The sequence below is a fragment of the Ipomoea nil genome, unplaced genomic scaffold (assembly GCF_001879475.1).
Source record: "Ipomoea nil cultivar Tokyo-kokei standard unplaced genomic scaffold, Asagao_1.1 scaffold0319, whole genome shotgun sequence".
Classification (NCBI taxonomy): domain Eukaryota; kingdom Viridiplantae; phylum Streptophyta; class Magnoliopsida; order Solanales; family Convolvulaceae; genus Ipomoea; species Ipomoea nil.
The window spans coordinates 427,971-552,540 of NW_017616747.1; the positions used below are offsets into that span (position 1 = coordinate 427,971).

A 124,570-nucleotide genomic window follows, 5' to 3' on the forward strand; every position below is an offset into this window, starting at 1 on the left:
GGCCAAATTGGTTTCCTATTTTCTTGGATCATCACCGTTGCAATTTGGAGCCGCGATTTCTTCATCATTGACTGAGTGTTCGCCCATGTAAACTAATCAGTATTTTTTATTTTTTTTCGCTTGTTCTTTTGAGTATAATATTGTCTATATTTGGATTGTCGTGTATATGTATAAATGCATGGGTTGTACGATTGTGCATTCGTGTGTGCTGATTGTGCAACCTAGTGTTGTAAGTTGTGCACTATAGGCTAGGGAGTTGTGCATTATAGCACATAGTTCAATGCATCGTAGAACATTGGATGTTCACAGTATGATTTTTTGGCGGGATTTGAATGCACAACAATGAAGTTATTGATGCACAACACTCAGTATAGGAATGCACAACACTCAGTATAGGAATGCACATCTTTTAATAAGACCGATTTACCCTGAATTTATATATTTTAATATTTTAAATGGATTTGTTTTCTTAATCCGTGTGATTTGTTTCTTTTAATCTCAATCATACATCATTCTGATTTAATGGTCTAGATTAGTCCTCACGTCCTCACCTAAGATTAGGTCCTCACCTGATCCGGACCATATATATATATATATATATATATGTATTTTACTTTTACCAGTTATTAATAAATTATATCATCAACAAATTAATGAACACACTAAATTTCAAATCGAAAATATATTTAATTATCAAAAATATTTACAACAAAAATATAGTCATATTCATACTACTTCTAACAACATGTTATTTTCATACACCAAAAACAAGTTAGGAACACGAACAAGCATGTACGAGTTCCTCCCATCAAAATAAATTATGTGCTAGCTTGATGACCTCATAACAAAAGAGTAGCTACCACTATCCAAAAAACTTAAACCTACATTTACTAACTACCGGGTTAGGGACTTAGAGTGTGCTTAACCACTAGAAACTACATAGCAGTAAGAGTATTACCATACACCAACAAAAAGTTATTAAAATATATACCGCTTAATCTTCATCACTACGTGCTTGTTTTTCATCATTTGTTGAAGTAGAGTTGTTTATGTTCAAGGAGGCTAACCATTTAGAATTTGGACTGAACTGTGCAAATATAGCACCCATCTTTTCAACCTACTCTTGGAACATCTTGTTCTCTTCCCAAATTTGTTGAATTTCTACTATCAAAGCTGCATTGGAAGATGACGCTCCTAATTTAGAATTTGATCCCCTTGAAGCCTTCGGGGAAGTAATACTGGGTATCTGAGCCAAACCCATATACATAGCCTCCTCTCTTTACATCGCCGGTGGCCTCTAACCACAACTGTGCATTTGATACATCAAGCTGAGTTTGTCGTAAGTCATTCGTTGTATCCTATAGAATAAGACAGAATGTTCACCTACTAAAATAATTTCATGTGATAATTAGAAGATAAGTAATAAGAAGAATATTTCTTACCACAACTTTCTGCGCTTTTCTACAAACATATGCTCCATTTCCACGCTTCACCATCTAAAGAATGACACATAATACCTGGTTGACGGCGATTTTCATAATGCCACCTCATGTGCTCAGCAGAACTTAATTGGTGATGCATACAATCGCTGCAATCTAGGGATGAGAGGCAAGTAATGCATCTTTTTCTTAGGAACTTCTTTCCCACGAGCTCAAGTAGGCGATGGTGGTTTAAACCGAGACTCGCCACAAAACTTACAATGTCTCTCATTGATATCAGACTTATAGTACAACATACAACTATTAACACAACAATCAATCTTTTCGTAATCAAGACCAAACTTTGAAATCAATTTCTCTGAATCATAGTAACTAAATGGTACTCGATTATTTGGACCCATTATATGCTTATTGTACTCAAATATTTGATCCATTGCTAGCTGTGGAATGTCAAAGGTTGCCTTTATATTCATCATCTTCAATGCGTATGACAACTCTGTTTCATCAACACAACTAAGTGACAAATGTTGTCTAGCAGTGTTTAATAAATCATAAAAGTTTTGTGCACTTGTATGTGGCTCTTCTACTTGGTTATTTTCCACATGAAATGGAATAAATGATGAACCACCTACAGCAAACAGCATTGTTTCATATTGATTATTTTCGTTACGTGTCTCCAAAACTTGCTCGTTTACTGTGGGAATAGGTTCACCATGACACGTCCATACCCAATAATACGGTTCAAATCCTTTCTTATACAAGTGAACACGGACATCCTCAGCAAATAAGTGTACTATATTTTTACATTTACTACATGGACACCTAATTGTATTTGTCAACTCGTATACAGAAAGTGTACATGCATACTTAACAAATTGCTCAACACCAGCTAAAAACTCATCAGTGATTTCCCTCTTTTCAGGTAATAATCGATTATACACCCATTTTCGATGTTCTAGTATACTTTCCATATACACCTAGTATTAAAGTACAAGTATCTCAAAATCACAAATATATCTAATAAAAATGTTTAATCTATATATTAATAACACTGCACCACCATATTAATTTTGAAGCTATAATATATATATATATATATATATATATATATATATATATATATATATTTTTTTTTTTTTGAAGTTTCAAAATGAATATGCTCGTTGATAATTATTATAGTATAACTTCAATTCCCAGTGGATAATGGTGAATTTACAACTATAATGGTGAATAATGGTGAATTTACAACTATAATGGTGATAATAGTTCTATATCCATTTTAAAAAAATACAAACACAAATTAAAAGCTAGTATACACAATTAATACCTGAATTTGGAATACACTTTGTTGAAAATCACTCTTTATGTTGTTAAGTACCCGTGAAGAAGCAAGAGAAGAGAGTAATGAAGAAGAAAGTTGAAAAAAAAAAAAAGTGAGCTGAAATACGCATGGCAGATATGAATACTGTTATTTATGTCCAACGTTGTTGTTGCCGGAAATTAAAATACCTACCACCCTTTAATTTTCACCTACCAGTCTATTCAACTTTACCGACCAACAGTACACGTTGGACGGAAATTTCGTCCAACGTCCAGGTTGGACGGAATTGCCGTCCAACTTTCCGTCCACAAAAATTTACTGGCGTAATGTTGTGATTTTTATTACATTACCGACCAACATTAATATTTGACGGAAAATGCGAGATTTCTAGCCGTGGCAGGAGAATAATAGACAGAGTAATTAAGGTAAGAGAAAAACCAAAATACAGAAGAATCATCAATAATTTTATTAATCATCTTCAGTACAGTATATACAAGATATACTAAGTGTTAGTATAACTATATACAATGGCATGTTTGGTTCATGTAATAGGTCAGGAATGGAATAACATATTTTCAAATAGACCTATTCTATTATTTGGTAGGTCATTTTGTGATGGGAATAACATTCCTAGGAATGAGCTATTACCTTTGCAAGGGGAATAACCATTCCTGATGAGACCTTTGGTATTAGCTATTCTCATGTTCTTAGGAATAACTTTTATATCACAAATACCAAAAATACCCTTTGCACATTATTTAATATTTATATTTAATAAATATAATGTATTATATAAATGTATATATTTATATATAAAATTTAATATATCATAATCATAATTATTATTATTATTATTATTATTATTATTATTATTATTATTATTATTATTATTATTATTATTATTATTATTATTATTATTATTTGACAGGATAATAGGGCTGACACCCGACCCGGATCATGAATGGGCATCTGACTCAGCATTGCTTGGGAACCCAACGGGCAGAACTCCAACGGTTAGGAATCCCAACAGGTGTCACCTTACTGTCATTGAAGCCAGCATTGAAGCCCCCATTAATGAGAGAGAATTAAAGGCTAGGCTCCCCATTTATGTCCCATGTTGTTACCGTTAGGACTCTAAGTATAAATGGGGCTCTCCTCACTAGACAAGGACACTGTACTTTCCATACTGAAACTAAGGCAATACAACTATTGTCACTTTCTTATTCGTTACTTTACAATATATTTCCGGTAACATATTTACCGTCATTGGTGCTTTCATTGAGAGTCTGAGTCCAATACTCAAGCAGGCTACGACACACACAACTCATTCCTCTTTCAACAGCAAGCTTGAAAGAATGGTGTCCCGTAGTTCCCATGGTTCCCGCAACATGAACAATGGCAATGCCTCAGGTGACCTCCGGGACCAACTCACCAACAATCGCGGAGGGGACCTCCGAGAACAGCTCAACAACGGGAGGCCCGGGGACCTTCGAGACCAACTCAACAATGGAGGAAACCTTCGAGACCAACTCAGCAATAGAGGAAACCTCCGAGACCAACTCAACAATGGAGGGGCGAACCAAGTCGTGGACCTCCAGGCGACCATCCAGCAAGCGGTGGCAGCGGCACTAAACCAAGTGGCGGTGGGACTACAAGGCCAAGTGCCCCCGCCGCGGCCTCAGGAAATAGAAATAGAATCTCCACGAAGGGTGGATGCCCAGGACGCAACTCGTGCCGCGAGGGTCGCAGGGCGACGCACTAGGACCGGGGGTCCGGGAAAGGGCACCCAGAGAAGCGGACCGGCTGAACGGCAACCTAGGCCCTCCCGCTCTGCCTTAGAACGGTTGGGACACGGGGCGCCCGCTCGGCAAGGGCTGGAGTCGCGTGCCGAGGGGTCCTCCGCTAGAGGCCCTCGCCGACACGAGGAAAGAGAAGCGGAGAGATTGCCCATAGAAAGGATGGGCGAGTCTCGTGGGCCGACCCCGCGCCGCCACGGTGATGAGTCGGCCCCGCGTCGACACTCGGAAGAGCGACGCTTCGACGAACCGACCCCGCGTCGGCACTCGGCGGAGCGACGCGTCGATGAGCCGGCTCCGCGTCGGCACTCAGCGGGCGAACGACGCGTTGGTGAGCGGTTCCACATAGACACTTGGATGGACAAAACGTCGAGGAACCAGCTCCGCGTCGACACTCAGATGGACGACACGAACTAGCCCCATACAAGGAGGACCGGCAGCCGGCCCCGCGCCGGCACCCTGACGAATCAGCCCTGGTCGAAAGGCTGCAGAGAAGGATCGAGGAGTTAGCAAGAAGGGTGGAGGCACGGGAGCAGTCGCCGGAACCCGAGGTACAAATGGCAGCACCATTCTCCCCAAGCATCATGGACGTACCTCTGCCGAGGGACTTCAGGTTACCCGCCATCAAGGCATACACAGGAGCCACTGACCCACGTGTCCACATGACTAGGTACAAGGCTCCTATGGTGATGATTGGGACAGGGGACGCCATCATGTGCCGAGTGTTCTTGTCCACCCTGGATGGAACGACCCAAGATTGGTTCAACACCATCCCAGACGGGTCGATCCAAAATTTTGGAGAGTTGTCCAAAAGCTTCCTGACATACTTCTCTGGTAGCAAACAGCGTAAGAAACCGTTCTCTCACCTGTGCGTAGTAAAGCAGGATAGAGGCGAAAGCCTCAAAGACTTCCTGATCAAGTGGAAAAAGGAAGTCAATAATGTCTATGACTTCGACTCCAAGGCGGCAATCCCTATATTCATCCATGCCTTGAGATCGGGGTACTTTCACAAGCAACTGAATGCCCACCACCCCCGTTCTTACGAAGATTTGATGAGGACGGCTAGCCGCTATGCCGAAGCAGAGGACGTCGACAGGAAAAAGAAAGATGAGGAGGACGGCAGGAAAAATGGGAAACCTGGGAAAGCTGGTCCGTCCAGCCAGGCACCACGTTCGAACCACCCGGCCGCAGGGAAGGGCCGGGACCATGAACGGTCTCGCCTGGTTCCCCTGCGTAACCTAACTCCTCTTACCCATCCCATCAGCGTCATCCTAAAACAGGCTGAGGAGATGGGAATAGTCGAGTTCCCACCAGAGTGCATGAAGGTCTCCCCAAAAGGAGACCAAGCAAAGTACTGCAGGTTCCATAGGCAACCCGGACACGGCACGGATGAGTGTAACGTACTGAAGAGACAAATAGAAGAACTCATCCAGCAGGGCTACTTCCGGCATTTCGTCAAGCGATCCAAGCAGCAACAGCCGCAGCGCGATCCATCAAAAAATCCACCAAAAAATGTTTGGAGGAAGGAGGATGGCGCCGAGCCGTCCACCTCGAACGCCAAGAAAAGAGAACATGACCAGATATCTGGGCAGGATGATAGCGAGAAAGAAACCGAGGTGGCGCCCAGACGACAAAAGAAACACACCATACACTTTATCTATGGTGGACCTGCGGGGGGCGACACACCCACAGAGAGGAAAAAGTGGAGCAGACAGCTGTACGTGGGAGAAGTGGTAAGCCTTCCCAAAGGAAAGAAGCAGAGGCGGGAGGCCATCACTTTCTCTGACGAGGACCTCCCCGAGGGGCCCTTACCCCATCGCGACGCACTTGTGATCAAGATGGATATCAATGACACGGTCGTACATCGCATCTTGGTCGACACGGGAAGCTCGGTTAATGTGATGTACTACGACGCTTTCACCAAGTTAGGGCTACCTAAGAGGCCAGCTCAAAGAGGTACGAACTCCACTCTCTGGGTTTACTGGGGATTTGGTGGAAACAGAAGGGTCGGTGACCCTGCCCGTGGAAATAGGCACGAGCCCCAACATTCGCAAGCTGGACATGGAGTTCATCGTGGTAAGACTCACCTGTGCGCACAACATCATACTCGGGAGGCCAGCACTGGAGGACCTCAAGGCCATAGTATCAGTGGAACACTTGCGTATGAAGTTCCCCACTCTGAATGGAATAGGAGTCGTCAGATGTGACCGACGGGAAGCCCGCAGTTGTTACGTGAAGGCATGCAAGAAGATTGGCAGTAAGGACCTACAGGTCCACACGATCGCGGAGAAAATTTTCAAAGAAGAAGAGGCCTGGCCCCGCGCCGAGCCCGTGTCAGAGGCAGAAGATATAGTTCTGGATCCCTCTAGACCAGACTGAGTGGTGAAGATCGGCACAAGCTTAAGCCCAGAGCTAAGGGCCCAGATAGTGGATGTAATCCGCCGTTCTCACACGGTGTTGGCATGGGGGCCAGAGGACATGCCGGGCATAGATCGAAGGATCATAACCCACAAGCTCGCAGTCGACCCCAGCGGAAAACCAGTGCATCAGCGAAAAAGGTATATGTCGGCAGAACGAAGAGAGTTCGTGAAAAAGGAGGTGACCGCATTACTCAACGTAGGGCACATCAAGGAGATTTACTACCCACAGTTGGCTGAGCAACGTAGTCTTGGCTCCCAAAGGATCAACGTGGAGGATGTGCGTAGACTACACGGACCACAATAGGGCATGCCCTATGGACCGTTTTCCACTACCCAATATAGATCAATTGGTGGATGAGACGGCAGGGTGTGAACTCATGAGCTTTATGGACGCCTTCCGTGGGTACCATCAGATATCCATGCATGAGGAGGACGCCGAGAAGACCGCCTTCACCACTCCCGAGGGGATATTCTGCTACTTGGTCATGCCGTTCGGATTGAAAAATGCCGGGGCCACATACACTCGTATGGTGGCAAAGCTGTTCAAGACAGTACTAGGACGAAACATGGAAGCATACGTGGACGACATGATCGTCAAAAGTCGCAAGGTCACCTCCCATGTAGAGGATCTCAATGAGGTATTTTCCATTATGAAGAAATTTAATTTGCGCTTGAACCCAAAAAATGCACCTTCGCCGTCGATGGGGGCAAATTTCTGGGCTTCATGGTCACTAGGAACGGCATTGAGCCGAACCCAGAAAAAGTAAGGACTATCCTTGACATGGAGCCTCCGCGGTCCATAAAGGAAGTCCAGAGACTCAACGGGCGCCTGGCGGCCTTAGGCCGTTTTCTATCTAAATCGGCTGAACGTTCCCTCCCCTTTTTCCAAATCTTGAAAAAGAGCAAAGGGTTCGAGTGGACACCAGACTGTCAAAAGGCCTTCGAAGAGTTGAAAAAATACTTGTTGTCCCCGCCCCTGCTTGCAAAACCAGAGGCAGGAGAAACCCTAATCCTGTACTTAGGCGTGTCACAGGGTGCGATCAGCTCCGTGCTGGTCAAAGAAGAAGGAGGGACTCAGCGTCCCATCTACTATGTAAGCAAAGCCCTACATGACGCGGAGCTCCGGTACAGTGTGTTGGAGAAAACAGTATTTGCCATAGTCACTTCATCAAAAAGGTTGGCTCACTACTTCCAAGCTCACCCCATCCACGTACTCTCACATCAGCCGTTGGGGAGCTTCCTACGGAATACTAACAGCTCCGCCAGGATGGCACGATGGGCCATGCACCTCAGCCAGTTTGACATAGATTTCAAACCAAGACCCGCCATCAAAGGCCAAGCTCTTGCAGACTTTATAGTGGAGTGCACAACTCGGGAAGTGACGGACCAGGTAGAAACTGAAGATGGAGGGTGGTGGACCTTGTCCACAGACAGCTCTTCAAACAGCAAAGGTTACGGCAGTGGCGTAGTGCTCGTCACTCCGGAGGGATTCCGCGCCTACTATGCCATCCGATTCCACTTCAAATTATCTAACAATGAGGCAGAGCACGAGGCCCTCTTCAATGGACTGCGATTGGCGGCGGGACTACGAGCTGAAAAGGTCCAAATTCGATGCGATTCCAAGCTGGTGGTCAGCCAGGTGTCTGGGGAGTATGAAGCCAACGAAGGAAGCATGCAGAAATACAGAGACGCGGTGTTGAGAACCCTGCGCGAGTTTGAGGGATATGAGATACACCAGGTACCTAGAGAGCAGAACGCCGACGCCGACATGCTCTCAAAGCTAAGTACCGGAGTCTCTAGCCACATTAGGAAGATCGCTCGACTAGAAGACCTCGAGACTTCAAGTATCGACGTTTCGTGGGTCTTCCCTGTGCAGACTAGGGAGCCATGTTGGATTGATCATATCAAACGATACAAGGCAGACGGCACCTTACCGCAAGACGAGGCAGACGCAAAGGTAACGAAGTTACGGGCACCCAACTACGTTTTCTCGGGCGATAAACTGTACAAACGCTCCTACAACGGCACGTTACTGAGGTGTCTATATCCAGATGAAGCGAAGTTGGTGATAAAAGAAGTCCACGAGGGGGTATGCTCCGCGCACCAAGGGGCGTACACCATCGCACGCCGCATCATGTTACAAGGGTATTTTTGGCCCAAAATGCTCAGGGACTGCGCCGAGTATACAAAGCGATGTCCCAAGTGCCAAGAATTCCAAGCACTGCCGGGTCGACCTGCGACGAACTACACCCCGGTAAGCACCGCGATTCCTTTTTCGAGATGGGGAATTGACCTGGTAGGGGCCCTTCCCATGGGGACTGGAAGCAGGAAGTACATCATTGTGGCCATCAACTATTTCACGAAATGGGTGGAGGCCGAGCCCCTGGCAAGCATCACCGCAGCAAGGTGCAAAAGGTTTGTCGAGAAAAACATCCTGTATCGTTTCGGTATCCCTCTCCAGGTAATCACAGACAATGGCCGACAGTTCGAGGCACGAGAATTTTTAGAATTCTTAGCAGGATGGGGCGTTAAGCATAGCTGGGTGGCAGTATCTTATCCTCAGGCGAATGGGCAAGTGGAGAATGCGAATAGAACCATCCTCGACGGCCTCAAGAAAAAGCTAGAAGTGGCTGGCGGAGCCTGGGTGGAGGAACTCGACGGCATCCTCTGGGCCTATCGCACGACACCAAGAAGGGCCACCGGAGAAACCCCGTTCGCACTCGCCTACGGATTTGAAGCTCGGGCCCCGGTGGAAGTAATCATACCTAGTAGAAGGGTGGAGGAATTCGAGTCAGAACAAAATGAACTCCACCAAAGGGTGGATCTGAACTTCTTGGATGAAAAGAGAGAGGCGGCATTCTGCAAGATGGAGAACTACGGTCATCAACTAAATTCCTACCACGACGCAAAAGTCCGACCCCGGTACTTCCAAGTCAGCGACCTTGTGCTGCGAAGAAGGGAAGCCAGTCAACCCCTTGAAGGGGGAAAATTCATAAAAAAGTGGGAGGGGCCTTACGTCGTGGAGGAAGTCGTTCGCCCAGGGACATACAAGTTAAAAACTACACGGGGAAGAATGATCGATCGGGTATGGAACTCGGAACATTTGATCAAGTATTTTCCTTAAAAATCATGTAGTAGCAATCATTAGAACTAGTGCTTGGCAATCGCGGTCCGTCCGCTCTACACGCTAAAAGTTCTGGGAAATAATATCTTACTTTCATGGTCCGTCCATGTTACTTAATAAAACAAGATCGTTATCATCTTTTACAAAATTTTCTGAAATAATATCTCGTGCTCGTGGTCCGCCCATGTTAAAAAAAGAAAAAAAAAAAAAAAACAAAGCTCCGATGGCCGAGGCGCACGCCTCGACCAACGCCAAGTCTGTCTCGGCAAAAAAAAAAATGTTTATTCCAAGTACTTAGTTTATTCTGAATATTCTAAGATAGTAGCAAGTTATTCAAGAACAGAAAGCAAATTGTTCAAAGACATAGCTAGAAAGCAAGGGAAAATCTCAAGACTACGAACTACTCATGATCCGAGAGCTCCTCAATCATAATCTGATCCAGTGGAACATTGGGGACGTTGCTAGTGTCGATGCCGTGAAACTCGTCCACCAAAGAATCCTCACGAGCGTCCGTAACATCATTAGTGGATTCATTCTCAGCATTAGGATCCGGATTCTTCTCTATCACAGGCAAGCCAAGGGACACGGGGTCAAAATTTGGAACCTTCTCCCTCAGCACTGAAAAGATCTCCTGTTGCTTCGTGTACCGCCTAATGTTAAAAGCCACCTGTGCCTCAGCCTCAACCGCCTCTTGACCAGCCCCAGTCTTGAGGAATTCTCGGATAGCCTCAGGAGTGCACATGTAGTGCATCGCGTCCTTCCCTAAACTCGGCGGAACTCTTGTAGACCTCCACAGCCCGGCCGAGGTCGTCGGCATGGCCAGCACGGGTCCTCTCGTGGTCCTCCCGCTCCTTCACGATGGCAAGTTTAGCCGCTCCGTGCTCTTTCCTCAGGGCCTCAAGTTCGCCCTCCATCTTGCTTATAGCCTCCGCCCGAGCCAACAGCTTTTGGTGTTCTTTCCTTAGCGCCCCGAGCTCGCCTTCCATCTTGCTCAAGGCCCCTTCCCGGATCGATAGCAGGTCCTTGAGTCTCTTGTTGTCCGCGTCCCTAATTTTAACATCCTCAATGAGCGAGTCCGTCACCCGCCGTCGCTGGGCATGAATGATCTGTCCCTCTAGCAGGGCCTGAAAGTAACAAACAAAGTAAGACACACGCCAGGGCAGAGAGGGAACATTAAGTATGAAAACGCTAACCTCAAAAATGTGCCTGAGATAACGCTCTTGCAGCATGTTGACATCCATGGCGACAAGGTGTTCCAAGTCCGCAGGAGGAGCGATACGAGCAGCATACTCAACCGCATCAAGGCTCTTATTTATCAACGACGCTCCGGGTAGCACGTCCATGCCCAGTCGGATCAAGTTGGTCCGAACACGCGAGCCAGACTCATTGGAAGTATCTCCTTGCACCTCGGGGGGTTGAGGGGAAAAGGTAACGGCCGTGGGTGTGCGAGTCGGTGGAGGCTGCGTCACCACCTCGGCAACCTTGGCTAGAGTAGGCGTACGCACCCTCTCGGCGACCTTGGTTGGGGTAGGCGTACGCTCAACGACCTTGGATGGGGTCGGCGTGCGTGCTGGCGGAGGCGGCATCACCTCCGTGGCCTCGGCTTAACTCTTCTTTCCTTTCTCCACCTTGCTATTCTTAGAGGGGGGATCCGGTCGCGACAAGTATCGGCTAGTTCTTGAAGTTGAAGACATGGTACCTGCAATAAAAAGAAGACAAGTTAGAGTTAGTGGTTGACGAATAAATACTGAGTGGAAACTGAAGAGTACCCGTGGGTGAAAGAACAGCCGGATGAGCCCTCACGAAGCCTAAGCCTGCGAGCTTCCACTCGGTAATATAATCAACTATCGATAAAAGACCATCCCCCAGTAAATCATCTATATCTCGGCGGAGGGAGGGACTCATGTCAAGAGTAGGAGGGCAACGTAAATGGGATCCCCACGTAACACGAAAGGGAAACGGACAACCCACAAGGGTGACAAAGACATATTTGGGTTGCCAATCCTTGTTATAAGTAGGACGGTCCTCAAAGAGTTTGAAATGCGGCCTGCTCGAAATCTGGACGAATCCCTTACCCTCCTGAGAAGCCCTACCAACTATGAAAAGAGCCTGGAAAAGATCTAGCGTGGGTTCTATCCCTTTGTCCTTACATATAGCAAGAAAGCCCGCAATTACCTGGTGACCATTGGGAACAAACTGGCCGGGGACTATCTCATAGTGGTTCATAAAATCTACCACAAACCCATGGAGGGGAAACCGCAGCCCAACCTGTAGCGACAGAAGGTGGACCCCAAAATGCTTATCCAGGGGTGGGTCGGTGATATTACCCCGAGGGTCAGGAGGGAGAGTCAGAACGTCAGGACTAAGGAGACCTCTAATATCATCCCAATCTCGTTCCCCTAATTGAGGCTGTATGGACAAGACAAGGGACTTATCAAGAACAGAATAGGAGGCCTTGCGTTTTTTCTTCTTTTTCATTTGGGGCTTAGGTGTAGGCGAGTCAGCAACAAACGGAAGAGGGGGAAAATTTTCAAAAAGAGGGGAATCATCAAGAAGGTATTCCTCATCAAAATCAAGTTCTCCAACATCAATCAAGGGAGTGACATCCATTATGAAGCAAAAGACACTAACCTCACCTCAGTTACAGATAAGCTCGCAAGACTTGGGTACAAAAACTGCCTGTCAGGAAAATAGCGTGTCAAAAAAATAAATAAATAAATAAATAAATTGGCTGAGGCCGCGCCTCGGCCAAGTGGCTGAAGCGCACGCCTTGGCCACAAGCCGGAAAAAAAAAAAAAAAAAAAAAAAAAAAAAAAAAAAAAAAGGGGGGGGATGAGGCCGTGCTTCAGTTAAGGCCGAGGCACACGCCTCGGCCACAAGCCGAAAAAAAAAATAAAGGGGGTGGCTGAGGCCGTGCCTCAGCCAAGGCCGGGGCGACGCCTCGGCCACAGGCCGATTCAAAAAAAAATATAAAAAAATATAAAAAAATTTCATATATATTAAATACAGGCGTATACTCGTATATACATGAATACATTGTAAGATAAATTGCAAAATAATAAGGACAGCGGAGACTTACAGAGCTGTGGCAGAAAGTTGTTGAAGAAGTGCTCTCAAACTGCTCAGAGAGACAGGGGTTTATATTGGAGAGGAGCTTGAGATAAAAAAGTTAAGTGAAGCAGGAAAAGATTGGGAAAGCACAAATCAGGGATTTGGAAGGCAAGTTAGGGATTTGGAAAACAAAACCAAATATCCTAAATCAAGCAGAATTCTACACAGGATCAAATAAAATATCCTAAATCAAGAGGATCTTACACAAGATCAAAATAGATTCAGCTTTACTCCCAAGTCAACTCAAACACATCCGTTGACTCAGGAGTAGGGGGGACTGGTGACAGGATAATAGGGCTGACACCCGACCCGGATCATGAATGGGCATCTGACTCAGCATCGCTTGGGAACCCAACGGGCAGAACTCCAACGGTTAGGAATCCCAACAGGTGTCACCTTACTGTCATTGAAGCCAGCATTGAAGCCCCCATTGATGAGAGAGAATTAAAGGCTAGGCTCCCCATTTATGTCTCATGTTGTTACCGTTAGGACTCTAAGTATAAATGGGGCTCTCCTCACTAGACAAGGACACTGTACTTTCCATATTGAAACTAAGGCAATACAACTATTGTCACTTTCTTATTCGTTACTTTACAATATATTTCCGGTAACATATTTACCGTTATTATTATTATTATTATTATTATTATTATTATTATTATTATTATTATTATTATTATTATTATTATTATTCACCCGCGCAATGCACGGAAAAAAATTATGCTATTATAAATATAAATAAAAAATAGAAAAAATAAAAAGATTTTAAATTATTTAATATAATAATATTTTTGGGCTTCCAAATATTTGGTCAAGTATTTATTATTTTCATTGGACAAAATTAAAATTAAAATTTTGTATGGTTAAAATAATATATAATCATGTACATATTCAAATAAACTTATAGAGAGTATTTACATAATTACATTGATTTATTCCTAATTGTATTTTATCTATATTATAATTTCCACAATATGAGTAATAACTAAGATAATTATATTTAGAAAGAAAATTTCAAATTTTGTATGAGTAAATTTAAATTCTAATTGAACACATTTTTTTTATATGATTATATAATATATTCTTCATGCACATGTCATTCCATAAGCTCAAATGTCATTTTATAAGCCCAAGACCACTTTTTATGGAGATAATTCAAATGGATTTAGAAGTCCTAAGTTTAGAAATCGAGACAAACATTCAAAGGGTCATACGATATATACATTTATATATTTAAATTTCATTTATGGCTCAAATGATTTTTTTTAAAAAAAATTTGAAGTCCAATAATTGATCCATGACCCGCATATAAAACCTAAAATCCTAGATTCAGACAGCATTTGCTTTCTTCCTCCCTTCTCGCTTCTGCCATTTCACTCTAACATCTCTGTATCCCTATTATAAAACCTTCATTACAGACTAGGAATCCAATCTATAATCCGGGCGGCTGAAATTGTTCATTTCACGATTCGTTACATACTTCCGATCTTCGATCTAGACGGTGCACACCTCGTGCCCGGTTGGATGAAAGAAAATTCTAAATCCATGTTAGTCGAACATATGGATCTCACATGGCTGTCAACAACCAGGGGGTGGATAAATTTATAACACCGATCTGGAAAAATAAAAAAAAGAATGCCACACTTCCAACAGGGTCTACGCACCTTGTAAGGTAATAATACAATTTCCTGCAATTGTAAGAGTCTACGCACCTTGTCCAGAATCTTCTCGCCATCTTTTATGGCTTATCTTATGGGTAGCCATAGGTGATCTACTTAAACCTTGGTTTTGTAGTGAAACTATACACGCTAGATTTGGATTGAACCTTCAAATAAACTATTTCCTGTTCATGTTTGTGTTGTTGTTGTTTGTAATCAGGTTTTGTCTATGAAGAAATGAACCAATATTTATTGATGAAGAAGCTAACTAGTATAAATAGTATATACAGGAGAACAAGTAGCTAAGAAGTTGTAACCACTACTCTAATATACCTATTCTAAAGGAATATAATTTGAATAAGTATAAACAGAAAACATCAACCACATATATTCTTAACATGCCCCCGCAAGATTGAGGATCCGTCGGAGACTCCAATCTTGGACCGAAATCGGATAAACAAGCGACGACCAAGGGGCGTGGTTAAAAGATCAGCCAGCTGCGCAGATGAGGGAAAATGATGTACAACCAGCACACCAGCCGGAACCAAACCACGAAACGGGAGTGGAAAACTGGAGGCTTAACGAAACAGATTTGCATCTCGTGGACTTCCAGGAAATGCGATTGTCTCCCAGATACACCAAATATGCGGTGGTAGAACGGCCATCAGTGGTGCAACCATCAGAGTCAGTGAACACTCGTAGAGACAACGGCTGACCCACCCGTAGAAACAGGCCATGGCAAACTGTACCTTTGAGACAGCGAAGAAACCGTTTTGCAGCCTGCCAGTGATGACCCGTAGGCAGCCTGGGATTGGGACGACGCTCTCGGGTAGACCGGCGCAAATTATTTTGTGTTTGGGAACCTTCGGAGGTGGTGACAGCAAGGACCCAGACTGGTTGGTATGACGACTATGTTCTGGAACAGCGGAAGACGAACAACCAGGGGGTGACGAACTAGACGCAGCTGAAGGTAAACCAGTGGGGATGTCCAAACTATTTTCGCCGGATTGTGTTGGAACATGAGTTTGAACATCCACTGGTGTAGGTTGCGGGTAGTCAGCTACGTTAGAGAGAAACCCAGCCGGGGAAGACATGGAAGGCAGAGTAGGAGTCGGAGTGGGTGTAGGAACAACTGCAGGCTGGGTGGACACAGGAGACGACCTGAACAAAATATTGCTCATCTCCGAACCCTGCGAATCAGACAATGGTGTGACAGACACCGGCTGCAAATCCCTATAAGGAAACACATGAGGTACAAAGCGGACATTCGTAGATATAAAAATACGACTAGATGTCAGACACCGGCTGCAAATCCCTATAAGGAAACACATGAGGTACAAAGCGGACATTCGTAGATATAAAAATACGACTAGATGTCGGGTCCCAACTTTTATAACCTGATTGTGTGTTGGAATACCCAAGGAAAACACAAGGCCGAGACTTCGGCTCTAATTTCTTGGTGTTATACGGTCTCAACCACGGAAGATATAAGCAGCCAAACGGTTGTAGTTTAGTGTAAGTAGGGGATTGATTAAACAGAACCTGAAAGGGGGATTGATTACCGTCTCGATGATATGACGGTGTCGCCGTACAGCCACCCCATTGTGCTCGGGAGTGTGAGGTGGGGTGGTGAAGTGCCAAATACCACAGGCATTAGATAAAGCAACTAGGTTGATGAACTCACCCCCATTGTCTGAGTAAACAGAGACAATCGGCAGCCCAAAAACCTTCTCGACTAACCTTTTGAACTGAGGAAAAATGCTAAAAACATCTGACTTGTGTTTTGAGGGATACAACCAGACATATTTAGAAAAGTGATCAACAAAGACAACGTAATAAAGAAAACCATCAACAAACTTGTCTGTCGTACCCCATACATCAGTGTAAAGTAACTGTAAGGGTTTTGTGCTAACGAGAGTGATCTTAGAAAACGGCAATTTGTGACTCTGGTGTACACTGCAAGACCAACAACGAAACTGACGTAGAGAGGCAGCAGAAACTGGAATTGTGCAGTGTTGCAACACGAGTTGTAACACCGTATTTGACGGATGTCCCAACCGGTGGTGCCATTCAGACACAGATGGCAGGTGCGTGGCATTCATTTGAGGCTCATAAGAGAGAGTATTGTAGTACACACTATTAACGTTCGGCCCTCGTAACAATGCCATCCCGATTTGAAGACCCTTCACGACAAAATGAGACGCAAAGAGCTCAACAGACACACGGTTAGCTTTGCAAAGTTGTGAAACAGAAACTAAACTTTTGTGTAGCTGTGGAGCGTGCAGGACATTTTCTAGACTAAGGGCGGAAGAAGGGGTGGGAATTGTGGCATGACCAATGTGAGATATGTGTAAAGAGTTACCGTCACCCAAGCGTATTTGGTCCGGACCATTGTACTCGGAGAATGACCGCAAAGGAGCAGTAGTAGGAGTGATATTGGCAGTAGCCAGCACGGTTTGGCGTGCTCGGTCATCGGCTTGTAACTGACGTTCATGATCAATGAGAACATCGGCTAGTTCCGCTAAGGAAATAGGCTTCTGTCGGACGCAAACAACGGAGAAGATTGAATGATATTCATCCCCGAGCTGCGTTAGAATGTACACGACAAGGTCTTCATCAGAGACTGGGGACTGCGCCAACGCGAGTGCATCAGCGATGGATCGCATGTCATTCAAAAATACAGAAATCGACCGAGTACCTCTCGGATTTTGAGTGAGCTCCATTTTGAGGGAAAGTATACGAGCTCGGCTTTGAGACGCACTAGCGTAAGTAGTGGCTAGGCGTTGCCAAGCATCATAGGCTGTCGAAGCCGAAGACACGAGAGGTCGAATCGAGTTAGAACAACTCTCTAAGAGTGCACTGACGATGACTTGGTCTTGACGGACCCAATGTAAATAATCTGGGTTTGTGGCTGTTTGAGCCGAACCAGAAAACTTAGGCGGTTCTTGGACAGAACCATCAACATAGCCATGGAGGTTGAGGCCAATGAGTGTAGAGTGAACCTGGCGCCTGCAGACTGGGAAATTCGTAGGTGTGAGTTTGATAGGGAAGTGTGTAGTAGCGTGAAGCTGGACGACTTCAGTGGTGGCCGGAGTAGTTTGGGTGGTGGATGCCATTGAATAGGCAGGAAGCAAGGAAAAAAAAAATATTCTTTCGTAAGAGATTTTAGGCTCTGGATACCATATGAAGAAATGAACCAATATTTATTGATGAAGAAGCTAACAGGTATAAATAGTATATACAGGAGAACAAGTAGCTAAGAAGTTGTAACCACTACTCTAATATACCTATTCTAAAGGAATATAATTTGAATAAGTATAAACAGAAAACATCAACCACATATATTCTTAACATTGTCCACATGCAACAACCAAATATTTCAATCCAGCAGACCAATTATTCCTTTTTTTTTCAAGAACACAAAATAGTACATTAATACTTGAGTCAAATAAATTTATTAGTTAGATTTTGTTATAATAATAATATAATTATTAATCAAACCAAGTCAAAATAAAAAATGAAATGTGAGGTGTGTGATACGTGGATACGTGCGCAGCAGTAGGGCGTGGGTATTGCAACTCAGTACGTGGAAATGGATTTGCAATACATGGAATCATGGGAGCTTTACTTCCTAAATTCATGCTTTTGTTAGTTTTTTCATTCCCTATAAATAGTTAGCAAATATATGTTGAAGTCGTCAAGTTAAATTCTTTCACCCTTTTAATACAAAAGCTTTGGTTTCCTTCTCTTGAATTTCCTTTATATTTTCTCCTCTTAAATTATATATTATAGATATATTATTATTTAATATATCTTACATTTGATATCAGAGCCAATCAACCTTTCAACCCTGAGATATTTCCCGTAGTGAAATATGGCATCAAATTTCAATAGTATGATCGGGTCCCAAATTGGATGGGAAACTCGATTACAATTATTAGCAAATTATGATGACCACACATTTGAACGCTCAAAATCTTTGGAGATTTGTTGATCCCGGTTTACCCGAAGAAGCTGATGCAGCCGCTATACGGCGAGATCAATTGGCGTTGGGACAGATTCACCAAGGTGTTCACTATTTCATTTTTGGGCAATTAGCTTGTGCTCAAACAGCAAAGCAAGCTTTGGACATCATAAAGGTGTCACATAAAGAAGTCGATCGGGCGCAGAAATCCAAGTTGCAGTCATTGAGAAGGTTGTATGATAATTGTGAGATGACTTCTACAGAAACAGTATATACGTATTTCACTCGTCTTATTGATATGGTGAATAAGATGAGGTTATATGGAGATACAATTGAAGATGGTGCAGTGGTTGAAAAAGTTCTATGAACTATGTTGATGAAGTATGACCATGTGGTGGCTTCAACAGAGTCACACAATACCGAGCTCTTACCAATTGCAGAGCTGAAAGGTATGGTAAAAATTCATATTCACAAGATTGCGTCAAAATCTGAATCACTAGCAAAAGAAGCTTTGAAGAGCCAAGTCACCCTTAATGTGACTGGCACTAATCAAAGAGGTGGAGGATCTAGTAGAGGTCGTGGAAGAGGAAGATGAGGATCTAGTGGAAGAGGACGTGGTAACTCCAACTAAGGAAGAGGTAGAGGTAATAACAAATAAGTTAAATTTCCATTTCATTGTTACAATTGTAGCAAGTATGGGCACAAGATTGCAGATTGTTGGTATAATGAGGACAACAATCGGGAAAATCAAGCAAACATTGCTGAAAAGTCTGGTGAGAGTTCTAAAATTTTACTTTTGGCCAGTAATATTTTCTCTACAGAAAAGAACATATGGTTCTTGGATACTGGGTGTAGTAACCCTATGTGTGGGAAGGAAGATTTGTTTTCCGAACTAGATGAATCAGTTCGGCCTGAAGTGACATTTGTCAATAAGTCAAAAGTGCCAATTTTGGGAAAAGGTAAAATCTCTATTCAGTTAAAGGATGGTACTCACTATTTTATATCCGATGTGTTCTATGTTCCTGAACTACACCAAAATTTGATGAGTATGGGACAGTTGTCAGAAAAAGGATATAAGATAAATATTACTCAGGGGTGTTCTACCATTGCATATGCTAAGGGAGTTTTTTATTCCAAAGGTAAATATGTCCCAAAATCGACTATTTCCTTTGACAATCAAGCATACACTTCTTGCTTGCTTTAATTTTGAAATTTGTCATGATAATTGGTTATGACGTATGCGATTTGGACATTTCCATTTCTCTGGATTAAACTATCTTGCAAGAAAGGAACTTGTTTCTGATTTACCTGTTGTGAATGTCCCTGATCGTGTCTGTGAGATTTGTGTGAATGGGAAGAAGCATAGAGATCCCTTCCCCGTGGGCAAGTCAAGGAGAGCTACAAAACAGTTGGAGATTGTTCACTCAGACCTGTGTTCATTGGAGGTTCCATCACATGGAGGTTGTAAGTACTTTATTACTTTCATTGATGATTTCAGTAGGAAAACATGTGTTTACTTTTTGAAGCAAAAGTCTGAAGCATGTGATATTTTCAAACAATTTAAGGCTTTTGTTGAAAAGCAAAGTGGTTATGAAATTAAAATCTTGAGAACTGATAGAGGTACAAAATATATTGCTTGTGATGATTTTCTGAAGAAGAAGGGTATCCAGCACCATATGACAGCTAGATACACTCCACAACAAAATGGAGTAGCTGAGAGAAAGAATAGATCAATCATGGATATGGTGAGGTGCATGTTGAAATCTAAGAATCTGCCAAAGCCTTTTTGGGCAGAGGCTGTTGCTTGTGTTGACTATGTATTGAATAGGTGTCTAACTAAAAGTGTCCGTGATAAGACACTTGAGGAAGCTTGGTGTGAGAGAAAACCCTCTTTAAGATATCTCAAGGTTTTTGAGTGTTTGGCATATGCACATGTGCCAAATCAATTGAGAAAGAAGTTGGATGATAAAGGTGAGAAGTGCATATTCATTGGTTATAGTGACGCTTCAACGGCTTATAAACTATACAATCCTGAAACTAAAAAGGTTGTTATAAGTTGTGATGTCACTTTTGATGAATATGGTGCTTGGGATTGGTCAGCTAAAGATGAAAGGTCAATTGTTATTCCTGTTGTTGAGAATATTGTTGATGAGCAACCAATTCCAGATAATGTCCAGTCTCCTTCACAACCAGAGCCATCAGTTCGACGATCTCAACGCGAGCACCACTTACAAACTCGCTTGCAAGGTTATGTTTTGGGTCATGATAATGACCTGACTGATGAAGAGATTGTCCAATTTGCTTCTCTTTTTTTTTTTTTTTTTTTTTTTTTGCAGATTGTGACCCTTTATCCTTTGAGGAGGCTACTACAGAAACTCATTGGCTTAAGGCGATGGATGAGGAGATTCATGCCATTGAAAAGAATGGTACCTGGGAGTTAACAGATTTACCTCTTAGAAAGAAGGCAATTGGGGTAAAGTGAGTTTACAGAACGAAATACAAGTCAAATGGAGAAATTGACCGTTTTAAGGCACGGTTGGTAGCAAAGGGCTACAAGCAAAAACCAGGTATTGATTATTTTGAGGTTTTTGCTCCAGTAAGTAGACTTGATACAGTTCGAATGGTTATTTCTCTTGTTGCTCAAAATGATTGGAAATTGCATCAAATGGATGTCAAGTCTACTTTTTTGAATGGTTTTCTTGAAGAAAAAATATATGTTGAGAAACTTGCAGGCTTTGTGAAGAAATGGGAGGAAAATAAAGTCTACAAGTTGAAAAAAGCCTTATATAGCTTAAAGCATGCGCCTAGGTCACGGTATGGTTGCATTGACTCTTATTTTGCTGAAAATGGTTTTATGAGATGTCCTCATGAATATACTTTGTATGCCATATTCACTGAGTCTGGTGATATTGTTATAATCTGTCTCTATGTTGATGATCTAGTTTTTACTGGAAACAACTTGAAACTAATCTCAGAATTCAGGGAGACACTCATTAAGAGATTTGAAATGACTAATATGGGTCTTATGTCTTACTTTCTTGGCCTTGAGGTTGTACAAATAGATGGTGGAATCTATATTTCACAAAAGAAGTATGTTGCTGATATTTTGAGAAAGTTCAAAAAGGAAAATTCTAAACCAGTTTCAACTCCGTTAGTTGAAAAGTTAAATGTGTCCAAAGATGAATGTGGTAAGAATGTGAATGTTACAGTTTATAAAAGCTTAATTGGGAATTTGAGGTATCTGGTGGCAACAAGGCTGGATATTTCTTTTGGAGTTGGAATACTTAGCAGATTCATGGAGGAACCAAAAGAATCATATTGGGGTTCAGCAAAGCGAATTCTGAAATATGTCAAAGGTACGAGTAATGATGGAATTTTTACTCTACTAATGAAGTTGTGAAACTTGTTGGATATACAGACAGTGATTGGGCTGGAGATATTGAGACTAGAAAAAGCACATCAGGGTATGCCTTCTATCTTGGTTCAGCTATATTTTCTTGGTCTTCAAAGAAGCAGTAGATTGTAGCACTTTCAACCGCAGAAGTAGAATATATTGCAGCAGCAAACGGTGCTACTCAAGCAGTTTGCCTGATAAGAATTTTGGAGTTTTTACAACACAAGCAGGAAGCACCTACAACTATTTTCTGTGACAACAAGTCTGCAATTTCGTTGTCCAAGAATCTCGTCTTTCATGATCGCAGCAAACACATTGATATCAAGTATCACAAAATCAGAGGGTTGGTTGCTGAAAAGCAAATCAACATTGAATATTGTTCGAGTGAATGTCAAGTTGCAGATATCTTTACCAAGCCGTTGAAGACGGAGACATTTCTTAAATTGAAGAAGGAAATTTGGATGACCAATATATCCAACTTGGTTTAAATGAGGCAATGTTTTAATAATATTATTAATAATATTATTATTAATTAAACCAAGTCAAAATCAAAAATGAAATGTGAGGTGTGTGGTACGTGGATACGTGCACAGCAGTAGGGCGTGGGTATTGCAACTCAGTACGTGGAAATGGATTTGCAGTACATGGAATCATTGGAGCTTTACTTCCTAAATTCATGCTTTTGTTAGTTCTTTCATTCCCTTTAAATAGTTAGCAAATATATGTTGAAGTCGTCAAGTTAAATTCTTTCACCCTTTTAATACAAAAGCTTTGATTTCCTTCTCTAGAATTTCCTCTATATTTTCTCTTCTTAAATTATATATTATAGATATATTATTATTTAATATATCTTACAGATTTAAATTATTTAGTTCTTTATTATTGAGCTATATACATTGGAATTATGAATACCATTTCCCGTGTATGTTTCTAATGTGTTATACAGTAAATATTTATATATCTTAATTGTCTAACAACTTGAATATAGACTATTGCCACTAGATAAAGGTACTCTATGAAGAAAAATAAAATTAAAATTTACATTTCAATCCAAGAACGCTATAACAGACACACACACACAATTGTTTGTTCTTGTTGTATTTGGCTAAATTATGCAATAGAATCCATAGGAAACTAAAATCAATACCAGATATATATGATGGCAAATTATGCTGTGCATCTGTATGCACCATGCATGGTGCATACGGATGCAAAAACGACGTCGTTTTAATAAAACGCGCGTCTCTCCTTTAAAAAAAAAAAATCAGGTTCGATTCCCAGCAACAACATATGAACTAAAATTCCATAATCGATGAACTATAATTCCATAATCGATGAGCTATAATTCCATAATCGATGAACTATAATTCCATAATCTAATCTATGAACTAAAAATTCCAGAATGAATGAACTAAAATTCCATAATTTATAAACTAAAATTTCAGAATCGATGAACTACAATTCCATAATCTATGAACTATAATTCCATAATCAATGAACTATAATTCCATAATCTATGAACTAAAATTCCAGAATGAATGAAGAATATAATGTTGTTGCTGGGAATCGAACCTGGATTTTTTTTAAAGGGGAGACGCGCGTTTTTTAATAAAACGACGTCGTTTTGACATCCGTATGCACCATGCATGGTGCATACGGATGCACTGCATAACGATTGATATATGATCTTGCCTTCCTTTTGCCCCTATTGCACTTCACTATGAATATCAAATATATCTTGTAAATTTGAAAATGTGATTTCTGAACTCTATTTTGAAATTTGAAATGTGAATGTCTTCGTAACCACAAAATAATTAAGAAAAAATGGATAAAGATTCAATACATATCAGTTTTCATAAATACCTTGGTCCACAAAGGAATTGGAAGAGAAAGGCACGCCTTAATTCTTTGAAGCATTTGAGAAGATAGAAGCACATTCCACAATCTCTACTTGTAGAAGGTGGTTCCTTAATGTTTGACTCCATTTTGTCTACCACTTTCCATGATTCTTCTCTTTTGTTTATTCATTTTTTGCTTTTTTTTTTTCTTTTTTTTTTTTTTTTTTTTTTACAGGCGTGATTGTTAGGGCCTCCTCTACATTCTACCGTCTTTTGTCTCATCCACTGCCATGGCCATGAAAATACACGAATGGTGGGACAAATTGCTGCAGTTTACGCTCACATGGATTTGATCTGGGGTGTTTTATAGAAGAAAAACTATATGTATAGGTTTGCATTAATTACACTATTTTAGATATCGAATAGGCTTTCATCGGAAATTATTGTAATCCCAAGAGGCATCATAAATAACAAAATCATATCAAATAGACTTTCATTGTAAAGCCATAGATTTAATTAATACTACATCGTTTCCTATTTTCTATTAATCGGGAATCGAAATCCTTAATCATAACATCATAACATAACATTTAATAATTTCATTATTAATTCAATAAATGTAATCCTTTGTTATGGGCGGGAAAAAATAGCTATTTTATTTTCCAAATTTTGTAGTCTTTTTTATAGTAAGGATTATTATTATTATTATTATTATTATTATTATTATTATTATTATTATTATTATTATTATTATTATTATTATTTTCTATAAGGGCATTTATGTTTTTAAAACCTATTCCATTTTTATTCCTTCGACCAACCAAACACTGGAATACAATTTCTAAAGTCTATTCCTTCAGCGAACCAAACAATAGAATACAATTCATGTTCTATTCCTTACCTATTTCAATCCCTGTGCAATAGCATTCCTATTCCATTCCATGAACCAAACATGCTGTAAATTCTTGGCCATTACTCCCCCTTGGCCAATACTAACGAGAGCTGTCGAAACGGGCCAACGCGGCGGGCTAAAAAGCCCTTCAAAATATGGGCCGAAAATAGGTCGGCCCACTCCGCCCCGCGGGCCTTGACAGGGGCCCGCCAAATTTTAAAAAATTTAAATTTAAATAAAAATTAATATGAAAAAATTAATAAGTGTATACTAAAATAATTTGAATAGTTTAAACATATTTTAATTTATTTGTAATATGTTGAACACAATAATAACTAATATAGTAATAAGTTCTAATAAATAATTAAATACATAATATGTGAATCTATAAGGCAATACTAAATAATTTATACGATATACTACATACTAATACATTTATAAATTAATTAATTAATTAACATATACGGAGTATTTATATATATATAATTATATAAAATGATATATATATATATATATATGTATATATATATATTATGGGACGGAGGGATCGGAGTATTAAAATTATACAAGTAGTCAATTAAGTTGATAGACGTAAAGATAAAATATGAATTTGTCAATTTGACCAATCATTATAGTCCACACAGCTGTATGAACCATACTATCAAATAATATACCTTCATACAAAAATAATGTATTTTTAGTATTTTAAAATGTACATTGTATTAAGAAATAATATATTATTTGAATACTAAAAGTACATTATTTTGTATAATGTACATTCAATACACAATTAATAAACTTTTAATATATTAAAAATGTACTTTTTATTATGATTCACATAGTATTGTGTGCACCATAGTCAACGCAGTACATCCGACTTGTACATCTTAACCTAATAACTTACAAGTACCGATACTCCGATTGTCCGATATGATCAAGTGTAATATGTAAACCATAAACTCAAATATCAAAAGAATGATATATACAAAATTGGGAGTGGGTCAAAACTGATACAAAGCCCCCTTTCTTTAATGCCCAGGCCACAACACTACAAATATAAATGTTAGATAGGTAGGAACTAGGAAGAGTAATTTATGAGTACTTTTGGCAGGACAGAATAGTTAAAATAATGGAATAGCTGTTTGTGGTGGTCTCCGCTCTAAAGTGGTGGGAGGCAATCGTTATGTTGTGAGCACGTGCCCACCTTGCATGATACGTACGAATCTATATCGATAATTTTTATACTATAGATTTATAATTTCTATACTATAGATTCATAATTTCTAGATTTTCGGTGAGCTAAAATTTATACTTTAGATTCATAATTTCTAAAACCGTAGAATCCATAATTTAAATACAATAGATTCATAATTTCTATACAGTAGATCCATAATTCTATACTGCACTGATTTGTGAAAACATGGTTCAACAATTAGCTCACCGAGAATCTAGAAATTATGGATCTACAATATAGAAATTATGGATATAGATTCGTGCGCACCATGTACAAGGTGGGCATATGCTCATAGCATAATTTGCCGTTGGGAGGTGGTTGCGCTATTTAATAATATATATATACATGCTAGGCGGATCCGCGGATTTGGCGGTCCCCGTCAGCCTGCCAAGCCTGTCCTACTAAAGCCCGTCATTTTGATAGGGGCGAACTAAAAATCCCATCAAAATATAGACTATAAAATTCAAAGTCCGTCCTATCTTTTTGGCGGGACGGGACAGACTAGTCCGACGGACTAATCCTGTTCTGACGACTCTTAGATCGGCAATTTTTTTGACAATAAATGTATACCACTTTAGAGGGTGGACAACCTCTAGAAAGAAGAATAGAGGTAGATAGAAAAGTTGAGGTGAGAGAGGAAACTGGAATTCAAGGGTGATGCCATTCTCTTTGTTATTACTGATAATTTGACATATACCCAATCTTCAACCATAAATTCTAATTTGACATATACTCAATCTTCAACCATAAATTCTTTGTCTGGTAAGCGCGATACGCATCAAAGAAATAATTGATGGTTTAATTAGTGGAGGATCTAAAAAGATGAATCATATCTAATTAAAGAATAAATAAAAAAATATTAGTATAAGGAAATTATGTATATTAGAATATAACATTACGTTGCATAGTTAGAATAATGGTAGTAACTTAATTATTATAGATCTTAGTAACTTAGTATAAATATGTCAATTGTATTTCAAATTGTATATAAATACGAGGAACCACTCAGAGAAATAGATTGTTATTCTATTATTTTAGTTATTCTCCTTGGAGCTCTCACACGCTCGAAGTGTAGAATTGGAGTTTGCCGTGACTCGCATACGGTTAGGAGCCAGAAGCTTGCTCGAAATGTTTCCTATCCGTTACGGTCCTATCTAGGGTCGTAACAATTGGTGCTTTTATTTATTCCATTAGTGATAGTATCCCCTATCTTTTTAATTTTTTGTTTTTTTTTTTCTTTTTTGTTGCATCCGTTAAAAAAAAAAAAACAAAAACAAAAACAAAACAAAAAAAAAAAAAAACAAAACAAAACAAAACCAACTCACCCTTCCTCAAGTCTGCCGATCAGATCAGTGCACTTCTTTATTAGGCTACGTTGCTCACTGTCCGGCCACCATCATCCAATCAAGCACAATCTTTACCGGCAGCCACAACTTAATTTCTTTTTACTAATTTCATTGTGTACTTGTATTTTTTTAAGTTGTTATTTTGTTAGTGAAAAAAAAATAGTGGAACAGAAAGAAAGAAAAAAAAAATGAGGAAAAAGGTCAAAAATAATTTTTTTTTTTTTAAAGAAGTTCAAAAAAAAAAAAAAACAAGAGAAAATGGAGTGGAAAAATACGGAAAAAAAATTATTTATATTATTATGAAAAATACTACTCGATAATTATTGGTTTCTGTATATCAAGTATAGTATCCAATTGATGATTTTGTATTGTATGAGATCTTTTCTACAAAAAGGTCCGTACAATATATTCATATTTTGAAAGATGAGAGTCACACCTTCCAAGCTTTGCTATGATTTGATTCTATCTTGGATGCATTCATGGCCAAATAAGCTCTTCATGGCAAAAATATTTACGATGGGTACTGACCGGACGCTTTTCGTTAGGGTTCTCATTTTAGATAGCGTCATCAAAAGATTAGATGTGATAGGGTCGTGTTGGGATTTGAGATGTAATGGGAATAAAACGGGGTGAGTGAGAACCACCCCGAGTGTTGTACTCAAGGATGGCAAGTCGGAGTAAATAGAGTGAAAGACAATCACGTGTCACGGTGCATTAACAAGAGATAACAAGGTGCAAGGAGCGTAAGTGGTGTATGGGCAAAAGTGTACGGGGAAGATCATAGCAAAGAAAGTAAATAAGACTAGATTAAAACTAAGCGGGAGTAGGGATTCACTTAGAGAGAGAAATGTGGTAAGGATTGGGTTTCGATTGCATTGTGTGATTGGTCAATCTCGAAATGGGAGATTTGCGGCAATTAGATTGTGCGCTACTAGTCAAGAGAAGTGGATTGCGAATGCGATAGGCGATTCGGTCTAACGCCGCCCGTAGGAACTCTTGCTCTCTATGGGGCATTTAAGCAAACACTTGGCACTCACTTCTTTCCGGGTCTTGCCCTCTCGGATCAAGACGGGGAAATGAAGAGGATCAAGGCTATTCGGATCTAGCAATCTCTTGCCTAGATCTAGGTTTCTAACACCATCCATGGAGTTGTGCCCACTCCAAGAATGTCATAAAGATCATCCTCAACAACAAGACATCCACATAGTCAACATTCAATCAAAAGCCACAATAATCACAAGTTAAATCATCATCACAATAAAAATCTACACCACAATCCTACCCACTAGATTTAGCCAAGCATGATCAAGATCTCAACGATCAAAGGGAAAAAAGAGATATAACAATAAAGCACAAAGTAGATTTTACCCCAATCATTTAGATCCACCGAATACAAATCGTTGAGGAAGATCTACTAGACAAATGCTTTCAATCTTCAAGCTTCTTTGCAAAATCTAGCATACAAGGTGTTTGCTATTGAAGATCTAAATCTCTCTCTCTATAATCCTACTCTAACCCTAGAAAACCTCTCTCTAAATCTAAAAGAACTCTCTAAAAAATGAATTGAACTCCCTTCACAAATCAGATTTTTGCCTTTCAATATCAAGCTTTGATTCGTCCTCCCATTCACGCTGGGTGTCACGCTATGACGCCGGCGTGAATGGGGAATTAATCCCTTCCGTGCTTGAGCTTGTTCGGTGCCTCTAAATCCCATTCACGCGACCCTCACGCCGTGAGGACGGGCGTGAATGAAAAATAATTCTCATTTCGTCCTTCTTCTCGTGCGTAGTCCCGGTGTGTTCGGTCCTTGTTCGCGCGCAATTGTCTCGGCCTTGCCCATTTTGACCTTTTTACCACGTTTTCCATCCAAAAATACCTGAAAACATATAAAATATCATTGGGAAGGTATTTCTTTGCTAAACTGTACTTTTAAGATATTTTACACTAAAGCACAAGACTTTTATATGAAAACGAATGCAAAGCTCCTATAAAAGGCTACTAAAAACTAGCATATTTTGAGGCTTATCAGGTACAGTGTTGTGTTTTAGACATTAAATATCCTGATTTAGAGTTATTGGCTATGTGTGGAGACTTACAGACATACCAAGATGATACTTTGGAATGTCACAATCCTAATTATTCTAATCCAACTTATAAACAAGAACCAAGTAGCCCAGAGTCCAAGAAATCATCAATAGAAACAATTCTTCTCCCAACCACTCACGATGAAAGAAACATTCAGGATTTCAACAACATAGAGTCTCTTGAGGATTATCTTGAGACAAGGACTTGTGACTATTACCTTAGACTTGGAACTCAACATTGGGGAACAAAATATATTTTTAGACGGTGCAAGCCAAAAGGGGAGGCCATTTATGTGTCACGATCAAGCTCGAGAACCATTTCAATCGTTTGGTTTGCCCACTAGCCGCCATCCAAAGTTGCATGGACCGCTTCAACAAAGATTTGTTTATTCTATTCATCTCTCCACCTTGAGGACAAGGTATTTTTTGAAGGGGTAGAGAGTGATACGCATCAAAGGAAAGAAATAATTGGTGGTTTAATTAGTTGAGGGTCTAAAAGGAATGAATCATATGTAATTAGAGGATAATTGAATAAATATTAGTTTAAGGAAATTATGTATATAAGAATATATAATTACCTTGTATAGTTAGAATAATTGTAGTAATTTAATTATTATAGGTCTTAGTAATTTAGTATAAATATGTCAATTGTATATATAAATATGAGTAACCACTCAGAAAAATATATTGTTATTCTAATTTTTTAGTTATTCTTCTTGGAGCCCTCACAAGCTCGAAGTGTGAAATTGGAGTTTGTCGTGACTCGAATGGCAAATGGTCCACACAATGTTATGTGGACCATAACAAAAAGTACATTTTTAATATACTAAATGTACATTATTTTTGTACTAAATGTACATTATACAATATAATGTACACTCAGTACAAAAATAATGTACATCCATTGAATACAATGTACATTATTTTTGTTACTTAACGTTTTTCTTTGTTATAGGAGTAATAAAGAACATAACATACATGGAGTTTATAGGTAAATTCATCTTTAGTAATTTTTATTAAATTTTTAATAAATAGATTACAAAATAAAATATATTTTATGAAAATAAATCATGAAAAATTAAAAACTTGCTATATATATTATATTATAGTGTGAGTATATTAATTATTTTTAAGTTGAAATTTACAAATGGAGGTTTAGATTGTTTGAATGATGTATACATTTATATTTATTAGTGTAAATGTGCAAGTTTATTAAAATTGAAAGTTTATGATGTTAATTTGAAAATGTCAAAAGTTTAAGTGGAACCCACCAATAAGCTTGGCAGCCTGAGATTTTAGAGTCAAGGCAAACAATTCTGAACATGACAAAAAAATTGATTAGCTTGAACCGACAAGTTGGACATCCCGAATCCCAGTAGGGTTAGCCCGAAATCAGTGTTGAAAAAATAGCATAAAATTACATTTTAAGTGGCTATTGTGTGGTACAAATATTAGTGGGGTCCACTTCCAATTTGGGTCGGGTCAAAACGGATAATGGGTGAATGAGAAATTAATTCTCAAAGTAGACCCATTTGAGTTGGAAAAATAAAGGGGAAAGGATTTAAAGTAGCCATTGTCCCACATTGGTTTAGGAAGTGGGTTTGCACCACTTTATATGCAAGAGCCTTTCTAAAGTTTATTAAATTGTATAGTATAAAGGTTTTCTCTTGTGCGCAGGGTGAGTTGCAAATCAAACCCCAAAATGAGCTTGAAACGGATTGCCTTGTGTGCGCTGACACCTATGGGCTTGAGTCGTGTACCATTCAATCCTTCAACTCCTATATAAGTTGGTGTGCGCTGACACCTATGGGCTTGAGCCGTGTACCATTCAATCCTTCAACTCCTATATAAGTTGTAGTTGAGCAGGTGATTTAGAGGCATCAAATAAGGTAAAAACCTACCATATAATCCAGGAAAGTCTTAAAACCTTATTTGTATTATGTTGTCTCTAATTTCCTCGAAGAAATGGAGAGCCCCGTTCTGCCTATCATCAACAACGTTGAAATGAACGTTCGACGTAGTTGTGAACGGAGGGTCTGAGAGAGAACCCGAGCTTGAAGCTAGATGTAGCAAGGGAGCTAGGAGGGAGCTAGGATTGAAAAATCCTTTGGTCCAGATTTTCTGATGTACATGTTAGAATGTGATGCGCATATTCTAACTTGTTTACTAGAAAATGAACCGGATTTTCTCACAAGATTGTTAGAAAACAAACCTCGAATGTATGTAGTAGTCGTGACTTCTACGAAAGGACCAATGTGAAAAGAGGCTACAAAAAGTAAAGTAGATTCTATCTCATAGAATCATACTTGGAACTGCTTGATCTTCCTCCAGGTTGTAAAACCTTTGGATCCTAATGGATCACTAATCGGAAGATGAAACCGGGTGATTTCATTGAAGTACAAGGCCAGGCTTGTAATTGAAGATTACATGCAACACGAGTGTCACGGTTACTCCGATACGTATTCTCTTGTGATGAGAATATAATTTACTTGCCGCAACCGCACTACAAAACTTGGAAGTTCAACAAATGGAAGAGTAAAACCGCTTTCTTAAATGACTTGGAACAACCTTAGGGTTTTATGGTTCCACGCTAGGGAAAGAAAGTGTGTAAATTGGCGAAATCATGGTATGTTTTGAAATAATTGCCTTAGCATTGGCACGTGAAGTTTGTTCATGCAATGATGACCAACGGGTTTAGTATAAACGAAAGTGAAAAATGTGTCTAGGTAAGGCATACGATAGACGGTGATATCACTATTTGTTTATACACGATAAATTCACAGTGGGTAGTCACGATCAAATGATCAAATCTACCAGGAACATGTTAAATTTGAGATTTGACATGAAAGGCATGTGTTTGGCAGATTTAATCTATAAGATTTAAATCGTGAGAAGCTCAGTTGGTCTCGTGTTAAGTCATTCTCATTATGTTGATTAAATCTTTGCAAAAATTTAACAAGGATAATAATCAAGCGGCTTGGACACCGTTAGATACTAACGTACAACTATCTAAAATCACGGAGATTGTGTTTCTCAAGTAGAGTACACTCAGATTATTGGTAATATTAATTGTATCTAAAGAGTTGTACTGGGCCAGATTGCCTTGAGGTTAACAAACTCAGTAGACATACGAGTAACTCCAGTGATATGCACAGGACTGCAATAGTAGGAGTTATGAGATACTTTAGGTATACTCCTGACTTTGGACTGCACTACGCGCGATATCCAGCTATACTTGAAGAATATAGCACGATAACCAGATATAAAACTTTAAGGACGCTAAGTCCATTAGTGGCTACGTGGTCATGTAAGCCAGTGTAGTCGTTTGTGTGGAAATTCTTGAAATAATATTTTGATACCTAGATCCATGATAAAATCTAAGTTTATAGCCTTAGACATGTGTCGCGAAGCGGCTGAATGGCCATGCCATTTTCTTGAAGGATATTCCTAGTTGAGGAAAACTCATACCTCCAATTTTTGTGCATTGCGATAGTCAAGCCAAAATTGGTTTAGTACAGAGTCAGATGTACAATGGTAAGTCTAGACTTATATGTCGTAGACATAATGCCATTTAAAACAATTTCTCACTACTGGTGTTATCTTTATTGACTACGTAAGGTCAAAGGATAACGTATCGGCCGCTAACCTGAAGGTAAGAAAATAGTTGTTAAAGAAATTGAAACGAGGAATGTGACTAAAGCCCTTAGAATAAAAGTTCTATAGTAGATACACATCCTAGCTGGCACCTAGGTTCAACGGGACAACTAAATTATGGAACGAAGTGTGTTACTGTGAGGGGTCTTGGACTCCCTACCACTCCTCGTTAGAATAGTGACTCCCGTATGAGGTTAGCACGTTGATGCTTTAATGATTCGAAATGTTGATTGACATGTGTGAGTATGTGGGATACTCGGTAAAGAATCACATATGTGAGAGGGAAGTGGGGGTCGCTTCAAAGCAAAATAGAATAAGGCTTAATTCTTTAAAAACTCTTACAGAACCAGGAACCGGACCCACAACCAAAACGGGCATAGTCATGAGAATAGAGCATGGTTGGGTGGTTCTTGTGCGGGATATATCATCATCTACATAAATAACAGTCGGTTAAAAGACATCGCATTCTACCATACAGCCAGTAGAGTAAATATATCTTCACAATGGAAAGTTCAAAGGGTAACACCTACCTATCCTATGCAGGGATCGACCATTGAACACAGTTGTTTCCAATTTTAAAACAACCCGAAAATTAATTGTTCATTCATGTGGGAAATTGTTGGAAAAAATAGCATAAAATGGCATTTTAAGTAGCTATTTTGTGGTACAAATATTAGTGGAGTCCACTTTCGATTTGGGTTGGGTCAAAGTGGATTCGGGTTCTTCGTAGTGAGACAAAGAGATTGATATATTGTACGCTCAAAACGGATAATGGGTGAATGAGAAATTGATTCTCAAAGTAAACCCGTTTGAGTTGGAAAAATAAAGGGGAAAGGCTTTAAAGTAACCTTTGTCCCACATTGGTTTAGGAAGTGGGTTTGCACCACTTTATATACAAGAGCCTTTATAAGATTTATTGAATTGTATAATATAGAGGTACTTTTTTGCGCGCAAGGGGGTTGCAAATCAAATCCCAAATTGATCTTGAAAAGGCTTGACTCGTGTACGCAGGCACGAATGTTGTCTGGAAAATTGGCTTCCCTTGCGGACTAAGTTATGACAAATTTTCATATTATTTTTTCCAACACAGAGCCACTCGGCTCAAGATGCTATTGGCTCGACTCGTGGTAGTGGGCTACCATTTGATCAACTCGGGTTTGCCCGAATGGTTGCCCACTCGTACCATTTGGTTGTCTTGGGTTTGGCAGAATGGTTAACCTCTCGGGTACCTCGTCTTGTAACTACGATTCGGGTAGCGACGGGTACCTCGTCTCGTAAGTACGATTCGGGTAGCGATCGTTTCGGGTTTTAATTCATCAGTTTCGGAATTAACTCCAATTTTGAATTATATAGTTAATTCTAAGCTTAATGGTCAGTTGCTACAAAGGTTATATTGACTGGTTTAATATCAGTTATAAATGTCATGATTAAAAGTTGTTTAATCCTTCAACTCCTATATAAGTTGTAGTTGAGCTGGTGATTTTACACACTGAAAAAAAAAAAAAAAAAAAAAAGCTTTCATCTCTCGAAACCCTACTCTTCTGCCATTTGTGTTCTTCCAACGCTCTAGTTCGTCGGGTTCTAAGTTTGAGTGCTCATAACTTAGAAGTGTAGTACGTTTTATCTTGGGAAACCTAGGCTACAACGCTCCTAGCACCTTTGTGAAGCAGCAAATATGGTTTTAAGGAGAGAGTGAAACTCGACTCGTACTAAAAACCTACCATATAATCCCTTTCGTCCCAGTGGTTGTGTTTCCCAGAAATTTCCAGTTTTTCCAGGAAAATAATAATCTTTTTCTGTAGGATTATTATTATGTTTTTTTGACCTTCTGGTCTACAGACAAAACCAAACGGACTAGCCCGATTTACATCCCTACTGATAACAATACATATTTGCATGACGTGGAGTGAATTTATAGGGTGACTTGTATCATTTATATATCATGTACTAAACCCTAACCCGTTGACATCGTGGGTGGATTTTTTCTAAACTTATCCGGTTCCACCGAATGTGGATACTCACTCCCATTTTTCAATTTTCGTTCGGAGGTTTAGCCCGCCCAATAGCATGACAGACTAAGATTTAGGGCTAAGGCCAACCCACCAATTAAATAAAATAAAAAATCGATTAGCCCGACGAGCTAAGCTAGCCCAGAATCGAGCATCCTGGCCCGATTGACATCCCAAAATAGATATAATAGACTTTTATAAATTTGAACAATGTCTTTTTATGACATTAGATATTAATTCAAATTATGTCTAATCTTTTTTAAACAAATTAAAAGTTTGATTAAATTTACATTGACGTTTGAAATTGTAGTAATATATATCACTTATCAACACAAACATTTTAAATTATATTTACCACAAAAATGCAAACATTTAAACATTGAGTTACAATTGTGTGAGACCATTTCATATATTTTAATCCGTGATACGGGTCAAATCTATGATAGTTGTTTGTTACTTATGATAGAAGTCATAATACTTATTATAGAAAATTTAATACCAATGTAAAATAAATAAACTGTTACTTATAATAAATATTGTAATATTTATATGTGAATTGTGATACTATTTGCTTAAATGATTATTACTAATGATAAATATTGTAATACTCATAACTAAAATTGTTATACTTACAAAGTATAATTCTAATGTAAATATTCTAATACTTATATATGAAATGTTACTTATGAAAGAAAAATGTAATACTTACTATAAAAAATAATAATAATAATACCAATTTGAATTAAAAATAAATTGTTATTTATAATAAAAAAAAATTATAATACTTATATGTAAAACTATGATAGATACTATTTTCCCCGCATGGGTAGCTCAACTGGTCAGAGAGGTGAAAATTTGGAAGTGTAATTTTGCAATTCCTCATTTTAAGTAACTTAACTGAATTAGATGACAGATGTAGATTACTGATTGATTCAGATAAGAGACGAGTCAGTAATGATAAATCATGAAGAGAGTATACGAGAAAGATAACCGCACAAAAGCCAAAAACACAGAATGTTTACCCAGTTCGATACGGTGTGTATCTACGTCTGGGGGACGATCACATAGGCGTCCAATCCACTAAATCATAAACCAATGTACAAAGGTAGATATACAATAATCTTACCCAAGTGCCCCACACAAGGTTCAAACCCAGTCTACACAGGTCTAGTGGATTGTTGAAGATGGAGAGCCATGCATACAGAAGTCCAATGAAATCCCTTCACTTGGAGAGCCCACTCTGATGCAGTCCACTTCAATGACGCTCTATAAAGTTGTTCCCACAACAGTGTGATCACAGTGTCCTTTCGTTTAAGCAGCAGTAACTCTTCTCAAGTTCATCATCTTAATCACCTTGAACATATTGTATTGAGAAGATACATGACAATCAAAGATCTAATCTCATGTAGCAGATATGGAGTGCTTCTTCTTACTTTCGGCGCAACCCTAATTATCTTCGAATAAGGGTACTTATAGATCCTTCAATAACCACTCTCCATAGATGTCTTTGATTGTAGAATGTAGGACTATAAAAGAGGAATGTAATCTCAGAAGATTAGGTCCATACCTTTCTTATGAATATTCGCTGATCATCTTTCCATATGAGTCTGATAATACCGCGTAAGCCTTTTAAGAAACCAGCTTCCTAAATCAGATCTTCAGTGTCAGTCCTTCTGTTGTTGCTTCTGATTGATCAGTTATCCATAGAGATAAACGGACAGACTCTAAACCTATCTTAGTATGCCATAATAATATTGCCAATTATAATATGGGTTTTTTGAACATTTAAAAACACTAACAAACTCCCCCTTTGGCTATTATTTGGCAAAACAACTCGATTAGAAACTCAAGGAGCTAAGATAGGTTATTATAAAGAAGCAACCCATATGTCCAAACAGATTACATAGAATGAAAACAGAAACATAGGATCTAAAACAGTTTAGGATCAAAAAACATAAACGCCCAGCCAGGGCCAGAAGGGACTCAAACAAAAACCAAAAAATAAACTCCCCCTGAGTTCATACTACTCCCCCTTTTTGCCAATGGTAGCCAAAGATCAAGCATTGGAGGGAGAGTCACTATTAGACTTCACAGGATCAGCAGCAGCAGCAGCTTCAGTCATGCTCAAACGAAGAAGAACAGTAGCTAGCTCAGTACGGGCACCTGTCAGTTGCTTTGCAATAATGCTGTGCACCGTCTCAAGATCAGCAACTCTTGCCTTCAGCTGTATGGAAAGCTGAACATCCTTAGCATGAGGAGAGTCATCAGGCACAGCATCTGGTTCAGGATTGGATGGGACAGTCACAGGAACAACATCCCGAATGTGATCTCCAGATAGAAGACGTTTATCAACAGTATAAAGCAGCATTGGGCTGATCACTTCACTGGGCATAGGCTCAAGGCCCTGAGTGGTAAGGATGCCAAAAATCAGATTTGGGAAGGGTAGTCTTACCTTCTGTTCGCGTGGGTGAATCAGGGTGAGGATGTGATAGTAAATCCATTTGCCCAGATCAAGTTGCATTTTGTTCCAATTCGAAATAAGAACCCAGCCAGAAGCTTGCCAACTGTGTGAAAATGGGCTGATGGGAGCCAGTTGTGAAGAGCTAGGCGGTGTAAAATCACATATCTGGACGTGAGATAGGAGCTTTGCAGATAGTCCTTGTCACCCGTAGGCCATGATTCTGTATGCCCACCGGTCAGAGTTTTGGCAACTAAGTCCCAGTCAGTAACAGCTTCTTCTTGAACTGCTGGTAAGCCATAGTATTCATTAATCATATCCGGCCCAAAAACATACCACCTTCCTCTGATAAAGATCTGCATCGGTCGTGGCCCTGTGAGAACGTCAATCTCATCATTGAGATTGCAATAGAATTCATATGTGAGCAGCTTAGAGTAAGGGCAGATGTCCGTGACAGTTTTCAACAATCCGACTTCATTCAGCAAGGGCAGAATGTCACAAACGGAGTTCAGCTGGTTCTCGTCCACCGATCTTTGAACAATAAGATCCCTTCTAACCATAGTGGCCCATTTGGTCTGTGCAGCAGGAGATACAAACTGAGGCCGGTAAACAGATGGGTCAGTTTCTTCAACATGTGGGACCTCAGGGGTGATACTTCGACCTCTCGATCGAGTGGATGGCTTCCCTTTTCTGACAGAAGGAGCTGGTACAGAGGTAGCTTGAATAGCAGTAGATCCTTTTTGCTTAACAGACGATCACAGAGTCTTAAACACTTGTTGAACAGGCGGGTTTCCTTCAGGCTTAACATTCTCATTCGACTTTCTCTTCTTCTCAGGCTGATCCACATCAGCATTATCATCACCGGTCTCAACAACAACCTTTACCGGGACATTCTTCCTTTTTGACTGTCTTGTTTCCTTAGTTGGGGACTGAACCGGAGTCACGGAGTGGCTAGAATTAGAAACATTTACAGACGAGCTTCCAATAATATTCGAATTCTCTCGAATTTTGAAATTCGTGGAGTCAGGATGAGCAGTTGCCTCAACAGTTGGAACATCAGATTGAAGTGCTTGAGATCCATACACTTCAGCCAGTATTTTATCATCTTCACTGGAGGATTCGGAAGGATGAATCACTCGATATGGTTGAGGGATGGAATCAGATGGTAGCCCAGCAAAGTGTTGCACATGTTCCAGACTCTCTCCTAAAGATGTTGCAGTGTAAACAGGAATTCCACCTGTTTTCTTAGACTTGTGGGGGCTTGATAAAACAACAGTTTCAACAGTAGCAAGTAAAACAGGAGTATCAACAGCAGAACAAGTTTCTTTAGTTTCATCAATATTCTCAGCAGGAAGTAGAGCAATATTATCAGGAGAGTAAACGACTAAACTCAGTGGATTTAGCTCATCAGTGGACTTTGCTTTCTCATCAGACACATGCAAGACATCAGTTTTCATACCAACAGATTCACTCAAAGGCAGAGATAAAGAATCAACATTCATAAGAGGCTTCTCGGAATCCAAAGCAGTTAAATTTTCAAAAATAACAGGCACACACGATGGGGTAGCAGAAACATCAGGTTTATCCGGTGAAATTTCAATAGGAGTTTCAGAAAGGTTTGACCTGTTTCGGAGGATCTCCTGTCTGTGTGTTGCCTCTTTTTGAGCAGCTGCGAGATACAGAGGTTGCGCCTCCGCTTGTCGTCGAGAGGCCTCAACCAATTCTAGGGCTCGATGTGCAAAGTATTGAAGGAATGCCCCGGCCCGATTTCCATCCAAGGGTTCTGGAATATATACAGGAGAAACTTCATCACTGGCTTCAGAAACCATCATAAGCAGTTCAGTCACATCATCTTCAGACCATTCTACATAAAACTCTGGGTAATAGGTCATCACAGTTACTAAAATCTCGTCGCGAAGCAGAGGATCAAGTTTGAGCTTCTTCTTCATAGCAAACTGCAGTAGCGTCTGAATATGCTTAAGGGCAACCTCTGGAGAGTGTGTCTTGCTTCCAAGTTTGATAATGATGTTTCTTACAGGGTCTGCCATTGAAGGTTATGTGCGAAGAGAAGAGCAGATCACTGAAGGCAGATATGCAAGAGAGATAGAAAGCTGAGAGCTGTGGTGATCGAAGATGTGTTTTTCTTCTTGACCCGGTATCAAATAGGCTTAAGGGTGATCAACCCTAATTAATGCGGCTTGTCAAAAATCATGCATACACGATTGATTGGCACAACGGTACAGCTCCTTTTTATGAAGGAAACGGAACCCAAGGAAATTTGAAATTCGAAAAGAAATTAAGATCTTTTAAGATATCTCTGAGAAGCATAATGTCAAATAATCTTCTTAACATAAATAGAGAGGAGTCTTTAAGGAAAGTCAAATCATAACACTGACCCGTATACACCAACTCCTCTCTGATGGACCAACTGCTTTAATCAGTCAATTCTGCAAATTCCCAGAGCAGATCTGAGAATTTCCAAACGATTAGCATCCAATGGCTTAGTCAGAATGTTCGCCAGTTGTTTGTCAGTCTGAATGTATTCCAATTCAATTTCCTTGGATTCAACCAGGTCTCTGATGTAATGATGCCTGATGTCAATATGCTTCGTTCTGGAATGTTGAACAGGATTCTTGGAGATGTTAATAGCACTGACATTGTCACAGAAGAGTGTCATTGTTCCTTGAGTAAGACCATAATCCAGAAACATCTGTTTCATCCATACCATCTGAGTACAGCAACCACCTGCAGCTATGTATTCTGCCTCTGCAGTGCTTAGAGAGATTGAATTTTGTTTCTTGCTTAGCCATGATACTAAGTTTTTACCAACGAAGAAACATCCTCCAGAAGTACTTTTCCGATCATCAATATTTCCTGCCCAATCAGCATCACAGTATGCAACCAGATTCAGTTCACTGTCCTTGGAATACCAGAGTCCATACTGTATCGTTCCTTTAACGTACTTCAGAATGCGTTTTGCAGCTATCAGATGAGATTCCTTTGGATCAGATTGATACCTTGCACAGATTCCTACACTGAACAATATGTCTGGTCGACTGGCTGTTAGATACAGCAGACTGCCTATCAAGCTACGATAGACTGTGTTATCCACTAATGCACCAGTTTCATCTTTCGATACTTTTGTATAGGTGGAGATAGGTGTTCTGGATGATTTACATGATTCCAGATCAAACTTTTTGACAAGATTCTTAGCATACTTCTCTTGTGAAATAAAGTATCCTTCAGAACTTTGCTTGACCCGTAGGCCTAGGAAGTATGTCAGTTGACCAACCATGGACATTTCAAACTTTTCCTTCATCAGTTTTACCAACTCATCAGTGTATTTCTGCAGGGTTGATCCAAACACAATGTCATCGACATAGATTTGAGCTATGGTTACATGACTTCCAGTCATTTTTACAAACAGAGTTTTGTCAACACTTCCGCGTTTATACCCATGCTGGAGCAAATACTGTGTCAGTCGTTCATACCATGCCCATGGGGCTTGTTTAATACCATAGAGAGCTTTTCGAAGCTTATAGACATAAGAAGGATGTTCTGGATCTTCAAAACCCTTAGGTTGAGCCACATAGATATCTTCATGGAGATACCCATTCAGAAATGCTGTCTTGACATCCATCTGATATAATGTAAATCCCAAAATGCATGCGACAGCCAGCAAGATTCTGATTGACTTGAGTCTAGCTACAGGAGCAAAAGTCTTGTCATAGTCAATCCCTTAAATCTGAGTGTAACCTTGAGCAACTAACCGAGCTTTGTTTCTGGCTATATTCCCGGCTTCATCAGTTTTATTTTTAAAGATCCACTTCGTTCCAATTACGTTGACATCATCAGGTCTTGGTACAAGATTCCAGACATGATTCCGCTCAAACTGATGTAGTTCCTCCTGCATTGCCTTGATCCACAGATCATCTTGTAAGGTTTCTTTGACATTTCTGGGTTCTATCTTTGAGGTATAGCAAGCAGACCCAGATATTTCTGTCAGATTATTTCTTATTCTGCTTCTAGTCTTCATCCCATCTAATAGATCTCCAATAATGTTATCTGATGGATGGTTTTTCTGAGTTCTGGTGGGTTTGTCTTTACCAACATCATTCATGAGATCTATCTCCTGTTCCGAACTTTCTTGATCTTCATCTGACGATTCTTGTGGTTTGAGTTGACTGTTGTTATTACTCGCATCTGGATCACTTAGAGCAGACTCTATCACTGTTGAGTCTACTGATTCTTCTGGGTTGTCATCGATAACCACGTTTACTGACTCCATCACAGACTGAGTCCTCTTGTTGTAGACTCTGTAGGCACGACTGTTCGGAGAGTAGCCAAGGAAGATGCTCTCATCACTCTTGGGTTCGAACTTCCCTCTTTGTTCTCTATCAGCCAGCACATAACACTTTGTCCCAAACACATGAAAATATTTCAGATTTTGCTTCTTTCCCTTCCAGATCTCATAAGGAGTTTTCGTTGTTCCTGGTCTAAGGTAGACCCTATTTATAGTATGACACGCTGTGTGAACTGCTTCAGCCCAGAAGTGTTGTGGCAGATGTGAGGCATGTAGCATAACTCTAGCCATTTCCTGTAAAGTTCGATTCTTTCTTTCCACTACTCCATTCTGTTGAGCAGTTCTAGGAGCTAAGAACTCATGTGATATACCATGCTCGGAGCAGAAGTCTGAATATAGTGAGTTCTCAAATTCCTTTCCATGATCCTCCTCAATCTCTGAACTTTTATAATGGACTCATCCTTTTCCTTCTGAACTCTTATGCACAGAGTCTTAAAGGCCTTGAAAGCTTCTGTCTTTTCTCTCAGAAAGTATACCCAGCTGTATCGAGAGAAGTCGTCTACACACACAAATATGTACTTCTTTCCCCCAATACTTTCAGTCTGTGTTGGCCCCATGAGGTCTATATGGACAAGATCTAGGCATTTCTCAGTGGTGATACCTCTTACTGCTTTGTGTGGAGTTCTGATTTGTTTCCCAATTGCACATGCGCCACAGATTTTTTCTGGATCAATTCTGATCTTAGGTACACCTTTTACTGCTTCCAGTTTTATCAGCTTATCCATATCTCTGAAGTTTATGTGACCCAGTCGTCTATGCCAGAGTTTTGATTCATCAGATTTGGATAGATGACAGGCAGTTTCATTTGTCAAAACATAACAATTGTCTGAGGACCGAGTTCCTTCCATGACAAGTTGATTTGCTTTGTCACTAACTCTGCAGTAGTTACGATCGAAACACGCATTCCAATTTTGATCACACAACTTACTGGTGCTAATTAGATTTGCTTTCAACCCACTGACTAGCAGGACTTCTTCTAATTTAGGTAAGCCTGGTATATTTAGGATACCTTTCCCCACGATCTTACCTTTTTGTCCATCTCCATATGTTACAGCTCCACTGCTAGGTTGAACAGCCATCAGACACTTAATATTTCCAGTCATATGTCTGGAACATCCACTGTCGAAATACCATCTAGCATCAGTTGTAGATGCAGTCATAACAATAGTGGGGTAGCAGATAACTTCTGACTTTCTGACCCAAACCTGTCTAGTGAATGGTGTAATAGTCTTATTCTGATATTTTTCCTTCCTTTATCTCTGTAGAAAAAATAACACTCAGGTCGAGTATGACCTTTTGTTTGACAGTAGTGACAAATGGGAGTGTAATATTTAACTTTGACAATCTTATTTTTGAACCTCGAATAATGAGATTGATGAGTTGATCTGGCCAGGTCAGTATCAGTATTCTGATCGTACCTCCTTCCCTTGTTTTGTACTGACTGAGATGACTGTCCTTGTTCATACCTGTGATCAGCAGTGGTCTTAGACATTCCCTCTTTGATGAACTTTGGTGCGTTATTCGAAGATTCTCCTTGTTCAAATCCCAGACCCTTTTTATCATTAGGATTTCTGCCAGAGTCTAGAATCTTATCTAAGGTAGATGTGGTGTCCATCATCTGGATATTTTTCTTCAAGCTCTCCAATTCCTTGATTAGTTTTCCTTCTCTGGACCGTATCTGAGTGATGAGATCTTCTTTTATGACCAGTTCTGCATTCAATTTCTTTAGAAGATCATCTCTTTGCTTCAGCTCGTCATTCAGATTCTTATTCACTTTCACAAGTTGTTCCCAGCTAGCAACAAGTTTTGCAAATTCTGTCTCAAGTTGAGTATGTCTCTCTTCAAAATCATCAGTTGATATATATGATTCTTCATCAGATTGATCTCCGTCTGACTGAAGGTCTGTAGCAGTAAAGAAAGCTACAAAGTTTCCTACATTATCATCTGATTGATCATTTGAGGTTTCCTCCTCATCATCACTAAGAGTAGCTACAGACATAGCCTTTTTCCTTTTAAGATAAGTTGCACATTCAGCCTGTATGTGACCGTATCCTTCACATTCCCTACATTGCACTGATCGATTGAGGGGTTTTCCTGTGTCTGTGGAACTGTTTCTGTTTTGTCTTGATCGCCCAGTCTGAGATTGATTGTTTTGTGAGAAAGGTGCTGTTTCTACCTTTTGATATGAGGAGTTGTTGCCTTTCTATTGTGTCCTGGTATGCTGACCTTAACCCTTTCTGTTGAAACCTTTTAAAATTTTCTTGAAGTTTTTTGTTAGAAGAGCTAAGGTTTCATCATCTATGTCGTCTGTGTCAGATTCTCGATCAGCCTCAGCCACAAAGGCTACCGACTTTCCTTTCCTGTTGCTTCCAATATCATCATCAGCAAGAACTTCCAGTTCGTATGTGTGTAAGCTTCCCATGAGTTCCCCTACAGTCTTCTTTTCCCAACCTGTGTGTTCCTGAATAGCAGTTACTTTCATTCGAAAACGTTTAGGTAAAGATCTAAGGATCTTTTTGACCACCCTCTCATCAGTGAACGGTTCCCCAAGAATTGAGGCTCGGTTCATCAAGTTCTGAACCCTACTGTGGAAAGTTGAAATGGTTTCGTCTTCAATCATTCTTAGCGCTTCAAATTCTGACAGAACCATTTGCAGCTTTGACTGTTTGACATCACTGGTTCCTTCAAATCTGGTTTCAAGAATTTCCCATACCCTTTTAGCCTCTTTTACTCCTGTAACAAGCGTAAAAACAGATTCATGCAGTGATCCTACAATTGAGTTCAATGCTTTGTTATTCAGATCAGAGGCATTCATTTCATCATCTGTCCAAGTCTCCATGGGCTTTTCTTCAGCAACTCCTTGCGCATTCTGAGTAGTAAGCCGACTCCACCCAGTTAGGATGGTGCGATAAACCCTGGTACCTTGTGCTTGAAGATATATCTCCATTCGAGCCTTCTAGAAAGAGTAGTTGTGACCATCTAGTTCTGGCGGTTTCATACTTGCGTCCATCCTGATTACAACAACCAGACAACGAACACACAGAGAGACTTGCACAAAGACAGAGAGAATGCAAAACTAAAACAGCCATTCGGATCAAGTCACTATGTAGACTTAAAAGCTCTGATACCACATGTAATTTTGCAATTCCTCATTTTAAGTAACTTAACTGAATTAGATGACAGATGTAGATTACTGATTGATTCAGATAAGAGACGAGTCAGTAATGATAAATCATGAAGAGAGTATACGAGAAAGATAACCGCACAAAAGCCAAAAACACAGAATGTTTACCCAGTTCGATACGGTGTGTATCTACGTCTGGGGGACGATCACATAGGCGTCCAATCCACTAAATCATAAACCAATGTACAAAGGTAGATATACAATAATCTTACCCAAGTGCCCCACACAAGGTTCAAACCCATTCTACACAGGTCTAGTGGATTGTTGAAGATGGAGAGCCATGCATACAGAAGTCCAATGAAATCCCTTCACTTGGAGAGCCCACTCTGATGCAGTCCACTTCAATGACGCTCTATAAAGTTGTTCCCACAACAGTGTGATCACAGTGTCCTTTCGTTTAAGCAGCAGTAACTCTTCTCAAGTTCATCATCTTAATCACCGTGAACATATTGTATTGAGAAGATACATGACAATCAAAGATCTAATCTCATGTAGCAGATATGGAGTGTTTCTTCTTACTTTCGGCGCAACCCTAATTCTCTTCGAATAAGGGTACTTATATATCCTTCAATAACCACTCTCCATAGATGTCTTTGATTGTAGAAGGTAGGACTATAAAAGAGGAATGTAATCTCAGAAGATTAGGTCCATACCTTTCTTAAGAATATTCGCTGATCATCTTTCCATATGAGTCTGATAATACCGCGTAAGCCTTTTAAGAAACCAGCTTCCTAAATCAGATCTTCGGTGTCAGTCCTTCTGTTGTTGCTTCTGATTGATCAGTTATCCATAGAGATAAACGGACAGACTCTAAACCTATCTTAGTATGCCATAATAATATTGCCAATTATAATATGGGGTTTTTGAACATTTAAAAACACTAACAGGAAGAATAACCAGGGATCGAGTCTCACCAGCGGCAGTATGGGAGCAACCTCTCAAAGTGAGGGGGGCTCCTTGTGCGCAGTGAGCACCGGTCTAGCCTCTGTGGTTCATGTTCAGTTGAGTCACCATGATTTACATCCTCCCAAATGCTCTGTCGGGCCGGGGTTGCGGGGGCCTTTAGGGTTGGGGTTCAGCCTTTTGGAAGAATGATAAATACTATTTAGAGTAAAATTGAATATTATTAATAATAAATATTATAATACTTATAATTGAAATTGCAATACTTATAAAGTGCATCTACATTGAGAATCTCACCCAATTATTCATAATCCCACCTATCTCACATAAGTTTTTATCTTATATAACATTATACACCAATAATATTCTTGGGATGAATTTCTAGATGTGAAAAAGACTTTGAAAAAGACGTAAAAGACTTTGACAATTCTTGCCGTGTGGGGTCCTAATCCCTCTTTGTATTTATATTATTTTATTTTATTTTATTTAGGTAGAATGAAAAAAATGATTTGGTTTTAACTTTTAAGGAAGGTTCTGAAGAAATTGTCGAATAAGTTTTCGTTTCGATAATAACTCAATTTTAAATTAATTATTGAAACTCGAATCATTCAACAAATACATATATATTATAATATCAAAATAAATTTAATTAGTTGTAATAGTAAGTAAAATTGTAATAAAAACTATGTCATGTTAAAAAGTTTATAAACAAATTTTTTAAATAAGAGTTAAATTTTACTAGCGTGATCGAAAAATATTAGATACAGTATGAAAATTAAATAATAATAATAATAAATAAATAAATAAAATGATAACTTTCCCTCCTCCTAATATCATTGGTAGCAAATTATACCCTGTATCTGATACCTTTGCATTGTGCACTTTTGTCTAAAATGAAATTCAAATTATGTAATTGCAATTAACAGATTATATGCATGTAAATAAATTGAAGGCACATAATATTTTAACTACATACACATAATATGTTAACTACAGACACATAATATGTTAATTGTAGACACATAATACGCTATTAATATATTATGTGTCTGCAATTAACGTATTATAAACAAATTATGTGTTTTTAATTTATTTATAAACATTATTTATTAACTGATACATATAATATGTTAACTATAGATTTATAGGTTTATAAAGTAAGATGAACTCTATGGTTCATGATAAGTATTGATCGATGACTTGTAGTGTAAGTCCAAGCAAAGCATAGGTCCACGAAGGAGTCCCAGTATTCAAGATGACTTTAAAAAGAAGAATAAATAAATAAATAAATATTCTTAAAAGGATGAAAATTAAACAACCTGCTCCAACTTTAGAAAAAGCCAACGCCTGTGTTTTGACCAATTTAACTACTGCAGATAATTTATCAAATATTTAAATTTAAATGCAACTGATTTGATTGCTACTCCTACCATAATTATTGTGTGGTTTATACAGTTGTGTGGATTATACTATCAAATAATATAAATTCAGTATATAAATATATATATTATATATATTAAAAATGTAAATTATATTCAGGAAAAGTAAATTATTTGAGTACTGAATGTACATTATTTGTTATAGTGTACATTCAATACACGAATAATGTATTTTTAGTATATTAAAAATATACTTTTTGTTATAGTCCACACAATAATTTGTCATATTCCTAGGTGTTATATATTCGGGTAATATTAAATGTACAACACGAATAAAACTATTTCATAAAATGATAAATTTTTTTATTATTTAGGCTATATTTAATAGAGGTTATTTAGAAATTAATTATCTATTTTAGGACCTCTTTGAAAATCCGAAAAGTATTTTCAAAAAAATGATTTTTAGAAAATGATTTTCGCAAAATGAGTTATTTTTAAAAAAAAAAAAAAATATTTTCATTTTATGTTGTTTGGTTGAATGTTTAAAAAAAAAAAATTGTATAAGTGAAAGTAAACAAAATTGTACTTTTCTATTTGATTCATTTTTTTTTAAAATGAATAGAAATTTATTTAAAAGTTTTTTTTATAAAATATTAATTACTTTTTTGATAATAATTAATATTTATATTAAAATAAAATTACAAAATAAAATGTTTAATTGTTGTAAAGATTTTCAATAACTATATATATATATATAAAAAAAAGATGTATATAAATAAATTTTAATTTGTAACTTATTATAATAAAAATAAATATATTAGTTGATAAATATAATAAATTTGAACTAAGAAATTTAAAGAAAAGAATTACTTTTAATGAACTTGTTTGGACTATGTGACAAGATGTCTTAACAAAGGCTGTATCTGAAAATCAGTTTCAAAGCTCACTTCACAAGTTGTGAATGATCGGCATATATTCACTAACTTGAGAGGGGGGGGGGGGGTGTAGAGTGTTGACGTGAGCAATCTTAGGAGGAAAATTTGCTCAAAAAATTGACAGATTATGTAAATATAGAGTTTACTTATTTATAATTGATTTGCTTAGGTTTAGGCTATAGCGTAGGAAATTGATGTACCTCAATGAGTATATATAGGCCGTAATTAGCTAGATTATAATACATAGAAAAGTATTTTTTTTTCTCCATTATCGTTTCTACAATTTTACCATGGGATCCATCGAAGTAAATACCGAAGCATAATCAAAGTGCTCAAACTTTTTTAATACTTTCTTAATGTAATGGGCTTGTGTTAAAGAAACAGTTCTATTGTTTCTGTTTATCCTAATGCATAGGTGATGGGTAAATACGTACAGAAGATTGATCGGTATAGTCGGTCCGTCAACAAGTCATCCGACCGGTCCGTTGCGGTCGTCATCCCGACAGGACTAAATCGCTTGTGGTCAACCGTACCGTTCGAACCGATAGGCCTCGTGACAAGAGAAGATACTCTCGGATCACCCTTGGAATCGCCCCGACGGAAAGTCACCCGACCGGTCTACAGTAGGGTGACCGGTCGGCCTGCAAGATGACGTAGCCTGCAGAGCCGAAAACGTAACTTGCACAACAAGTCTTGGGATGCAACTTGCACTTGCAGGGAGGCGATGGACAGCTTGCAGGTAGGACGGCTCCGCCTCATCGATCAATCAACCTACGCATAGCTGCAGAGCGACCGCCTGACTGAGCCAACGAGAAGATGCCACGTCGATCCACTTGCAGCAGCCGCATTAAATGCGTAGACCGACTTAGAAAGTATAAATAGGAGGGTCTCTTCCTCATACCTTCATCTTCACCTCATTGTAACTACTACTCACTACATTGTAACCTGCTTGCAATCACTTAAGCACTTGTAATAATACTTAGCCTCGGACCGCTCAGTCATCGCCCGACCGACCGACCGACCGACTGAACGACGAGCGCTCTTTTATACTCGTTCACAAACATACGTATTCGTAGTGTGACCGTAACCCCCGGTTCAATTTACGCTATCATTGGCGTCGTCCGTGGGGACCTGAACGAGTCACTCTCTGTTTCATTACCATTTTTTCCACATCTACCTCGCTTGATCGAAATGGCAAACAGCAGGAGGAGCCGGAGCCAGAGCCACGTGCAGAGGGAAGGATCAACCCGCCAAGTTGGAAATCACCCCGACAATACGGCTGAAACACTCCCTGAAGATGATCTACGAAGACAGTTGGACCGATAACGAGGACTAATGAACGAGCTCACCTCTAACCACGGAGGACGGGATACACAACCCACCCATCCGGTTGGACAGAATCCCGACCAGCAACCTGGACGAACGACCATCCACCCGACCATCCCAGTACCTTGGAATGGCGCAATCAATCCCAATCTTACGATGCCGATAACGTACACCATGCTACCCCCGATAGGTCAAGTGTTGCCACCAACGCCGGGTGCACTTGGAGAAAAACCCATACAAGGAACACCGCAACAGCAATTTACTTAGATTTATCAACCGTGATCTGGGACGCTAGGGTACTACGTTATGGCGCCAACCACGCAAATGATGATGACCCCCCAAATTCCAGTCGTGGAGCAGCAGCCACCGATGGCTCAACCACCCCAAGAGCACTAGCACCCGCAACCCCAAGATCGTGACCCTGAAGAAATCCAGTCAGCAGATCGGTCGCGAAGATCTAACCAAGAAGAGCGCCAAGATAATCATCACCCCGACGCCCCTCATCGTGGGAGTGTTCTTGATCGTATCCGGAAAAGTGTAAGGTCTCGGTTGGGACCCCAAGACGACCAGGACCGCTCAAGACAAAATCCCGAAGGACCACGGAGACAGAAGGAAGCAGCACCGGAAGCGTGTCGCGATTCAAAGAAGGAGGCAGGATTGGCCGGCTAGCCGGTCGGGTCGGTGACCGACCGGTCAGAAGAGAGAGACATCTGAGCAGAGAAGATAGTCCTCGCCGTCAACTAGCCAAGATGCAAGAGAGGATGGATCGTCTACAACAAGAACTCCGTGAAAAAAATGGCGCAAGTAAAGAGCCACCCACTCTGCTAATCTCGACTCCTTTCACCGACGACGTCATGAACACGCATTACCCGCAAGATCTCAGGATCCCGATGATGCGAACATACATCGGGCAGTCTGACCCTAAAGAACACATCGATATGTATTACGGAAACATGTTGATGTTGGGGGTGAGCGACGCATTCATATGCAGAGCCTTCTTCGCCACCTTGGCTGGAAAAGCGGCCGAGTGGTTTAGAAAGTTGGAGCCTCGGTCGGTTGGAAATTTCAGCCAGCTAGCCGACAAATTTGTGAGACGATTCACAGTCAACAGATTGAAAAAGAAGCCCTACACCTATCTTAATCCAATCAAGCAGGACGTGGGAGAAGCCCTGTCCGTTTTCTTACAAAGGTGGGATCGTGAGGTCGAACAGGTAGAGCCAATGGAAGATCAGGTGGCAATCCACGCCTTCCTCACGTCACTTCGATCCAGGGCACTCTACTACGACCTCATCGTGAATCCCCCCAAGACCTACGAGGAAGCAATTACCCGGCCAGACACCATGTCGACGCCACAAAGGCTAACTTGGCCTAGAGGCGGGACGAGCAGCCGGTCGGTCGGGATAGAAATCACGACCCAAGGAGGGACCGACAGCGTTTCAAGCAACGTGGTCGACCGGAAGACGGACCGCGATTCACGCCGTTAACCAGACCCCTAGTGGAAGTTTTACAGTATGCTGAACAGTGCAACCTGGTCCACCCGCCCGAACCAATACCTGAAGGAACAGACAAGAACAAGTATTGTGCTTTCCACAAGACCAAAGGCCATGACACGGCCCTACGCCTTGTGATTGAACAACTCATTCAGAATGGAGAGTTGGATCAGTTCGTGAAAAAGAATGAACGTGACAAGGAAAAGTTCAAGAAGAACGTGTGGAAAAGGAACCCCAGGGAGCAATCTAAGGCACCCGGTCCGCGTGGGTCATCTGACGATAAGGCGACCAGAAAGAAACCTGTGATCAACGTCATCTATGGAGGCCCAGAAGGAGGGGACTCCTCGCGTCAAAGGAAGCAATGGGCAAGAAATTTGGACGTCGGATCAGTCCACTCGGAACCCCGGGAGAAAAAGAAGCGCGTAGAACCGATTTTCTTCACTGACGAAGATCTTCCTATCCACGAGGAGGCCCATAGTGATTCACTTGTCATCACGATGGACATCAATGGGACAGATGTCTAACGAGTGCTAGTTGACACAGGATGTTCGGTGAACATCTTGTACTTCGACATTTTCACCCGGTTGGGTTTGACGACCGATCAACTGACTCCTATTCGGACCCCGCTATCAGGTTTCACCGGCGTCTCTATAGAGGTGGAAGGAGTCATCAGCTTGAATGTGGAATTAGGCACCAAACCAAATGTCTTAAAGACCATTATGGAGTTTGTGGTAGTCAAATTGAGATGTGTTAACAACGCGATACTCGGTCGACCAGGTATCTCCCAAGCGGCCGCTGTCATATCAATGAACCACCTATGCATGAAGTTCCACACGCCAAACGGGATCGGAGTGGTTCGTGGAGACCAGCGAGCTTCCCGTCAGTGCTACGTACAAGTAGTCAAGCAATCCAACCGCGAAAACGCTAGGATCCATACCATATCCCAGCAAGTTGACGGAAGTGAAGAAAAGGAAAGGCCACAACCAGCTTTAGAAATGAAAGAGATCATGCTTGACCCCAACCGGCCTGAGCGGGTAGTCAGGATAGGTCGGAACCTACCGGTCGGTCTACGGGAAGACGTCATCGGAGTATTGCAGAAGTTCAAAAATATCTTTGCTTGGGGACCAGAAGACATGCCTGGTGTCGATCGGTCGGTCATATGTCATCGACTGTCCATCCAACCGGGCTTCAAGCCAGTCAAGCAAAAGAAGAGGCATCTATCAAGCGAAAGAAGAGAGTTCGTGAAGAAGGAGACCGCCACTCTCTTGTCGGTAGGACACATCCGAGAAGTGCTCTACCCGGAGTGGCTAGCAAATGAAGTAATCGCGCCCAAACCCCCTATGTGGAGGATGTGCGTAGACTACACTGATCTAAACAAAGCTTGCCCGAAGGATCCATATCCATTACCAAATCCCGACCAGATGGTTGACGAAAAGGCGGGGTGTGAGCTGCTAAGTTTCATAGACGCCTTCAAAGGATACCATCAGATCTTCATGTGCAAGGAGGACGAAGAGAAGACTGCTTTCATAACCCCTGACGGAGTGTACTGCTACGTGGTGATGACATTTGGTCTACGAAACTCTAGAGCAACCTACCAGCGAATGGTAAACAAGTTGTTCAAAGGGTTTCTCGGGTCGACCATGGAGGCATACGTTGACTATATGCTTGTCAAGAGCCGATCGAAGGAGAGCCACCCAGCCGACCTGACTCGGGCATTCAAAGTGATGGAGACTTTCAACTTACGCCTGAACCCAAGTAAGTGTGCTTTCGCCTCTAGACAGGAAAATTTTTGGGGTTCATCATGACAGGGCGAGGGATCGAGCCGAACCCCGAGAAGGTCATAGCCATAATGGAGATGCAACCCCCCCCCCCCCAGTCGGTCAAAGACGTTCAACGATTGACCAGTCGGCTAGCAGCACTCAGTCGTTTCTTGTCTAAATCAGCTGAGAAATCTCTACCTTTCTTCGAAATATTGAAGAAATCTAATGGATTCGAATGGACACCGGCATGTCAGTCGGCCTTTGAAGACCTGAAGACCTACTTGAGCTCCTCACCAGTCCTTTCCAAGCCAGAGAAAGAAGAAACTTTGTTTATCTACTTAGCGGTATCCAACTGGGCGGTCAGCTCAGTGCTCGTTCGAGAGGAAACCAAAGGAGCTCAAAAACCAATCTATTACGTCAGCAAAGCCCTCTAGGGAGCGGAATTGAGATACATCAAGTTTGAGAATACCGCATTTTCACTCTGGATGACCGCCAGGAAACTTACAGCCTACTTCCAATCTCACCCCGTGGTAGTTTTGACCGACCAACCGCTCGGAACGATTCTCAGGAACCCAACATCATCGGGGCGATTGATCAAGTGGGCTATGATGCTTACCCAGTTTGCGATCGAGTACAAGCTGCGCCCTGCAATCAAAGCACAAGCATTGGCCGATTTCATCGTAGAGTGCACTGCGCGAGACCCGGAGCCAGACCGACCGAATGGTCTGGAGGAACCATGGTGGGAGGCCTCTACTGACAAGTCGTCCAGCAAGAAAGGATGCGGAGGAGGAATAGTACTCACTTCCCCTGAAGGTTTGAAAGTTTACCAGGCTTTGATTTTCAAATTCCGACCCACCAACAACGAAGCAGAATATGAAGCACTCATAGGCGGACTACGGTTGGCCAAACCAATGAAGGCCGGCTGACTGAGGATACGATCAGATTCCCGATTGATAATCGGTCAAATTTCCAACACGATCGAAGCGAAGGAGGATCAGATGATACAGTACAAGGACATTACGCTGGAATTATTACAGCAGTTTGACAGGTACGAGTTGATCCAAGTGCCCAGAATAGAGAATACGGACGTCGACATGCTGTCCAAGTTGACCCAGGAAGCCCCAGAGTACATGTCCAAAATCGCACGGATTGAAAAGATCGGGTCGCCAAGCATTAACATCATTGAGGTCCGACCAGTCGAAATAAGCGAGCCAAATTGGATGTACGACCTGAAGAATTACATAGCCAATGGCGCCCTGTCGGATGACGCCACCAAGGCAAAGAATGTCAAACTGAGAGCACCGCGTTTCCAGTTGGTCGACGGGAAGCTCTACAAGCGGTCATACGACGGACCACTTTGAGGTGTCTAACTAGTGACGAAGCCAAAATTGTGATTGAAGAAGTTCATGATGGAATTTGTTCCGCCCACCAGGGACCAAGGACGTTAGCACAAAAATCATCTTGCTAGGGTACTATTGGCCTTCAATCAACTTGGATTGCGAGCAGTACATTCGTCGATGCGCTACTTGTCAAGAATTCCACAAGTTGCCTGGCCGATCGGCCACTTATTACCAACCGATCAGCGAGGTAATACCCTTTGCGAGATGGGGAGTGGACCTGATCGGAGCGTTCCCAATGGCGGCCGGCCGGAAGAAGTATGTGATCGTAGCCATCGACTACTTCACCAAGTGGGTGGAGGCGGAAGCACTTGCAACCATCACCTCACAGCAATGCCATAGGTTTCTCTGGGAAAAGGTGATCACTTGGTTTGGGGTTCCAGTTTACTTGATCACTGACAATGGGACGCAATTTGATAACCAGCCATTCAAAAACTTTATGGCTTGGCTGGGCATCAGGCACACCCGAGCAGCTGTAGCATACCCGCAAGCCAACGGACAAGTGGAAAACACCAACCGGACGATCCTTGACGGACTAAAGAAGAAGTTGCAAAGCGCGGGTCGAGGCAGGGTGGAGGAACTCCCATACGTTCTCTGGACCTACAGAACCACTCCGAGACGGACGACCAACAAAACGCCTTTTTTGTTGACCTACGGATTTGAAGCAAGAGTGCCAATTGAAGCATGGCTCCCTACTGCTCGGGAAAAGAACTACCAGCCAGAAAAAGATGACGAGTTGCAAGGTGCATAGCTCAATTTTATTGATGAGAAGAGAGATATGGTGGCACGGAGAGTGATTGAGTACCAGAAGGCCGCCAAGACGTACCATGACGGTCGGGTGAAACCACGATATTTCCAAGTCGGTGACTTGGTACTCCGGCGAAGGGAAGCAAGTAGACCGACCGACCATGGAAAGTTTGCTAAGAAATGGGAAGGGCCCTACAAAGTCTCGGCAGTTGTCCAACCCGGCACCTACAAATTAGAGACCCTGTTCGGTCGATTGACCGACCGAATATGGAACTCCAAGCACCTCATGAAGTTTTACAAGTAGTGTAGGGCAACTACTATATTTCATGTATTCGGATGGCTAAATAGAAATTTTCTCTCTTAACATCATTGTATCATTCCCGTCCCCGGTCGAAATGTTTTAAGAAGGACGACCGAACGGTCGAAGTATGAGCAGTTTGTTTTCCCAGCCCTATCGTTTGAGGTTTTGCCCAGTCGAATTATCCCGGCCCTACCTGCACAATTTTGTCTGGTTGAGTTTGTGATTAAGTTCACTTGTTTTCCCGGCCCTATCATTTGAGGTTTTGCCCCGTCGAATTATCCCGGCCCTACCTGCACGATTTTGTCCGATTGAGTTTGTGATTAAGTTCACTTGTTTTCCCGGCCCTATCGTTTAAGGTTTTGCCCGGTCGAATTATACCGGTCCTACCTGCACGATTTTGTCATTGAGTTTGTGATTAAGTTCACTTGTTTTCCCGGCCCTATCGTTTGAGGTTTTGCCCGGTCGAATTATCCCGACCCTACCTGCACGATTTTGTCCGTTTGAGTTTGTGATTAAGTTCACTTATTTTCCCGGCCCTGTCGTTAGAGGTTTTGCCCGGTCGAATTATCCCGGTCCTACCTGCACGATTTTGTCCGGTTGACTTTTTCAGACCGACCAGTACGGTCCCACACGACCAATCGATCGATCGTATCTACTTGTCATTAGCTTTTGGGGCACGAGTGAAAGCCTTACCCATTGGGTATCCTACATGGCTTGAGATCGACTATTACACTTAACCACTAGAAGTGTTCTCTTTGCAGTTTAGCTGATATGTGTTCGCAGGGTGAAGGGCTGCCGGTCGGTCGGATCAATACATGAAGAACAGAAAATCACAAGTAGTCAATACAGAGCAAAGGAAATGAAGATCACATAAGTAAAAGAGACATAGTCTGACCGACACAAGAACGGGGTCGGCCTCCCGAAAACGAGAAGTCAAAAGTCTAAGAAAGATAAAAGCCAACTACAAATCACATCGCATCACAATCAAGAACCTTGATTCTAAGAAGCAACAGTAGAGGGGTCGGTCGGTAGATCGACAAATGGCTCGGGAATCGCTAGTGGCCCTACTTCCCTAGGGAGCCCAGTGCGGACCTATTCCCAATCCTCTGGGAGAAGTGTTTCTTCAAGAGCTTAGTGCAAAGACACCTGCATGGCATGCTTCTCCCTTTGGTAACCCCAGGCGGTCGCCCTGCGCACTACTTGCAGACTGACGGGATCACGGCAGAATGCTTGAAGGAAGGAGACAACGGCGTCTTCGGATGAACAGAGTGACTTGGCCAGGTCAGGTAACTCGGCCGGTCGGGAAGGGTAAAGCTCGGCAGCTTTCTGGAAAAACGGGGCAGAACCAGAATACTGATTCCAGGAGTCCACTTGAGCCTCTAGGCTCCTCACCCTCTCCTCAAGTTTATGCACTCCTGAGTCATGCCCCATGGCTTCACATTTAGCCCGGATAAACAACTCAGCAGCTCCACTAGCAGCCTGACATGTGCACAAATCAATAAGGAAGGTAACATTGACAGACGAAGAAAAGAGAAAGCAAGGAAAGAGCGGGAAGCGGCTGGTAGCCGGAATAAGTACCTGGGCCAAGTGATGGGCAACTTGCCCTCCCAAGGAGTCGGTCGACCCATTAGTTCGGAGCTCAGATGGAGGACTCAGCTGGAACAACGGATTAAACATCTCCGGCAGATTGGTCGTGCATTGGGTAAGTGCTTTAGCAAGTGGATGCGCCTCCTCGCACACCCGGGCTCTTTTTGGGTCAGCGACTTGAACCTCTGAGAATGGCTCGACCTCAGCCACACCTAGAGGACGTTTCCTGACTGATTTAGTCTTGAGTCGAAGCAGCAAAGGAGTCAGATGGATGGGTCCGACAGGTGGTCGGCCGGCAGTATGGTGATCCGCTGAAGAAGCGGCCGACGTCCTCTTCAGAACAACCTTCAGACTCCGCTTGTTTTTGCTACCTGGCGAAGCCTTCCCTGCTGCATCTAACATCTTTTCTAGAGTATCATCAAAAGCCATAGCTGATTGACCTGCGCAACAAGAGATAAAACAAACAAAAGAATTAGAAGTGAAAAGAAGACAGGTCACGATATTTTGACCGACCGACCGACCCACCACTTGTGGCGGAGCGACCCAATGGCTCGTAGGTCGGGCGAGGAAGCTGAGCCGCTTTCAAGGCACCCGGAGAGTGATAAACCTCCTAAAGATAAGACTCGGATCCGATCTTCTCGACAACATCACGGATCTCTGGAGTCTCGGGCGGGCACACGCACTTACGCATCTGCGACGACCACTCGTTCGTGAATGGCGGCTCATCATCCAGCTTAAATCGTAAAAACTTCCCTTTCCAATTGCGGTTACTGTCCGAAAGATCGTTGATTTTCCCAACCGCCCCGCGACACTGGATCATAACGAAGCCGCTGCATTGAATCTTCGTCAAAGGTTTCACGAGATGGAGAAAATTGAAGAGGTCGATTGTGCACGGGACTTGGTGTCGTTGGCAAATTTGAGGGAAGCATGCGAGTATGCGGTGACCGTTCGGCGCTATTTGACTCGGCACTATACCATAGTAATTCACAAAAGCGACTAGAAATGGATCAAGTGGAATCTGCATGCCGGCCTTCAAGGAGTCGAGATGAATGCCTATCCACCTCTTGCAATGACAACTCATGACGTGGGGAAGGCGCCAGTCAATCTTGTATGTGACCTCCGCTCCAAAATGTTCTTTGATATAGTCCACATCCTTGGTGGACAAGTTCAGAGGGGTGTCACGAGCACCTGCAGGGTCCAGAGTGACATACTTGAAACTCAACATATCAGGCTTGCTGACTGACGACCCTTGTGGTTTGGATAAGGTACCTTCCCCTTCGTGCACTTTCTTCTTTTTCTTTTGAGTTGCCTTCGACAAGACGGACCGTACGGGGACGGCCGGACAGGCCCTGGTCGGTCGCTCGCCAACCGGGCGAGCAAGGATAACAAACCCATCATCTTCCGAACTCGATGACAACCCCTCAGAATCACTAATCTCCTCGACTTCCTCATCGTCATAGTCGCGGGCGGAGAGATTCTGACTATCATCCGATGATATGTTGTGTGTTCAAGAAAGAGTAAAAGTTTGTAAGCAAAAATCAGCAACTGATCAAATTAATCTCTCAAAGTTATGCTACAATCAAAGGAGATCGATACACTTTAACAGAGCAAAAACTGATGGGAGCCAAGACGGGTGGAGCAACCGACCGGTCAACCATCTGGGCGGTCGACCGGATGGCGGGGTGATCGGTCGGTCGGCTGGTCGGATGGTGATTGGTTGTCAATTGATCAACTAGGTAGTATCAACAAATGACAATAGCAAGGAAACAACTACAATAATAGGCTCAGGGTTGGTCAGTCTAGCAATTGGCCGGTCGGTCGGAATGCGTGGTCAGTCGGTCGGCCGAAAAATGAAAAAATAAGATGCTGAAATTAGAACACACAGAAACAACGTTCAAGAAAAAATCCAACGTCAACAAATAATAAGAAGGAAATTATTACGACAACCGACAAGTAATCAGTGTATAGCCCGGACAAGAGGACAGGTCGGACTGATTGACGATCAACCAGTCAACTAGAAACTGTCAACACGCTTGGTTCAACAATCAGTTTTTTCTAGGTGATCGGCCGGTCGGTCGGAGCCGATTGGTCTCCAAAATGGTGGTTGGTGGTCGGCAACGGATCAACAACAACAAACAACGGATTTTGGTGTTCAAAAAAAAAAAGGAATAGGCTCGGCCGATCGACCGACCTAACACTTGACCGGCCGACCAAGGAACAACGAAGATCACACATCAGCAACAACAACGCATATATGCCATATATATTTATTTTCAATTGGCAAAGCAAAGAAGCAGCAACATATATATTATGCTAGAGAAAAAATGGTGCATGGTGGCACTATGAAAACAAGACACATAACATATGTATAATTAAGCAAATAAAAAAGTAGCATGCCTTGTGGAATATATAAAAAGTGCCACATATATATTTGCGTTGATTTTTAGCAAAGCAAAGCATGCATGTAAATATGTTAGAGAAGAAGAAAAGAAGTGGAAAGCATACCTCGTAGCGTTGGCAAGCGGTCTGCCGGTCGGAAAGGGAGCAGGTGGTCGGATAATGCGGTGCGACGGAGCAACAAGAAGAAAGAAGAAAATAATTTTTTTCTTTGGAAAAAAAATAGGGTTTCGGTCGGACAGCATAGAAGAAGAAATTTAATAAAAGGCAAAAAAGCTAAATAGAAAGAAGAGCAAAAGGAAAGGGGAGATTTTTACCTTGCAAAATCAGAGAAAAATCTCAAGAGATCTTGATCAGTTAGCTAAGGAGGAAGTAAAAAATGAAAAAAAAAAAAAAAAAAAAAAAAAAAAAAAAAAAAAAAAAAAAAAAACTAAGGGGACTATTTATAGGAGAGTAATGGGCTTGGAAGTTGAAGGGTCAGCCAAGTTACGTGGAAGGCCCAGATTATGACACGCGTCCCTTCGTTGCACACACACCATCGGATCAAGACTTACGAAAATTTTTGAAAATTATCAAAAATTGTCCGGTAGACCGGAAGGAGCACAGCTGGACGACCCGTCACCCTACGGTAGAACGACCGGATGACACTTTGTTCGTGACAAGCTGATAGGAAGAGTAACGGAGGAAATAGTTCTCACTTCTCAAACCCGACGATTCTCGCAGATTCAAGAAGTGGGGGACTCGTGATGGGTAAATACGTACAGAAGATTGATCCGTATAGCCGGTCCGTCAATAAGTCATTCGACCGGTCCGTTGCGGTCGTCATCCCGACAGGACTAAATCACTTGTGGTCAACTGTACCGTTCGTACCGATAGGCCTCGTGACAAGAGAAGATACTCTCGGATCACCCTTGGAATCGCCCCGACGGAAAGTCTCCTGACCGGTCTACGGTAGGGTGACCGGTCGGCCTGCAAGATGACGTAGCCTACAAAGCCGAAAACGTAACTTGCACGACAAGTCTTGGGATGCAACTTGCACTTGCAGGGAGGCGATGGACAACTTGCAGGTAGGACGGCTCCGCCTCATTGATCAGTCAACCTAAGCATAGCTACAGAGCGACCGCCTGACTGAGCCAACGAGAAGACGTCACGTCGATCCACTTGCAGCAGGCGCATTAAATGTGTAGACCGACTTAGACAGTATAAATAGGAGGGTCTCCTCCTCATACCTTCATCTTCATCTCAATGTAACTACTACTCACTACATTGTAACCTGCTTGCAATCACTTAAACACTTGTAATAATACTTAGCCTCGGACCGCTCAGTCGTCGCCCGGTAGACCGACCGACCGACTAACCGACGAGCGCTCTTTTCTACTCGTTCACAAGCATACATATTCATAGTGTAACCGTAACCCCCGGTTCAATTTACGCTATCAATAGGATAACCTTAGTCTCTCCCATGTCTCCCCACCACCGTTAGTCGGGTACTCTCTAGATGACACTCCAGTTGAGGCACTCGACAAGGCCCTCCTAAATTGAGAAATCCTTATGGCACAACACAAGATGAATTTACGAAAAGCTTAATGGAGTATGCACTTTGTTACGTACTGAAATTTAGTACGCAACAGAAGAAACCTTTCGAGCATGTTTTGTCTCCAATCCGTATTCGAGTTACGGTAACTCCAAAAGAAAAACAATACAACTAAAAAAAATGAACTCTTCAATATAATTGATTTATGCATGCCTTTAACAATACATAGAATACCCTATATATACTATCTCATTTCATAAAATAATGCAACTATAATAATGGAATGACTAATTATTCTCCTAATTACCAATTACACATAAATGTTAATTATTTTTCTAATTAAATATATAAGGTAATATACATTATTCTTGTTGCATGATCATCCCCAATCAATGGCGTATCACTCATTGCCCCTTCGAAAATCACCTTTTTCCTCAAGGTTATAAGTGGTTTGTCTCTTCAGTTCTACCCAACACAAATATTCAACCCAAATTTTTGGTTGAAAAATGTCAGGAAGATTCTACATTAGGTGCAAGGTCCAACCGAACCAACACCATTTCAATATAGAGACAAATGAGAATTCCTCATTGTGTAGCCCGATAACAAAATTCATTGTATCTTGCAGTGTGCTCTCTTGGATATAAACTGGGTTTGTCATGAGGTAGATTTATTTTGTAGGAGAAACTAGTGGTACATAAATCTTTTCTGGCACACTTTTATTCTCCTTATTAGAGCTCAAACTTGTACAATTCTTCATAACAATCATTGGTTCTTCAACTGTCAATGGGATATTAGGAGGGGGTGGTGGTGATATCAATGGTGGAGGCATGTCAAAGATGTATACGTAAATTTTTGTCCATGGTTAACTCCTTGAGATCCTGAACACTTTTATCATCAACCACATTCATTGACACCTCATACTGTAGTTGATCTTTTTGCATTGTTTCCTTGAAGATATGTACATGCTTTCTCGGGCCATCAAGCTGACATTAATTGATCTTTCTCCAATTTATGAACATTATTGTGAGACGAATAATTGCTAGTGCCATGGTTAATCTCCTCAATTGATATAATCAAACTTTGCAATGTTTGATTAATGGTTTGGAGTTGGAGATTCAGATTATTAGTGTAGATAGTTTGATGATGGACGAAAACTGAGAGATTTGTTACTAACCGATTTGTCATGACGGTATGCAAACAAATTAATAAGTTGACTTCAAGAACTGTGATGAAAAAAAAAGATAATGACAAATAAAAAAATATGAATAAGGAAAAATTATGATTTTTTTTTTTGTGATTTGTTTGAGATATTTTTTTTTTGATTGATATTCGAATAAAAAAAGAAAAAAAAAAGAAAGGGATCAAACAATAGAAGAAATGTAAATGCTTGTTGCTCTTCCGTGCTTGTTTTTTTTTTTGGAGTTTTTTTTAAAAAAAAAAATTTCTAAGGGATAGATGCTGCCAAAAAAATGAAAAAAAAAATATAGAATCCATGAAAGCACCAATGTTACGTACTAAAATTTAGTACGCAAGAGAAGAAACCTTTCGAGCAGGCTTCTAGCTCCAATTCGTATTCAAGTTACGGTAACTCCAAAAGAAAAACAATACAACTAAAGAAAATGAAAAACTCTTCAATATAATTGATTTTGAGAAAATTTCAATTTTGGTCCACTGACTATTAGTGGTGTGTTAATTGCAGCACTTGACTATTAAAACTGTTAATTTAGTACCTTGACTATGCGATTTTTATCAATTTTGGTCACGCCGGCCAAATTAAGGGCGATTTCTCACCGGAAAAACGCGAGTCAACCAATTTTCCGATTTGGCAGGGGCAAAATAGGGATTTCATGTTGCTAATACGATTGGTTTCTTCGGGTTGTTGACCAAATGAGAACCCGACCCGCTATCGAAAGCATTATAACCGCCTAATTCTTCTTGCCCTACATCGAAAGTGTGTCGCTGGTTGTTGTTCCTTCCCAGACGAATCAAAGGCATTTAGAAGGAAGAGGAAGACGAAGATTGGCTCAACGTAGACGAAGGTTTCAGCGCTACGTTTCTTCTTACGTGGGTATGAGTAGTGTACATTCTTCTTCTTCTTCCACTACTGGTAATGAGTACTATGAATTTGGGGAAAGGTTCCCAATTCTCCATTGTAGATGTGGTCACCAACTCAAGATTCGAACTTCATGGACTAATGAGAATCCAGGTCGAAGATTTTGGGAGTGCTCCGGTGGTGGTGTAAGTAAATTTCATTTTTTTTTTTCAGTGTTCCTGTTGGAAAAGAATTTGATTTCGTTTTCTTTTGGTTTGTGAATTTTGTTTAAATCAGAGTCACAGGCAGGTTGGGTGTGGATTTGTGGATTGGTATGATCTTTCAATGTGCTACCGTTCGAAGCGAATAATTCTGGGATTGCTTAAACGCATAAATATAATAGAGGAAGATATAAGAACACTACATATGAAGAAGATTGAAGGTGACAAGAAGGAGGCTGGAAATGTGTTGAAGAAGATTGTAGGAATAATGCTTTTAATTTTTGTATGTTATATTGGTAGTAAGTATTGTGGCAGTGATCTTTGTAATGGCCTTTGAATTGTAGTTGTATGCAATGGCATTTGAATTGTAATGTATGAAGTTATCCATTTGGTAATGAATTGGTCATTTGGTAATGAATTGTTCATTTGCAAACTGTCATTTGGTAATGAATTGTTAATTTGCAAGCTGTCATTTTCAAAACAGGTGATTAAGTAATTGCATTTCAAATTGGTAATGAAAAGTTGCAATACACTTTGCATTTCAAAAGGCAAAAACTTAGCATTTGCATTTCAAATTCTAGTGTCAATACAGTTTCAATAGCCAAAAACCAATACAACTTAGCATTTGCATTCATAAGACAAAAACCATTACTTTTGCAATTGTCCAGTACAGTCTAAAACCCAAAAACCATAGGCTAAACTTAATTCACTCAATAATGATAGGGTCATCATTGTTTCCATAGAATTTGGACTTGGATGTGGTCTTACTCCTTGTATAGTAGGGCTTCTTCCGATTCGATTGCCTTGTCTTTGAGGCCTTGTTGTTGCCTCCTTGATCAGCAGAGTCCTCCTGCTTAATAGGAACTGAATGACTAGCTTCCTCCTGATGCTGCCTAGGCACTGGATTTGTAGGTTCCTCCTGCTGGCTAGGTTCTTGAATAGTAGCTTCCCCTTGTTGATGTTGCTGCCTAGGAACCTTTGTAGTGTTCTTGATGGGGATTTGTTTGGTGGAATAAATGACCCTTTTGTTTGGCTTCAAGTAAAACAATAACACTGTGTAAGTGCAATGCAATGCAATAAGATATGGTTTCTAGAACAATAAACTTTCAAGTAAAACAATAACAGTGTATAATACCTTTTGTTTTGGGTTTGGATTTGAAGGACATTTTCTTGAATTGTGTCCAGGTTTCTTGCAAATAGTGAAATGCAATAAGATATGCTTTCTAGAAACTTTAAAGCCATCTTCACTCAACTTTGGCTCCACTTCTCCACCAGATCTCAGTCTAAGCTTTTTTGGTCTTCCAACCCTGGCAGAATAGATAGGTGGCAGTGGGGGATCTCTGGTAATTAGTGGCCATTCATCAGGCCCTGCCATGGGGTTAATGGAGCAACTATAAATCTTCATATATGTTTCCTTGGAATAACAAGGATGGACATAATCATAGTGTGCTCCTTACCCATATTTCTTCCAAATTGAACAGATTGCATGCTTGCAAGGAATCCCAGTCAAATCTCAAACCCTACATGAACAAGTTTTCCTTTCCAGATCCACCTGATGTTGGGCCCCATATAACTGTTGCACCTCAAATTTGAAAAAGTCACATTGAGTGGCCAAACACCCTGATGCCTGCTTCTCTATTTTCTTCAATTTTCCCACAATTGATGGACATATCATTGACTTCCATTCAGCTGCTTTTTGTCTTTGCTCAAAAAACTTAGTCATTAACATTTTCCTTATAGTCTCTAGGCAGTCTATGATTGGTTGATCCCTAGCACCAAGTAATGCTGCATTGAATGACTCACATATGTTGTTTACCAACATATCACAGTGAGTGTGTGTTGAGAAGTGAGACCTACTCCACTCTGTTGGAGACTTGTGACCCAACCATTGATAAGCTGCTTCATCTAAGGCCCTAAGCTTCCGTAGTGCACTCGTATAAGAATTCCGAGTTGTTGCCCTAGCACATTCCCAAAAAGCATCCTTCAATGCCTTCCCTTGAAACCCTGCCACTTTCATGTTTGAGTGCAGGTGCCTCACACAAAACCTGTGCTCCACACCAGGTATGATTTCTTCAAATGCTGGCAGCAAACCTTTCTGCTTATCACTTATAAAAGTATACTCATGTTCTCTATCTTTTGTTATCCCCAAGTCTTCAGCTAGGAAGTTTAGAAACCAAGACCAAGACTCCCTCTTCTCCCCTTCAACAATAGCATAGGCAAGTGGGAAAATACTGTCATTAGCATCAACACCCACTGCAATCATGAGCATCCCACCAGATCCACTTCTCAAATGACATCCATCCACACCTATTAGAGGTCTACAATGTCTGAATCCTTGTTTGGAAGCATCCCAGCAAATGTACATTCTTAAGAATCTTTCCTGCCCAGTTCCCCCATCTTGCAAGTCACTGAGCTTCACTTTATACCTAGTCCTTGGGTTTGTCCTATCCATTTCAGCACAGTAGCTCCATATCTTCTTGAAGTTGTCTTCAGCATCACCAATTCTTTGTTTCTTGGCTTTCCACATAGCCCTGTAGGCTTGTTGATCACTTAAATAGAACCCCTCTTCACTTGTAACTGTATCCCTGAATTTTTTCATCATCCATTCTCAGTCCTATTCTCCAAGGACAACCATCCTGTGAACACTCAACTATAACCCTCAAAGCATCATTCCTAACAGTTCTGATATCTTTCCCATTTTTGAAACCATAATTCTGCACTGCTTCTCTAAATTGTTTCTTAGAGGCAAAGGTCATGCCTAATTTAAACTCTGGATCATTCATGTCAGTAGCTTCTCTAAAAACAGGCCATTTACTTTCCCCATCACTGTCAGATTCAACTACAGAAGCATCATCAGAAAAATTAATCCCATCCCAATCATATGAGACTATTTGACATTGTTCTTCCTGTTCTTTGGTTAACTCTGGATCAATCATGTTTAACTGTGCTTCATTCATGTTTGCCTCTGGTTCATTCATGGTTAACTCTGACTCACTCATAGATAACTCTGCCTCATTCATGGATAACTCTGCCTTGGCATCCTTATTCAAACACTCAACCTCAACCTCTAACTCACTTTCCCATTCACCCTCACACTCAACTTCATTAACTTCATCTTGAAAAAAAATCATTTTCATCCATAGTTTCTATCCAAATCTCCAACATTTTACCTTCATCATCTACTTCTCTAAGACAGTTTGCAACATCTATATCATTTTGTAGTAACTTACACATACCATGTCCACCATGATAAATGTATGCTCCTATTGAAGAATACCCTAGATCTTCAATCTTATCCTTAAAGAATTGTATACAGAGATCCTTAGCTTGCACATTGTCATATATTTCTACATCACCCCCCATGTATTTAATTTCACCTTGCCAATTAATTACACCATTATGGAAGATAAACACATGAAAAGGGCCAAGATCATCTCCTGTAAAGCAGCCACATAATAAAATAACTATATAAACAACATATAAGTTCTCCTAACTCCAATATATGCACAAAACACATCAACTAAAATAATGTCCAAATATAGACATAGTGGTCCCACATAGCTCAGCATATACACAGAACACAATAAAGCCATAAACAATTTGGTCCCCACAAAGAATAATATATCAACAGAAACATACAAACAAGATGACACAACACCCACTCAACAGTCAAATGAACACTCAACTTTAAGCTAAATTTGGTCCTCACATGTAAGTTTCTGAGCATATTTAAAGCACAATAACACCCACTGAACACTGAACTGAACAATCAACTTTAATCTACAAATTGGTCCCCACATGTAAGTTACTGAGCATATTTAAAGCACACCAACACCCCCTGCCAAATTCAGACGACTTAAGTAAAGTAATCTGAAATACTTACCACTGACAGCCATTAAAGTTCCTGGTATGCAGCGCGAGTAAATAGAGACTGGTTCACTTCACTGTAGCGCGAGTAAATGGAGCTTTCTTCCTTTGTCGATGGAGTCTGATTCTCTTCACTGGAGCTTTCTCTGAACTGAGCGTTTTCTTCACTGGAGCTTTCTTCCTTCATCGAATGAATTAGGTTTCACATGTGGGTAATCGACTCAATTAGAATTAGGCGGGTAGAATGCTTTCAATAGCGGGTCGGGTTCTCATTTGGTCAACAACCCGAAGAAACCAATCGTATTAGCAACATGAAATCCCTATTTTGCCCCTGCCAAATCGGAGAATTGGTTGACTCGCGTTTTTCCGGTGAGAAATTGCCCTTAATTTGGCCGGCGTGACCAAAATTGATAAAAATCGCATAGTCAAGGTACTAAATTAACAGTTTTAATAGTCAAGTGCTGCAATTAACACACCACTAATAGTTAGTGGACCAAAATTGAAATTTTCTCTTGATTTATGCATATATGCCTTTAACATTACATAGAATACCATATATATACTATCTCATTTCCTAAAATAATGCATTTATAATAATGGAATGACTAATTATCTTCCTAATTACCAATTACACATAAATTCTAATTATTTTCCTAATTACATATATAAGGTAATGTACATTATTTTTGCTGCAAGGTCATCGACAATCAATGGCGTATCATTCTTGCTCTATTAGTTTTATTCGTAGATCAGCGAACTAGTTGCCTCATGCTTTTGGCTAAGACAGTTGGCTATCAGTCTGATCCTTTGATATGAAAATAATCCCCTCTTGATTGTATTTTACATTTAGGGTGCGTTTGGAAACCCGGAAAATGACTTCTGACAATTTGTTTTCCGAGTTTTCCGTGTTTGGCAAGAGGGAGGAAAATGAGGTCAACAGAAAATGATGTTGTAGTCAATGAAAAATAAGTATGTTTGGGGGGAAAATGACTTCCCCTTTTTTTGGGGGGAAGTTATTTTCCAATCCTTATGCTTGGTATGTATAGTATATAGTTTGTGTGTGTATAGTATATAGTTTGTGTGTGTGATATAGATACACTATACTGTGTATATATATAGATACATACTGTGTATATTGTGTGTGTGTGTGTGTTTATATATATATATATACACACAGCATATATATATATATATATATATATATATATATATATATATATATATATATATATATATATATAGCGTATATATATTGTATACTGTGTACTCTACTGTATATATAGCATATATATATATTGTATACTGTGTACACTGTGTGTATATACTGTATACACTATCATGGCCGGATTTTAGGTTGTGCAAGCTGGGATACCGCACAGGGCCCCCAATTTTAGAGGGGCCCCAAATTTTAGAGGTCCAATATTTAATTTTTATCTAGCTAGTTAAGAAATAAAAACTAAAAGTTTTCAATTATTTTTAAAAGGTTTTATGAAGATATGGTAGAAATGTGTATTATTCTATTTTTACTTGGAGGTCAAATGTTCGAAACTTGCATGTATTAATTTTAAAAATTATGATTTTGGTAGGGCCTTATTTATTTATCAGAACACGGCCACAAAAAAAAAAAAAAAAAAAAAAACTAAAATCCGGCCCTGTACACTATGTGTATATATACTGTGTACAGTGTATGTATATACTGTGTACACTGTGTGTGTATATACTATGTACACTGTATGTATATGTATATGTATGTGTGTGTACTGTGTGTGTAGTATATATATACTGTATATATATGTGTAGTATATATATACTTTAATTATATATATATATATATATATATATATATATATATATATATATATATATATATATACTGTACTGTGTGTGCAGTATATATATACTGTATATATGAATGAAAATAGAGTGAAATCTCAAAGTGAGAGGCTCATAGTGCACAGTAAGCAAAGGTCTAACCTCTGTGGTTCATGTTCAATTGAGTTACCATGATTTATATCCTCCTAGATGCTCTGTCGGGCTGGGCTGTGGGAGGCCCTTAGGGATGAGGTTTAACCTTTTGGAAGAAAATAGAGTGAAATAAACTCTACGGTGTGAACGAGAGGTTATACAAATGACATGTGTAAAGTAATATATATATATATATATATATATATATATATATATATATATATATATATATATATATATATATATAATTACATTCATGTAAAAACAGCGCTTAAAATACAAACGTGTGAACATTTCTGGATCGTTGGATTTTGGATATCTAAGGTTGTGATTAGTTGTTATGTTTTTTGTGTGTTGTGTCCGCCTGTGTGCACTGTCGTTCATGGATGTATGCACACTGGCCCAAATACTATTGATTCACACATACATACTACAGATGTGTGCACACCCACATGTAGGTGTGTGCACTATCGTCCACAGATGTGTGCACACCCGCATTTAGGTGTGTGCACAGTATATGTCCATATGTTTGTATTTGAAGGGTGTTTGCATGTGAATGCAACCCTATATATATATATATATATATATATATATATATATATATATATATATATATATATATATATATATATATATACACACATATATAGCACATTAGCACACGATCGAATACAATAACAAAACAACTAGTCACCAAGTTTAAGAGATAATTTGATTTAAAGTTGTGACCTCCCATTTGAGAGAGATACAAGAATGTAATGGAATTATAAGTTATCTGGCAAATAAATCATAAATTTAAACACAAGATCAAATAAAAAAGGCAATTAATAAAATTAAAGTAAGGTCCAAGTAAGGAAACATAATCTTCTACATACAATATAAGCTATTAGGTTGAGGGTAAATCACCAACAAGAGAAATGAATGAAATTTACAAAAGAATCTTAGTTTAAATGTCACTAAACAAGGCATAGGACTAGGAATTAGCCTACTTTCGTAATTCACCAATTCCAAGTTCTTTAAGTACAACTAACATCGAAACACCTTATTTATCATATTTTCATAGTGGGAAATATTGTTTATGCAATGAGTGCACTACAAGAAAAATGCATATAGACAATACTAGAATGCAATAGTTTTAGTTTAAAGTATTGTCTTTTATATATAAGACAACACTTTTAGAAAATTTGTTTTCTTTGATAAAACATTTTTTGTTCAAAGGCAATGGTTTTGAATTTTGATCCATCCGTTATCTTTGATGTGTCGTCTTTAAGCAAAATTTGATATTCTGAACATAGGCACCACTTCAACGACAAAAAATCATTGTCTTTGAGTGTACATTTTTTTTCAAATACAACAATTTTTATTCATCCGTTGTATTTGGTGTGTCATTTTTAAGCGAAATTTGATATTTTCTAAAATAGACAACACTTTAGCAACGGCTTTAAAAAACTATTGTGTTTGAGCATACATTTAAAAAAAAAAAAAAAAAAAAAGTTTTGAAAATGTCTTTGGTGTGTTATCTTTAAGCAAAATTTGATATTTTTTAAATAGACAACACTTCAACGATAAAAAATCATTATCTTTGAGCTTACATTTTTTTTATTACAAAAACAACGATTTTTTATCCATCCATTGTCTTTAAGGTGACAACTTGGATCAATACATTGTCTTTGGTGTGCTGTCTTTAAGCAAAATTTGATATTTTATAGATGGACAACACTGCAATGATAACGATTTAAATAAAAATCATTATCGTTGAACATGCCTCTTTTTTTTTTTTTACAAAGACAACGATTTTGATCTACACGTTTGTTTTTGTTGTGTTGTCTTTGAGAGATATTTGATATTTGTGTAAATAGATAACACTTCAACAATAACGATTGCATTCAAGATTTTAAAAGTGAAGAAAATGAAGGAAATGTACAAAGGAATCTTAGTTTAAGAGTCACTAAACAAGGCATAGGACTAGGAATTGACCTACTTTCGTGATTCACCAATTTCAAGTTCTTCAAGTACAACTAACATTTAAACACCATATTTATCCTACTGTCATAGTGGGAAATATTGTTTACGCAATGAGTGCACTACATGAAAAATGCATATAGACAATACTAGAATGCAATAGTTTTAGTTTAAAGTATTGTCTTTTATGTAAAAGACAACACTTTTAAAATCATTGTCTTTGTAATCTTGAATGCAATTGTTATTGTTGAAGTGTTATCTATTTAAAAAAACAAAAATATATCCTTGATATGGCAAGTATGGATAGGACATTTTCATCTTGTGGGTTTAGGAAAAGTTGTCCATATCCAAGATTTGTAAGAGGAAGTAAAAGTTGGGAATAGAATTTTGAAGTACAAGTAATATTTTCCTAGAAAAATAAGACAAAAAGAGCATGATTCATTTTATAAATATTATAAACTTTTAAGTTTGCAATAATTATAAAGCCCCTAATTATTTTACACTAGAATTCTCGAACTATTGATGAAACTTACCGGGCGAGACCAGTAACTTTTAACCAAACAAGTTACTCCCTCCGTCCCATTTTGTTTGTCTAATTCCGTTAACATGGCTCGACTAATTTTTAATTCAAATTTTCATAATATATTAAGATTAGTATTAGTATATATAAAATTTATACATTTAAAAATTATATTAAAAGTATTATTAAACAAAAAAAAAATCAAATTTAAAAATTACTAAAAAAAATAAACAATAAAAGAAAAAGTTAGTTTGACTAATAAATAAACATAACAGGTAAAATGAGACAGAAGTAGTATATTATATTTTTACAATTCAAACACAAACTAATTTTACATTCATATAATCTTATATTTCGTGAATCTAACACTCCAAAGAGTTTTTATACACAGATAGGAGCTGAAAATTTTAACTAAAAATTATAATAAAGTTTAAACTTCAATATTAAGTTATAAGTTTTGAGAAGTACCGATTCTGTTAAATTGTAATATACGTCTATACATACTTTCTTAATCACAACTAGTCAATGTCCTATTAGAATTCGAATTTGTGACCTCCAATTTGGAAGAACCACATTTATGCCGCTCAACGAAAGTTAGGGTCATGTTTGATAACATAATTAGTTTATCAGCCAATTTTGCTTATTTAACCACTATTAGTTGTTTAACAAGTTAAACAATCAATATAAGTGTTTGATTAACTAGCTTTTTGTAACGACTTATTGTTCTAAAACGTTAAAATTCAAAAAGTTATTAAAAGTAGCTTTTTGAAAAAATCGTTTTGCATGTAATCAGCTATCAGCTAACAACTATTTTATCAAATATCTTTTTACAATTAACTAATGACATCAACTAGTCAAATCCACTAACACAATCAGTTAACATCTTTTTACCAAACACCACAACATTTTTTTCCAACTCCCAAGGAAAAAAAAAAGGAAAAAACGTTATTTTATTTTCTTCGGCTTGACCTACCAAGTTACCAGTTGAGTCGACCATCATTGCGTATTGATTCTAGCTTCTTCCATTATTCATCCTTATGTTTTCTCTATTCTTTCGTTCCTTCACTTCTCCACATATATACGCTGCTGTGATGCCCTCTTTGATATGTATAGCCGCGGGGCTAAAAGAATTGAAGCAATAATCAAGGACGATCTTCATCGGATAATCCGAACCTCAATTTCGCCAAATCCATGAAAGAAAGAGGTGTGTTATATATCCTAGTAATCTAATCTCCGTCTTCTTTTCTTTTGCCGCATATTTTCAGTGATTTTGTTCTTAAAACTTAAATCATATCGGTCTCGATTTCGATTTTTCACGTCTTTGTTGCATTTAATTAAAAAGGATAAAAGAATTGAAGATAGCTCTGCAGATTCTGTGATATATTGGTTGGGTATATTAATCACAGAATTGAAAAATTGCAATTTTTTTTTTTGGGAAAACATTTTTTAGGGCCCGAAAACATTAAAATTGTAGTGTTTTAGTGAACCAAAACAGCGCAGTATTGAAAGGACTAAAAAACATAATATCAACAACACTAATTTCCTAAATTTTTGTAAATTGAAAATTTTCGAAATAACTTATTTGATTTATTTATTTATTATTTATGTCTATTTGTCTTTGTTTTTAAATGAAACTTAAATTTTACTATAGTATTTGTTATTTTTTTTCCAAAATAATTATATATAAATATAATTGTGCTTTACTCTTCGCAAGAAAAAAAAAATCAAAAAAAAAAAACAACTTTAAAAAAAAATTGTTTTTTAAAAAGTAAAAATATAAAATTTTAAAATATTTCATTTCCTTTTCTTTTAATCAGCCCTTGATTTTGTTTTATAATTCGTCAATTTACAGTTTTGGTCAAATCTGACACCCACAAATTTCTAAAATAGCTTTCCAAATTCCAATCGCCCAAAAAAGGGACCAAACAACACATTACATTATTTGATGGAAAATCCAATCCCAACTCGAATTAGAAAAGTTCACCGTTTTTTTGAATGCTAGAAAAGTTTACCTTTTTTTTTGAATGCTAGAAAAGTTTACCTAAAGTTGCAATTAGCTGTAAAATTTTGGCTTTCTAATAAATAGGCGTTTCAAATAAGAGAAAGAAAAAATAAATCAAATTTACCTTTATTAAATTACAGACTTACAGTAATTGGTATATTATGATTGGCCTTATGGTAATAAGTTATTACTGTTGATGTCACCATTGACATTCGCTTTGGACTCAAGAAATTTTCTAATTCTAGAATGCCTCACCTAACCAAAATATGAGTTGTTATACCATGGACTAGGGTCCACCTTGCAAGGTGGTCCCTGGTCCTAAACGACGCATAAATTGTATATTTGTAGTATTGAAATTGTGAACTTTTAGAATATAAATTGTGTTTTTAAGTCAAAACACATAACAGCGGTAGAAGAAGGGAATTTGTGAATATAATACAGGGTCATCAAATCCTAATCTGTTAATATTGTGTGATTGCCGTATGTGAAAGGAACTTATGAATACAAAACAAGGTAATACATATATGTGAACATTGTTTGCAGTATACAAATTGTGAATTTATAAAAAGTAAATTGTAAACATTTGGACCCGGGTCCACAAAATAATTTGCGCCAAAATATCAGTGATTGATATTCTATATATCTCTATAGTATATTACTTTTAATTATTAAATTAGTAGACAATCAATATTTGTACATTTTAAGAAAAGAATTACAAATATAGTCTTGTATTTTTATATTTGCATATATTTCAAGCGTGTTTTGTATCTTAAAGTTTTAAAATTGAGGCGTGTTTTGTATCTTATAGTTTTAAAGTTGTCAATTTATGTGTATAATGTCCCTATTAAAATAACCTTTAATATATACTTTCTAACATGCATGGTGTAGTATTATGTATAAGGCTTACAATTAAAACTAAAAAATTTGTTATTTTTATTGATTACTATAAATTTATTGCCCTCAAAGTGAGTTAATAAATACTTCAAAATTAATCAAATGAAAAAAACAAAACAAAACAAAACAAAACAAATGAATACAATAATAATATGTTAAAAACAAATAAATATTAGCTAATGATTTCACTATTTCAGTAGAATATAATGTAATATCCCTTTGTCCCATTTTGCATGTCATGTTTACTATTAAGTTGTCAAACCAATTTTTTCTTCATTGTTTATTTATTTTTTTAGTAATTTTTAATTATTTTTAAATTTGATTTTTTTTGTGTTTAGTAGTACTTTTAATGTAGTTTCTAAATATATAAATTTTATATACTAATACTAAACTTGTGAAAAATTGAATTAAAAATAACTTCATTCAAGTCTCGTTAACCGAACCAGACAAACAAAATGGGACAGAGGCAGTATGACTCTAATTTAAATGGAAATATCATTGGATTATTGAGATAACAAGAGTAACTAGAGTGCAATTTTAGCAAGTGGGACAACCCCAATCGAGTTAGTCTGGCAAATTATGTGTCTACCGTAAACAAATTATATGCATGTAAATAAATTGAAGGCACATAATATGTTAACTGCAGACATATAATATGCATTAACATATTATGTATCTGCAATTAATAGATACATAATTTATTAACGAAGACACATAACAGGTTAATTACAACACATAATTTTTAGAGGTGAGTCCACAATGCAAGGTGAACCCTAGTCCATAGTATAACAATTGCTGGCCATTGACTTTATAATCATAAGGTTCCAAGTAACAAAAATAATGCCACTAAAATTAACTAATGGGTTAGTATGAAACCAAGATTACTTAGTATGCAACTCAGATTATTAGTCAACAAATTAAAGTGAAATGATTTATCATAGAGAAGCCTCCTATTTTTCCCCTCCAATCTATCCCTCATGAATCATGATGTGTAATTAATTAATTGATTACTATTTTTTAAAAGGGAGAAGTGTCAAATAGGCTCATGTACTATTGTCAAGTGCTCAATTCCCACCATGAACTAAATTAAAGGTTAATTAACCACACTTACCTACTAAATTTGTTCAATTAGCTTTTTTTGCAGGTAATTGACTTTTTTTTGCAGGTTACCAATTTAATTATTAAAAAAAATAATTTCAAAATAATTTAAAAATTATTTAAAAAAAAAAAAGAATACAGCCTTCCCCTTTTCAACTTGTTTCCTTCCCCTTTTCCATCCATAGTTTCGTGGAGAAATAGTGGTTCTCGCTTTCTGTTTCCAGATCCTGTTGCAAATCCTGTTTTTAATTGTGCCATTATTTAAAACTGACTAGTAACCTTAAAAAAATAAACACTTGCAAAAATATTTGAGCAGGAATTTTTGAGGGGTTAATGTTCTGTCTGGGCAGTTTGTGATTTGAAGTTATTTGGTGTGGTTGAATTTTTATGTCAATGTTTTGTTTAACATAGTTGTGCGCTCATATATGACTGTGTTGTGGTTTGGATAACATGCAGCAGCTTGTGCCAAGCTTACCAGACTGGATGAGTGGAGGTTGTGGCATCAATAGGGTACTGGAATTGGTAACTTTGAAATTTACGAGCCTGTACCTGGTTGAATTGTTATGCACAAGGGATCAGATGAGATTTTGATGGATAGCTGGTTGGCAGCCACCGGCTGTATTCTTTTTTCTTTTTTTTATTTTTATTTTTATTTTATTTTATTTTATTTATTTATTTTAATAATTAAATTGGTAACCTGTTATTAACCTGTAAAAAAAGTCAATTGAACAAATTTAACTTGTAGATGGATCTATTTGACACTTAATTTAGTTCGTGGTGGAAATTGAGCACTTCGCAGTACCTTTTTTTTAAAAAAAAAAAAAAAAATTAGTGGTGGGTTAGCCAATGGCACCCAATGAGTGGAATTGAAGCCGCATTAGGAGGGAAATCTTGGAGGGGAAATTCAAGGGGGATAAGAAGCATTTTCCTTTGTTATATATTCTCAACCTCTAGACTCGTTCACAATATAAATCTTGTTGGGTGGAGGCCGTTGAAGGGCCAAATCCAGCAATTGGTGATAGGGGATTATTGGGCGGAGGCCTGTGAAGGGCCAAGTCCAGCACCATGTCTTTCGAAAATGTGGCGGTATATAAGGAAATAAAATTGCGTCTTCGCTATGAGCTATAGTTTTTTGCATAGTAATAAGCACTTGATCCTAAAAAGACTGTGTAGATAAGACTGGCAGGTGCACCCGCCTTCGCGAGCTATAGCTTTTGGCTTAGTGATAAGCAGTTATCATAAAAAAACTTTGCAGTTACGATTAGCAGGTGCACCCGCCTTCGCGAGCTATAGCTTTTGTCGTAGTGGTAAGCATTTCATCCTAAAAAATCTTGATTGCTGTTTTTAATTCTTTTCTTGTTTTTCAAATGTTGAACAGGTTTGGGATGAAAAGAGCAATTTGAGAGCATGAAGGAGATAGTCCTTTCTGCTCCCATGTCTTATGTTGCTCTAATAGTACTTGTGATGGTAACACTGTTTATTCCAGTATCCAATGGTGCATCAAGATCTGATACCATCAAAAGAATTTGTGGAAATCAACTTATCCCTAACCCCACAGCTTACATCCAAACTTTTGTCGAAGCAACAGACAACGTAAACCAGCAAATCGTAACTCAAGGATGGGGCATTTCATCAGCCGGCACAGGGCCTGATTCTAACTATGAACTAGCGCAATGCTATGGCGATCTTTCTTTACTTGACTGTGTGGAGTGTTTCACCGAAGCCCGAACTTTAATAGGCCAGTGTTTCCCTTATAATAGCGCCAAAATTTATCTCGACGGTTGCTTCATGCGTGGCGAGAATTACAGCTTCTTTCAAGAGGTTTTAGGAGCAGAGGACATGCATGTCTGTGGCAACGACACGAGAAAGGATTTGTTGTTCCAAGAGAGCGCAAGGAGGGCTGTGTTGCAGGCGGTTTCAAACGCCCCCAATAGCAATGGCTATGCACGCGTTGAAATGCCGGTTTCTGGAGCGCAAAACGAGTCTTCTTCTGCTTATGTTTTAGCCAATTGTTGGAAGACTCTGAATGCTAGTGCTTGCAAAACGTGTTTGGAAAATGCGTCTAATTCCATGTTGAAATGCTTGCCTTGGTCCGAGGGTCGTGCGCTGTACACCGGATGCTTCATGAGGTACTCTAACCACGACTTTCTTAATCCTATTCCTACTAAAGAAGATTCATCAGGAAGAGGTAAGATTATTGTGCGTTTCCAACATTATATTTTTGTAGTGTTTCTTAAAATTGGTCAGATTTCGAGTCTTAATTGACTAATTTATTTGCAGGAAACGTAGTAGTCATTGTAGTGACAACTCTTAGTTCTGTAGTTCTTTTGGTTTTGGCGTTAGTCGTTGGATTTTATATATGGAAACGAAGAAGAATAGCGATTAGAAGAAGAGGTAAGAAATGATCGATTTCTAGTCCTTGAAGTGTTTGTTGGCAATTATATTCTTATTTTTGTATGTACTTCTTACGTTAGGTTCAAATGATGCTGAGAATCTAGTGAATACCCTTCATGACATTAGTTTGAGCTTCAAATATTCCACACTCGACAAAGCCACCGGATCATTTGATGAAGCCAACAAACTCGGGCAAGGGGGATTTGGTACTGTTTACAAGGTTTTGTTTCGATCTTGTACACACTCGATCATATCATAGGCTCTTATATCTTAGTGATTTTAAATGACACCATTTGATTATATTGTAGGGGGTTTTGGCAGATGGAAGAGAGATTGCGGTCAAAAGGCTAATTTTAAACTACAAACATCGAGCATCGGATTTCTACAATGAAGTTAATATCATTAGTAGTGTAGAGCACAAGAATCTGATAAGGCTATTGGGTTGTAGTTGTTCCGGACCCGAAAGCCTTCTTGTGTATGAATTTCTGCCAAATCTAAGTCTTGATCGGTTCATTTTTGGTGAGTTTATAATGTTGAATTTTACATGATTATATAGCTATGCTTGTTAGTGTAAACAATTGAGATATGAAGATGCTTTGTTATCACATTTGGCAGATGAAAACAAAGGCAAAGAGTTAAATTGGGAAAAGAGATTCAACATAATGATAGGGACAGCAGAAGGCTTGGTGCACCTCCATGAAAACTCGAGTACACGAATTATACATAGAGATATCAAGGCCAGCAATATCTTGCTGGACTCGAGGTTTCGTGCTAAAATTGCAGATTTTGGGTTAGCGAGATCTTTTGAAGAAGATAAGAGTCATATAAGCACTGCTGTTGCAGGAACATTGTGGGTAACTAGTACGATTATTTTAAAACTTAACATTTCAGCTCGCTTCAATGCGATGGCTAATTTTCTTACTTAACATTATGTTACAGGGGTTATCTGCCTCCCGAGTATCTAGTACACGGACAATTATCTGAGAAGGTAGACATTTACAGCTTCGGAGTATTATTGTTAGAAATTATAACTGGGAAGCAAAACAACATGAGCAGAAATGCAGAATACACGGACAGTTTGGTGAATATAGTAAGTTTCAAAACCATACATGTAGCTAGATTAATTGTTCTTTTGCCTACACGAGCTTAGCTACTGTTTCAATAGGTAGTATTTTAAGGCAAGAAACCAAGGTTCGAAACTCGGCAGCGGTAGTGTGGGGGTTATGCCTAAAGTAGGAAGATCCCTTGCGTGCACTGAATTTTTACATCCTCCCAAATGTTGCTTATTCTATGGACCATGGTCTACACAACTGTGAGGACCAGTGAGTACTAAAAGTATATTATGTTGTATACTACCCAATAATATACATTCAGTATACAAATAATGTACTTTTAATATATTAAAAATATACCTTGTATTCATGAAAAATACATTATTTGAGTACTGAAAGTACATTATTTTGTATATTATCAAATAATGTACATTCAGTACACAAACAATGTACTTTTAGTATATTAAAATGCACCTTGTATTCATGAAACATACATTATTTGAGTATTGAAATTATATTATTTTGTATACTATCAAATAATATACATTCAGTACACAAATAATGTACTTTTTTTAAAATACTAAAAGTAAATTATATTTACAAATAATGTACTTTTAGTATATTAAAAATTTAAAATGTACCTTTTATTAATGGTCCATATAGCTTTGTGGACTTTGGCCCACACAAAAATTTGCCCCAAATGCTCTGTCATGTCTTTGGGGTTGGGGATTCAACCTTTTGGGGCAAGATTAATTGCTTTCTAGCTAAACATTTCTTCTCCCATAAGGTTGAATTCCCAACCCCAAGGGCCCCTACACCCCGGCCCGACAGAGCATTTGGGAGGATGTGATTCAATGGCTCAGCAGACATGTGCGCACAAGGGATTTGCCCACTTTGAAAATAATCCCCACGCGGCCACCGCCGATGTTCAAACTTTAGTCTCTTCTCCCAAATAGTACCTACCGAATCATTGAGCTAAGTCTGTGTGGGCTACTTTCTAGCTAAACTTTGAATGGATTAATGAATAAGCTAAGGTTTAACATATATTTGCATGACTTATTCTAGGTATGGAAGCATTTCCAAGAAGAGAGAGTGGATGAGTTGTTTGACCCAAACCTAATCCTTAATAACTACAGCAATATAGATGTTAAGAATGAAGCTCTAAGGGCAGTTCATGTAGGGCTATTGTGTACCCAAGAGGTGGCATCACAAAGGCCACCCATGTCCAAGGTATTACAAATGCTTTTGAACAAGGAAGAAGAGTTGCCTTTGCCCAATAATCCTCCCTTCATGAATGAGAAAATCATGCAATTAAACAGTGATTGGGATAATCCCACATTCCCTCTCAGAGAAGGGGATTCTGCTTCAATTGCCAGCATGTTTCACAGTTCTTTCTACCCTAGGTGATCAATAGTTGTTTTGATTTGAAATCAATGAACTTAAAGCATAGCATGTATGGGATATATGGAGATGATGGAAAAGAAAATTTCTGCTTCTTGCCTATGTTATTGGAATTGAAGCATCTATGTAAGTATGTAACCATACTTTATGAGAGCAACAAGTATAGTGATGTGGTATAGATGTTATTTGGAATGTATTTATTAGTTAATATAATTATTGAGATTATGTCAATTTCTATTTTCTGTCAAGGCTACCAAGCTTAACCCATTACGAATATTAAGTGACAAAATGGTAATTATGTAGCAAACTAGCAATGAAAGCTGAAGGATATGGTGATGCCAGCTCAGCTGACCACGTGGAAAGTAATGACCTAAGCATTTGTAGTTAGGCTGAGCTGGCTGCTATGCGTTTATAAATCGCTTACCGGTCACTTTATGATATTAATCGGCAAAAGACTACAAGGAGGTAAACCAGTCTAGATTGTCTATAGTTGACTAACTCAAATTAAGAAGGTCAACACATAGTTTCGATAAGGAGTCAAATTTCAAACATTGTGATTATCAAGTTAACCGTCTATTCAACTTGGTTGGGAGTTTTCTAGTTTTCTCTATTATCCATTAGTTTTGTGGTTATTTTGTTATGGCGTCAAAGCTTTGGCGATCAAGAAGGCCAACAGACTACTCCAACAAGGAGTCGAACTTTGAATATTGTGATTATCAAGTCAACTGTATGTCCATCCAACTTGGCTAAGGGTTTTCTAGATTTCTCTATTTTCCATTAGTTTTGTGGTTATTTTGTTATGGCATCAAAGCTTTTACGATCACCATAATTTAAGTTGAGACTGTAACTTCTTCAGAAAATAGTGAATGTTGAAAAGATATGATATTTAGGTGCAACAAAACATGGGGAAATGCGAGGATAATAATATTTAAGTGTGTATTAGATACATACTTTCTTACAAAGTTTTATCATATTATATGAGCAACCTAAGTCAAAGATAAAACTTGTGAGATCCAAGAAGTTGAACAAATCACTCAAGTTGCTATTCAAAAAGAGAAGAAAGAGTTAGGAATTTGTCTTAGAATCTTTTTGTTTTATATTGTATATCCCTAAACTTAGAAAAAAGACAATAATTGTGATATTAGCTTCATCCTCAAACATGGAAGTTATGGGAGGTTACAAGAAGTTTAAAAATTTCTATTAGAAATACTCCCTCCCTGTTAAGAACATTTTATAATTAGATTTTGATGATACCAAATTTAGAAGTTGGACCCCTCATTTTGATCTTGTAATTTTAGTTGTTGTGCTAGGACGAATCTTCTTTGTAAGCACTAATTAACTCGTGCTTACTGAATGTAACCCGAGCTGACATGCTCTTGCAAGTTTCGCCACCAAAGATCAAGAAGAAGAATGGAAGACAAGACTGAGAGATTTACATAGACCGAAACCTGGAAGGGTCTATCTCTCAGGCAAATCTTTGACAAATAATAAAGAAAGATCATTTGATGTGTGAAGAAAACGAATGATAAAGACAATCATTCATTACCAGAGCTTATTGACACGAGTCATCTTCTGACTCGACTGGACAAGCCAAACATGCTCTCAGAAGCATAGTTTTCCAAGTCTCAAAGTGCTGGGTAAATTATCCTAGACAAATAGTGTCCTAGGAATGTGATTTCAAAATTCAAGGAGTATTAAATGATTAGTACCGTTGTGTCATGATAAAAGACAAAAGGTAGTCTACTTTTTGGAGCCAACGGCTACACAATACAAGCAGCCTTAAATGCTCTTTACCCAGCGGACAATACCACTGGTCAATAGGTTTTGAAATTTCATCTTCCCTCTAACGGTTGAATTTTTCTCACCTACAAATACCCACCTTCAACACTTGAAGAAGGTGCTGGTCGCCACTCATTCTTAAACAAAGCTTTCAAAACATCTCAAGCTTACAAGTGTGTTTGTGAAGATTATTCTTTTAAAGCTCTAAGTATTTAAACATCTTCACACCCTCAAGAAATCTTGCACAAGTTCTATACGAAGATCAAGCTTCATCAAGTCAAGATTTTTGTTGGAGAAAAACAACATCTTTTTTTCTCAAAACCACACTCAACTCGGAGAAGTTGATAGATGCGGAGTAAACTCCGAGGAGTTGAAAAACCTGAGCAAGTTGCTGTCCGGCTTAGTGATCAAGGAAGCAAACTTGGCTAAGTAGTTTATACTAAGGAGTGATTAGTGCAAACCCCTTCATAAGTTGTGAAGGAAGAGTGGAGGTAGGCTTAATTCCGAACCACTATAAAAATCTCTCTCTCTCTCCCTCTCCCTCTCCCTCTCCCTCTCTATTTTAGCTCTTTAATTGCTTGCATTGCATTTTCATCAACCTTAAACCACTTTGGTTAAAAACACAACAAAAGTGCAAAGAAAAACGTAAAAAGACTTTACATAACCCTTTCCGCAGTGCGTAGTATCTCTAGTTTTGTCGTTGCTTTTAAGGCATCGATTCTGTTAAAAAAGTAGTTTTTCAAAATCGTTAGTAAGTCCATTCACCCCCTCTCCTCCTCTAGACTTACTCATTTCGTTATATCGGGACCAACACTCCCATAAATAAGACAATAATGTAAACTATTATTTAAATTATTCACAAACTCAGTATTTGCATAATTGATCAATAATTTATTTTATATATATATATATATATATAAAACTAGTCTAGTAGACTTAGTGCTAGAACAGGTGGGAAACTTTGTCGGGGCTCTTATCTCCTTGGATAAGGTCAACGTTGGGAGCTCATGGAAAAATTCTTTTTGAGTCAGTGTACAATTATATGTCAGGAAAGCCTTAAAGAGACACATGAAATTAGTTAAGAAGGACAGGTCCCAAAAAGGATGAGGTTTTGGGGCCGGGGTAGAAAGGGATGAGGGTGAGGCAAGCGTGGGCCTAGGAAGGAGAGGAGTGGTGGTAACTGGTAAGATCGGAGAGGAAGAGGGGGATGTGAGGGGGTCATATGGGAATGATGCTATCATGGGTGAGGTCCCAAAAATTTACTTTTGGAGGGCTCTATTGTTCAGACCCGCCCTTCTCAATGACCACCCTTAACTGGAGTTGTTGTGGCTTGAGTAATCCATGTACAGTTCGTGAGGTATAAGACTTTGCGTCCAGTAAGAAACCCAGTTTAATTTTTTTGTTGGAGACTAAGGTGAATCGTGCACATGCAAAAAGGCTTTGTGTTAAGTTGGGCTATAAAGGCTTGCTTTATGTAGAGATGGTTGGTTTAGGTGTTGATTTAGCTTTGTTTTGGAAGAAGAATAACATGGCTAGTTTAATCAGTTTCTCCAAGAATCACATCAACCTTATGATTACTCTTCCCAAGTTTCAGCTTTGGTGTTTGACTTGCTACTACGGTTTCCTGAAAAGAAGTAGGAGAAGGGAAGCTTGGAACTTTCTATTCTCCTTGAAGGTGCAGTCACACCTTCCTTGGGTTGTGATTAGGGATTTCAATGATATGACTATTTAGTCTGAGAAGACTGAAGAGGGGTTAGCACCTACATCTCGTGAGTTTTCTCTAGGGTTTTTCTCAAGCAGTGGAGAGTTGCGGCTTGTTGCACATCCCAGTAATTTATCTTTGAATTCGTTTGTCAACTAGACTCTTTACCATTCGCACTGTGTGGAGGGTTCATATCATTGCAAATTTGGTTTCCCTGTGGGTAAGCTCATATCACATCCTAAGGAGGACAACAGAGATATAGGAAAAGTCAAGGCAATACTGCCATGTGATCAAGATGAGCCTTTAAATGAAGTAGTGGCAACCCAAGAAGAAGAAGAAAGTAAAGAGAATGAGGTTGATCTCTACCTGAAGAGTATTGATGAAGAAGAGGATATTGAAGCAAAAACACGTGGATATGGTAGAGGAAACAAAAGAAGAAAACAATGCGAAAGATAAGAATATAGCCAGAGAAAGTAATCAAGGTTGATAAACTATTATGACTGATAAAGAGCTTTTTTGAATTTGTTGGTTGAGAAAGATGGAGGCATAGTGCTCTCAATGGATGAATGTGAAACTTTAGAATATATAGTGATGAATTTGAGCTTAAGAGAGTTACAGTAAAGTAGATGGAGAAAATGGAGCCATCCTTTCGAATTCTTGTCTAAAGGTGCAAATTTAATGTCGAATCCTTTTCAAGAAAGGAAAAATTATGCAGACCAGCCACAAGGATCCATTAAGAACCTACTTAGATTTGAAAAATTATTTTCTATTTTAAGTTGGTTATCTTATTGCTTTCTTTATTAATTTTTTAAAAATTATTACTTTTAAAAACTTTCTTTACTAGACTTTTTAGAATGTTCTTAATCTATTTTCCTACCCAAAGATTGTGTTCTATAGAAGTATGAGACGTGCTAAAAGTACTTTTTGGGGTCAGGGACGGAGCCAGAAATTCGATTAAGGGGGGGCGAAGTAGGATAGATTTAGAAATTTTTTTCAGTAAAAGCGAAACATTAAAATAAAAGATATAATTTTAAAAAAAAAATTACCTAAGAATTTTTTTTTATAACCATTACTTAAGAAATATAATTGTAATTTAATAAAATAATTTGAATAGAAAACACATTATAAAGTATACATATCACTATTAATATGAAAGAATATTATATATATATATATGTGTGTGTGTGTGTGTGTGTGTGTGTGTGTGTGTGTTAAATATTAAAAAAATAAATGTGTTAAATCCATAGGGGAAGGACAAAATATTCTAATCCAAGGTTTTGAACCCAAAACCATTCCTATTACCATAGATATGCTCTAACAACTAACCTAACTCCTTACTTGTTAACATTTACTAATTTTTTTTATACTAATACTAAAACATATACTGTATATACATATATACATATTATATATGGGGTGGGGGTGGGGTGAGGGGGGCAGCTGACCCCCCTGCCCCCCCTCTGCCTCCGTCCCTGTTTGGGATTATCTCCTATACACGAGGTTCGTATCAATTAACTAAAATTTTAAAAAATAATAAACAATAAAATGTAAATAGCATAAAAATTCAGATACATAACTCTTTAATTAAAAAATGGATAGTTATGCTGTGCATCCGTATGCACCATGCATGGTGCATACCATGCATGGTGCATACGGATGCCAAAACGACGTCGTTTTATTAAAAAATGCGCGTCTCCCCTTTAAAAAAAATTCAGGTTCGATTCCCAGCAACAACATTATATTGTTCATTCATTCTGGAATTTTAGTTCATAGATTATGGAATTATAGTTCATTGCTTATGGAATTATAGTTCATCGATTATGGAATTGTAGGTCATGGATTCTGAAATTTTAGTTTATAGATTATGGAATTTTAGTTCATTCATTCTGGAATTTTTAGTTCATAGATTAGATTATGGAATTATAGTTCATCGATTATGGAATTATAGTTCATCGATTATGAAATTTTAATTTATATGTTGTTGTTGGGAATCGAACCTGATTTTTTTTTTAAGGGTAGACGCGCGTTTTATTAAAACGACGTCGTTTTTGCATCCGTATGCACCATGCATGGTGCATATGGATGCACAGCATAATTTGCCTTAAAAATATGTTATATCTCAACTTTAAAATATATATATATATCATAAGGAAGGGCCCAATTACACGCAGACTTATGGATCAAGTTGGCGCCAAACTAGGATGCCAAACTTGTCATCCTCTAAAATACTCCTTGTGGAGATTATGCCTAAAGTGGGTAGCTCCCTTATGTGCACTGGATTTTTACATCCTCCCAATTGTTGCTTATTCTATGGACCATGGTCTACACAACTGTGAGGACTAGTAAGTACTAAAAGTATATTATGTTGTATACTACCAAATAATATACATTCAGTACACAGATAATGTACTTTTAGTAATTCGGGGATGTGGTTAAGTGGAAGGGACTCATTCATCCTTAACTAAAGGTCAAGGGTTCGATCATTGGCTTTGGGTATGGAGCAGCCTTAAATTCCCAGGTCAGTTGTCCCATCCAAAAGAGGTGCCTACAATCCAGCAAGGGGATTAGTCACTGTGTCCGACGGTGGAAACCCTGAATATATCTCCAAAACATGTACTTTTAGTATATTATTAAAAATGTACCTTCTATCCATCAGTCGTACTTTTTTTAAGTACTATTGACTCTATTATAAGGTAGTATATGTTCTATAGTTTCTCTATATGTAAGGTAATATCTGTTCGATCTTGTGACCTTCTCTTAAGGAGAGCCCCAGAGATGTCATCTAAGCACAAGGTGCTTGGCATGTGCTTGGCATGAAATGTACATTACTTGAGTACTGAAAGTACATTATTTTGTATATTATCAAATAATGTATATTCGGTACATAAATAATGTACTTTTAGTATATTAAAAATGTACCTTGTATTCATGAAATGTACATTATTTGAATACTAAAAGTATATTATTTTGTATACTATCAAATAATGTACATTCAATACAGAAATAATGTACTTTTAGTATATTAAAAATGTAGTTGTTATCTTTTTAAAAAAATGTACATTGTATTTAAGGTTTACAAAAAAAAAATTGCCCCAAATGATCTGTCGGCCCTTGGGGTTGGAATTCAACTTTTTGGGGCGCTTTCTAGCTAAACTTTGAAAGGATTAATGAATAAGCTAAGGTTTAACATATATTTGCTGACTTTATTCTAGGTATGGAAGCATTTCCAAGAAGGGAGAGTGGATGGGTTGTTTGACCCAAACCTAATCCTTAATAACTACCGCAATATAGATGTTAAGAATGAAGCTACAAGGGCAGTTCATGTAGGGCTATTGTGTACCCAAGAGGTGGCATCCCTAAGGCCACCCATGTCCAAGGTATTACAAATGCTTTTGAACAAGGAAGAAGAAGAGTTGCCTTTGCCCAGTAATCCTCCCTTCATGAATGAGAAAATCATGCAATTAAACAGTGATTGGGATAATCCCACATTCCCTCTCAGAGAAGGTGATTCTGCTTCGATTGCCAGCATGTTTCACAGTTCTTTCTACCCTAGGTGATCAATAGTTGTTTTGATTTGAAATCAATTAATGAACTTAAAGCATAGCATGTATGGAATATATATATATATATATATATATATATATATATATATATATATATATATATATATATATATATATATATATATATATATATATATATATATGGAGATGATGGAGGTTATTGGAATTGAAGCATCTATGTAACCATACTTTATGAGAGCAACAAGTACATATAATGATGTGATATAGATGATATTTGGAATGTATGTATTATTTAATATAATTATTGAGATTATGTCAATTTCTATTTTCTCTCAAGGCTACCAAGCTTAACCCATTAGGAGGAATATTAAGTGACAAAATGGTAATGGTAATTATGTAGCAAACTAGCAATGAATGCTGAAGGATATGGTGATGCCAGCTCAGCTGACCACGTGGAAATAGTGAATGTTGGAAAGATATGGTATTTGGGTGCAACAAAACATGGGGAAATGTGAGAATTATAATACTTCAAGTTAACTTCTTCTGGAAATAGTGAATGTTGGAAAGATATGGTATTTGAGTGCAACAAAACATGGGAAATGTGAGAATTATAATACTTAAGTGTGTATTAGATATACTTTCTTACAAGTTTTTATTATATTGTATAAGCAACCTAGATCTAAGATAAAACTTATGAGATACAAAAAATTGAACAAATAATTCAAGTTGATTCAAAAAAGAGAATAAAGAGTTAGGAATTTATCTTAGATTTTTTATTTTTTATCTTTGTTTTATATTGTAAATCCCTAAACTTAGGAAAAAAAAAAGACAATAATTATGATATTAACTCCATCCTCAAACATGGAAGTTCTGGGAGGTTACAAGAAGTTTAAAAACTTCTATTAGCATAATGTAAAACTACTATTTAAATTATTCACGGACTGAATATTTGCATAATTGATCAATAATTTATTATATTAATATATATAATAAAACTAGTTTGGTAGACTTGGTCCTATAACAGGTGGGAAATTTTGTTGGGACTCTTATCTCCTTGGATAAGGTCAACGTTGGGAGCTCATGGAAATGCTCAATGTTGGGAGTTCATGAAAAAGTTCTTTTTGAGTGGGGGTACAATTGGATGTAAGGAAACTCTTAAAGAAACACATGAAATTAATTAAAAGGGACGCGTTGTGGACATGGGTGAATTTCAAATACTAACGTCTTCACAACTTTTGTTTCTTTTGTGGTATCTTCGACTGTTTTTGTAGAAAGGCAATAATGGGAATCTTTCACCTGAGAGTTACCCATATGGGGGGTGGTTGCATGCGGGTTTGGGAAGGGGGTTGCACTCCGTAGGGGTGCCATGGCTTGTTACGTTGGTGGTCCTTCAAAGAGAGGGAATCTGGGAGCCAAGGGGTGACCACACTTGTTGGAAAAAGGGCTTTTAATCTGTAATACATTTGAGATACAACAATAATACAGAATACAACAGGGAACAAAAACTAGATCATTTGATATCTTCAGGCCTGTAATCACTTTCCTATAAGCTTTAAATCTCCCTCTATAAAAGCAACAAGGTTCAAGATTTAATCTTATGGGATACAAGAAGATGAATGAAATTCTCAAGTTGCTTTGTTTGAGAATTCCCTGTAGAGATGTAAGCTTGTGAAGTATCTTGGTTTCCTACAAAATAATTGCTTGTAAAATATGCATGTAAATTGTCTGTAAATTGCATTGTTCCTTTCAGATGTTTCTCCAATATATTTATAGATGAAAAATATATCTGTTTGAAGAAGTTACATGGAAGTTGCTGTGATTTAAAACTCAACTTCCATAAGATAAGATATATCCTGATTGATATATCTATCACTGGAGAAATAATAAAATTATTTTGAGTCAGTAACTGTATGCAAAATTATATACATATATATATTTATATATATATATTCCTTACGCATGAAAACATGCAAAGAATAAATATAAATAATATCCATATATGTAGTTCAATAATCTCAAGCATACAGCTACATATACCAAGCATGTTAAGTGTAACTTTGAAGCATATAGCTTCAAAATGCATAAATAGAAGAGCATATTCCAAGCACGTAAAGTGCATATTCCAAGCACGTTAAGTGCATATTCCAAGCACGTTAAGTGTAGTTTTGAAGCATATAGCTTCAAAATGCCCCAAAACCTTACGCATGAAAATATCCAAACATGCATTAATACTCTCAAGCATATTAGCTATAACTCTCAAGCATATTAGCTATATATCACAAGCATATAGCTATATACTCTCAAGCATATTAACTATATACATTTCTCCCAGTATTTTAATTTACTTTCTACCAAACTAAAATAATATTTACAACTCCACAACTCCAAATATTATTTAAGCTTTCATGGTAGTTCATCTGAAACATTAATCTCCATTACTATATAAATTTCCAACAACACTAAAGGTTGAGGTTTTGGGGATAGAAAGGGATGAGGGCGAGGCAAGCATGGGCCTAGGAAGGAGAGGGGTGGTGGTAAGATCGAAGAGGAGGAAGGAGAATGTGAGGGGGTCATATGGGGATGATGCAATCATGGGTGAGGTCCCAAAAACTTGCTTTTAAAGGGCTCCATTGTTTAGACCCGCCCTTCCCAATGAGCACCCTTAACTGGAATTGTTGTGGCTTGGGTAATTCATGTATAGTTCATGAGGTATAAGACATTGTGTTTAGTAAGAAATCCGATTTAATTTTTTTTGATGGAGACTAAGGTGAATCGTGCACATGCAAAAAGGCTATGTGTTAAGTTGGGCTATGAAGGCTTGCTTTATGTAGAGAGGGTTGGTTTAAGTGGTGGTTTAGCTTTGTTTTGGAAGAAGAATAACATGGTTAGTTTAATCAGTTTCTCCAAGAATCACATCAATCTTATGATTACTCTTCCCAAGTTTCAGCCTTGGCGTTTGACTTGCTACTATGGTTTCCCGAAAAGTAGGAGAATGGAAGCTTGAAACTTTCTATTCTCCTTGAAGGCGCAGTTGCACCTTCCTTGTGTTGTGATTGGGGCTTTCAATAATATGGCTTTGTAGTCTAAGAAAAGGGGTATAACCTACATCCCGAGAGTTTGCTCTAGGGATTTTCTCAAGCAGTGGAGAATTGTGGCTTGTTGCACATCCCAGTAATTTATCTTTGAATTCGTTTGTCAACTAGACTCTTTACCTTCGCACTGTGTGGAGGGTTCATGTCTAGGGATGGCAATGGGTCGGGTGTGGCTACATCCCTCACCCGACCCACCATATTTTTTCTCCACCCACCCCCACCCCAACCCTCATCGGGTGGACTTTTTTAAAACCCACCCCCACATCTATTGGGTGCGGGTGTCCACTACGGGTACCCACCACTTATCATTTTATTATTTTTTTAAAAAAAAATATGTAAATTACTTACACATAATAAAATAATAAAATTCATTAGTGATACTAAAACATAAAATAATAGAAATATTTATATATAATAACTAAATTGTTAATTTTTAAAAATAAACTTAGTAGTTTAGATATAAAAATAGTAAAAAGATACAAGAAGTTATATAAACTTTTATAAATAACTACACACTAGTACTTATTTGACTATTATATATATATACACACACACACATGGTGGGTCGGGTGGGGTTCTAAGCGGGTTTTGTACATAAAATTCGAATCCAACCCGACCCACCGCGGGTTTACTTTTTTAAGACCCACCCCCGACCCACCGCCCACCATCACCCAAAAAAACTTGATCCATGCGGGGTGGATTTGGGTAAACATTCGCGGGGCGGATTGAAATTGCCATTCCTATTCATGTCATTGCAAATTTAGTTTCCATAGCATTCTTATAGGGATTCATATCATTGCAAATTTAGTCTGTAGGTAGGCTCAATGAGGTTGATCTCTACCTGAACAGTATTGAAGAAGAAGAAGAGCGTGAAGAAAAAAATAAAATAGGAGGATATTGAAGCAAAAGCACGTGTGGATATAGTAGAGGAAACAAAAGAAGAAAACAATGAGAAAGATAAGAATATAGCCGGAGAGAAAGTAATCAAGGTCGAAAATACTATCTTAACTATTATGACTGATAAAGATTTTTTTTTGGATTTGTTGGTTGAGAAAGATGTTGAGGAAGACGGAGGCATAGTGCCCTCAGTGGATGAATGTGAAGCTTTAGAATATATAGTGATGAATTTGAGCTTAGAGCATCCTTAGTAGTTTATCTCCGTTAGGAGATAAAAATGTGGGTGAAAAAGAAAAATGAAAAATAAAACAAATTCTTACATTTAAAAAAAAAATAAAACAAAAACAAAACAAAACAAAAAAAGCGTAAAAAGTGGTTCAAAAGTCATAGTAGTGCACGCGCCCGCTGTGGGCGCAAGGTGCGCGTCAAGCGCGCTTCTGTCTTCCTTTTTTTTAAAAAAAAAAATTCTAACATGATTTCGTTCTTTACCGGAGGAAGAACCAAGCAAATAACCCCACTCCACATCTACAAATAACCCCACTCAAGTTTTTTCACCTGACATAAACTAAAAATTATCCCCTAGTAGGGATGTGTTGAACAAATATATTGACCATAAAGTAGATAGAGAAAAGGGAGTTGTCCTTTTGAATTCTTGTCTAAAGGTGCGGATTTAATGTCGAATCTTTTTCAAGAAATGGAGAATGATGTAGACCAGTCATATCCATTAAGAACCTACTTAAACTTGGAAAAGTATTGTTTATTTTAAGTTATTATCTTATTGTTTTCTTTATTATTTTTTTAAAAAGTATTAAATTTTCAGAAAGTTTCTTTACTAGATTTTTTAGAATGTTTCTTTATCTCTTTTCCTACTCAAAGATTGCGTTCTAAAAGAGTACGTGACGTTCTAAAAGTTTTTTTTGGGGGTGATCTCCTATGCACGAGGTTCGTATCAATTAACTAAAACTTTAAAAAGTAATAAACAATAAAATGTAAATAGCATAAAAATTCAAATACATAACCCTTTAATTAAAAAAATATGTTAGATCTCAACTAAAAATTTATCATTTAATGTCTAAGTGTATGCTTGATTCAATGTAATTTAGTTGTAGTTGAATTGGAATTCAATGGAGGTCACAATTACGTTGTTTGGTTGAAAGGAATTACAATTTCACTGAATTGCAACTCCCTCTATTTGCTGAGTTAGAATTCAGACCCCCTCCAAAAGAATTGCAATCTGGCGCTCAAGGAGAGAAAAAAAGATAGTGTGAAGACAATTTTACCCCTCTAATAATACCCTTGTCTTATTAGATGTCATCCACCATCTCATTCTCATCTCTCATCTCTATACAGCCACCAGACTGCGATGCCTGGACGAAGCTTGTCTACTGCTGCTGCGATGGAAATCCAACCGCCCTAGATCGCCGTCTGCAAAAACCAACCTGGTCTTGTCTGGATCGCCGAGCGTTTTTAGGGCGGAGAGTTTAAGGAACACACTTATTGCATCTCTTGCCGGAGCACGCTAAAGCAGGGAAGCCGGCCTCACGCGATGCTCTCCGATCGGCACGACTTGCGGTTATCGTAGGCAAAAACCAACCTAGTCTCGTTTAGATCGTCGGTCGATTCTAGAGTGTGAGAGTTCGAAGAACACGCTTAGCTTATCGCGTCTCTTGCCAAAACACGCTGGAGCGAGGAAGCTAGCCTCACACGATGCTCTTCGATCGGCAAGCATTTCTGTCATTATTATTATTATTATTATTAATTCATAAGGACATTTCAGTCATTGTATCACTTATTCCCTGAAATCATATTCTTGTATACCAAACAGTGTAATTTGAATTCCTACTTTATTCCCACATTATTCTTTTCCCACCGAATTACAATTTCTTTCCCCCCTAATTCCTTACTTCCAACCAAACGCCCTATAAATGGTTACTATTTTTTATATTTTATTATCAACACCGCTTAAACAAGCTTGAATAAACCTAAAAGCAAAACAATCAAACCTCAAACAGAATCATCAGATCTCAATCAGAGCCTAGCTTCAGCCCAACTGTAGCAGCAAAATTCTCTGAGGCCAAGAAACATCACACATCATGCTTCTTAGCCAATTTATGTATGTCAAGTAGATGAGTATTTTTAGATTAGGTTATAATTCTAATCAAGAAAACATCATACACCATGCTGCTTAGCAGTGTTGTAATTTACACATTATCATGAAACAATCGAGAAATAATCTAACCTCCAACATACAAAACTGCAAGTCCTCATAGAGGCTAGGAGAAGAATCACAACACGGGTGAAAATCATAGGCTGCTCCACATATGCAAGGTGTACTTTCACCTACTTGCAGCTCTCATGTCATTCAGATTTCCATGTCCATCTCAGATTATGCTGGGAGGAAGTTCTCTGTCCCAAAGTGCTGCTCTCCTTGCACCTTTTTGACAATGCTAACACTATAGAACTGCCGATTGCTTAAGCAAAATGTTTTCTGAAAAGAATACTCTTCCAAAAGAGAGTTAAAGATATTCACCTTTACCGACTAATGTAGTCAGGCTTTACACATGCAAGGAGTTAAGGGGTTCTCCCAGATGTCATAGTTCGGGAATGTTTCTTCAGGTAAACCAGTCCTTGTCTGGTGGGTAATGACAACGTCATCCTTGAAGGAAGCCCAGCCCATGTATGGATCTCCTAAGGATTTGGACATGAGACCCTTGTCCGGTTTTATAGATTTCTGGCGGTGACCCATGTACCTTCTATACCCAATTATCAATTTAGCAAAGTTTCCTCCATGTGTCATTACAAAAACATCAGATTTCAAACAAACAAGGAAGTCAAGGGCCGCCAAACTTGTTACATGCTTCCTGAACTCATCCAATTCCTCCTTTCTTGCCAATTCCTCCTTTGTAACCTGTTAAATACAATTCATCATGATAACAACTGAAGAATTTAAATGGAAATGTTATCTACACTACTATTCAAGTAGTGATGGGTGAACATTGCGCATAGTTTCACAGTTTCACTGTCACAAAATGAATGATTAGAACTTTGTCAAAATAAAAAATGTCTATAGTATTCAAGATAAGTAATGATCAGTGAACTTTGTCAAAATCAATTATTGAGCAACAACATTGGCTTTTATAAGAAACTTCCTAGAGAATCAGTAGATAATTTAAAGATTCCAAGGTCAAATCATCTCTTATTGGCACCACAATTTAGTGATTAACCAATAGTGATACTTGACAATATGATTCAAAATACAAAACCAAAAAGGGCTGTAATTAGCATCACTCCATACACAAGCTTCATATATCGCTTGTAGTGCAAAAGGGCATGAAAGAGCCTCATAAATTTAACTACAAGATTGAAGAACTTACAAGATTAGGGAACATGTTCCTAAGTGGTGCCATCCGGTTCTGTCCACCATAGACCTGCCCAGAAGCAACATATATTTGAGTTTCTTTAGGATAACCCATTGCCCTAAGCAATACTGCCACTTCAGCAGGCTCAAGAGGGCACCGGCCTTCCTTCCGCTTCTGCAGGGCCAATGCCCACAAATGTGAACCATCCTATACGTGCAAAATCCAGAAACAAAAAGCTCTGTCAGGAATTCAGATCAGCTCGGATCTTATGAAAGAACATTGATTGTAATCTTTATAACCTTGAACCGCCGTGGCCATTCTTTCTTTCTGTATGCAGCCATTAGAGTCTTTTCCAACCTGGTCCCCACAAAATCGCAGAAAGACAATCCCACCATCCCCTTCTCAAACCTTAAATGAAGGGCCCTGTTTAAGGTACAACTTTTACTTATCCTTTATTGAATAAAAAAGATAAAGATAGAACATTAAAAAATTGTTAAGAATGCCTTCTCTGAAGATATAGCTTACATGAAGGGATTTGAGCTACCAGTACGGTTTCTCATCCTTGAGACTAGTAGATCTGCCATTTGTTCGATCTCTGGAAGAAATTTTAAAGCATGATAGTTCACCCTGCACCTCAACCTGTTTACCTCAGAAGGAACGTTATCATACCTGAACAACATAGAGAAATATTATTCATATTGAACTCTCTCCATGGGTACTAGTTAGGCCAACAAAAGAAATAAATCTATTTGGAAACTTACTTACCCAAGCCGATCAACAAATGGTTTCAAGGCCATTATCTTCTTCTCCTTGATTCGTGGCAAAACGTTATCTATATAAAACTCTGCTGAAGCATACTTTGGAATGTTCTTGACCGTTCGTCTGGAGAGCATGGTAAATAAGAGTACTAGAAAAGTATGTGCCAAATGCAAGTACAAAACAAACTAATGATAATAGAAAAGATAAACCCAAAGAATACAATTGTTCTAGAACTATAGCCTAATGTCTGCTTCATTTGCTAAATAAGAGAATGTTTCAAGTGATCACTAATAATATAAAGAATCTTCAAATTTCAATGTTTACCCCCCACCCTTAATGCTAATATACTGAAAGGAATGTTTTGAAATGAAGATTGATAAGAAGTGAATTTAAGGAGCTCTCAGTGCTAAACAGGTTATTTCTGTTAAAAATTGTCAACTATCCAACAACTGCTAACATGTATTGATGTATATGTAAGACATTAAATGGCAACACCTAACCTTATGCTTGTGAAAAGCTCTGATTTGTCAGTAAACCATTCAGGTATATCACGGACAATTCGAACATCATCCTTCAAATAGTCTATAAAATGATCAACATCAAATATGTCTTCAAATTTCCTGCACACATTTTTAGCTCATCAGAAAGACTATTAATCTTCACTATAAAGCAAAACATAGATAAAAAAATAAAATTTGAAGTCAACTTAATTGAGAGCCTTAGTCCTAGTCTAGTTGGAGTCCATTACATAAATTCCACGTTTCTAATTAATTGCTAAACCTGCCATAAGCCATTAAACTTAGTAAATGCATCTTGATAACTTTGAACTAAGAAGGTTTCAGTTTACCACTTCCTCTTTATCTTCATTCCCCTATTACTACTATTTATGGTTGGCCTAAGTTAAGTATGTCCAGCCTCTCCCAATTTTTCCTCAACTGGCACAAAAAGTGCCTTATTCTGGTGACAGCATTTTCTAATGTGGTACTTTGTTTTATCCATACACAGCTAAACAACGGCCTTTAGGAATTTTGATTTCATACTCAACACTCATTACCACAAAGTATTATTATCCAAATAAATATTCACAAAAATTAGTGTTTAAACTTTACTGGGACTTTAAGATATCATATAAAATTCCACTCATACTACTCCACCTCATCCAACTAGCTTACTAGCCTTAAACTTATGATTTATATAATCACCTAACTTGCTTATTTACAAAGAGTGGAACCAAGGTATTATAGACAAAGGCAAAGATAGGAAGTAGAGAAAAATAAGAGTATGCAACATGTACTATATTTCCATTACTGGCAAAAGTGACAACCTTTAATGCAATTAAATCATTCTAACATAACTGGAACATATTGCATAGTCAAGTGTCACTCACGTTTGGTCTTTCCATATTTGATCTTGTTTTAACACGGGTAAAATAAGAGTGGCATTCATTATTTTGGCCACTGCAACAGCATTGCAGATCTACACACAAGAGCATGACAGGTTAGAGGATTGGTTGATGACACAAAAACTAGTCACGTCTGACAATACACTTGTAAGATAAGACAATGTCTGGAAGGAAAAAACATACAGCAATTCTTTGCTGGTTTAGACCACCCTCAGCATGAATAAATATGTATCCATTTGTTTCATTCATAGGTGGAAGATCTGCAAACCATCAGGAAGAATTGCTGTTACTATATAATTCACTACTTCTGGGTATAGTATAAAGCAAATCAGGGCATATGAACAGATCAATGGATTTATTGTCATATACTTCTTTTTATCCTCTCCTTTTTCCACTGCATTATATGAAAAGATGTTGAACTTACCTATCAACTAAGACCTTTGCCGATAAGGCTGATTAATTAGACTAAGGGGATTACAAAAAGTTAACAGCCTGATCCATTCACTTGCAATATAGAAAGTAGAAAGTACTATTAGAACACAAATGGCACCTGAAATTATACCCTTTCGCCTTTCAGCACAAGCCTTCCATGAGGTCGTGGCAGAATAAGGATTCTCCCAGAGTGAAGGAGGCTCTTTAACCTAACAACACTGGAGATTTTAAATATAGGAACATAAGAAGAAAAATAATACAGTAATATGAATGGGATAGCAATGTCAATGATGGTGTATAAAGAAGTTACCCGTGGACAATGAAGAGTTATGCCCTCCTTGATGCATAAATATGGTGCATTCTACAGACAAAAGAACATAACAAGTAATATAGTAAGATGATCTTAGAACTTCTATGGAATTTATATGCTATAATATGGGAATTTGGATGCCAATGTCATGCTACCTTCAAATATTCTTATTTAGAAAAACTAGTAAGACAAACAATATAAAGAAGTATAAAAGAAAGCCTAAGTTGCACCAAAATAAAGTAAATTAAAGCCTAACCACTATAATCCACTGCACCAAGGTTTATCATCAAGAACCCTCATCAGGTGAATGATGATTAAATTGTAACAGTTCACACAGAAGCCCAAACCTAGGGGGTAATCAAATCCAGGGTACTTAAATGTACAGATTGGTATATGATCCTAGGTGCATAAGGCAGCTTCCAATCATTGCAACCTAGAAATTCATTTTTTTTTTTAAATATCTCTGGAGTTATCTTAAAGGAAGGTAGAGTTCAAAAGTTAGATGGTCAGAAGATAATAACCATCCTCACGTTCACCTAGTCTTCAAATTACTCATTTTTTCAGTTTTAGGGATGCAAATAAATTCAATTAAAAGATACATCAGTTCTCTTCACTATGCCCTAAAAAAAAAGAAAAGGAGGGACAGGGAAAGTGGGGTCAAAGTTGAACTCAACTGAGCCTCACCAAGGCAGCTGCAATAATCCACTAAACCACTGTGATTGGAGCAGATCTGAGTACTATGTCAAATTACTCACTTTTCTTCAGTCGTATAGGAAACAGCCCAAGCCCCAAAGTACCAACTTTAAACACCAATGTAATCAGCAGTAACTAAAATAAACTCCCTTAAAAGCATTCCTCAAAATATTCACGAAAACAGTACAAAAATACCAAAACATGACTGTAGAAAGCCTAGCACCGTACTTGACAACTCTGTCAACTCAATTACAAATGTCAATGCAAAAACAAAGCAGCACCTAGCATTTAAACAAAACACTACGCCCAAGTTACTTCAAAAGAGGCAACAAATTTCCATAAGATCACACACAAAATCATCAACGATATGCAGCCGAACAATAGAATGTTATCATAACGATCTCACTCTGATCTCTAATTAGTCCATTAATCCCAATGCTTTAGAAGTGACAATCATTTCAGAGGCTGTAACATCTTAGTAACTAATCGCATAGCAATTAACTTATCTATTTCCAAGGAGGATGGCTTACCAATCTGTTGAAAATTGAAAAGGCCGAAATCATTACAGCGATGACGATAACGGCGCCGAAGAGAAAGAAGATCTTGGAATTGTGAAGGTGAGACCTGTCGGCGAACAAGAAGGGGAACATCGACCGCAGATTGGTGGATAACAGGGAGCGGATGCGATCTCGCGGATGACGGCCACGGTAGTTGTCTCCGTCGGCGTTGGGACTTCCCGGCAACGAGGGAGAGAAACCGACGTCGTCACGCTTCCTCGGAGACTGCGACGCTCGGGTACCCATGGAGCTGGAGTGGCGGAGTTCCGCCATAGCTCGCTTCGGACTGAAAGCCATCTTGAATTCTTCGGTAAACCCCCACTGCCTCTCTCTCTCTGTACTGCTACTTTGCTCACTGGGCGATGTCCATGTGACTTGACTTCAGATCGAGTTCCAGTGGCAGCGATTTTGAGCTTTTAATCTTTTATTACCAAATTACCAAATAAATAAATACCCAGTAAATATAACATAATTGTTGTAATATGCTTGCGTGAACGTCACCCAATATAGAAAGAGGTCTTGTTTGGCAATCAGCGGTCAGAGTTAGCGAATTGTATTAGTGGTTAGAAAATAGCGGATTATATTAACGGATTTGACCAACAGTTTGTAAGAAGATTTTTGATAAAATTAACTGTTTAGATTAGCGGTTAACATGTAAAATGATCAAAAGGGTATAATAATAATAATAATAATAATAATAATAGTAATAATAATAATAATAATAATAATAATAATAGCGGAAAAATGCGGAAGCGAATAATCTAAAATTGAGAATTATAAAAGATAAATAATATAAATAAGGAAAATATATCTAATGACAAATGAATTAATAAAAATGGGAATATATATAATCTAATCTAATCTAATCTAATCTAATCTAATATAACTCTATAATAAAGCAAGAACTTCTTGCAATTTTCATTTTCCCGCTCATTCAATGTCGTTTTATGTACATAGACTAGTATTGCACCCGTGCGATGCACGGGATGAAAATTAAACTATATTGTAATTAAATATTGAATTGATAATACACATCTTAAGAAAATAAATAAATATTTAATGTGTAGTATGAAATACAAAATGTTTCAAAACAATACTAAAGTATACCAAAAGCATAACATGCACCTCGAAAACATGAGTAATGAAAACTATTAATGGTTGGTATATCTTTAAAAGATGTAGAACTACAAACTAAATACAACAAACAAAGTATGCCTTCATTAGCTTACTTTTGCCATTATAACACTATTTTTTTTAAAACAACATTACAAAATAGGCAAACTAAGATTATTACTATTTTTTGTACCAAAGCAGAGCAACATTGCTAATAAAACCACACCTACCACAACAATAGCAGTAAGCATCTTGGACCAACTTTCCTTTTCAACTTGAGTGGCACCACTCATTGACATTTTAACTCTCGACCACTCTATTTGCACAAATGACATATCATCTCTTAGTCGTTGACAAATAGAACTCAAGTCTCTTAGTACATTTAGTGTTGCCTCATAATCAATATTGCCCGAGATTTCTTGAACTTGAGCATTCTTCATAATATCATCAATAAATACCAAAAATCCACAATCATTTTCCTGTGATATTAAAATACTCATATAAATTAACCACATACCCAAATGATTTTTATATAAAGATTTGTAATCTAACCTTCCACAGTTGACAACCAAAGAATTTCCGTCCACTATCACGACCGACGCATAACGGAGATTTCAACCCACATTTGCAATACAAAGCGGGCTCATATTGCAAATTGAAATTACGCATAGTAACTTTGGATGAAGATGCAGAAAATGATCTAGAATTTAACGAAGACATTATTGTAGAATTCACCGACACCCTTTCCTAATGGAGAGAATGATCACAAATCCGTATCTCTTTTCGTAATTTTTGCTGAACTTTATAAACAAAATTACTACAGTTAGATATTCAATTGAAATTTTTAAAATATATAAAAATAAAAAATTAAATGAAATAAATACATAAGTCCCAAATTATGTAAGTATATAAAAAAAATGAATAATTCATATTAGTGTAGTAAGTTATATTACTGACCCCACGCGCACACACACACACATATGTATATATAATGCCATATTTACATTTTGTTTTTAATATCCACGTAATTATTGAAATACATCCATTCTAAATATGTATTTCACAATTTAATGAATACGCAAATAAAGAAAAAACTACAATAATAATATAACAAACAGTTATAAAATTTATTGAAATGAAACATTATAATATTCTTATGAGATTAAAATAAAACAAAAATTATATACACACAGAATTTAAAAAATCAATCAAGATTAATGTGCTAAAAAATTCAATAAAATGGTTCAAATTTTATACTCCAAATTATATAAATATCCACAATTAAACAAATTAAAAAGTTAATATATATAAATTTCTATTTAAAACTATATCAGGTATAAAAAAATTATTTTGTATAACTGGGCCAACCTATCTGAATATATATTATTAGATAGATATATTATACCCAAAACACTGGCCCAACAGATCAGCCAAAACCCGACCCAAACATAGCCCACCATATAAAACCCCCCAAACCCGAGTCACTCCAGCACTACCGCCCCATTTCCTCGCCGTCTCTCTCGTTGCTCTGCCCTAAGCCTACCTCCGTCGACGAAGAAGGAAACCAGGCAAAAATACCAACTCGAAACTACAATCCGACTTCCATACTACCAAAATCACTTTAAAAATCATTCATTTCACCATTCCAAAACCATTAAAGAATTTACTCACACTGTTCTACACAAATCTGATTCGATTTGCAGATACACTTTCGAACACTATGGAGGCAAGAATCTACAATACATGGTAATTTATTTCTAATTTCTTTCAGTTATCTATATATTTTTATCTAATTAAATAAAAATCCTAACTAATTTCATTAGTTATTTATATATTTTTACCCACTGTTCTACCCAAATCTCGGTCGATTTGCAGATATCATGTTCGAACACTATGGAAGGAAGATTATACAATACACTATATTTTTTTCTCTATTTTATGTCATTTATGTATATATATTTTTTCTAATTGACCGCAAATCCTAACCAATTTATACCCATGCAAATCAATTTCGAATCTGAAAAACGAAAATAAATATGATTTGAGCTCTAAAAAATATAAGTTTTTCTCTAACTGTAAAAAATTAATTCTCACTTAAATATTCCAGTATTTTTCTTCATATTTTCTTAGTTGTACTTAAATTATGTCATTTTGAAATATGTGTTCTTCTAATTAACCACAAACCCTAACTATTTTGTTCGCATGTCAGATCTAAACTCATCTGGATAGCATCGAGCACCAAATTGTAGAGAATTTCGCAGTTCAATAGTAAAATAAAAACAAAGATAAGTCCTATAATTTCTCTTATTAATAATTTATGACTAAAAAAATTAGCCTGTATTCAAATTTTTCTGAAATTATAAAAATTGATTGCTAGTAATCCATACCTTTTTGTTTAAATCCTCATGGAATTGTGTAACTTCCTCATATCTCTTTAATGTGCTGCTTAGTATCTACATTTGAAGACTGAAAGCGAAATTGATGAATGATTTTGTAACACAAGTGAATGAAGCCAATTTATAGAAAAGAAAGACCATTGATATTCGTAATAGAATGATTAGTGATAGTTAGATTTGTAGTAAAAAGCAACGGCTAGTTTCTTGGAAATACAATTCCTCTGAAAATTTTATCTGTTGTACTCAATAGGTTACATTATACTCATTACCTATATTTCCTTGGGAATAAAACTCCTTCCCAGATTTTTTTTTTCTAGCTAGCTAACAATATGTACATGTATCCATTCACTTAGATGCATCTATTTGTATATGTTTATGTATTCATATATATATATATATATATATATATATATATATATATATATATATATATATATATATATATATATACACTGTTAGCTTTTTCCAAACTGATTTACAGTGTTAGTTTTTAATTTCATAATTTTACTTCATTGATAACATTGATCAAAGCCTATTTTTTTGAGCAAATGAGCCTAAAAATTATATAATCCCTAACATTGGCTGTTAGGATTATGGATGTTGACAGTTCAGATGGTTGGTATTAAATTTTTTTTTTACATAAATTATTGAGTTTGAATGTATAACACATGTACTAAGCTTGGTTAAATAAATAGTATCAAAGGTTCAACAGATACTTTTAATACAACACTAAGTTAGAATTTCATCACTCCAGCTTAGATCTGTAACTCATGTTTATTAGTGTACTAAAAAACTAACTTAGAACCTTTTGTCAAACCTGGAATACTCCATGTCATCACTCCAGCTTAGATCTGGAACCTCTTGTCACATTCTTACTGAAATCTGTTGACTAATTGAGTAAGCATACTCAATGGATTGTCACCCAAAAGATTAGAACAGTGCTGTGAAAGCACTTCTTAATCAGTAGAAACACTAAGTACTGTGAAGGGAGACTGCATACTTTGGAGTTGCTCTTTCCCAACAGTTGCTCTGAAACATGTTCATTTGGTTTGTGGACTACCATGTGATTTTTTCTGTATATATCTTATTCCCAATGATGTAGTATTGACATTGAAGAATTTCCTACTACAATACTGCACATGCCATCATTGTTATTATTTTTTTACAGCAAAAATACAAAACACTCATTTTTTCTTTTGTTTACAGAATGTAGTTTTGCTGTACATCCACTCCATTCAGATGTATGAATCTAGACTAACATTACCAATTTTTATCACCTTTACAGGAATCTGGCCAAGCAGGACGAATGACAATTGAAACCCACTCATACCAAATGGAAAAGCTGAAAGTTAAAGAAGAACACATGTATTAGGAAGCAAATGCCAGGTAAAAATTTATCCAGATCTCTATTGATAACAGAAACATGAACATAGTCTGATAGTTGATAAATCATAAAACATTAGGGAAATATTAGAAATAGGAAAATCATTGTCCAAATACATTTAAAGCCACACACAGATTCACTTCAGTTTTCCTTATCAACACAAACAATCTTAGATTTTTTGCAACCGAAACCAATTGGAAAATCATTAGAAAACCGCCTCTTCACAGGTGTTGCTTCAAAAGATGCATCGCTATGCTGAACATCCTCTTTAACAATCCCATCCAGCCCAATACAACCACCATCATTATACCCAAACAAATCCTATAAGAATCAAAGAAAAAAAAAGTAGCAGTTGAAGTCCCAAAAAGAGAACAGTAAGTGAGAGTAGTAGATATAAATACCTCTGTAGGTGGGTTGTCTTCTACCTGGGAATCAAAACCTGGTGAAAGCATAGTCAAAGGACTATGATTCCTCTTCACAGGTGCTGCTTCAAAAGATGCATCGCAATGCTGAACATCCTCTTTAAAAATCCCATCCAGCCCAATACAACCATCATCATTACACCCAAACAAATCCTATAAGAATCAAAGAAAAAAAAGTAGCAGTTAAAGTCCCAAAAAGAGAACAGTAAGTGAGAGTAGTAGATATAAATACCTCTGTAGGTGGGTTGTCTTCTACCTGGGAATCAAAACCCGGTGAAAGCATAGTCAAAGGACTATGATTAACTAAAGCATGACAATATTGTGTAAGCACTTCCTCCACCTTACTTATACTCAACACATCACTAAGTTGTCTAGGCACAAAACAACCTACACCAAGTCTTAAAGCAAGATCTATAGACGTTTGAGGTGTATGCTCAGTAACAACACTATTAAAGAAGAACATCAGTAAAAATAACAAACAACAATAGGAAACACAACAAATATAAAGAGAGATATACCTTCTCCAATAAGAAACAAACTTCTTTGAGCAATGATGTGAAAGACATGTCTTACACCAGAGAAATTGAATACTCAAACTTTCATAAGATTCATAGCTGCTAACAATCTCATTATGTTTTCCTTGATTCACCAGGTAACTACGAACCAGCCTTACACACATAGCCTTGTTTGTTTGCCCTTGACGAATTTCAGAACCAAGCATGAACTGCCCAACCATGGTGAAAAAGAAGAGAACAATGTAGATGAAGAGATGCAAGATAATGCGAATACTGAAGGAGGACTACAGCCACTGCCTATTTATATAGGGCAAATGTAAATTAGATTAGATGTAAATTAAAAAACTCATGATTTCATTTTCACACATGGGCCGAGAAACATTTGGAAAACACAACTATACACAATAACCTAAGTGTTTTTACTCACTATTAATTGCAATATTTAAAACCAAGAGAAGAAACATTGGGAATTGATTCAAAACTTGGAAACCAAGTTTAAACTGACATGTTTCTTTTAATCTTTTGATCACAAATTTGGAAACCAAAAAATACACAACTATACACAATAACCTAAGTGTTTTTACTCACTATTAATTGCAATATATAAAACCAAGAGAAGAAACATTGGAAATTGATTCAAAACTTGGAAACCAAGTTTAAACTTGCATGTTTCTTTTATTATTTTGATCAGGATTTTGGAAACCAAAAAAAAAATGGAAAGTCTAAAATACCCCCTTCAACTGAGCGGGAAAAAGAGAGCCAAATCTCCTGGCTATATTGGTATAAAGATTACTAATCTGATTTAATTGCCTATTCACACGATTTTACACCCATTGATAAAGTTTAACATAGGTAATTATGTAATTAGTCGACTAATTTATTGCTTTCCAACTTACGAGTATTAAAGATAGCCAGTACACAATATTCAAACTATCTGGGAACTCGAAAAGGTAAAAATGAAATTGAATTTACAATTTAGATTTAAATTTAAAGTAACAACATTAAATGAGAACTTGCAATTCCAATAATGTGGTTGCTCTTGAAAATTGTTCAAGAGCAGCCATGTAATCTATACTTTAAACTTATAAAAGGCTGCCCATCAGAGACCATATTCGAAGCTGCATCTCCATTTGTTTTCATCAATACATTTCATCTTCATCACCTGCAAAGTATCCTAAAATGCATTCCATGTTTGTGCCTGTAAAAGAGATTCACCCTGTACACAAGTTAAGAGCTATAAGAGTACGTGTTGTGAGGGTGTATGAAGTGTCTGAAACAAGGGGAGGGGAGACATACCAGCAAGAGTCATGAGTGTTTGCTTCATAATGATCAGGTAATGCTATCTTTCCTTATATTGTTGTTTCAGACATGTTCACAAGTATCTATCTTTCCTTATACAGGTTGTTTCAGTCATGGCATAAAAAGTATTTATCTTATTAAAGTTGTTGTTTGGAGAATTACCTGATTAAAGTTGTTGTTTCATTCTGGAATTTCATAACAAATATGTAAACAATATACAGACCTGTTCAAAACCTAAGCAAAGTGTATAATTAAAATCTGAGCAAAGTCTTTAAAGTCTGATTAAAGTCTTTATTTCATTAAAGTTTTTGTTTCGAAAATTACCTGATTCATCTGAGATTTTTTCTGGAAATGCTCTTCCAATGAACAACTCTTTAAAGTCTTCTTTTTACACAGAATCATGTTGGCATGGATATACTTCATTCTGCAAAACATAATCATATAAGGATGAGGAGTTATTATCCACCTACTGTGCCAAATTGATAATCAAGACAAAGATCTCATTTCGCATATGATTGAAGAGGATGAGAACAATAGTGAACATTCTCAGGTGAAATTTTAATACTTTTAGTTCAAAAATACATATACATATGCACATCAAAGAACTTAGGTAAAACTTACATTTATTCCCTAATGTGCAGGAAACATCTAAAGGAGAAGAGGTCAATAGTCCTGCTATTACACAACTCTCACAAACCCGAGGGAATGATAAAACTGATTCACCTACTGTGAAAAGATCACTGATGGATGAATTTTCTTCATCAAAAGGGATCAAAAAGTCTAAGGGACCATCATAAAGAAGGAAAAATTGAACTGAAATATTGCTTAGAGACTTTTGAAAAATATTTTAACACTTTGAATTGTGCTAACTTTTTACATTTTTTGATCCACTCAAACACTAATGTTGTGTTCCTTTGAAACTCTGAAGACAATTTATCTGGCTTGATTTTATTATTATGTGATCCTATTTTATATTCTGTTTTTGTTATCTTATTTTAGATGTGTTGTTACTATTTTCTATGTTTTTTTTTTGTGTGTTTAACAATGCTTTCAGGATGTTTACTTCAATGGTGTTTAGGACAAGTTTCAGTAGTACAATGAGAGCCACCTGAAACTGGAATGGATTGAAGACAAACATTTAGAATTATAGGACTTAGAATGTATCTTGATATGTATAGACAATGAGAAGGTTTTAAAAAATTTTGTTTGTCCAAAAAAAAGGTAACCTAAGTTAAGTGAATTGTATTTGTAATTCACTGAAAATATAACTAAAACTCATAAGGCACTCAATTTTGAGATATAAATCAGCAGTTGAGTAGAATCGGCTAGCAGAAACGAGTTAGGGTTAGGTTTAGAATAATGAAATTTGCGAGTTTAGGTAAGAAATTTGGGTATTTTGTAAGCATAAATGGAATTACTATAGTCTAGGGTTGGATTTGAGAGCTTCGAACAAAGAGTTCGAAGCTAGGGTTTACAACGCGATATAGAGGAGAAAAAGCTTAACCACGCTCGATAAACGACTCTTGAGCCAGATACAAACAAGGATAGCCATCGGAAACCATGGATTACACCTTTGACCGGAAAAATTTGCGAGAAGCGAGAAGAAGGTTACAGACCAAGAGAGAGGCGAAGGGTCGGGTAGGGTTGGTGAATGATGCTGCTGAATTGGGTTTTTATACCCCATAGATTTGGGTCAGGTCTATTATATTGGGTTGGTTTATGGTATTGGGTCATATCATTTGGGCTTGAATATCATGTATAGTGGGTCTATTATTGGCCTAATGTATATTATTTAATTGTTGGCCTGATTTTTATTACTTAATTGTTGGTTTTTTTTTTTTTACTTACAAATTTAGGATGTAGAATGGTGTAATTAGTTATGTTATGTGTACTATATTTTTTAATTTAATAAACATACATTATTTTATATTATATATAACATAATGTACATTACCATTATGCAAGACAAAAATGTGTGCATATTAATAGTGTATTTTTTTTATAACATTAATAATTTTAGTTATATATATTGTGTAGTTATATCAGAATGTTGTTAAGTCCTTATATGTAACAAAAATTTTAAATTATTTTATATGTTACAGTTGGTTTGAACCACGTGTAAATAAACTTTATTGTTAATTAGTTTGATATTTGATTATTTTTCCTATTAGTTTGCAATTGTTGACCTGAATATTTGTATCTCAGAGAATGTAGAAAATTCATCATCAACAAATAGTGATTCTCAAAGCATAGACCGGTCTACTACAAGTATTCGTAGAAGATTTTCAATTGGAGGGTGTTCTATTGAAAATAGCACACCAATGAGTAACATCACTAATGGTAAAACTCTTACCTAATTGCGATATAGATTTATGTGTGTTTGAATATCCATATATAATGAATTATTGGAAATTTTTGTCAAATTAATTTGTTGTATCTCACTTTACTAATATATCTTTAATGTAAATTGTGGTCTATGTGTAATAAAGGTACTTGCAGTATACACTTAAGGTGGTCGTAGCATAACACCAAAAATAGGGTCAAACAATTCGAAGCATTTTATTTTAGGAGAGTTACAAGAATCAATATCAACTGTACCGACATCTATATTAACTGGTAACTTTCTATACACATATATTATAAAATTTCTAAGTGTTAATGTGACGAAAATGTAACATGTCTAAGTACGACAAAAAATGTTGTGTACAAAGAAGTCTTTAACAATGTATAATAAAATTACAAACTTTATCATTTGAAATTTATAACATTTTTATAATAACTATATTTTATATTGTATATTCCATATACTATACATATGGTCGTGCATCGCAAGTCAATGAATTGAAATTGATGATGAATGAGCGAATTACAAATGCAAAGGGACAAGCTACTTGTACAATAAAAAAAAAAAAAAAAAGAGACAAATGCGCATGAAGTGGAGAACATGCGGCAATTGCTACGCGCCAAGGAAATTGTGCAGTACGTGGATGATGGCTGCATGGATTTTGAGCCACAAAATTATTTTCCTAACAATCTCCACCTTGGATCAAATCCATTGTGAAATTAATAACTCGAACAGCCAATTAAACTCAAGTACTGCTTGAACTTAGCAATGGGAAGAGCCTTAGAATAGCAGGATGGATCACCATCAACCTCCTACGTGACTGAAAAGAGCATAAGCAGGCAAGTTGGTCTCATCATCACTAGCATACCTAGCAAGTTTTTTAATTGTCCTCCTAGGATGATCCCTAGCAATGAAATACTCTCGTTGTGGCTCGACGAGAGGTGCGGTACTAGTAGATATGCATCATTTTTAGTATTACCATCAGTGGTAGTAATACTATCAATAGGCCTCAACTCAAACTCTACATTCTCACCAGTACTCTGCGTATCACGTGTACTGGGAATAATACAATCTTTTTCAGGAGAAAGTAGTGTATTTTCATCAAAAGTGATATCTTGACTCAGAATGATTTTCTGAGAATCAGGAGACCATAGACGACACTCTTTTGACTCAGAAGCATAACCAAGGAAAAAGCATTTGACAGCTCTCGGGTTTAATTTACAGGTACTGGAATGAGCATATCTAGGACATCCAAAAACTCTTAAGATAGAGTAGTCAACAGGATTACCTTACCAAACTTCCTTTGAAACTTTGAAATCAATGGATGAATATAGAGATCTATTCACCAAATAGCAAGTAGTAAAAACGGTCTCGGCCCAAAAATTACGACGTTTCCATAACTCAGGATTAGAGAGCATACAACGAGCTCTACTAACGGAGTCCTGTTCATAACCCAGCATTAAAGAGCATACAACGAGCTCTCTCTAACAGAGTCATGTTCATATGTTCGTCAACACCATTCTGCTGGGGTTTAACATGCAAGGTCTTGTGCCTGACAATTCCATTTGCCTCACAGAAGTCATTGAAATCTGACTCACAAAACTCCAAGCCATTGTCTGTCCTGAGCTTCTTGACCTTTTTTCTATCTGAGTCTCAACAAGTATTTTCCACTTTTTGAAAATAGAAAATGCTTGATTTTTGTGTTTCAAGAAATGGACCCAGACTTTACAAGAGAAGTCATCAATAATAGACATAAAATATCTACAACCTCCCATAGACTAGAATTTAGTCCGTCCCCATAAATCGGAATGTATATATTCCAATACATCTTTACTAAGGTGTGTAGAAGTAGAGAAACTAGCCCTCTTTTGTTTCCCAAAAACACAATGCTCACAAAATTGTAATTTATCCGTACATGAATCACATATGAGGTCTTTCTTGCTCAGGATATGCATGCCTTTCTCACTCATATGCCCCAGACGCATATGCCATAGTTGAGTGAGATCCGCGTCAGACATCGATGAGGATACTACTATTGAACCTGTCACAATACTGCCATGCAACACGTACAAGCTTCCGGAACGAGAAACTTTCATGATAACAAGAGAGCCATTTATAACCTTCAAAACTCCACCTCCAGCTATGTACTTGCACCCAAGAGAATCTAAGGATATCATATTGCGTTTCAAATCAGGAATATACCGAACATTGGTAAGAGTCCTGACAACGTTATTATGACTTTTAAATCTGCACACTTCCAATTCCACTAACCTTGCATTGAGTATCATTACCCAACAAGATAACTCCACCTTCAATCGGTTCCAGAGAGACGAACCAGTCTTTGTGAGGACACATGTGAAATGTACAGCCAGAGTCCAGAATCCACTCAGTTTTGCTCCATTTGTCACCGGAGCTAACAGATAACATAACATCCATCGCCTTCTGAATCACTTCCAACAACACTAGCTTCAACAGACTTCTTTTCTCTCTCTTGCTTATTCTTTAGTTTGAAGCATTCAATCACATCGTGACCATGCTTCTTGCAGTACATACAGGATTTGTTAGACTTACGTCCTTTGGACTTGGATCTAGATTTTTTATTGCTACTCTCTGTTTCAAGTGAGTGGCCCCTTACAGTCAAGTCTTCACCTTTGTCCTCATACTTAATTTGTAAGTCAAACATTTCTTTGGACAATAGGTTTGACTTAACATGGTCGACAGTAAGGGTATCACTACTATTACCATACAGCATAATTTCTTTGAAATGCTTGTATGATTTAGGGAGAGAGACAAGCAATAAAGCTCTCATCTTCAATTAAAACATCAATAATCTCCAAGTCCAATAAAATAGAATTGAATTCATCCAAGTGAGATTTAATAGAAGTACCTTCCCGTCATACGGATTGTGTACAGACGTTCCTTCAGGCGTAGCGTGTTCGCCAGAGATTTGGCCATGTAAATCGAATCTAGCTCGGACCATAAATCTGACGCGTCTCACTTACTACCTCTCGTAGAACCTCTTTAGATAGGCACAAAAGAATGGTTGAACGTGTCTTGTCATCCAAATCTTCCCAATCTTCATCTGTCATTGTAGTTGGTTTCTTCTTCTTCCCAGCTAGCGCTTTCTTTAAACCATTATGGGTTAGAACGGCTTTCATCTAAACCTTCCAGATAGAAAATCTAATTTTCCCGTCAAACTTCGCGATATCGAACTTGGTAACAATCGACATCTTCGAAAATAATTCTTAATTAAACCGCTTTGATACCACTTGTTAGGAGTATAGCGGAATAATGCGGAAGCGAATAATCAAAAATTGAGAATTATAGAAGTTAAATAATATAAATAAGGAAAATATATCTAATGACAAATGAATTAATAAAAATGGAATATATATATATATATATATATATATATATATATATATATATATATATATATATATATATAGACACACACACACACACACACATACATACATACTACGTGAGGAAAGAAAAGAAAAGAGAATGAAGTCCATGAATTGAAATTGATGATGAATGAACGGATTACAAATGCAAAGGGACGAGCTACTTATACAATCAAAAAAGAGAGACAAATGTGCATGAAGTGGAGAACGTGCGACAGTAGCTACGTGCCAAGGAAATTGTGCAGTACGTGGATGATAGCTACATGGATTTTGAGCCACAAAATTATTTTCCTAACAATTTCATATAGTGCACATAAGTGCAAGCAAAATATATTAAAAGTGCAACAAATAATCTACATTGAGCATCAATATTAAGTGCACATAACATTATTATTAATTGCACCAAACGTTATCATTAAATGCACCAATGTGAAAGACGTTATCATTTGCACCTACCCAACATGAAGACAAGGCTCATTCTTAGCTTAATATAAGCCTCTACTCTAAGAACTTTAGGCTCGGTACCGACCCGATTGCTCGGCTATGGTCCCCCGAACCCATATGATAAATACTAAAAGACAAATATAGATAATAATGTTCAACTCGAGCACGCTAGCTATATATAGATCAATCAAATATTCCATCGCGCATGGACACCACTCCTTAGCCTCTGAAACCACTGAGTGCATGAGGAACACGTGTCACGTATGTCGAACTCTCAGCATGTGCCTTCTCAAAACCCTATAAATAACACATTAAATGCTTGTAATGGGGGACTTTTTGGCCGTTCCACCTAACCATAATCAGCTCAGGATCCTCTGACCCAATGTCACATTTCCCGAGCACATCCACTTAAACCAACAAGCAAAGTCATACAGTCTTACAGGCCAATCCCGTATATGTACACTTACCCGTGTACCACATGTGTATTTACCACATCAGTTTAGCGCTCCGTGGGGACTGGTATTATTACCCACAAGTTTGGCTTCATGTCTCCGATCAGGCATCCTCAGCTCAATTTCATTGGTGAAGGGGATTCCAATCGTGCAGCGTTCGACCTTCGCTCCCAATTACGACCTCGACAGGCCTCTAGTCAAACGCTTCAAATGGGACCAGCCGTTCCAAATTTGGCTAATCTCACTGTGGTTGTGATACCCCAAAATTTCAAAATAAATTATTTTCATACACAGGCTTCGAAACAAAATTATTTTTATTTATTACGGGTAATGTCTCAATATAAATTTTAAAACAAATGTTTTAAGTAAAAATATTTGTAAGGTTATTATGCTTTTATAAGCCTATTTATATGATATAATTTCTATCTTGAATTTTAACCCAAAAATCTATTTGAGACGAACTTGTGATTCCTATACTACTCATTTTAAGCCTAAGTTGAATTCAAATCAAACATTCAAACCTAGCCTATATTTATACTAACTAAATTATACTTTTGTCAAAACTTGGTCCAACTTTTGACCCAAAATTATAAACCAAAGTTTTGAACCAAAATTCACATTTTACCCCCTTGGCCGTTTCTCTCCCCCAATTTTCCTAGGGTTTTGTGCCCTGATGTGAGCTTAATTGTACATCTTTCTCTTGTTAATTTGAATCTATTTATGGGTTTAAGTTCATTAAATTGTTACTTTCAATGCATATTCTCTTGCTCTCTCATGAAGATATGGTTTTATACTTGATTTGAATGTTTTACGGTGTTTGTTAGTGTATTTGAAACCATTGTAGATCAATTGTAAAGGCAAGGGGAAGTCCTAAGACAAGTTTGGAGCCAAAATGAAGTGAAGATACTGATACAGAGTTTTCGACGCGTCGAGTTCGAGACTCGACGCGTCTAATAATTCTAGAAACATTGGTTGTTCGAGATTGAAGACTCGACGCGTCGAGAAATTTCCAAAACCGAATCCGAAGTTCCAGCAGAGAACTTGATGCGTCAAGTCACTTCTCAACACGTCGAGAAGTCCAACTGAGGAGTTCCGAAAAAACGATGCCAAACTCGACACATCAAGAAGTCGTCCCGGGGCAGAATCACTTTTGTGTGGAAATTTCCTATTTTGCCCCCAGTTGGCTCCCGCTATAAAAAAAACCCATCTTCCCTCAACCGTAGGGTATCAAGCTGCGTTTTTTGGAGCAAGAGAATAGAAGATAATCACACCTAGAGCTACAAGTTACCTTGGAAGAAGAGAAAGGCTAGGAAGATTCAAGAGAATTTCTTTACCTTTTCTTTACTTTCTTTGTTGCTTGTGAGCTCTCTATATTATTGCAATGAATTCTAGTTTAGCCATGTGTGACTAAGTTATCTTAGAGATTCTTGGGTGAAAGTTTTTATGAACCTATGTGCCTAGTTCTCAGATTCTTTAATATATTGATATTTGGGTTTTATAACTTGTGTTGCAATTGTGTTTTATATTGTTGATGCTAGTAGTTAATGGCCATAATTACTCGTTTCATAGCTATCTTTATGTCTTAACGGGAGTTAGGGTATAACTAAGTGCACCCACAATTGCACTTAACTATTGCACCTTGGGAGATGACATATTTGTTAAGGAGTTAATTCTTGACTTTTGCTCATTGGGAGATGGCTATTAGTTGAGAATTTATTATGAATGCTTGTTCTTACATTGTTGGGTGTTTATATCACGGGAGTGAATATTCACTTGTATTGTTTTAGGTTGGAGATTACGGGAGTAACTGTTTCCCTTGTTTGCATTCCCACACTTGTTTAAACCCAGATTTAATATTGTGCTTTAGATTGGCACTAGGTGATTAAACACTTGAATCCTAGGAATCTCACACACACACTCTCTCTCTATTGTTTTCACAAACTTGCTGCTTTGCTCTTTAAATTAGTTTTATAATTAATCAATCATCCATGATTTTCGTTAGGATTAGCTTCACAAGAATAAATTAGTAACTAGTGTTTGATATGCCCCGTTTCCCTGTGGATCGATAACCCGATACTCCGGTAATTATTTGTTTGAGAAATACAACACTATACATGTTATTCCTCAACCCCTCCATTGCTTTTTCTTCATTTCTCCCTTCAAGAAGAAAAAAGACCAAGCTAGCTTAGGGATTTCAAGATCTTCCAGTAAGCTCCCTTCTTCTCTCTTCTTCTCCTTCTTTCTTCCTTTCTCTTCCATATTTCTCTTCTTCCCCTGAATGTACATATGTTTATATATGTGTGTGTGTGTATGTTATTGTTGTTGTTTGCTTGGTTTTGGGGTCTTAGGAGGTGGTGAAGGAAGAGATCTAGCTTAATGAATGATTATGTCATTATGCCATGAATGTACAATAATAATAGAGCATGGAGGCATAAAATTTATCATTATTTCAATAAAAAAAATAATATATAATTCGAGGGTTTGAGGCATTGATATTCATTAGTTTTAAAAAAAGTATTGAAATTTTTAATCGCGATAACTAGATCTACATGCTATTTCTCTAAACTCACGGTGGGCGTGGGTCTCTAAGCTCATCCAATAATGTATTCATGAAATTGTATAAAAGATAGTTGACCAACATGTAACTGTACAAAAGATGACTAACATTACAAACCCCAACAACCACATTATCATTGTCAGACCCTGCAATCATCCTATAAACGAAGCACATTATTACACGAGTTCTACTACATGTACTCTCAAATCTTACTTCCTCAGTTTTACTTTCTGATGTGGCAGGCTCTGATAAGCTATTTTTTCATATGGGCCCTAATACAAGTGTCTACATCAAAACGATACTTCCAAAATTGTGTCCGTGCATCGCACGGAAAAAATAGTAGTTCAAAAATAAATTGATAAGTAAATTTTTTTTAAATTTATATTAATACAAAGCTAACAATGACAATAAATATGTAATATTTTACTTTATTATGACTTATAAAATTTTAATAATTGACATTTTTATATTTTGTATTAAAATGCATATTACTTATAAGTTTATCAAAAAATATTAACATTAATAAAATTTTATTTATGCATTGCTAATGTTAATTTGTTTTATTTGAATAAATTAAGTGATGTGTATGTTAATATAAATCTAAAATTTTTATTTGTTAAAAAAATATGAATAAATTAAAATATTAATATTTATATAGTGTCTTCTTTATATTTAAAAAAATTTTGTGATGCAACCTTATATTTGAATCAATTAACTCTTCATATTTCAAAATTATTAAACAAATATTAATACAAAAATTTAAAGTCAAGAGTCTAAATAATCTCAAACAAAAGTTTAAAAACTCCAAATTCTAAAATTTAAATTAAAAAATTATTATTATTATTATTATTATTATTATTATTATTATTATTATTATTATGTTCTAAAATGTCCTAACCTATCGAACATGAATTACTAGTATATTAGGAGACGATCTTTAGTAATTGCTCACAGAGACTTAACTCATTAGTTCAATATGTCAAATTTTGGAGAATAGATCAATGTCTAAATCTGGGCAACGACACTATGGGGTTTTGCTCAAAGTGAGCAAATTCATGTCTGCTGAGCCATGACATTAAATCACCATAATTTACATCTTCCTAAATGTTGAAGGTGTAGGACCCTTAGGGCATCCTCAATAGTGGAGATTTTGGTGTGGTTTTTGATGAGTTCTTGTAGGTGTGATTAGAAAAGAGAAAGTGAGATGAAATAAAAAATGGAGAAAAAAACAAAACAAAAGCTGAATTTAATAATAATAAAAAAAAAAGATAGTCAAAGCTTTTAATTAACGCCTCCAGCTGGCGCGTACAGTGCACGCGTTAATTGGACTTCATGCAGCTTTGGCTGCAATTCTTTATTTAATATGACGGGTCCCACCAACCGACAAAATCCCCAAAATAACAGAAGCAACTCTCCCTGCTCTCTCCTGACTCCTCTCTCCTCCACCTTGCCATTTTTTTAAAAAAATTTGTGCACAATCCTCTTAGTGGGAATGCCCTAAGGGTTGAAGATATTCAACCTTTTGGGAGATTGAATTACTGGTAACAATAAGATGAAAAGAGTAAGAGTCACATTTGTGTGAGACAGTCTCACGGATCCTTATTCGTGAAACGCATCGGGTCGTGTCGAATCAACATGCAAATGTCATACTTATATGTGCAAATGTCATATTTATATGCTCAAATGTAATACTAATCATGAATAAAATTTTTATTACTAAAGGAAAATGTAATACTTTTACATTTTGATGTAAAGTTATTATATTTTTCATCAAAAGTATTAATTACATTTTCCATAATAAGTAATGTTGTCAAGTGTCCCTTACTTTAATGAAAAAAATAATACGAGGAAAAATGTAATACTTTTAAATCGAAATGCTAAAGTATTATATTTTCTCTTAAAAATATTATATATATATATATATATATATATATATATATATATATATATATATATACACACACACACACACACTATCTACTATATATATATATATATATATATATACTAATAAGAGCCAAAGAGAGTTAGGCCTATAATAGATAGAAAAAATGATGGTCAAATTTTTTAATCAAATGAATGACTCAGATTGATCATATTTTAATTTTTCCTTGAGATTTCCTAATTTATCCTTAATTATATGATTATCCGTTAACATTTTCATTAAATATTATCTTCTTCGTTAATTTCTGTTAATTCACCTTTAACTTACTCATTGATTTCAATAAAAAAAAAAAAAGTCTTAGGTTCGAATCGCATCCCAATCAAAGTTGGCATAATTAGTACTCTATTCTACTCTTATTAAATTATATTAAATGGAAAAGGGTCAAATACACCCTCCAACTTTAGGTAAGAAGTCAATTAAGCCCTCAAACTTTTGAAAGTTGCAATTAGACACATTAACATATACATTTAGTGCATCAAGGCCCAAAACCCTAATACTGACATACAATAGCAGGTAATTAATGCTCCGGCCGAGCTCCGGCGACTTTCCGGCAAAAGCATGACCAGTAGGTCACCGGAACGCCACCTTCAACCACTGCCCCTCCTCCCGTCGCATGATCCAGAATTTGCAATAATCATTGCTGGTTGTTCAATCTAAGCCAGAGACTTCCGGCGACAATCACTCGCATGTTTGTCGATGTAGTGCAAAACTGGCAATAGAAAACAAAATTAATCACAACATCATTCCAGGGGTTCAAGATCAACAGAGAATCAAGCAATTTCAGATCAACAGAGAAATCAAGCAATTCCAGGAAATACAAAAAACTCAAGAGCAATTGCGTCAAGGCAAGCCTATTGTACAAATTGCGAAGGAGGATTGGAGAAAATTGGCTAAAGAGGATGAGAAATTTACCTTGATTGGTAAGTTTTTGCAGGAGAGGCCGCCATTGGAGGTGATTAGGTCAAAGTTTAATGCAATTTTCTCCAGATGGTCGTTGCCATTGGAGGGTAGGGGTGTTCGATTTACTAGATGGTCGCCAACATGAAATGCGCATCGCGATTTGCCAATTACGGCAGTGTGGCTGCTGCTTCCATGGCTTCCTTACTAATTGTTTGATCTCCAAATCTTGAGGCAAATTTGTGCGCCAATGGGGAGGCTAGTGGTGGTGGATTCAGCTACAGATCAAATGTCATGACTGATGAGGAAGAGGATGGTATTTTGGCAAAAGATAGAATATTAATTTGTTCCCAAATGTATATGTTACAGGGCGTTTGGTTGGGAGTAAAGAATTAGGGTGGAAATGAATTGCAATTCGGTGGGAAAAGAATAAGGTGGAAATAAAGTAGAAATTCAAATTACATTGTTTGGTAGAGATGAATAGAATTATTGGGTAGGGAATGAAAAAAGTGATATAAAGATTAAAATGTCCTTGTGTAATAATAATAGTAGTAGTAATAATTAAGGGTACTTTTGTCATTACATCCCTTTTTCCTTTTCCCACAACCACCGAATTGCAATTCATAGGGGGGTGCCCATGAATTGCAATTCAGCAAAATGAGGGAATTGCAATTTTGTGGCTTCCACTGAATTGTAATTCAACTACAGCCAAATTACGCCCAACCAAACAGGCCATTAGTGTGTCTAATTGCAACTTGTAAAAGTTTGAGGGCCTAATTGACTTCTTACTTAAAGTTGAAGGGTGTATTTGACCCTTTTCCCTAAATTAAATAATAATTTAGTAGCTACAACAAAAAATAATAAATATGCATTTCTTTAATTTAGAATTATGTGTCTATAATGCCTTTATTCAAAAAAAAAAAAATCATTATCAATAAATTAAATAAGATAAATAATTTCATTAGTTATATTGTCTTTATTTTTCTCCAATATAAAAATTCTTTACATTAAAATTTATCAATTGATTATATTCGTTACATTGTCCCTACAATGTCTTTATTCAAAAAATAAATAAATTATTCATTATCAATAAATTAATTAAGAGAAATAATTTCATTAGTTATATTGTCTTTATTTTTCTCCAATGTAAAAATTCTTTACATTCAAATTCATCAATTGATTATATTCACTACATTGTCTATTTTTTTTGCACTATTTTTTAATTAAATATCAAAGTTATAATACAAAATAATGCTATATATTTATTTACCAAGTATTTTATTAATACCATGAAAAAATTAAAAATATATAATTAAGCCAATCATATTACCTACTCGCGGAATTTGTTGACAAAGAGAGTATTCAAATCACACAACAAATTGAAGTGAGATACTGTCTCGCAATGTCCTTGTTAGGTAATCAGCAGCTAGCGGATTTGACAAGAGAATTATATCAACGGTTGGTAAAAAGATATTTGAAAAAAAAATTAGCTGTTTAGATTAATATGTAAAATAATCCAAGGGTACACATATAATAATAATAATAATAATAATAATAATAATAATAATAATAATAATAATAATAATAATAATTGTTTTAATAAAATGAAAATAATAATAATAATAGTAATTTAATAAAAGAAATAAGATTACAAAAAAACGAGTCGAACGTTCGGCTCTCCTTAGTTTTGTCACTTTTTCCACATCGGTAGGAAAAGTGACATGGAAGCCTTGAGGCTCCTATAAAAGGAGCCTTAAAAGGCTCCAATTTAAAAATAAGTTTGCCCATCCGTTGATGGATAAACAGTGAACCAGCGAAACTGGCTCTTGTTATTCAAGGAATCGAAATGGCTCTACAGTTTTAACCTTTTTTATTATATTTTAAATATAGAGGTGTATTGGGAAAATTATTCTAAAAAACGCTAAGGGGGTGTATTCAATCATGACTTTCATAGAGTTTTAAAGACTTTTATGAACTTTAAAAGTTTGGAGGTATTCAATTCAAACTTTTAGAGAGTCTTTAAAAGTCAGGCGGTATTCAATCAAGATTTTTAAAGAGTCTTTAAAAGTCGTGTGGTATTCGATTAAGACTTTTAAAGAGTCTTTAAAAGTCATGTGGTATTCAAAAAGTTATAAACTTTTGTAGACTTTTTAATTTTAAGACTTTTGTAGACTTTTCCTTCTCAAATATAAATAGTTGAAATTCAACCATCATCCCCAAGATTTCAGAATTTTCTTTCTTACAACTTTGAATGTTTTCTCTCTTTATTAAAACTCTATTTTTTTCTCCCTATTTAAACTTTATAAACCTATCTAAATTCAACAAAATTATTTTTTTTCTTCATTATCATATATTTTCCTCATACCTAAACTCTACTAATTTTTCTCTCTCTCCTAAACTTTACAATCTTCATCTAAAAATTTGAAATAATATTATTTTTACTTCATTATTGCTTGTTTACATTGATTTTTTATTTTTTCTATATGAATTTTTTATCCCTAACTTTCTCTAATTCCTTCTAAATACATGAACAAAGCAAAATTTTCATTGTCAAATTTTTGTATATGTTTCATAATATTCATATAAATACTTATATATTTTATTTTTTTATTCTTTTTATGCTTATATTCGTAATATATATTTTTCCCTTTTTAACAACAGGTTATTATGAATAGTGAACTACTGTTCGCCATAACAATTTGGGGTTGCAAATAGTAGCACCTTGTTGCTGTTCGCAGTCTCAAATTGCTATTGCAAATAATAGTACTTTGCGTGATAGATGCCTAGTAATATATCAAGTATAAATTTTTTTATATATATATTATTAATATTTGATTTTTATTTTTTTTTATTTTAGGGAACTTGTAATTATATTTTTAAATATTTTATTTGATCAATTCTTTTATTATAAATTTTATTGTTTAATATTGTTATGACTTTCTAATGAAATAGTTTTTTTTTTTTTTTGTTGATGTTTATTAATAATATATATAAGTAATTAGCATTTTTTTAAGAATAAGTAATTAGCATATAAGTCTCAGCATACTAGGGATAAAAATAATAATCTTGAGAATGTTGATGTGGGTGAAGAACTATATAATAAGAAGAATTTTATGATATATTATAAAAGTTTCGTAAGAAAATCTAAATCTAAATCTAAATCTAATCTAATCTAATCTAAAATCTAAATCTAAAAATCTAATAAGAGCGAATAATGTTAAGCCCTTAACTGGAACTAAAAAAATGTCGGTACTAATTGTTTCTTAAAATGAATTATTCATATTATTTTGATTTTAGTATCTTTTAATGATTTTCCTTATTTACCCTCTATTATATTATTTTCTTCCCTTAAATAACCCTAAAGTCCGTTAGTTTAAACTTTAGTAACGGGATATTCCGTTAACTATTTATTATTCTTAACATACTCTTAATTTATATAAGGTCTTAGGTTCGAACCTCATCCCAAGTATAGTTGGCATAATTGTTAAACATATATTATGAATATGTTAAAATGTATTAAAATATATATATAATATAAAATTTAACATAAACTTTGGTCAAATAATTAGCTCGACTAAATACATTGCATTCAAAGATTATAAATCAGGAACTACTTTAAAATCATTTGATTTTCTTGAATTTTTTATTAAAAAAAAAAAAGAAATTTAGGTTAAGTTTTTTTTTTTTAAAAAAAAAATTAATCTTCTTCTGATTATTTAGAACAAAACTTAATATTTCAATTATGTTTTTGCATTATTGGAATGGTTTAGGCCATTATGGTATTAATATTTTTTGTATTTTTTTTTATAATGATACAATTGTACATTACTTTATAAATATTATACTATTATTTTTTTATCAGATAAAATTGTTCTTACATCATTGTCAGACTTGCGCGGCCTAACTACAAAGTTGTTGATCATAAATACAATTACACATGGACTCTAAAACGGTATGATCATTTTCCAAATAATTGACAATGTTAACATCCTACTAGCTCTAATTGAACAAGTTTACACATCAAAATTTTATCAATGCATGAAAACTTCTAAAGAAATTTGTAAGTTAATTTTTACTATATCATTATATTAATATATATTGTAACCATATATTTTGAATTATTTATTATCATCCTCTATTGACAGCAATTGTAGCAATTGTCATGGACAAACTCTCAAAACAATTTGTCTCAACAAGGAATGGAAATTAAAAAAAAAATCATTTATTTCATTATTGTTGAAGAAAAGTATGTACGACACTTTATTACTCTTATTAATTAAATAAATTAGTAGTTACAACAAAAAATAATACATATGCATTTAATTAATTTAGAATTAGATGTCTATAATTAGAGATGACCACGGTTCCGGTTCGAACAGGAACCGGGACTGTGCAAACCGGAACCGAACCGGAACCGTCCGTACAGTTCCGGTTTCGGTTCTTAACCGGAACCTATAAGGTTTCGGTTCTTAACCGGAACCTATAAGGTTCCGGTTAAGGTTTGTAAAATCTTGGAACCGGAACCGGCGGTTCCGGTTCCAAACCGAAAAAAAACAAATATTATAGTGTTTTTTTTTAAATTTTTTTTTTTAATAATTCCCTTTAGAACCTCCGGTTCCGGTTTCACCATCCACAGAACCGGAACCGGCGGTTCCGAACCGGAACCGGAACCGTGGTCACCCCTATCTATAATGCTTTATTTAAAAAAAAAATATTCATTATAAAAAAACTTAAAAGAAATATAATTTCATTAGTTATATTATCTTTATTTTCTACAATTCAAAGATTCCTTACCTTCAAATTTATTAATTTATTATATTCATTACATTGTTCATTGTCTTCTTTTTTACATTATCTTGTAATTAAATATCAAAGTTATAATACAAAACATGTTATATATATATATATATATATATATATATATATATATATATATATATATATATATATATATATATATATATATATATATATATATATATATATATAAAATTTATTTATTTATTTATTTACTAAGTATTTTATACAAATATAATAAATATTTATATTTTGTTCAATACTTTCACATGATAACCTACGACACACATCTCACAACACATGAAACATGTAGGGAAAAAACTATCACTACTAAATATCAATAGATGTTTGTACGCTAAAGAGTTCATATTAGAACTAAAATCTCAGTCATATACACAGCAAGGCAAATCTAAAACTTCCTACACCATAATCTCATTGCATGATGAATCCCTCTATGCTGCTACCAGTAACCTAATTGCACATGACACACTACCAATAAAAAAAAAACACAAAAAAAAGAGGACATGTACTAAAGATGAAAACAATAACAATGCTACCCAAAAGAGAATTAAGAAGAATTTGAGAAATTTAAACCAAAAGTATTATTTATTTAAACTATCGTTTTAAGACTAAGTATTTAAACTAGCGTTATTACAAAGTTACAAACATTTATTTTAGTGACAATTATAATCAATCTCACATATATTATATTGCATTTATATACTTTAAATTACCGATTTAAATAAATAAATTCAACATTTATTACCTATGCATGAACATCTCCTATATAATATTGTATTGATATATTTTAAAATACTTATTTAAAAATAATTATTGGGCATTATCCTATTCGCGCAAAGCGCGTAGAAAAACTAGTTATAAATGATAAGAATCAAAATCATTGAAAGTTTGTAAGGATGTATTCAATTTAGAATTTCAATGACTTTTGTAGACTTTTTAAAATAAAAAGTTGATAAAAGTCTATGAATGTTTTTTATATAGATTTTTATAGAGTCTTATAAAGTTTTAAAAAGTGTTAAACAACTCTATGAAAGTCAATCAAAGTTTATTATTTTAAAAGTCTTTAAAACTCTACAAAAGTCATGATTGAATACACCCCCCCTAAGTGAAAATATTGTAAATTGCAATATTTGTATTTTCAGTGGCTTGGAACAAATTGTTGAATAACCAAACACTTTCTATAACATTTTGATCTTTGGGTTACATTATATTTACATCGTCCAATATCTTTGGGTTACATTATTTTATTTAGCAGAACACCTAAAGAACTGGTACCGTTGATTCATTCATTGATCTTGTATATATATATATATGTGTGTGTGTGTGTGTGTGTGTGTGTGTGTGTGCGCGCGCGCGCATTCATTAAATATATTAGAACCATTTTGCAACAAAAATACTTTGATTACTATTTTAAAAAAGTTTAGTAACAATTATAATGAATTTCATATATTACATTGTATTCATATACTATGAGTTACATTAAATTACTTATGTGTGAACTTCTCATATATAATCTTGAACTAATATATATTTTTTATTTAATTATAAATATTGTGCATTAACTCATTCGCGCAATGCACGTATAAAATTAATTTAATCTTATAAGTAACCAAAATTT

General features: G+C 37.1%; 6 protein-coding genes and 1 long non-coding RNA gene across 14 annotated transcripts; 5 read left to right on the top strand and 2 right to left on the bottom strand.

Annotated features, from left to right (window-relative positions):
* Nucleotides 1–6,394: 6,394 nt before the first annotated feature.
* LOC109171495 lies at nucleotides 6,395–6,935 on the top strand. The gene is made up of 2 exons (XM_019320527.1): nucleotides 6,395–6,512; nucleotides 6,559–6,935. The coding sequence occupies exons 1-2, from the start codon at nucleotides 6,395–6,397 to the stop codon at nucleotides 6,933–6,935; spliced, it is 495 nt and encodes a 164-aa protein (XP_019176072.1).
* An 822-nt stretch (nucleotides 6,936–7,757) lies between these two features.
* On the top strand, nucleotides 7,758–10,422 carry LOC109171496. The gene is made up of 2 exons (XM_019320528.1): nucleotides 7,758–9,898; nucleotides 10,419–10,422. The coding sequence occupies exons 1-2, from the start codon at nucleotides 7,758–7,760 to the stop codon at nucleotides 10,420–10,422; spliced, it is 2,145 nt and encodes a 714-aa protein (XP_019176073.1).
* Nucleotides 10,423–21,935: 11,513 nt separating this feature from the next.
* LOC109171530 lies at nucleotides 21,936–30,144 on the top strand. Its single transcript, XR_002052607.1, has 3 exons — nucleotides 21,936–21,947; nucleotides 29,567–29,571; nucleotides 30,064–30,144. It is a non-coding gene; the product is annotated as an uncharacterized LOC109171530 (long non-coding RNA).
* A 20,449-nt stretch (nucleotides 30,145–50,593) lies between these two features.
* Nucleotides 50,594–51,846, top strand: LOC109171497. Its single transcript, XM_019320529.1, has 2 exons — nucleotides 50,594–51,265; nucleotides 51,355–51,846. The coding sequence occupies exons 1-2, from the start codon at nucleotides 50,594–50,596 to the stop codon at nucleotides 51,844–51,846; spliced, it is 1,164 nt and encodes a 387-aa protein (XP_019176074.1).
* A 12,158-nt stretch (nucleotides 51,847–64,004) lies between these two features.
* LOC109171499 lies at nucleotides 64,005–65,825 on the bottom strand. Its single transcript, XM_019320530.1, has 3 exons — nucleotides 64,823–65,825; nucleotides 64,434–64,666; nucleotides 64,005–64,388 (listed from the first exon to the last, which is right to left on the bottom strand). Exons 1-3 carry the CDS (start codon nucleotides 65,823–65,825, stop codon nucleotides 64,005–64,007), a joined length of 1,620 nt encoding a protein of 539 aa, XP_019176075.1.
* Nucleotides 65,826–72,553: 6,728 nt separating this feature from the next.
* Nucleotides 72,554–87,777, top strand: LOC109171538 (cysteine-rich receptor-like protein kinase 2). 4 transcript variants are annotated; one of them, XM_019320567.1, is made up of 10 exons: nucleotides 72,556–72,816; nucleotides 76,985–77,794; nucleotides 77,887–78,000; nucleotides 78,081–78,220; nucleotides 78,309–78,519; nucleotides 78,616–78,850; nucleotides 78,940–79,090; nucleotides 80,118–80,309; nucleotides 87,336–87,545; nucleotides 87,707–87,777. In XM_019320567.1, the coding sequence occupies exons 2-9, from the start codon at nucleotides 77,014–77,016 to the stop codon at nucleotides 87,489–87,491; spliced, it is 1,980 nt and encodes a 659-aa protein (XP_019176112.1). In that variant the 5' UTR covers nucleotides 72,556–72,816; nucleotides 76,985–77,013; the 3' UTR covers nucleotides 87,492–87,545; nucleotides 87,707–87,777. The 4 variants fall into 4 exon arrangements, with proteins under 4 accessions (XP_019176113.1, XP_019176112.1, XP_019176116.1 ...); XM_019320568.1 differs by lacking the exons at nucleotides 80,118–80,309; nucleotides 87,707–87,777 and adding an exon at nucleotides 87,637–87,652 and having other exon boundaries at nucleotides 72,554–72,816; nucleotides 87,147–87,541; XM_019320571.1 differs by lacking the exon at nucleotides 87,336–87,545 and having other exon boundaries at nucleotides 80,118–80,556; nucleotides 87,654–87,771.
* A 5,674-nt stretch (nucleotides 87,778–93,451) lies between these two features.
* On the bottom strand, nucleotides 93,452–99,407 carry LOC109171539 (uncharacterized protein At1g04910-like). 5 transcript variants are annotated; one of them, XM_019320575.1, is made up of 12 exons: nucleotides 98,933–99,407; nucleotides 97,710–97,760; nucleotides 97,518–97,608; nucleotides 97,151–97,227; nucleotides 96,953–97,041; nucleotides 96,066–96,185; nucleotides 95,572–95,688; nucleotides 95,332–95,475; nucleotides 95,106–95,229; nucleotides 94,822–95,013; nucleotides 93,978–94,355; nucleotides 93,452–93,881 (listed from the first exon to the last, which is right to left on the bottom strand). In XM_019320575.1, exons 1-11 carry the CDS (start codon nucleotides 99,254–99,256, stop codon nucleotides 93,996–93,998), a joined length of 1,689 nt encoding a protein of 562 aa, XP_019176120.1. In that variant the 5' UTR covers nucleotides 99,257–99,407; the 3' UTR covers nucleotides 93,452–93,881; nucleotides 93,978–93,995. The 5 variants fall into 5 exon arrangements, with proteins under 5 accessions (XP_019176120.1, XP_019176119.1, XP_019176118.1 ...); XM_019320574.1 differs by having other exon boundaries at nucleotides 93,452–93,900; XM_019320573.1 differs by having other exon boundaries at nucleotides 93,452–93,908.
* Between the last annotated feature and the right edge of the window lie 25,163 nt (nucleotides 99,408–124,570).

Coding starts and splice junctions, on each gene's coding strand:
- LOC109171499 (XM_019320530.1), bottom strand. CDS start 65,825: ATGTGGAAAGCCAAGAAACAAAGAATTGGTGATGCTGAAGACAACTTC. Junction 64,667..64,822: donor GGAAAGGAAAACTTGTTCAT/GTAGGGTTTGAG, acceptor ACCCCATGGCAG/GGCCTGATGAATGGCCACTA. Junction 64,389..64,433: donor ATCCAAACCCAAAACAAAAG/GTATTATACACT, acceptor TTATTGTTCTAG/AAACCATATCTTATTGCATT.
- LOC109171496 (XM_019320528.1), top strand. CDS start 7,758: ATGGAGCCTCCGCGGTCCATAAAGGAAGTCCAGAGACTCAACGGGCGC.
- LOC109171497 (XM_019320529.1), top strand. CDS start 50,594: ATGGATCGTCTACAACAAGAACTCCGTGAAAAAAATGGCGCAAGTAAA. Junction 51,266..51,354: donor CCCAAGGAGGGACCGACAGC/GTTTCAAGCAAC, acceptor TATGCTGAACAG/TGCAACCTGGTCCACCCGCC.
- LOC109171539 (XM_019320575.1), bottom strand. CDS start 99,256: ATGGCTTTCAGTCCGAAGCGAGCTATGGCGGAACTCCGCCACTCCAGC. Junction 97,042..97,150: donor TAAACCAGCAAAGAATTGCT/GTATGTTTTTTC, acceptor TCTTGTGTGTAG/ATCTGCAATGCTGTTGCAGT. Junction 96,186..96,952: donor CAAATATGGAAAGACCAAAC/GTGAGTGACACT, acceptor AAATGTGTGCAG/GAAATTTGAAGACATATTTG.
- LOC109171538 (XM_019320567.1), top strand. CDS start 77,014: ATGAAGGAGATAGTCCTTTCTGCTCCCATGTCTTATGTTGCTCTAATA. Junction 77,795..77,886: donor AGAAGATTCATCAGGAAGAG/GTAAGATTATTG, acceptor ATTTATTTGCAG/GAAACGTAGTAGTCATTGTA. Junction 78,851..78,939: donor ACTGCTGTTGCAGGAACATT/GTGGGTAACTAG, acceptor ATTATGTTACAG/GGGTTATCTGCCTCCCGAGT.
- LOC109171495 (XM_019320527.1), top strand. CDS start 6,395: ATGGATATCAATGACACGGTCGTACATCGCATCTTGGTCGACACGGGA. Junction 6,513..6,558: donor TAAGAGGCCAGCTCAAAGAG/GTACGAACTCCA, acceptor TGGTGGAAACAG/AAGGGTCGGTGACCCTGCCC.